The sequence below is a fragment of the Bactrocera tryoni genome, chromosome 2, assembly GCF_016617805.1.
Source record: "Bactrocera tryoni isolate S06 chromosome 2, CSIRO_BtryS06_freeze2, whole genome shotgun sequence".
Taxonomy (NCBI): Eukaryota; Metazoa; Arthropoda; class Insecta; order Diptera; family Tephritidae; genus Bactrocera; species Bactrocera tryoni.
In genome coordinates, this window is record NC_052500.1 from 73,109,386 (window position 1) to 73,228,663 (window position 119,278).

At 36.6% G+C, this 119,278-nt stretch overlaps 1 protein-coding gene across 4 annotated transcripts; it reads left to right on the forward strand.

The window, feature by feature from the left end:
- The first annotated feature begins 15,106 nt into the window (after positions 1-15,106).
- Positions 15,107-88,528, forward strand: LOC120769457 (protein madd-4). Of its 4 annotated transcripts, none has more exons than XM_040096464.1 (17): positions 15,107-15,211; positions 17,049-17,368; positions 18,534-18,699; positions 21,504-21,648; positions 33,073-33,199; positions 35,635-35,737; positions 36,174-36,269; positions 42,153-42,338; positions 42,520-42,809; positions 51,981-53,149; positions 53,279-53,357; positions 58,131-58,233; positions 59,390-59,524; positions 83,606-84,100; positions 85,681-86,052; positions 86,140-86,290; positions 88,229-88,528. In XM_040096464.1, exons 1-17 carry the CDS (start codon positions 15,107-15,109, stop codon positions 88,351-88,353), a joined length of 4,167 nt encoding a protein of 1,388 aa, XP_039952398.1. In that variant the 3' UTR covers positions 88,354-88,528. The 4 variants fall into 4 exon arrangements, with proteins under 4 accessions (XP_039952398.1, XP_039952399.1, XP_039952400.1 ...); XM_040096465.1 differs by having other exon boundaries at positions 59,393-59,524; XM_040096467.1 differs by having other exon boundaries at positions 15,120-15,211; positions 17,037-17,368.
- Positions 88,529-119,278: the final 30,750 nt, after the last annotated feature.

The following is a 119,278-nucleotide window of genomic DNA, read 5'->3' on the forward strand; positions in this document are numbered from 1 at the left end:
GAATGTATAAAACGGCCTTTATTTTTACAATTCTCAGTTCGATTTTTTCGATCTACAATTTACCATTGGTTCTCTATGGGATTGAGATCGAGGTGATTGTGCGAGTCGCTTCAAAACCTTATTCCTGCTATCAACAAACCACCGTTTTGGTACAAATAGCAGTGTGTTTCTGGTCGTTGTCATGTTGATAACTCCATTTTAAAGCCACTTCTTCTGCAACATGTGGCAGCATTAATATTCTGAGAAATATTTTTATGCTTATATTTGTCCATTATACTGTTTTATGCGATGAATTTATCCTATTGCATTCCCTGGGAAACAACCCCACACTAAGTACATTGTCTCTGTTCATGTTTCATCGTGCTTTGTTTTATAACGTTGATTTAAAGGCGCGTTGTCCCTTCGGTCTGCCTACCCGCTTCAGCCCATCTCAATCTTTTGATATTAAACTTCGATTCGCCAGAAAAAGTACAGTTTGCTATTTGGTAATCGCTCAATTTATGTGCATCCTCACAAATTCCAATCACGACAGTCTGTTCTTTAAATAAATAATATGGCTTTTTGTAATAACTTGCTACTGGGTAGCATGAAAATTCCCCATCGACAGTTTCCATGCTGTATGTGGATCTCTGTAACATATTTAACCGTAATTGTCTTGGCTACAATAGATATTGCCTGATATAAAGGGTAATTTTTTTTATTGCCCGAATGACTCCGCTATCCTCCCTTGCTCATTGCTCTCCACGGCCGTCTACCTCTATGCGCTGTAACTCAAAGAGCTTGATTTACCAATCAGCTAAATGTTCCAGGAAACATTATAGATGATTTGTATTCCAAACTTTTTTGCAATAGTCATAACCGATTCTTCTTTCTTAAAATCCTTCCAACAAATTTTTTTCTAAAATGAACAGAATACTTATTTCGAGCCATTGAAATATCTTTCTCTTTAACATTAGCCAACCAACTCGTACTGAATTGACGAACTCACAACTCGAATATGCATTAATATTTTTCTCAATTAGGTAATAACTACACATATCCAACATTTTCGATCATTAAAACCGTTTGACAACAATTAATGTGCAATTAATGTAAATTCTTAGTTATGTGCTTTTGTTTGTGCTCTACCAGATTTTTGGAGTTCTTCATATATTTAATTTTTATATAATATTTTTAGTAAGTTAATTTGTTTAATTTTTACTTAATTTTAAAAGAAGAATAACACATGAACTAATAATACAAATCAATAAAACATCACGTAATGCCTACTTTATGATTTTATTCGGTTAAATACCGACAGGGCAGATTCCGTGCTTTAGCTTTTGTCACTTTTTACTGTATGTATGCACATATGCATGTGTCATAGAAATTCTATTGGTACAAATATGGAATAGATAACGAAATAATGCGAATATGCATATTTCATGAAGGTCATCAATTTTCTTTGAAGAAATGAAGTTCATTTGACACATCTTCGCTTTGTAATAGACGAAATAAATATAACTTTTTTGAAATAATTAAAAAACTAAAAAATAAAATTAATTATTTTTTTATCTAGCACCTTCTCTATGTTTTAAGTGCTTCATTACATTCTTTGTGTGACTTTGCATATCTTTCTTCATGTCTCTCTTTATTCATTTCTCGCATGAATTCAGTCGTTTTGCATATGTTTCTGCCACTGAAGTGTCTACAATTCTGCCTAAATAGCCAGAGCACGGCGACTTCCCCTTTATTGATTCTATCAGTTTCTGTTAGCTGCGCAATCGAACCATCATACAGATTTCGATTTGCACCTTCTCTATGTTTTAAGTTCTCTGCCTTCTCTATGTTTTAAGTTCTCTGGTTAGGTTACCTTCTCGTTTACCGAACATTCCCCCAAAACAGTTCATTTCACTTTCCATTCGGATATCGTGCGTTCGATGGTTTGTCACCTGACTGAATTGAATGTATATAAACGCTTGTTTTTTAACTTCTCTACAGTCTTCAATGCACAATTGTGTTTGTCAATTCCTCTTTTTCTTCTCTTTTACGTTTTCGTGTAACACGAGCCAACCAAAAGCTTTGACGACTGCAGGAAGATTTAATCTCAAAAACAATTTGTTCAAGTGTGGCAGTTAAGAATAAAAATCAGGGATATGCACACCAATTGAGTGACACGCAAGTGCTTGTTTATAATATGCCATTTAAAGATATCCAAACTCACATTTGCAACTAAGCGTGTTACAAAGATACTTCCGTGAGGAAAGATATATTGATAAATGGATCAGAAAACGATAAACAGAGTACAAAATAAAGGCTAAAACAAGCTGAAGAATTCGAGAAAAGCGGAGAAGTAAATACTCGTAGTAACCTTTAGAAGTGATACTATGGTAAAGTTTGATGAGGAAGTCTCTGTCGTAGGGAGTTACGTTCTGAAAAGCAAAGCATAGACGTATTAAGATTACTATAAAAATTTGTAGTATCAAGGTATACTTAATATCTATGTATGTATTTCATAATCTATGTTTCTGCTATTTATAATATGTAAATTATTGATCTGCATTTTTCGGCATTCTACATCAGCAACTTTCGCTGTCTAGCCGTCTGTCACACAAAATACTCCATTTATATTTATCACTTGAAAGACGGCTCAGTCCTTAATCACATTATTCAGCAAAATACTGTACACATTAGGGTGTTTTTTTTTTCTTTGAGCTATTAACTTTTTTCAGTCCCGTCACGAAATTTCTTTGAAATACCCTGAAAAAAATTCCCTGACATTTAATATTAACATTAAGGACTGGACCAAGGCCTGTAAAAATTTTCCATAGAAAATACACAACAATCGTGAGTTTTTATCTTCAAATTCCTACAGATCAGAGGTATTTTATGACATCGCTTTGACTTTAGACGCATAGTTCTCAGAATTGTTCACTCTACAAAAGTGCTCCGTGCAACAAAGTCGTAACTCACACCGGCGAGGTAGTACGGGGCTCTAAACCTGATTTTTCCATGAAATTCGCATTTTTTTGTATTTATCTCGTAAATGACAAGCGCTATAGAAAAAATGTATATGACAAATTTGTAGAAAATTTTATTTGCTATTAAAAAGGTCCGAGGCCAAATCGCTATTATTAATACTTCTCGAGATATTCAGCTTTTTAAGTAAGATTGTATGCAATTTTCATAGGTTTTTTAATACATACCATCTATAAAAACTCTAAATATAGCAGAAATGGAAGAGCTTCTCACAAAAGTCTGCTCCTCTTAATGAAAAACAGAAGTGCTTAGAACTGTGCTGTTACATTGTTAAATTAGTGTTAGTTGGATCTTATACATACGATTATAGATGAACGCACTTTCTTTATAAATACATATATACAAACTTAATGAAAAACTCGAAACTATAAAGTTCAAATGCTGTGTGCACTTCATGTCAAAGGGTCAAAAACGACTGCAAGCTAACTTGAAGTACAACAGAACAAAACAAAGTTGTTACAAATCACGTTTTTCGAGCTTTTAAAAGCGCTGCATGCATCAGTCATTTTGTCGGTTGTTCTTTACAACTTCTGCATTTCTTCTTTACAATGCTACGCGTGCAAGTCCATTGATATTCAGTTCAAGTGGCATATTAAATTTCGTTTTTGCTTTATCGGTTTTTTGTAGCTGATGCATACATGTACATATGTATGTTGCCATTTTTAAAACTGGTTCGTCAACGCTTAACTCTTCTTTCTTCCATTTCAAAAGTAACACAATGCAAACTCTGCTCGCTGCAAGGATGCACTTGAACTTAAACTTCCTTTTTGCCAACAATACCCCACGAAGGATACTTGTAAAGTAGCTTGAAGAAGGATTACACAAGTTTAAGAATGATACGAAGCACTGGTATATGCAGTTTTTCGGTCATCGACCTTTTTAGAATTTGTACGAAACTTGTGACTAAGAAAGCGCAGTGAAATGAAATGAGCTTAAAACAAAATTCCGATGTGTTTTTAAAAATATATTGTATGATCCAGCAGACAGAACAATGAATACATCATTACACTGTAGTATTGCAAAAAAATCAACCTTCTTTTTGATATGAAAACTCTAAAAACACTAAGTGGCCGAACTTTATTTACGACTAGATCTGAGGTCGATGGGATGTTTACATATGTTCGTAAATCTTTCCTCTGGCTATATTTTTCAAGCTAAAACTTTTCGATGATGAATTTTCTGCCAAACAAAACCACAACTGAGCTTATTTCGAAGACCTTCTTCGCCTCTTTGGTGCACTGAACCGAAACAGAGGTGAGCCGTTCTTTGTTTTCATTGTTAGCGAAAACCTGTTCATTTGCAGTAGAGGAAACTCTCCTACGTTCGTAACTGCAGGCAGGGAGGAGGTTCTTGACCTCACCCTAATCTCTAACGTATTTGCCCCACTGATATCAAAGTGGAGAGTCATTGACGATCACTACTTCTCTGATCATAGATATATCGGATTCAGTCAAGTCGAAGAATGACCGCCTAGAAAGTCTTTTAGAAATCCAAGAAATACAAACTGGGAAATGTACCGTAGGAGGCTCCGACAAACTCTCCTGAGTACCTTGTATAAGTTGACGCAAAGGAATCTCAGCGTCGTAACAAATTAGGCAGTCGGAAGTGGTCTCGTCATCAACCCAAGTAAAAGCGAGATAGTTTTACTTATTAAAAGATGTAAGATTCCAGTTGCACCGGTGCCGCAAATGTGATACATTCGTTTACAACCGGCAGATACAGTGAAATATCTCGGACGCATCTCTACTGGTTTATCAACTCCAGCTTCAGACTTTTTCCATAGCGGAATCGTAGGAAATTGTAAAGGTGATGAGCTAGCAAGAAAAGGCACCCTACATAGAACCACTTTCAGTAGAATTGGAGCGGCTCGGTGCCGGCTACCATCGGTACATGCGTTGTCGCAAAATCCTTTTGGGCCAAGATCGATCGCAAGAGATCTAGCAATATCTTTGCCCTCAATAAGGCTAGGCTCTCCTTAGTTATGGGGGTTTTAACAGGCCATCGCCTTATTGGCACCCATGCTGTTAGGCTGGGAATCTCACCAGACGCCATCTGCAGAAGCTGTATGGAAATAAACGAGGTGGAAACCACTCAACTTCCTTCTTGAATGTCCCGGATCAAGGCTTAAATAATTGAATGCCAAAAAGAAACGAAACTTTAATGGATTTTTATTACGGCAGCAGTTATTACCTTTTATTTTTCGAGATTTGTCAACCTCAGTGTCGCAGTGTCTAGAACTTCACTACTTTATTGTAAAGTTTGAAATGTTTGATGTTATACATATTCGGTATGTTTTGACATATGAACGCTATCTGTGTTGTTTACAGTAACTTAAAATGTGCTTCTCTTATTTCAAAACTTTCGACTAGAATTGTTCACTCCATCAATGACCACTCTCGACTCCAGTCGAAGTCGCAGACCACTCCAAGACGAATTTCGTAAATGTCGTCCAAAATCAGTTGTAGTTCCGGAAAGTATTGATGCTGTGCCCAAACTGATATAACAAGATCGTCATGTGACATATCGTGAGATTGAAATGACTATAGGCATCAGACTAGTTAAGTTAGATTAATTTAGGCTTTAACACTGAGATGATTCCATTCAGTCCTCAAAACAGTTAAACGCTGTTTTCTTCGATAGAATTACTTTCACCTTTTATTAATAGCTGCAGAAATGCTTGGCTGCCTTTAAAAGCAGTTTGCTGTTTCAAACTTTACCCTGCAGATATTCTCTTCCTCTAATTCACTCATTTCATTTTATTTATGCATGTCAATAATACTTTTTTCTTTAAAAGAAATTAAAGCGGAGAGTAAGGTAAATCGCATTACAAACGCCATTCACACAACTAAAAAGAGAAACTACGAAGCATATTGACAGCAACTACTTTAAGCTGAGGCCGTTTAACTGACATAAGTGCCCATAAACTAATCGCTATATAAGATTAGTTTTGTTGTTTTTACTTTCGCATTTATTCAGACAGCCTACAAAGTTATTAGCAGCCAAGCAGACTGCCAGCCGACTACACAGACCACACAAAAAGGGGAAAAAACCGAGGTACAAATGACATTTTCCGCCTTTGGAAAAAGTAGACTGAGGATAGAAGACAGAATTGTCTGGTCTGGTTGACAGCGACAATTCGGATTGCTGGCCAATGACTACTAGATAAGTGGCTAAAGTAAAGTAGCATAGGGTTTCCCCGTACTTTTCGCACTCTCTCGGTGAACGACCACAAAAAAGTTAAGCTAAAAGAAGGCCATTAGAAAAATTGCGGAAAACGAGACGAGCGTTGAATATAAGCTGTGGCTTTAAACGTCTGGCGGCGTTGTTAATAACACTTGAATGCGCCCACATCTACACATACCCGGGGGGGTCTTGTAAAACTAACATAACTTTTGGTCATTAGTGGATTGTTGGCAATGATGGTGACCGATCATTTAACGGGCGTAGAAGTGTCTCTCAAATGCCAAACAGTCTTTGTGGTTGTAGTTATTGTATGGGCGGGTGTGAATGCTGTTAGCTTTTGGCCACTGCAACAATTTACTGTGGGTGACAAAATGCTTAAAGCGCTTTAACTAAATAACAGTAAAGGCAAATGCGATAGTTTGGTCTTTGGAATAATGAAATTTGCACTTAGCTTATTTTTGTTTTGTTTGCTTTACTGAATTGTTAGTATGGTTTGTTATTCACTTGTGGCTCCTCAAGATGCCTTAGCTTGAGCTTCCAAAAGTTCTGTCTCTTACACCAATTAAAGCTTGCACTTTGTTTTGACCCATTTGCAATTTAAACATAAAAGGCTTTTGTGACAGCGCTTGTACCGATGATGGCCAAGCTTCCGCGAAGACTAGCTATCTGGTAGTCGAAGTCAAGAGGACACGGGAGCACCGACCTATTTCCTTGCTTGCTCATCAGATTTACAATTTCCAGCGATTGCGCTGTGGCCCGGTACCCATACCAGTCTTATCATAAAGACATTCGATGCTATTGATAACGAGGTTAGAAACTACTCGACGATCCTTGAACGCACTGTAAATGAGTTCAAGACTAGTATCGCTGCTTTGTTATCTGATTTAGTGGTCACTTCTTTGATGGAGAAGATACAGATGGAGGATGCTACAGCTACCTTAATGGCTACAAGCTCGGCTAAGAAGACACTGAAATAATCAGGAAGTATGAAGTTGATAGAGCGCTCCTGACAGTGAACCCTTCCAATAACATTCCCCACAAGCTTTGACCCATCCGTAAAGAAGCTCCCTGCCCCTCTCCTCCAGTGGCTTGTTCCTACCCATAGCTTCCTCTTCGGTATATGGAGAGAGAAGGAGCCACCAGAGTCTGAATTGACGACTCCATAATCTAAGTGAACCAGTATGATGTCAAAGTGTGTGAGAATATACAAGGGTTTGGATACGTGTTCTTTTAAGAAAGCCAGATTTTCTGAGCTTTAGCGGCCATACATCTTCTGGCGATGTCTACGGACACTATGTTCAAAATCGCGTTAAGTAGCATGGTTAGAGTGGACCTTAGTGCACCACGCTTGCATGAACTAGCAGTAAAACTTCCAGCTACTATATTATAGGCTGTAAACTGCGCGAGAAAATAGGCAGGACAACTACTGGCTGCAAGGAAATTTAGATATATACAACCTTCGGGCATAGCTCGGTGGAAAATGGCGGCTTGGCAAACTTTTCAACTTATAAAGAAGATTCAAAGTAAACATAGAAAAAGATGGTTGAGCTTAAGATATGTTAACTACGCACAACACTCTAAACCTTTATATGAATGGCACGAAAATGGAGGATGGAGTTGATGCGGGGGATGCAGTCTATCCAAACTTAACCTATATATATTGTAAACAATGGAACCTTTTCCGGTTTTCCACATCTACATATATGAGTTGTAAATAATTCAACTTCTTGCGTTCTCTTTTTTGTATATATCCTATTCTTCTTCTTCTTCTTTACAGCCGTAGACATTGCTTACGCCGTTATAGCCGAGTTCCTGTTCTGTATCTAAGACATAATTATTTTTGTATGTTCATGCTGTTCACGAAGCCGGCTCAACTGACGCTCTTATTTATTTATTGACTTTTTTTCCTGTTCGCTTGTCTACTCATTTTTCTGAATTGCTATTACACTCTTTCCAATTACTCCAGGTATATTGATACATTAGAAATATACAAATGTCTAACAATTACTTTGCTTTTGCCTGTCTGCTATTATTACTGCGCTTTCCAGTAAGTGCCATAATACAAATGAAATCCCCACAAAACTCAATCAGATTGAAAGACAGCTTAACCTCTACCAACCCTTATAGAATTTGCTGTGAAAGAAAATCAACCAAAATACAAAGTCAAGGGGTTCAAGGAGAGCGCAAAACAAAAGTACCGAAACAATACTGAATTCTATGTTAAACATTTCTATTTTTGTCTATTACTGGGTGAGCTGGAGTACATATCTATAAAAGCATATGTATGTAAATTTGTATATGTGTACTATATATGGAATAAATCAAACAGTTCGTCCCTTGTCAAGGTTACGACATGCGCTCGCTCAGAATTCGCTGGATCCGTCCGTCTATTTCTCTATTATCCTCATTTGTTTAAAGCGAAGAGCAGAAAACGTGTGTACATTATCGTTGCATACTAACAGGCGGCAAGTCACATATGCTCTAGTGTATTTAATAAGCTTTTACCTTCTTTCTGCTATGCGACTTACATTGACATTAACTGTCTGTTTGAATAAATAACTGACACATTCGTAGAAAAGGTACCACAACACTCACGAGAGACAAAAATACAAACAGTTGGAAGGAAAAGTTTACAGACATACTGTCAGAGTATAAATTAGTATTCGTCTTTGTAGGCGTATGTATACAAAATTCTGTATCTGCGCTACTATTATGTTTCTTGTTTTTCTTGCTTTCTTTGCACCGGCAATGCCCATTGCCGTCCGCTTTTATACTTATATATTTATTTACCAGTGACTAACTACCACCAGCCACCCTCAATGTTCTCAGTTTTTCACTTCTATCGAACTACTGACACATTCCTCATTCTGCAGCACTCTTGGCATTCAGCTCAAACGAAGCGTCATGTGAAATGAGTTATGGTAACTGTTTCAACTCATAAATAAATAATTATCGTAATGGCAAATGAGGCAAAGTGCTGCAAGTCCATTTTGGTATGCCCTTAGTACAAACAGTCAAAAATATATTTGTAGATATATCAGCACATACATGTTTACCACAAAACGAACAGCCTGGGTACGATCGAAAGGACTATTCCATAACTCTGCAAGATAAATGGGCAGCACGCCATGTTCATGCGTTTACACAAATTTATGGAAATGTACATATGGGCTATACATGGTAATACATAGTCTTGACTCACATTAATTTTTCCTTCGTTCAACTAAAGTCACACAATATTTCATTGAGTTGGCATATTAGGGGTTGTTGTCACAGGCTACATGACCTATAGCCACACATTTTACGGAGACCACATGTGCAATTTCTCTAAATAGGAAAGGGGTATAAAGTATAAAGTAATTCAAACGCTAAAACTTTGATCTAATGGGAAAACCTGCTTTAGTTTCAGAAAAAGTTGAGTTGAGCATGGCTTTTGTTCTTCAAATTATATTTAGTGTTATACTTGTTTATAGATAAATGTAATTTTTCCGGAATCCTTCGTCTCTAAAATATTTTCACTTAAATTTATCTAACTTCATAAGCTCAAAGAATCTTCTCAAGGTCAATTGTTTGAGAGTAATCCATTTAGAGCTACTATCAGAAAAAAAATTACTATGAACTCTACTCACACCTCCGCCGTCGCCATATTAATCAAAAACAACAGTCATTTTGATTTTACGTGAGTACCTGCCGACAACGACCTTGCCCCACGGTGCTTAGATCAAAACAATGCGTTAATCAGCGGCACAAATACTAAATACTTTTTCCGCCTTAGTCGGGTTGGATACCGACCTAAAACCTTCGACGTGCTTTGAGTCCGGCACCCGGCCGCAGAACGACTTCATACTGAACTAAAATTTCAATTCTACCTGCCTTTAGGTTTAAACCACAGCCACCACAAATATCCCGAATCCCAATGTGCAGGCTGGAGCGAGCTTCAAGGGCTAATTGCTCTCCGTGGTACCTGATTTACCAGTTGAGCACAAATTAAACTCAATGACTGGTGGCATTTATTGATTGAACTTCAAATGTCTTTTCATTTGAAGTAAACTAATTCAAAGTCTATAATATCAGTTCAAGATAAGTTTAAGTATTTCACTATTTCTACAAGACTATGCTGAAATTTCGAGGCAAGCCAAATAACAGACATAGTGCATATTGGACTTTAGTCATCTCTTATGACAGGCATACCTTACCGTGGGCGAATTTCGCCCAGTGATGACACATTCATCAAATAAGGTTACGGACTTCCATTCCATTTTTCGAATTCTTCAAATTTTTGTTTCCGAACCGCAAGAAGTCATTCGTCATCATTCATCATTCATGGAGACCTGCGATCTCAGTGTATTAGGTTAAATCCCTTTTAGTGGAAGAGTATATAGGAAAGCTGAACCGCCTATCAATGTGCAAACGGGTACACCTAATCTGATTGCCGGGGCTTAAAGTAGTAGCCGATAATGAGCTTGCTGGCGAACTAGCCCATTCTGCGGCAGCGTCCGGGATGATAGGGCCAGAACCATGGATTGTAGTGGGGTTCCACACTATAAATAAGCTACTCCACACGGACGAGAGAGTGGGGTAGCACTGGTAGGCAACAGGAATGCTACATACCAGGCTACTTCTGGGAGGATACAACCTTGCAAGGTGGTTTACGTAAATGATCAACCGATACAGTTCCGTCTCCTTGGCGTGCTCTATACAAGGCACTGCAAGCTCAGGAAGCACTTGTCCTACATGGCCATAGTCTCTTGCGTAAAACTGCCGAATCCGCGTCATAGAACAGGAAACTTCAGAACTCCTGATTCTGGATTGCCCAGCAATTCGCAGAAACGAAGTTTACATCTACGTGGTCAGAGTTCACATCACCTCAGTCTCGCCCAACAGGCTTCCAGGAGCGTTCAGGATGCTGGACCTTTGGGACCATATGTTATATTAAACAATAGACCATAAGTCTGAGTGCAAAGCCTCAATTTTGCTATTTATCTATATATGCTTAATTTTTATATGACCATACTTGTACTTTTACGATCTATCCTTATTAAAAAAATATTATTAATTATTAAAAGTGTCTTAGCTGACAACAATGGCCAAATCTTCTTGAACCGCTACATTGCACAAATATCGTTGTTTGTTACGTGCCACAACATCCTGCGCCGGACTCTTTAGCATAACCCTATACTACATAAACAACGCCACCAAAAACAAGAACCATATGCCCTTCTTCTGTGTCTTCACTCGCCTTACCTCATTGTAATAGGGTAATACTTTAATGGCTACTTAAATAGTCATTTCCCTTTTTGTTGTCGACAGCATGAACAAAAATTTTTATTCTGGACTTGTATTTCTGATATATCCTGCACACCACTGCAGATGAGGAGTGAAACCGGCTGGCTCAAAAGCGCGTTCAACAAATGTCTCTCACTCAAACTTTGTGATTCTTGACTTCCACGCAATAGAGTGTCTGAAAGCTTGAATGAGCAGTGAACTACTAGTGGTTGTGCAAAAGTGTTCGCCGTCAGTCTAGTGAAGGCAAATAACCATTCGGCCAGGACGTGCATGGAATTGAAATGTATAGGAGCACTGCTGATGAACGGTTGTTGCTTGGTGAGCTATGCTCATATGTATATTTGTGTGTAAATATATGTATACATATATATATTTAAGCTTTTTTGAAAAATTATTAGGCTTTCACTTTCCGCTAGCATCTTGTTTTTCCTATTTACCCATTAAGGATATGTGTTGATTGTTGCATAAAAATTATCAATTACAGTGAGGCAAGAAAGAAAGCTAGTTTTATAAATTATTAACTTCGAATTGATTTCGAGTTAGATGCAAATAGCTTTAGTTAGGCCTCGTGGGAGAAAGGAAAGCGTTTCAACTTTAATGTTGAGTTGTTTAGTCGAAGAGACCGAAACCCATGTCGTCGTCTTCCTCGGACTCCGACTCCTCCTTTTTGGCTTCTTCCTTCTTTTATTAATTATTAACTTCGAATTGATATCGAGTTAGATGCAAATAGCTTTAGTTAGGCCTCGTGGGAGATAGGAAAGCGTTTCATTTGTTTTTATATTTATTTATTTGGATTATTTTCTTAGCTTTGCATACCCTGTTGGGTAATAAAGCGATTAGGTATAATACACTTATGCCTCCCGATGATATCAGTCTGTTACTAAGTACTAATGAACGAGTTTTATATAAGGTCTATGCCGGTAAGAGAATTTGATTCAAATAATGGAGCGACTAATAAATATTTTATGGAAACATTCATTTTGATTAAATTTCTTTATTTTGTATCCCCTTTCGGGTAAGCATTTGTGTTCTTCCTGTCAGTAATGAAGCTGATGGAAAAAGTGTGTTTTAGTATGTTGATTATAATGACCATAAACAAATCAGGCTTAATATACAAGTATGCCTACCGATGATATCCGTCTTTTACTAAATAAAAAGAAAAAAACACAGAAACTTCAAATTTAATGAAGAATCTTTATTATAATTTGAAAAAAAAAACATTTTTTGGTGTTTACTTGTTAAAGTTATCTCTTTCAAATATTGACGAGGGCTACGTCTCAGATGGTCCATCCGCTTAGTTCAATTTTCGGTGACTAGTTCGAGAATTTCTACTAGTAAGTGACGCGAGTTGTTTTGCTCCAAGGCCTGAATCCTAGCGGAATTGTCCGCATAGAAACTAGACTTTGAAATTATCTGCTGACCGAAGTGTTCTCTCAACAAATACATTTATTGATGCGATGTGTGAGAAGTGGCGAAGTCGTATTGAAACCAAATATTTATTTCCGAGTTAATGGTCGCTATTGACGGTTACGTTCTCACCGTCATCATATTTGACGAGATATGAACCGATGATTGAACAGGCTTACAAACCACTTCAAACTCTGTTTATTTTCTGGACGAAATGCATGCTCTTGAAACTCTTCAGTGTGTTCATTGTCCCAAACTCGGCAATTTTGCTTGTTTGCGCATCCATTGAGTCAGAAGATGGCCTCATCGTTGAACAAAATTCCGTCAAAAACGTCGGATCTTTTTGGGACTTTTGAAGAGCCAATAGAGCGAAGCGATGTCGCTTGAAAAGTCGAGCCGCTTCAGTTCTTGCAGAAGCTGTATTTGGTACGCTTTCAATTTGAGATATTGACCTAAAATGCGCCAAGTCGTTCCATACGTCAGTCTGAGTTCCTGCGAACAGCGCCGAATCGACTGTCCACTATGTTACGACTGCTGTATTTTCTTCACTGCGTGCTGGACATGTTCTATTCGGTCGAATTTTATCCAATAATGAATGCTAGGCCTCAAGATGGGTGATGGTGTTGCGAATAGGACGCTCAGTAGGCCGATTATATTGACTATAAGTTGAACGAAGTGCGCGAATCACATTCTTAAAAGAACGTGAATTTTCGTAATAAAGTTGAACGATTTGTAAACGTTGTTCAGGCATTAGTCATGGTGAAACACTAAACAATATTTAACAAAAAACATGACAGCTTGGTACGACTTACACGTCATCTGTCAAAAAAGGACTATTGAAAATGTTTCTCTATTTGAATCAGCCGTTATAAATATCGTTTTTGCATAATCCTTTCTTTTATGAAAATATACAACTTGACTGCAAAAAGTCTTCATATACATTTGCCTTATGCAAATTACAGCAAACACCTTCGCCTTCGAAATTAATCACCGGAAATTGGCAAAAAAGCTACGAGACAGCTGTGATGTTTAAGTTGCCAGCAAGAAGAGGAAGAAACTTGAGTGTGTAGTTTTATATATGCTTATACAATAAGGATGCAGAAATAAATGTCACTTCTACAAAGTAAACATCAATAAATTTCACAGTTAACAGTAATTCAACAATAATAATAACAGGACCCATAAGACGGCAAACGAGACTAATGACGCAATAACGTTAACTAATAATCACAAAAGACCCAATATAAATGTATGTAAGTCTATGTATTTGCATATTTGGATGACTATGTGTTTATAATTCAGGAAAATGGTAAAGTAGTACCCAGCTTGAAACAAGTTGTCATCGTTATTGAAGAACGAATATTAGGTATACCTACTATTTACTTTATCAATGTAGATATGTACTCTATAGAAATATATACATACATATGTATATATTCTAGCCTAAACACATTTCTACTAAAGCTCAGAACACTGCTTAGTTATGCCGCAGCTTCAACTTTGCTGAACTTGGAAAAATCCTCAAACTACCGTTAACTCTTTTTATATACGTCACAGCCCTGTTGCTTATCACATACTTTCTTTCACGTTTTTTGCCCGGCACGTTGCTTGCAACATTGGCAGTCGGTGATATGGGTTTAATGTTTTATGGAGCAATAAAACGGCTCGACAAGACTTGTACAGCGCGCCACCGCCGTCGTTGCGCTATTCGAATCGGCTCAAGCACGTTCCAGCCTTTGCCGGTCGTCACTCTTGTACTCGCTTATCCTTGTTTCTCCTCTCTTACCTCAACCTCGTGTTTTGCATGCGAAATGGCATCAACGTGGCTGACTTACTGACTGACAGCGAACGACAAAAATCAATTTTATAAAAGCAAAAAACAACAACAGCTCTATTAGTTTAAGCGACATCCACAAACAACAAAAACAACCACTAAAGCCCAACGTAGCGCAATAAATGTAAGGGTAATGACGCGATAACGGTATAAATAAAAACCGGTAAGACCCGTTAAGTTGCTATACAAAATTATGTGAGCGTGTAGTGGGGAGAAACGCTGAATATATTTTTGTTCGCCATTGGTAGGGTATATTTATAATTTTTTAGTTATTTTAGGTTGAAAAAAATGTTTCAAAATTATTTGTTCGAGACTTTTTAACTAATAACTCTACTTTTCTGTACTCATTTCCATTTCGTATTTTTATGCTATTTTTAGATGACAATTTTCATTGAGAATGCATCGGTCGCGAAACGCCTGAACGCCAGTCAAGCTTTCGATGATACTTGGAATACCGCCTCCGATTTGGAGAATGAACTAGAAGTGAGTGAATATAATTACTACTTGTATTGTAAACATATCATATAATTGAAGAAGTAGCCTGATAAGTGTCGTAGAATGGTGTGGCAGAATCAAAAGAAAAAAACCATCGAGTGCATTTAACAATTTTTCACTTAACTCATTCACCTACTAGGTCACTAGTTTGAAACTTATACACTCATTGACTTTTTAAGAGACGAGAAATCTATTCCTGAACAGATGGATCTCACTTAAACTAAACAGGCTGGCCTAAAATATTTGTAGGAGGTCCTTTAAGTCTAAACATAAATATGTCTCTTTCTATCCGCACGTTCCTAGTATTCTCGGTTTATATAATTCACTTTAGATAGATCTTTTAGATTAGCAGCGAATATAGGGTAGTCGAAAAAGGTTTTTCGTATTTCTAATCAAACTTCATATTATTTTTTTATATTTATAATGAACTTTAATGAACCAAATATGTACCATTTTGGTCGACCACTTTTTGCCATTTTTCCCCTAAAGACATTATTCCATCAGTGCAAAACTTTTCTGGTTTCTCGGCGAAAAACTGCGACAAGTAATTTTCACAGGCTTCTCTTGAAGTCAACTTTACTCCATTAAGGGAATTCTGCATTGACCAAAACAAATGGTAGTCCAATAGTGAAAGGTCCAGGCTATATGATGGATGCATTAAAACTTCCCAGCCAAGCTCTACCAGTTTTTGCAGAGTCTTTAAAGATGTGTGTGGTCTAGCGTTGTCCTGATGGAAGACGAATACCTTTTTGTTGATCAGTTTTGGCAGTTTTTTTCGATTGCTTGCTTCAATCTCATCAGTTGTTGACAGCAAAATGTAGAATCAATCATTCGACCAGGTTGCAGTAGCTCATAGTGGATGATTCCTTTCCAATCCAACCAAACACTCAGCATAACCTTTCGAGGCATCAATGGCTTTGCGACTATTTGTTGACCTTCACCACGCTGGAACCATGATCTTTTTCGTACACTATTTTCGTATTTGATCCACTTTTCGTCTCATGCAAAGAACGATTTCGTTTCGTTTCAGCAAAGAATCACAGATGTTAATTCGATCCGTTAAATTTTACACAGACAATTCATGTGGTACCCAAACATCTAGCTTCTGGTTCGAAAACATTTGATGATGTACATATGTTAAGTTTCTTAGTAATGTCAAGGACACTTATGTGACGATGCTCGTCAATCCTTTCCACAATTTCATCGAGTTTTGCAACATAGGTCGACCAGAGCGAGGTGCATCTTTTACATCGAAATTTCCAGAACGGAAGCGAGCAAACCATTGTTTCCATAAACTTGATACATTTCGTTGGTGGCTTACGCGGCATTCTTCCCTTCTTTATACAAAAATTTCAAAATATAGCGAATTTCTTCTTTATTTTCATTCATTTTTAAACGAATTTAATATTTTTTTGGTTAAATGAAGCTTAAAATCTCATCTTTCCAACACTGTATGGTATGACACAATGTGATTGGTACTCGTAGCACTGGAAATATACTCGTACTATACATATGACTGCAACGACATCTATTGAAAAAATACGAAAAGACTTTTTTGATTACACAATATCAGCGATAAAAAGTTATCGGGATCCTTAGAAACTATTTTCTTTTAAATTTGATTTTAAAAACATGCAGAGATGCGCTCTCGAAGCACCGCTGCCACGCCATTTCAAATAGTCCTAGTATTAAATTTATGTATTTATGTAGTTGAGGAAGCCTATTTGCTAGCGCTTCCGCATTTATGTATTTTCGTTTTCTTTGTTTTTCGCTTTTGCTTTTTGCTGTTGTCTCTTCTTCCTTATTAACTTAGTGCATGTTGCAGCAAAAGCGTGCCAAAAGCAGCAGCAGCAGCTCATCATCGTCGGGCAGCAAAGATGGCCAATGGTCCGGCTGGTCGGAATGGTCGACCTGTTCACGTACCTGCGATGGCGGCATTATGCAACAAATACGCCGCTGTTACAACACAAATGGCTGCAAGGGCGAAACCATACGCTATCGCATCTGCAACATGCAGCCATGCCCCGAGCTGCAAGACTTTCGGGCGCATCAGTGTGCCGCATACAACGATGTGCCCTACGACGGTACACTCTACACGTGGACGCCGCACTACGACTATGTGGAGCCATGCGCGCTAACATGCAGGTGAGTGTTCTAATGAAATAAAAAACAAATATATGTATGTATGTAGTATATGTAACACACATACGCTCTCCATGCAACAAACCTTTAGTGTTGTCATAGCCTTCGTCCGATAAGTGCAACTGCCAGGACCCGCCATTCAGTCCGTTTTTGTGTTTAGTGATGATTTTTTCTTTCTATTTCTGCCTCGCGCCGGAATCGAATGTCAGTTACTCGAAATTTATGCTTACGTGTGCCACGCTAAATTCGTGAAAATTTGTAAATACCTTTGTGTCTAGTAGAAGCGTACACAATTCACCGCATCCACAAAAGCAAACCCAATTTATGGCATTCACTTGAACCGTAGATCAAATTTAGATGCGCCTCGTTAAGGGATGGTATTGGTTACAGCGAATTGTTCCCGGTTATCATTTGGTGTGTTGACCTTTTGAACCGGCTTCGGGTTTCCGTTTTGATTTAATGCAAAAGTTTGTTCACAGATTAGTTTAGGAAATATATACGAATAAGCAAGTTTGAGTCAGAAAGTTGAAAAATGCAAGCACATCTGTCAAATCTACAGTAATTCAGATGTGATGGAGGAGTGGACCCACCTGATGATCTAGGTCTCTTATTCAAATTAAAGGGAAAACTATCAATGCCTTATTATTTGATGCTAAAGTCCTAGATGCGCTATCGGACGTTCTACGTTACGTTCTGTCGGATTTGAGACCTGTTCGTGCTGGCGTGCCTCAAGGCAAACCTTCCAGAGGTCAACTCTGACTCCACAATGACGGCATCCTATGCTGGTGAACTGCACTGCTAGCATTTACTGCTTCCAGAAATCTGCAGATCCAATTGAATTCTTTGGATAATTGATAAGAGGTGCACTTGGGAAGACAGGTTCGCCGATGATATGACTACCGAGATATTTTGACCTTAGGCTTTTGAAAGCTAGACAATGGAGGATTACCTACAGGTGTTCACCTCACCCTGCTCCATACAACTTTGACAGTTATAGTAAGCCTAATACCTTTAACTCGAGTTTGTGCCAGGCGTCTTTGAAACAATTCTTCATAGTATATTTCCACAAATTTTTTCACAGCTTTTAATGACTTTCTTATTAGCCAACAAAGTCACAACACATCTGTCCCTCCTGTTTTTCAATTTAATTTATTATTTCAAATTTCAGAGGCCGTCCAGCTCATTTACATTTGGGCGACAGCGCATCATCCGAAGTTGTTGAGGATCCCGAACACTATGATGATCATGTGATCGTACAACTGTCGGCGAGCGTACAAGACGGCACACGCTGTCGAACGGGCAGTCTCGATATGTGCATACAGGGTAAATGCCAGGTGAGTGAGAATTAATAAAAATTCTAAGACTTACATATCTTTGTGAAGTCAGTTAATGCAAAAAAGTTATTAAATTAGCGCTGCGTGCAAAATTTTGAAAGTTTAAATGAAAAACCAATTTCGGCATCAAGTGAAATGTGAAGCGTTTGAATAATTTGGAGAACGCAAATTGGTTGACTCTTATTGCTAGGGTAACTAAAATTATTGACAGCGACAACGGCAACGATAATGGACACGAACAAAACATGGTGGCGTGTTTTTTATAATTTCAAGCCAAATTCTTTGTGATATGATATCAAAATTTGGTTTTGTAGTGCTCGCCTTTTTTTAATTTTACGTTATTTTTCTTACTTTTCTGGCTGTGCTGTTCTTCCATTGTCAATAAAAAGGCTACACAATTTTCGAAAAGTTATAGCTTCCCGCAACTGCATTATAACAAGCATACAATTTTATTGACATTTAAATCCAAGTTGTGTGGTAACACGACAAGAGGCTTCTATTGACTAAAGTTACGAGCGTTGAAATCATTTTATTGTTAGTGTTTAAGAATTTTTATTTTCAATCTACTTTTGTTGTTGTTATTGCTTTTATTTTGCTGTTTGTTCTACTTTTATTTAGTTTCTATATGTTTTCTATCCACGGTCGTACATACTCGTTTGTGTCTGGTAAACTTACTCACGCTCCACTGAACTCATAGGGGTGACTAGTACAGACTAATAAACAGACATAAAGGAGACTAGCAAGGCTCATAAAATAAATCTTTCTAATATTTCGCATTGTTGTAAAGGAATACTAGCATGAGTTCGTAGGCAAACAAATAAATCATTCGTAGCCACAAAAGCCCCAACTCCACGAATGAAGCTCTGCCTGGCAGTCAACATTACATACAAAACCAACCAACCACTAAGCATTCATTTATTTGTTCTCCCCAGCAAATGTAAGGTGTATGTGAAATATGTGTTCCTGGAGTGTCTTTTGAATGGCAATAAAGCACTTTAAGGGGCCTTTCGTGAGATTTCATATTTACTGCCACATATTTCTTCGCACATCACATTGTTGACGAAAAACGAAACAAAATAAAATAAAAGTATTATTATAATATATATATAAGAGGAGAATATGTCTATATGTTCCTTTGCAATTTTACATAATGTTTCTCATGTTCATTTGAGCTGAATTATGATATTATTGTTGCATGATTTTATCGTAGATGTTTCCTGTTTAGATCTTGCTAAGTAGTCTTGCCTCTTTTATAATAATTATATCCGGGATTTTTTGGCTATGTTTGCAGTAAAAATTAGTATATTATCAGTCTTGGCTACCGAGTAAGGATGCTAGAAAGAGTATCATCTTATTATCGGCACAACATATTTATTTATTCTTCCTCGATTCCAAGCCATTGAGTGATCAGTGATACGACTTTTTCAGCCCACCCCAAAAAAACGTTTTAGAATTTGTAAAAATTACCAGAAGTCACACAGAGTCAATAAAGTGAATACGGTGGTTGCGGCACGATATTTATTGAAAATTTAGTGAAAAACTCACGAAGAATCAATGCAGTATGCGACAGTGCATTATCGTGGTGCAAAAACCAAGAGTTGTCGGCTTATAATTCCAGTCCCTTTTTAGGAATAGCCTTGCGCCGGTTTGGCCGGTCGGAAGAAATTCAGAGTGCACTAGATCTCTCTAATCGAAGAAAACTGTCAACATAGCTTTAACTTTTGACCTGCTTGACATGATTTTTCTGGCTTCGACTCACTTTTTCCACCAAATTTGGCCGAATGATTGTACGCTTCCGAATTGCAAGCATAGATGCAAGACTCAGCGCTATGATACGTTTCATGACATTTTCATAGTCGAAAAGCATTGCTTAACAGACGTTAACGCGACGCTGTTTTTCGAAAAAATTGAGTGATTTTGGAACCAATCGTGCTTTCACTTTTCTTCAGCTCAAATGATCTCTCTGAATGGTTTTCACAGACTCTTCCGATATTCTAACGATAACAATTAGATCTCTAACTAAAAATCGTCGATTGTCAAGCACCAATTACTCTATTTTATTGGCTTGGTAATCATCAGTTGCTGTAGATGACCGCCCTGGACTTGGATCGTCATCAACGCTTTCTCGACCATCTTTGAATAATTTATATTAATCAAAAACACTTGAACTCCCTCTGGTATCGCAAAGGACCAAAACTGGTCTATGCGTGGCTTATTGACCTATTAGATTAACCTAACCTTTCTTGAATAATTTCACTCATCGTAAAAATCGCCGAATGCACTTTTTGTACTTCAGAAAGACAAGCGTATACTAAACACTAATGACTATTTGACTCAGATGTTTTTGACAGTGATACCAACCTGGAAAGAAAATATTTTGGCGCAAAATCTTAATTAAAAAGTCCTGTTTAAAGACATCGTAAGTGATTTGTGAGAACTCCAAATACTCTGTCCGAAGCTGCACGTGCTCGCAGTTGAGCCATCAGGAACGATTTGCGTGGCACTAGAGGTGAGGCGAAAATGGGTTTGGGTTTGCTGTGAATTGAAAAGTTATGAGTTGGAGAACCTGATTTCAGAATGAAATTTCCATTTGTACACGTTATAATTATATAAATAAAGTAACCAATAATTTTTTTATTTCCACCTTTACTGCTACTACTCACTTCCCATGGAAAACTTTTTGATTTGATGAGATACCTTCTCTAGTTACTTACCCTCGTATTTGTATATTCCTTACCATATTGTTCTATTCTTAAAAGTTATTGCTATCTGGAAACTCAATTATATTCTCACTCTCCTTTCAGCGCGTCGGCTGTGACTTAAAAATCGGTTCGACGAAAAAGATCGACAGCTGTGGCGTTTGTGGTGGAGACAGCAGCTCCTGTTCGCAGCCACTTTACTATTGGGAGACAGCGCCAACAACACAATGTTCGGTGACATGTGGCGGAGGTAAGTCCAAGTATAGAGGAACCAGTAAAATCAATAATATTATTACAATAAACATTCATATGTGCCGTATATGTATGTACATATGTATAATAGCTTGAATTGTGCCAAAAAGACGCCACTTACGAAAATATCAAGACAATAGAGTGTTTGCCTTACATATAAACAAATTCGAATGCATCACATTATTGGGACAACATTCGTGCGGGCTCTACCGTAGGACTTGATTTGGCACCATTCCACTGAAGAAAGTGCTAGTAACCAGAATTTTAACAAACAAATTGCACACAGCTAGCAAAATTTGTTCGCATATGGTGCTTCAGTTATTTTTAGTAACGTTGTAGCGTTGTTGTGAATATCGGTGAATAACCCGGAGTTGAAGGAAACTCCCTTAAGTGATACATTACCGTACAGCGCGCTCAAATCGCTCGCTAGAAGTTGGCAGTAGCGCCAATTCAGCACTCGCGTGTCGTCGTTCAGTTTGTAATCCTCAACAGCGTCATCAGCCTCACAGCCATCCCCCAACAAACGCATTGATTGCCCACCTGCTGATAAAAGTTCGAATGCAAATTTCGCATGTCAAATTTATTTCCTTTTCTTTTGTTTCATACATACGCCTTTGGGCCCGTATTCCCACTTGACATAGGTACGCACATATTTCACGTACATTTTAGCTTCTCAACTGCGTGCTCCGTGCCATTTTGACATTGTGCCGATTTGTTTTGAGTAACAAATCACTGTGACACATATTTCAAGTACGCGTTCGCTCCACTTTTATTTTGTTACGAGTTTCGCATTCTTTCGTGGAGGGAGTGCACCATACAGGCGATTCGCTGAGTAGGTATGAGGCACATACTAAGCTTTTGGTGAAATTTCCGCTCGGTGTGGAGTATGAGTGAATGTACTTGTATATTCAAATATTGGAAGTTGTGACTTATCACGTAATTGTGTTTTGACTACACTCCATATCTGCGACATAATCGAGTGAATGTGACTCATTATCATATATGCCTTCACATGGTTTCAAAATGTAACACATGATATTTACCATAAACAAATATATGTATAGGTTTCTAGAATTTAGGTTATGACATTGAGGATTATATTACATTATCTCAGAGAAAATTAAAACACAGAAGAAGCAAATTATTCCAAAAAGCACTAGTTAGTAGAGACCTAATATATTTTGGACAAATTTAATGCTCTTGAGTATCTTCTAGTTGATGGTCTTGATTTCTATGCGTCGACCTATGCTCTCTTCGCATGGTTTGAAGTTGCTTTCAAAAGTAAATCAGGAAAAAACAGAGATTTAAGCGGGTATACCTGACATTTTTAACTAGCTTAATTCATTAAAATTATTCTTCTTCTTTACTGAGTCATCGTCAATGCCCAAATAGCAGGACGGAGATGACGAGTGACTTGTAGAATTTGGTCTTCGGTCGTCGAGAGAGTACTTTACTTCTCAATTGCCTGCTCAGTCCGCAGTAGCACTAGTTGGCAAGTTTTATTCTGCGTTGGATTTCGGAGTTGATGTTGTTGTTAGGGTTAACGCTGATCCCAAGATAGATTAAATTATCTACGACTTCGAAGTTATGACAGTCAAGAGTGATGTGGGAGCCAAGTCACGAATGCGATGACTGTTTTTTTGGTGACAGGAGATTTTTCGTCTTGTCCTCGTTCACAATCAAACTCATAGGCTTCGCTTTCTTATCCAGTTTTTTTGAAAGCAGAACTAACGGCGCATTTGTTGAGGCCAATGATATCAATAATATCAGCGTACGCCAGCAGCTGTACACTCTTATAAATGATTGTTCCTTCTATATTTACCCAAATATCTGTCTGAAATTTCACTTGACATCTTCCCGATTCTGACGGATTTGTGGATTGAACAGAGCACACTTAGATTCCAAAAGTCGGGCAGGCTTTCATTCGACCATATCTGATGCATGAACCTTGTCAGTTCTTTGCCGCCGTATTTGAACAGCGCGGACGGTAATCCATCGGCCTCTGACGCTTGTTCTTTAGGTGGATAATTGGTGTTCGAACCTCATAGTCGGGCAATGGAACATCTATTCCATCGCAAATCAGCGATATGTTGAAGAACTTCGCTGTGATGCGATTGTGGCTAGACGTTCATCCACCGGGGTGAATAAATTTACTTTACTTTTACGACGACATAAACACATTGGAAATGGGCACCTTCCCAATTTAGGGTCGGACATTCCAAGTTCATTCCATTAAAGCATAGTCCCTATTACGTTTGCTGTGGTCGTCATCAGTGGCTCGCAGCCGCACCTCGGGAGCAATTAGACTTCAGCGATCTCTTAAACCGCATACCTCGGAGTGTTTCTGCTTCTTCCTCTCTTTTAGATGTGACCCCAGGCAGCATACGGGTTGGCTACGGTATCTTCTTCTTCTTCTTAATTGGCGTAGACACCGCTTACGCGATTATAGCCGAGTTAACAACAGCGCGCCAGTCGTTTCTCCTTTTCGCTACGTGGCGCCAATTGGATATTCCAAGCGTAGCCAGGTCCTTCTCCACTTGGTCCTTCCAACGGAGTGGAGGTCTTCCTCTTCCTCTGTTTCCCCCGGCGGGTACAGCGTCGAATACTTTCAGAGCTGGAGTGTTTTCGTCCATTCGGACAACATGACCTAGCCAGCGTAGCCGCTGTCTTTTAATTCGCTGAACTATGTCAATGTCGTCGAATATCTCATACAGCTCATCGTTCCATCGAATGCGGTATTCGCCGTGGCCAACGCGCAAAGGACCATAAATCTTTCGCAGAACTTTTCTCTCGAAAACTCGCAACGTCGACTCATGAGTTGTTGACATCGTCCAAGCCTCTGCACCATATAGCAGGACGGGAATTATGAGCGACTTATAGAGTTTGGCTTTTGTTCGTCGAGAGAGCACTTTACTTTTCAATTGCCTACTCAGTCCGAAGTAGCACCTGTTGGCAAGAGCAATCCTGCGTTGGATTTCCAGGCTGACATTGTTGGTGGTGTTAATACTGGTTCCTAAATAGACGAAATTATCTACAACTTCAAAGTTATGACTGTCAACAGTGACGTTAGTGCCAAGTCGCGAGTGCGACGACTGTTTGTTTGATGACAGGAGATATTTCGTCTTGCCCTCGTTCACTGCCAGACCCATTTGTTTTGCTTCCTTGTCTAGTCTGGAGAAAGCAGAACTAACGGCGCGGGTGTTAAGGCCGATGATATCAATATCATAAGCATACGCCAGCAGCTGTACACTCTTATAAAAGATAGTACCTTCTCTACTAAGTTCTGCAGCTCGAACTATTTTCTCCAGAAGCAGGTTGAAAAAGTCACACGATAGGGAATCGCCTTGTCTGAAACCTCGTTTGGTATCGAACGGCTCGGAGAGGTCCTTCCCGATTCTGACGGAGCTCTTCGTGTTGCTCAACGTCAGTTTACACAGCCGTATTAGTTTTGCGGGGATACCAAATTCAGACATCGCGGCATAGAGGCAGCTCCTTTTCGTGCTGTCGAAAGCAGCTTTGAAATCGACGAAGAGGTGGTGTGTGTCGATTCTCCTTTCACGGGTCTTTTCCAAGATTTGGCGCATGGTGAATATCTGGTCGGTTGTTGATTTTCCAGGTCCGAAGCCACACTGATAAGGTCCAATCAGTTTGTTGACGGTGGGCTTTAATCTTTCACACAATACGCTCGATAGAACCTTATATGCGATGTTGAGGAGGCTAATACCACGGTAGTTGGCGCAGATTGTGGGGTCTCCTTTTTTATGGATTGGGCATAGCACACTTAAATTCCAATCGTTGGGCATGCTTTCGTCCGACCATATTTTACAAAGAAGCTGATGCATGCTCCTTATCAGTTCTTCGCCGCCGTGTTTGAATAGCTCGGCCGGTAATCCGTCGGCCCCAGCCGCTTTGTTGTTCTTCAGGCGGGTAATTGCTATTCGAACTTCTTCATGGTCGGGCAATGGGACGTCTGCTCCATCGTCATCGATTGGGGAATCGGGTTCAACTTCTCCTGGCGTTGTGCATTCTCTGCCATTCAGCAGGCTGGAGAAGTGTTCCCTCCATAATTTAAGTATGCTCTGGGCATCGGTCAATAGTTCACCTTTGGGGGTTCTACAAGAGTATGCTCCGGTCTTGAAACCTTCTGTAAGCCGCCGCATTTTTTCGTAGAATTTTCGAGCATTACCCCTGTCGGCCAGCTTATCAAGCTCTTAATACTCACGCATTTCGGCCTCTTTCTTTTTCTGTCTGCAGATGCGTCTCGCTTCCCTCTCCAATTCTCGGTATCTATCCCATCCCGCACGTGTAGTGGTCGATCGTAACGTTGCGAGGTAGGCAGCCTGTTTTCTCTCCGCTGCGACACGGCACTCCTCGTCGTACCAGTTGTTCTTTTGCACTTTCCGAAAACCAAGGGTTTCGGATGCAGCTGTACGTAAGGAGTTTGAAATGCCGTCCCACAGTTCCCTTATACCGTGTTGTTGATGAGTGCTCTCAGAGAGCAGGAGTGCAAGCCGAGTAGAAAAACGTTTGGCAGTCTGTTGTGATTGCAGCTTTTCGACGTCGAACCTTCCTTGTGTTTGTTGGCGTGCGTTTTTTGCTGCACAGAGGCGGGTGCGAATCTTGGCTGCAACAAGATAGTGGTCCGAGTCGATGTTAGGGCCTCGGAGCGCACGCACATCTAAAACACTGGAGACGTGTCTTCCGTCTATCACAACATGATCGATCTGGTTGGTAGTTTTTCGATCCGGAGACAGCCAGGTAGCTTGATGAATTTTTTTGTGCTGGAATCTAGTGCTACAGATAACCATATTTCGGGCCCCGGCGAAGTCGATCAGCCTCAACCCATTTGGGGATGTTTCCTCGTGGAGGCTGAATTTACCGACCGTAGTTGCCAAAGATACCTTCTTTGCCCACCCTGGCGTTAAAGTCGCCAAGCATGATTTTGACATCGTGGCGGGGGCATCTCTCATAAGTGCGTTCCAAGCACTCATAAAGGCATCTTTGGTCACATCGTCCTTTTCTCATCCGTCGGAGCGTGGGCGCAGATCAGCGATATGTTGAAGAACCTCGCTTTGATGCGATTGTAGCTGACGTTCATTCACCGAGTGAATGATAGTACTCGGCGACGGAGTCTCTCTCCCACCACGAATCCCACACCAAACTTGCGCTCCTTTATATGGCCACTGTAGTAAGTGCCAAAAGGACCTACTCGCCTCCGTTCTTGTCCCGTCCATCGCATTTCTTGGACGGCGGTGATGTCAGCCTTTGTTTTCACGAGGACATCAATCAGCTGGGCAGCGGCACCTTCCCAATTATGAGACCGGACATTCCAGGTGCATGCCCTCAATTCGTAGTCCTTATTTCATTTGCCATGGTCGTTATCAAAAGGGGGTTTCTCATCCGAGGCTGTTTGTCGCTTTTCATTGGGATAGGCTTTTTACGTGGCGGGTCCCAAACCCAGCGCACAACCCTATGCAGGGGATGTTTCGCCTTCTCACTTTAGCTCACCTTCGAACGGATGTTCTTAGGCTACCCAGAGGATACTTGGTCAAAGACCGGAAGTCGTGAGCTGCTTGAGTCATATGTAAAAGAATCGTTTCTGGCCACTCCCAAGTGAATGGCGATCAGAGAACTTTCCTCACTTGCGTGAACTTCTACACATGACCCCATACGCTACGGTATCTTACACAAGGGTTACTGACGTTTCCCGGGTGCGCGGCTAGGACTTAAGAGTTGGAACTGGAATTGATTATAGTCCTACTATTGTAACTGCTTATCTAGAAGCATAACAATACTCCATTACACCCTATGTATTCACTTTAATTACAGGTTTGAAAAATTAAGTTTAGATTGTAATTTAAAAAATTAAAACAAGCCGGATTGCATTTTGGTTTCAGATACAATTTTTTATTTAGCGAAAGCCTGTTCCAAGATAGACGACAGATATAGGCTCCAAAACCATCCAGTTGCTTAGGAAAGTTGTAGAGGAGGTACAAATATTACTAAATCCTCAAAAAGAATGTACATAGTGGCAGCTAGACGGCCAGGTCAATACCGCAAATACTCAAAAGTAGTAGCTGTTTCATCACCATAATCATGATCCTACGCGGCCAACTCAAAGAGTATAATAGACCCATATATTGGTATAATTCGTTGATCGCCTTAATCGATAGTCTCCATAAAATAATGTTTTCACGACTCAGTGCAATTAATATTGACTTCAGGTAGCAGAAAGCCGCGAATCGTACGTTTCCAGAACTCATTATTGACGGCAAAGCTGACACCATCTTAACAAAAAATTCCAATTAACACACATCATAATCTTAAGTTCCAACTAATAATGCCCTCGACATAAAAACTATATGAGGAAGTAATATTTTCCCTTTAGAAATGTATCTGGAGTGTGGGGATTACATGATTATCTACTATACAAAATGCTAACTTGAACATAATTTATTCACTTAAAGACGTCCGCTCATATACTATGTATAAAGAAAAAATGATTAATAGCAATCACATTCATACAGACCAAAAAAAAGTGCTACTAAATAATTCAAATATGTGATAAATGAAGTTTTCAAGTTGTTCATATTTGCTTGACAATCAAAGTATTAGGGAGTAATTAAAAATAATTACCGACTAGGTCATGAAGGCCCTTCGAAAGACAAATATAATAGCTATATATGTACACATATGTACATCTTTTACTATATAAATACATATGTACGTAAGCAAACATTATAAACGAAAGCTATTAAATGAAAATACCGACAACTTGTCGCAAACATTGATGAAACTTCATCATTTATTCATTTACTATTTTCAACTGTAATTGTAACAACAACTCTAAATCGATTGTAAGTCGTCTGTAATTGATTTCACCATAAAGCAAATCAATCATTTCTTCCAGCGAACTGATTGTTACACGTCATTTATAAGTTAGTGTGCCTGGCAAGTACCCACAATGGTCAAATAAATTTCTTCAGAAGGGGCTTAAAGGGACTTACGCACGAATATCAAATGTTTTCAAGAATACTTAATTGGTGGTGATTAAAGGAAGAAAGACCGGGTGCTAAAGATCTATTAAGCGGCACGCAATAAGCGCAGAACTCTGAAGGACAGAAATACTTGTAAACAAACACTTAACTAAAAGTTGAAGTAGCTAAGCAATGTAGTAACAGTTAATGAATGTGTGTATATAAGTACTTTCATTTTGTGGGTTGCCTATTTCATGGCGCTTGTTATATTTCTTGTCTGCTGTTCGCTACATTCTTTATGTGGCACGACTTTTTCAGATATATGAAATTTGCGTGAGGAGGTTTTACAAATATACACATGACGTGCATACACATAAAAGCTTTTCTTTTTGCAATCCTCACGAGGATACTACGTTTATAAAAATAAAAAATATGTAATATTTTTATAAGTATGTGTTTTTATATAATATATGGTTTGTTTATAAGTACCTCCTATCACTTCTTACAATTTCCCTCCCCATAAATTTATGATATAATATACAGGGTCCGACACTCGGAGTGTAACCAACATCATAACGTTCGCGCAGTTGTCGCACTGAAATCAGCTGTTTATAAATTTGCTGAATAACAGTTCATAGTATTGTTCACAAGTGTACAAAAGCGTTTTTACAAAAGTGAACGCAAAAAAAGTGATCAGCGATGGAATTCAAACGTAATAGTGCGATTGCTTTATATTTAGCTGGAAAATCACAGCCAGCAATTATTCGTGAACTCAAACACCTTAATGTGAATAAAGTTTTTGTTTATCGCACCATCACTCGTTACAATGATACTGGTAAGATCCCAAAACGCTTTGGAAAGTGAAGAAGCGACTTGAGAGAGTGAAGCAGTTGCTTCGCTTGGCCGAAAGCGGTCAAATTCCGAACATTGTGTTTTTTGACGAAAAAATTTTTCCAATTGAGCAATTCTCAAAACGATAGGGTTTACTTGACAGACCGTTCATACAAGAATATAAGTCATCGGTTGGCCACCAGGAGGCAGCATCCGCCACAAATAATGGTTTGGGCCGCTGTTACCGCAGATGGGCGCTCTCCAATTGTTTTCATCGAGCCTGGTGTCAAAGTAAATGCGGCATATTATCGGAAAAGTGTTCTGAAGGCTGCTTTGAAGCCGTGAGCAAACAAACATTTCGGTCGCAAACCATGGACGTTTCAACAAAGCGCGAGTGAACCAAAAATGGCTGAAAAAAACGATCCGAACTTCATTACGACCACACAATGACTCTCGAATTCACCAGATGCGAATCCAATGGATTATTCTCTCTGGGCCATTTTAGAGAGCAATGTCCGAAATAAAAAGTACACTAGTCTCGAGATGCTGAAGAAAGCCATTGTCCGTGAGTGGGCCAAAATACCGGCAAGTCACATTCGGGTAGCTTGCGATTCGTTTTTTGACCGTCTCAAGGCCATAGTTAAGTCAAAAGGTGGTCATATCGAGCAAAAGTGAATTGGTCCTGAATTAATGATTATTTTCACACATTTTGTACTTTAAGATAAATAAAAAATAATTTTCCAAACCGAATTTATGGCTTTTGTAATTGGTAACACTTCGAGTGCCGGACCATGTATATATGTATATATTGTATTAACAGAAAACACCAAATTGTACTATGGAGGGCCCTTAGGAAAAATGGAACACAACTCTCTCTCAAGGACAGGACCAAGTAGCTTCGGGTAGTCTTGGCCAGCAAACTACTGTGGAAGCACAATATAGAAGAAAGTTTGAGAAAGGATAGCAATGCTTTATATGCGTGTAGGCAGATGCTCGGCACATCCTTGGGGAACTTACCTTTAAGAATAACTCCTCTGGCTCTTGAACTGGTACTAAACCTGCCACCTATTGACCTCTCCGCTGAAAACTGAGGAGAAAACTCGGCGGGGCGACTACTGGCTGCAGGAAAATTTACATGTAAACCTTCGGGCACAGCTCGTAACGCATTTCGGTTGGAAGTGCTTTGGGAAGCAGGGCAGCAGTGGAAGGAGTTGACAGAAGAAATGAAGTTGCTACTTCTACTGGGTGCCAGGTGACAAAGATATCGAAGGCAATGAAATAGTGGACGAGAATGGTGTACGGCTAACACCCAAAAATTTGATCAACATTATGAAACCCATGCATTGTCTATTCGACCATCTGAACAGAAGCATAATAAATAAAATCAAAACCCAATAGAACTAGCTATCTGGGTGCAAACCTGCATTAGTCATGTGCAAACCAGTAGATCAGAAGTACACAAAATTCCTGTTGGCACTCGATAGAAGACATTGTAGGAACATAATCGGAATACTAACTGGTTGCTGTCTGGTAGCAGCATACGTCTGCAGAATGGGGTTGACAGATCGAGAAAACGCAGGAAATTTCTGGAACAAGGCACCAGGGAAACAGTGACGCATCTCTTGTGCACTTGTCCCGCATTGACAAGACAATCGATAGTGAAGCCGCAGAGTATGTTAAAATTCGCGTCAAGCGCAGGCATTCTTAAGGAAGGACTTCTCATGGAAGTAGTAACTGAACTCCATCTGGTATAGCAAAGGACCAAAACTGGTCTATGCGCGGCTCATTGGCCAACCAGACTAACCTAACACAACCTTTATATATACGTTTATATCCTTACAACTACTTGACAATCAACATCAATCGATTTGTCGTTTGTCCACCTACTTTTTTATATGGTATACCTTCCTTGCTACGCTTAACGCAATTTGTCAATTCCCCTCGCGCATTCTCATTTCCCTTAGACGCCATCAATAACAATTCCACCTTACCTACCAAAATCCTATAATGATAGCGCTGAAATCACGCTAATAAGATAGGAAATTTATTTGTTTCCTTCGAGACTGTCAACCGCATTCCTCTCTTTTCAGCATGCTATAAGCTATGTATTTGGCTTTATGCCACTTTATGTCTCTGTTTTGGTTTTTACAAGCTCTAACTAATCCCTTGGATATACCATTGAAGCATAAAAAGCCAATGGGAGCCTGATTTGGTGATTGTTGCCTGAGGAAATGCGTAAATGTTTGTTGTTGTAATTTGTGTTTACTTTAAAAGTTATGTACACTGATAAATGGCGTGTGACTGTGTTATTCGATTTTTAAATATAACAAAATATTTTAAATACGAATAATGTTTTAGATTTATTTGTACTTGATGTATATTGGCACTATTCGGACTGCCTTCAAATGCATATATCTAAGTGTATGAGTTGTACGACTCATTGAGCAAAATTAACTGAACTTGGAAAATTCGGATAAAAAAAATTTAAATATAAAACTTTTCTGTCAGATATAGTTAACCAATATATAACCATTATATAACCAAAACTCAAAATTTGTTTGAATTATATCGTTTTTCCTTCGCCTGTAAACTTATGAAAGTGAGGTTACATTATTTTGCATTTTAGGTGACGAAATAGTCCGATAAGACAAACGCAGCAATAGAAAACCTATCTGCGTATATCTGTTATTATTTTTGTACTTCAATTTTCTCTTTAAGTCTATCGAGGTATTCAAAATATTTCTCTGTTTTTGACACTCAGTTACCTCTGCCTAAATGAACTTATTTGCGTAGAAAAAGGAAAATTATTGAAATTCGCTTATTGATTGCAATTTGAATCATATAATTGTCAATCAAAATTTAAATGCGTCGAAATCTGAAATTTATTTCTAATTCTATTCTATTGTGGGCGGTGGTACCCAATAATTCAATATTGACGATGACAGACGCGTGCTGTTCCGCGAATGCCACACAGTCTGTAGGCTGCTTGCAGCGTGTACTTGACAAGTCTGGAGCACTCATGTACATATGTACCTACATAGCATATACTTCTATACAGTACAACCATCGTCTCATAGAAGCACTTTCATGTTGCTTCAACTGAGCTTCTGCTCTGTGGGGAACGCGTGAAGGCACTTCTTTTCTTCACAGTAAAAGTTCGCCTGCTTCGATGTTGGGTACCACAGACGTTCCCATTATCTTTTTACTTTTCTTCCCCACGGCGCCGTAGCAACGCAGCCACTTAAACTCTGCACTGACTTTTCATCCCTTCGTGTCGCCTGTGGCTTTCTCCGTGTTTGAGTTTTTAAGTCTTCTTTTTGGAGTCGTTTCGCCACCGCTACGCCCTTCTTCTGCTCATTTCCATCAGCGTCACTTTCACTTATTCTGTCCTTTTGGCGATTGTATCTATTATCGATTTTATATTTTCATTGATAAAAATGACTCTTGGTGGGCTTATCTTACCCGTTATATATACCACTTTGTTTCCTTCCAGTTCACATTTCACAAATTTCTTATATTTTATTTTTTATTTCATGCCTTTTCTGTTGACTAATTTTATTTTATTTGTATTTCATTCACTCTCTCTCACTCTCTCCTATTTATTTCGCACGCAGGCTATAAGATGTCTCAACCGTTGTGTCGAAATCGTGTCACCGGCGTAGAAGTCGAGGACTCCATGTGCGGTCCCCAACGGCCGGAACCGTCAGTGCTGCTCTGTAACACACACACCTGCCCACCAAGGTAAGTTTGTGGTATTTAGTTGTCATTGGCTCCATTAGCTTTTATCTTCTATTGGTGTCAGCCTTATCCTTTCGATTCGTGCTTGCCTCTTTTGCCTTATCTTGTGTCTACTATCTTTAGAAGTTTAACTGTTTGATATTCTTTAAAAAAGAAAAACTTAGTTTTAAAGTTCGTTCGGAAAAGTTTACAGTGCCTGAAGAAATTAAATATTTTATTATTGAAAATTGTAGCATTTAAAACAAACCAACAAATTGATTGCAAGTAATACTTATATAAGAATAAATACAATTACGTACTAAAGTATTGATACGGTGGTTGCCTTTTTTACAGTATTTCAGGAATCGAAAACAAATAAAAACTTTCCTAATTTCAAAATATTCTCCATTAAGATCTATACACTTTTGCATGCGCCTGAAGCAGTTATCAAAGACCTTTTGCCACTCTCATTGAGACACCTGCAAAACATGCCTTTTGAACGCATCAATCGCCTATTCAGGGTCGAAAAACATTAACGTATTCACTTACTTTTTACGAACCGTAATAAGAAGAAGTAATTCGGTGTCAAGTCAGGATGATGACTTCGATGACTCATCATTTCAAAGTTTTGAGGGCTAAAAAAGGCAGTTGTTTCAGTCGCGTTGTCGTGATGGAGAGAAATCCGTTTTTCGCGTAATCGACGTGCTTCATACGCGAAAACCTTTGTTGAATTCGGCTTATCTTGAAACACCCATTCAGGCGCATACTTTCAGACGATCTGTCAAGACTTCACAGACGCGTTTCAAAGCAATTTTTTTAACACTTCTCTCGATTTATCGACAGGTGCCTTTTTGTATGATTCACACAGTCAAATTTCATGCAATATATACATATATGTATGTGTGCTGGTTCCACTACTGCCTATAGCAGTCTCTATCTCAAGATAGATCACATGACGGCAATATTACTTGGCGCACAGCATCAATAGTTTCCGGAAAAAAAACTGATTTTAGAGGACCTTCACAAAATTCGTTTTGCGGTAATCTACAACCTCGATTGAGGCCAACATACCATCGATAAACACTAGTCGTTGATGGAGTCTCATAGTCCAAAATTTAATGATATTCATCGATGCACTCTTGATGAATTAATCCTTGTCGAAAGTTGTACAAAAATAATCGATTAGCGATTTAATTCCATTTTTTGGTCGAAAAGAATACTTTAAGTTACTGTAAAAAAAAGTATGTAAGTCAAAAGGTTTTGAGTATCTCTAGGGTTACCAAATCAAGAAATATAAAACCAAGTTTTTTGGGGTGATTTATAGGTTTTGTCACAATATTATATATTATAATAGTTGTCTTGGTACAACTTGATAACTACGAGAGATTAGTTTACATTTTATTCTCCTAAAACTTAATTAGACCTTTACCATTTAATTTAATTTTTCCGCCCATCAAATTAGGTCACTACTAAATTCTCAAAACAAAAACGTTGCATGTAAACTTCGACTTCCAATAGCGTTAGCTCAAAATGTTTACATTTTTAGTGCTGGACATTCCTTCCGACTTTCTGCCATTCTTTCCGTTCCATTTTTATGTTATTTCTTCGCGGTCTTAATACTTCACATTCATTCTGTCCTTGGCCACATTGTGAATATGCGTTAAATGGACTTTTTGTATGTTCACTTAATTTACTGTTAACGCGTCACCACCAACAGCGCTTGAAACTGCTGGCGCCTTCAACCCGCACACTCACCAACAACATCACAACTTTAGCTAAAGTTTTATGAGTCGACTTGTTTTTCTTCGCAATTTCGTGGCTCGTTTGCATATAAACTGAATAAAAGAAATTGTTTTGGTGAGCGGCAAGAGCAACAGCAACATTGGATATTGGTTATTAGCTGTATGAGAACTCAGATCTGTAGTGGTCTCAATCATCGATCGATCCAAATTATATACTTCATAAAACTAATGAAGTCCAGTTATCCAACCAAAAAAAAGTTTCAAGCCATTCTTCTAATTTTATTGAATATTCAAAATAAAAGGCAGCTAAAACTTTTTATTAAAATATACTAAATCAGGTATGTAGCTTTTCATCTGTTGGAGTACATTCTCGCCGTGTCGTTAAGATCCCGAACCGAAGATATGGGAGCTCCAGCCACTAATTTCAACTTAGATGGTTAAACGCCACGAAAGGCGTTTTGGATTATGAATGTCTTGCTTGTTTTTTGTTGAAGTCCTATAAATATCTGAGTACTTAACTGACTTTTCTCTTATCTTAATTTTTACGCTAACAATTTAGTTAAAATTTAAAAGAAATTATTCTTTAAATTGCCCTAATTACGAGTTGAGCTTGTACCATAATGTTCCAGTAAATGCTTACCTCCTACCCCCATGAGTGGTACCTTTTATAAAAAGAAATAAACTATTTGCTTTCACTTCGTTTTTATTTCTCTTCAGGTGGATCACTGATGACTGGAGTCCATGCAGTCGCCTCTGTGGACCTGGCTACCGTGAGCGCATGGTGGTGTGTGCGGAGGAGAATAATGGCATCAAGACAACGGTAAGCGCAAATTGAGTAATAAAATAGCAACAGCAAGCAAGCGACTGAACAAGCAAAAAATTTACGCAGAAAAAAGACTAAATATTATTCATACCCAGCTTCGCGCTTCTTTTCCTTCATTCAATTGAGTTTATTGCTTTGCAACTTTCCATTTCGGTCGCTTTGAAGACTATCAAAAAACGCTTCCAGCTCTCTTGTGTGCGCAGGTGGAAGCGTGTCAAGCAGCCCGTCCGCCATTATATTAATAATTGCTACTAAACGTTTATCCTTCCCTTTTCTTTTCTGGAGTGGGTTGGTATTTTGCTTTTGTTGTTCTGCGGTAACTTCTAATTTCGTGAAACTTTCACCCACCATCGGCGGTTTTCTTTTATAATTTACACTATTATTTCGTGTTCTTTGTTTTTGTATTATTCTTTCATCGTGTCCATCATTACAGGTGCTGGATGTGACGTGTCGTGCGCCAAAGCCAGCCACACAGGAACCGTGCATGATAGAGAAGTGCCCAACGTGGGAGGTGGAAGAATGGACTGGAGTGAGTATGCTCAGTATTATAAAATGTAGCGTGTGCACGCTTTCATGATAGAGTTGAAAGCATTAAAGCTTGTGTTGTTAACACTTTTTGCTTCTTCAGTTTTTTTTGGGTTGTTTTGGGTGATTTATGAAGTTTGCCAGTTTTCACATTTTTAAGCAACCAACTTGACTTTTATGTCGAGAAATTTTTATTTGCGACCCTTTGCGCATTAATGAGTGTGAACCTTTCATTTGCACGTGATTTCCGCTTGTGATGTTATTCTGGGTAAAAGTATTTAGCAAACTCAAATGGTGGTAATTTGGGTGGCTGCAAAAGGCTAATAATTTGGAAAATTATACATTTTAAAAAGGAATAATAAATACTTCACGGTTTATGGTATACATAGATCATACTGTTAGTGGATATAGTATGCCACGTTAGCATGAATATTAAAGAATTATCTAGATTATGGGAATCAAGTGAACTAAGAATTGATCGAATGGCTTCATATGAAATTTTTTTCGGATTGTTTTTAATAGTTTAGTCGCAGTGGACTTCGCAGTCCACAGTGATTGGTCACAATGCTAGTTGCTAAGTGAAAACATACTGCCTACCTCACAACGTTACAATTGACCACAACAGTTGTGGGATGGGATAAATACCGAAAGTTGAAGAAGAAGCGAGACCCATTTGCAGACAAAAAATGAGACAGGTCCAAATGTGTGAATACGAAGAGCTTGACAAGCTGGCCGACAGGGTCAATAGACGAAACTAACGACTAACAGAAGCTTTCAAAGTCAAGTCACCTGAATGTACGAAAACACTCCAACTTTGAGTTCGATGTAGAATCCGACGGGGACTTGTAGAACACCCAGAGGTTATCTAGTGACTGATGCACGGAGCATAATAAAATTATGAAGGGAACAAGTCCAGCTTTCTGAATGGCAGTGAAAGCATAACACCAGGAGATAGTGAACTCGATTCCCCAATCGATGACGATGGAGTAGACATTCCATTGTCTGACCATGAAGTAGTTCGAATTACAATAAGCTGTCTTAAGAGCAACGAAGCTGTGTGGGCCATTGGATTGCCTGCCTTTCAAATATGGCGGCTAAGAACTGATAAGGAGCATGCAGCTACTTTGTAGAATATGGTCGGACGATTCGAATTTCATCCACAAAAAAGGGAACCCCACAATCTGCGCCAACGACCGTAGGATAGCCGTACTGTGTAAAAGATTAAGGCCCACCATCAACAACCATTGGACGTTATCAGTCTGGCTTTAGACCTGGAAAATCAACAACTGGACAGACATTCACCATGCGCCAAAATTATACAAGTCAGTCCTCATCGAAGGCCTGCAGAGGCATGGACGATGACAACAGCTGATGAGTCGACGTTACGAGTTTTCGAAAGAAAGGTTCAGCGGAAGATTTATGGTCCTTTGCGCATTGGCAACGGCGAATACCACATTCGATGGAACGATGAGCTGTACGAGATATACGACAGCATTGACATAGTTCAGCGAATTAAGAGACAGCGGCTATAAGAAGATATATGCAATTCAATTCATAAAGATGAATAAAGCCTTAGCAAACTTTAATTATAAGATCTCAAAGTTAAATTAAGCTTTTATATCTCCATGAAGCAATTATACTAAGCGATATTAGGTTCACATGCTGACGACTGCAGTGCAGAATATGCAACATTTTGTATGAAAATATTTTAAGACTCTTGTCTAAGCACCCCTTACATGCCGAAACATCTTGCCTGTCATTACGCCCCCTTCAAAAAGTTCACTTGCTCTCGGCAAACAGCCAACGCATCTCATTCGACAGGTATCCTGAGGGCAGGCTGAGAGTGTTTATGTTAAATATTTGCCGGTATCTTATATCGTAATTGCACTCGAGCTGAAATGCAACTGAAAAGTCTCGAAAAGCAACAACAACATCGACATCATTTAACTACAGCATGATGAAGATGACTCACTGACTGACTATGACGGGCTTCTAAAAAGCAGCCTTACGCTGTCTGCCTACGCTAACTTACCAGTCTACAGGACGCACTTGTTGAAACGCAGCGAATTGCTGCCTCGTCTCATATTCTCTTAATCCACCTACCTGTATATACACATATTCTAAGTATCATCACACCCACTCCAACAATTTCACTAAGCCTTTCTATTTTACTACACTTTTGCGTCTAAGCCTAAGTAGTGCACATTTGTTGAGATGAACTAAAGTTAGCAGCTTGAAAGGGTTATTTCGCATAAAACTCCTGGGACGAAGCATGCGAACGCATAATCAACTTCATTGAAAGTTTGTAAATCCGGCATGAGCACTCGTTTATGACTCGATGTGCTCCAAAATATTTTTATCAACATAAGCACATACTTATGTAATAGCATAAGGCACTAGATGAGTACGTACGTCCAGGCGATTCACTTTCCGTGGCATACACGTATCCGCAACCGGCAAATTGTCACATGTTTCTACATGGGTTGCCTTTCATATTTCGAGATTAGAGAACAAAACTAAATTTTAATCATTAAAAACCGTTTTATTGTTTTTCAAAATATTCTCTATTAAGATCTATGTCTATACTGTTGCATGCGTTTGAATCAATTTCCTAAGCATTTTGCATCAACCGTCTTAGGTGTAGAAATGAAAAGAAGTCATTCTGTTCCAAAGTAAAGACTATGCAGTGAATGAAATCCGTCTTGGACTTATCTATGACCGCCATTGAATTCACCATACCATCGATAAATACTGGCCTTTGATGGAGCTTCATTGCCAAAAACTGAATTAAAGTCATCGATACACTGCTGTGTAGATATGTAGAAAGTTGTGAAAAATAATCGCTGAAAAATGTTCACGTTTGGCCGAGATGCATATTTGAAGTTACTGTAAGCAACATAAATACCGTTCGTTTGTCAAAAAGGTCTGAATATATATAACATAAAAAATATCAAGCTCTACGATAAAGTTGTAAGTTGCTAGATTCCAACACTGGTTTTGCTAAATCGCGAAATATAAAAGGCAACCTACGTAACGTCACATCATCCTCATCGCTGGATAATTTATTTATAGACACAGCAGTAAAAAACTTAATATTTGCATGCATAACATGGTTTAGCGTATGAATATAATATATAACTATTTTGCGTGCGCTCGAGAAGGCTTTAGGATTGTTGCTGCAAAGGGTTGCCATCATTTATGGATTGAAAGCTTCATTCAAATTTATTGTCATTAAAAAAGTTTATATCATATTTTGCCAGATGTTTGGTTAGACTCGCATCGATATGCTGTGGTTTTTCCCTAAAATGTGCTATCATTGTCTCTGGAATTGTATATACATATGCAGGAAAAAATGTTCTACATGAATTTCAAATAGATTACTGGAGTCGCGATTGCTGGCGATTTTGTTTACTACAGAATTTAATAGACATTATTTGAAAACTTATCTTAATGGAAGAGGTTCCAACACAAAATACTTTAGATTTCATTGTTGGCTTTAATATTCGCTTTCCAAGAGAACTTCTCCTACAAGCTTACAACAAATAACCAAAACTTGTTCGAAACCTGATTGCCCTTCTCTAATACTAATTAGTCATTGAGCAATCCTTTCAGCTCAGAAGTTACTTCAGTAACCGCTGTGCGAGCTGGTGAACTGAGAGATTTCAGTACTAAATGGCTTTTCGAAAGCTTTAGTTAAAATGAGAGACACATTGTTAGGTAATCCATTCATTTGACTTTTTTTAGGCAAAATGAAATTAAATTGAATTATAATACATTCTTTTATTTATGTATAAATTGTGTGCTAAATTATTATAAAATGTATTTAATATTATTAAAAAAAATAGTCTAAATACTGTATTAAGAATATTTTAAAACTTTTTTCTAAACGATATGGCAACCCTTCGTATTTGTTTAATTTTTTGTACAAATGGGACGGCGATTCTCCTCAGAGTTTGTGATTATGAAGCTTCTGAGCTTTGCTTATGTTTAGGCAGCATTACTGTACATTTATGTATATATGTAAATCTCATATGTAATAAATGTGTAATATATATGCATTTAAGACTCTTAATAACACACAAAAATATGAGCATCCTCTTTATATGCCTTTTTAGCATTTATGGTGGTGCTCACCACACCCACTTATTTTAAGTGGCATATGTAAATAGTTTAAAATAAGCCAAGTAACAGTAGGACCTTTATGGCTACACTCCCAGACATATACGAGGGGGGTTCAATAAGTTAATAGTCTTACTGCCTGATGGCGCCACTATCACCAGAGATATGTTCCATCCTGTTCTATCGGCAGGATAAGTAAAAACTATTTGCACGGTGTAATTATATGACTCTTCAATCTACTTCTGGAGAAAATAATTCGAGCTGTAGAACTAAACAGTGAAAATGCCATCTTCTATAAGAGTGTACAGCTGCTTGCGTTAGTTCTGCTTTCTCCAGAATGGATAAGGCAGCGAACCAACTGAGTCTGGCATATCTCTTGACAACGAGTACTACTTGAGAAGCAAAGTCCCCTCTCGACGAACAAAAACAAAACTCTATAAGTCACTCATTATTGCCCTACTGCTATATGGTGCAGAGGCATGGACGATAATAAACTCTGATGAGTTGACGTTACGAGTCTTCGATAGAAAAGTTCTGCGGAAGATTTATGGTCCTTTGCGCGTTGGCCACGGCGAATATCACGTTCGATGGAACGATGAGCTGTATGAGATATACCACGACATTGACATAGTTCAACGAATTAAAAGACAGCGGCTACGTTGGCTAGGTCATGTCGTCCGAATGGACGAAAATACTCCAGCTCTGAAAGTATTCGACGCAGCACCCGCAGGGGGAAGCAGAGTAAGAGGAAGACCACCACTTCGTTGGAAAAACCAAATGGAGAAGGATCTGGCTTCGCTTGGAATCTCCATTGTTGGCGCCACCTTGCGAAAAGGAGAAACGACTGGCGCGCTGTTGTGTCTCGGCTATAACCGCGTAAGCGGTTTCTACGCCAGTAAAGAAGAAGAATTATGGATAAAACGGTCATATGTCGGTACGCGAAAATATGGCGATCAGTGAACGGATAAATACTGAAAAAATGGTCTCAATTTGTGAAAAAAGTACTTTTCCGCTATGAGGCTGCACCACATTACACTCCTTCGTCGCCATGGCCACGTTGGTCGAACTGCTCCTATTCAAATTTTTAATTTCATAGCCTAATGTGAACTGGTGCTGTTGAGACTAGACCAGGTACAACCTCGTTTTGTTTCTAAACGGCACTAGCCAAGCAAGAAATTTGGGAAGCCTACTTGGACGACCTCCAAAAGTCATAATCAAGCTAACCAGCTTAAAGAAATTGAGGCATTAATAGCTCGAAAGAAGACTGTAAAGTTAAAACGCCAATTTTTTCAAAAAATTTCTCTGTTCTGTTGTAGCTTACGTGCATATCATTCCGCCCTCGTAAATACTTTCAGTTTATCATCCTTGGCATAATAAATTGTTACCCACATATACTAATAGGCTACCCTTGTGCACTTTTTTCTTTTTACTGTCATCTTCATTTTTGTTGTTCTTTTACCGAATTTGCATAAAGCTTAGACTTTTTCACTTCTCCAGCCGTAATTATATACACACTGCACCAATTATATTTTTTATGCAAATTTTAATTCCAAACACGTTTAAATAATTCATAATTCCTTATCGTTTTTGTCATTTTCTTTTATCTCACTTGTGGTGGTTCAACCAAAAAACAAAAAAAATAACAACTCCTCTCCGTATGGTATATGAATATGATTCAACCATGCAACTGAACTATTCCAAAATGCCCTGCGGCTTACATACCCATAAATGTTTGTGTGTGGGTTTGTCTTTGGTACCTCACACACAGTGTTCAGTAACTTGTGGGCAGGGCTTGCAGATGCGTGGAGTGGAATGCAAATCGGCCGACGGCAGACACAGCGCCAAATGCGACCCACTTACGAAGCCCGCATCGGTGCAGCAATGCTCAACAGGGATCTCATGTGACAACGGCGGCGGTACGATTATACTCGGCAGCAGCGGACCTCTCGCATCGGTGAGTAGTCAACATATTAAAAAATTAAATAAAACATCAGGAAATGCACAGAGCATTAAGTAATTAAAATCGGAAATAAACATTTAAATAGGGAACAAGGCATACATATATGTAAGCAGTATAAAAAACGCCAGCAAACAGACACTTTTTCTATAAAAAATAATCAACTTTCTTTTTCCAGTCGGATGATGCGGATGTCGATGAGGACGATGAAGAGGATGACGACGACTCGGCAGATGTAGATGATGTTGAAGAGGGCGCAGATGATCCCAGTGATGTTCGCAATGGCGATGCCGGCTTGGTGACATATCATGATGAGTCTGCACCACAGTACGCACATCGCTCGGTCAGTCATCTGCATCATGAAGAACCCCAGCAGCCACGTGCCGAACGGCTTACTGGTGGCAGTGGCGGTTATGATTATCGCAGTAATTCGGAACCAGAGTCAGAGGTGCCTGCTGGTGATCCAAGGTAAGTGGAAATATCTCTTAAATGGGTCAAAAGTCTTATCTGCTTTTAGATACTATATAATTTTATTGATTTCGGAAAGACATGTCAGAGCTCATACTGAGTTTATGATAACTTTTCGAAGCCCTTTTACTATTATCTTTAACTGTTATTTATTATTGGTATAGATTTTTCTCATGGTCTTGGTGATTGTCTTGGTCTTGGTCTTGGTCTTGGTCTGGGTCTTGGTCTTGGTCTTGGTCTTGGTCTTGGTCTTGGTCTTGGTCTTGGTCTTGGTCTTGGTCTTGGTCTTGGTCTTGGTCTTGGTCTTGGTCTTGGTCTTGGTCTTGGGCTTGGTATTTCAAGCACCAACCTGGAGTCTGTTTGGTCTGTAACTACCTTATATTCCGCCTCACTTCATTACTCGTTGAAGAAATTACTTAAAAATTAACTTAACTAGTAAAAAAATTGAAATATTTTCTTTCAACTCCAAACAGTTTCAAGCAGATACATTTCCGATGTGCGCTGCTGACATTAACAACAACTCACTTCAGTCTAAGCTTTTTGTTACTGCAAATTAGACGACTTCGTCTGCTTCATTATAAACATATATATAGTATGCATTACCCCAAAGTTGACGTACTTATACTGGATTACATAGTTGTCACCTAGGGATTTCTTTTTGCTAATCACCTTCTAGCATTTTCTCCACCCCAATGTCAGCTTCGTCTGTCTCTACTGTCTGCTGACAAGATTTTGTTGTTTACAAAACGTTCGTAGGTAAAACGCATGCTTAGCTCCGTTCAGTGCAACATTCCCCACCATTCCGTTTTAATATAGCTTTATTCTGTTACATAATCGGTATTAAAGTCTACTTGACTCACCAGAAGTGGCCGTGTTACGCATGCATAGATGTCTCTACGGTCTTCTACTTCCACTTCATTTCATCGCCACAGACCTGCAGACATTTCATCGTTTAATCACTTGTGCGTTAGTTAACATTCTTTAGTTTGTCACATCTATAGAAATAAATTCTATGAAGTAGACAGTAGAAGCAGGTAAAGAATTCTATATATACATATGTATATGTGTATTTGAGTATGTTGAATACACTCATTTATATGCGTGAGGTTATTTCTTATACTTACTTAACAGAAAATTAGCTTTCTTCCGTATACTTGGATATTTATTTAGATCCATGTGTAGGTGTATGTAATGCCTGTATGTGTATACATACATATATATAATTTCTTTGGTATATACTCGTATCTTAGGCCAATATATCACCCATATTATTGTGCTTCTTTTTATTGCTTTTCTAACCGAGGTCCTCATCGCAATGAAGGTATTTTTGCCATCCGCAAGCTTTAAGAAGTCTGCTAGCGCCTTAATGATTTATATCAGTCTCATTTTTATATAAGCAACTCCCTCAAAGGTTTGATATTTGCTGCGGAGTAGTAGTTCGGAGTTTTGCTTTAGTCTGGAATAGGTCTCGAGTGGATTCGTGCTTTACGTTTACTGAATTGCCAGAACTGAGTTAATAAGGCGAATACGGTGGTTGCGGCACGATATCGGTTGAAAATTTGGTGAAAAACTCACGAAGAATCAATGCACTTTGCAATGTGGTGCAAAAACCACGAGTTGTCGGAGTCTTTTTACGAATAGCTTCGCGCAATCGACGCATAATATTCAAATAGTATTCTTGCTTACAGTTCGGTTGGTCGGAAGGAATGCGGAGTGCAACACACCTCGATGATCGTAGAAAACTGTCAACATAACCTTGATTTTTGACTTTTTTTTGACATGGCTTTTTCGGCTTCGGCTCACCGTTGCTACGATATTCGGCCGATTGATCATCTGTTTTCGGGTCGTAAGCATAGGTACTACACTAATCGCCAGTAATAATATGTTTCATGACATCCTGTTAGTCGGAATGCATTGTTTCACAGACTTGTAACTGAACTTGTAACCAATCATGCTTTGACTTTTCTTGGACGCAAATGATCTTTCAAAATGGTTTTCGCCTTTAGTAGTCTACGTTGACATGTTGATCATTAGTTGATGTTGATTTCCGTCCTGGACGTGATTTTAGACGTGGTTCGTAGTTCTCGACCACCAATCAAAAACACTTGCTCGCGACAAACAATCATCACTGAAGACCATTTTTAACGTTTCGCCACCAGAAATTCGATTCCTCATACAAAATTTAATAAGAACTTAGGTTAGTCTGGTAGGCCATTAAAATACGCATACCAGTTTTGGTCCTTTGTGATCCCAGGTGGAGTTCACTAATTAAGTCCAAGAAGTAGTCATCCTTTAGAATGTCTGGGCTTGACACGAATTTCAACAGACTCTGTAGCCTCACTATCGGTACCTCTTCCTAGGGGATTTCAGGTGCTTATAGCTTATAGTTAGCTAAAGATTTCGATTATAAATCAGTCGAATTCTAACAACTTTCAAAGATAAACTTTATTCCAATGAACTTAGAACTCGTCGCTCTCTTTTTCGAAAGAATAGTCGTACATACGAAGCTAATCTCTCAATTCAGGATGATATAAATAAAGTAGCTATCTCAATAACTACAATAGAAATCTCGAACATTATCACACTAATAAGTTAAATACAAACTAATAGCCTTACATTTTTTCGAAAATCATATCTTGAAATTCTTCATGAGGGGGATTTTTGATGGTTTCTCGAGCTTTATGAAAATATCGTAAAGAAAAAGTACTACTCTCAATGCTGCTTTGGGTACACTATATAATGAATTAAATGTTTTATTTCTGTTACAGTTCGAACGGGGATTAGTTAAATCAGAAACATACCTAGAATAATTTCCGCTCGCATGTAAGGAAATCGTGAAGATTTGTATATAGGATAACATCTGAATGCAAAGTATTATAAAAGAACCACGCAAAAGATACATTGAAATACTCGACATCTGATTGACATAACTATTTTACGGCACTCAACTCTACTCGAATTTCTCAACTACCAAAGAGTTTCTCAACTACTAAAGAGTTTTTTCACTTAGTCCACTTTCCATTTTCACAACAATTTTATTTCTCTTTGTTTTTACGACTGTTAGGGAATTTCGTGCCACCGACTCAGAATACACTCAATTTTATGAACAAACGGTGAAACATTTTCATTGCACTTTCAACATAAGAGGAAATTCGAGAAGTAATAACACAGAAATTATAGGTAGTTTGTGCAACACCCCGAACACCACAGGCAAAGCAATAAATTCTAGCGAAAACATGGAGCAGAAGAGTGACGCTTGTCGATGACGGCGAGAGTTATCGCATTTGCTTGATGACAGTGTGGTAAACAGGTTAGTGAATTGCGGTGGGTAAACATTAAATGACCGCTTATTTGCTCAAAGGCCCCGAAGTGTGAGTGGGTCAGCAAGCGAACGAGCGAATGAAATGACTGAGCACATTAAATGTGGCGCCACTAATGATCTTAAGCGCTTATTCCCAATGCCAAACAGTTATTTAATGATGCAGAGGTATGTATGCTTATGAGGCACAAAATGATTGTGCTGTTATTGCAATGATTTACCAAGCGCTGGTGCTCACTATTCCCATTAGAACTCAATCATATCAGATCAAGTGCTGGCGATAAGCGTCATTATGCCACAACGAATGGGGCATTTGGTGCGGTCAATCGGACAAAATAATTGGGACAGGGAAGTTGTTTTTCTATTTTCTTTATATATTTTCTTCGTCTATCAGCGTGGTTCGAATGTGGAGCGTCTCCTTTGACCTAGTAATTGTATGAATTGTGTGGAATAAAAAAGTGAAAATAATAACAAATCAAAACGACTTGATTGACAAATGAAAGTGACATATGAAACCAATTAAACGTTTTATTTTTGTTGAAATTTTCTCAACTTGACCGCTTGTGTTCTAATGTCTTCTTCTTTGTAACTTGAGAATACAGTTTTGTAAAAGACTCACTCGTATATCCGGGGGAAGTGGCAAGTAGCATCACAAAAAGGAAAAAGCAAAACAAAGTCAAAATTTTACTAAAGACATTTTAATGGGTTGTCAAAAAAGTCTTGCGGTATTTTTATTGAATTTTTTTTTTTAATTGAAATTGAAATAAATTTTTGATTACTCATGCCCAGCTCTTGACCGATGTTACGGCTGCTACTATGCCGGCTCTTTCGACCAATTCAGCAATTTTATCGCAATTTCGACGACAGGCCTTCCGGAGCGTGGCGCATCTTCGACCACCTCTACACCAGAACGAAAACGTTGAAACCATCGTTGTGCGGTGGAAATGGAAACTGTATCGGGTCCATAAACTGCACAAATTTTAATGGCGGCTTGAGATGCATTTTTGCCTTTATCGTAGTAGTACTGTAAAATATGCCGTATTTTCTCTTTATTTTGCTCCATGTTTGCGACGTTATAACTCACGAACGACTTAAAATATAAAATATAAAAATTTCTTAAAGAAAATCAATCAAACACGTGTTAGCCCGTAAAATGAGCTTTCCAAAAAGGTATAGCATGAACCGATGCGGCGAATAAAACTAGAACTACGCGCTTTCAGCGCCAACTAGCGAAAATACCGCAAGACTTTTTTGACAACCATTATTACACTGTTTCTTGCTGTTGTTTTTATAATGCTTTGGGCAATGGAATTTGTCACCCACAGCCAATTCATTATTTCATTATTTGTTGTTAGCTGTCGCCAAAGGAAAGCCACGAAACCAAACTAAACCCAACCAACAAACCGCAAGTTCTTTCGTTGCCGTTACGGCTGCACAAGCACCACTAATTTCCACTTACACTTTGAATTGTAATAATATTGATTACATTTATTTGTAATACCAAGTGCCTGAAGCTGTTGTTAGTAGACAAAATCTAGCAATTTTTTATTTGTAAGTATTTATTGGCCATTTCGAAGGCTGTTTGGCCTTTTGCTGGCGGCTGGCTGGTCTCTTTGTCGCCGAAGGCTTGGTGCCAACCTCACACTCCTTGGGTTTTACTATATTTTAGCAATTGTATTCCATACTTTACCGCTTTTTCTTGTTGTTGTTGTTGTTTTTCCTATTCGTTTGGTTCCACTTGGCTTCCTGTCTGTGTAGCACTTTCTTCTACTGCAGTGCGCTTTTTGGTTGCCTTCTGTACAGCCTCACAATCCGCATAGCCTACGCCAACGAAGCATATCTTTGGGCGCAGAGCAAAAAAGTAGGTCGCCTTTTTGTTGAAGAGCGCTTTTGTACTGTGGGACTAATTTATCAGTATGGTACAAAATTTCATCAAATATTTTAAGGGGTTACATGGGTTTCCTCGGATAAAAAACAGCCTTTTCTTAACAATTTTTTTTCTCATATAAAAAATTAAATATTTTATTTGAACTTCTTATTGTTACAAACATACACTATTAACAAAGAAATTCTAAAATTTTTGGAAAAAAATATTTAAAACTCGGACTAATGGCGTCGCTTTTCCGGTCACCTCGGAAAAAATATGCGCCCGCGTTGACAGGATAACTCCTTAGAGGTTTTTGAAAACCGAAATTTAAATTATTAAGGTCGGTACAGCGTTTCTTGTAGAAAGGAAACAGAGTGAGGAACATAGCGACTCCAATCTTTAAACGCGTTTTTCTCAGAATGATGTTTTTCAAAACTCTCAAAGGAAGAGTTTTAAAGATATCTAGTTCAATTTTTGTTCAAACCGCCGCTATTTTGTGGAATTTCTGAAAATGGAAAAAGCTTCCATAGCGCGACAACGACTTTCCCACAGATTAATAATTTTTTTTAAATTTTTGTTTTAGATCAAAATTACGGCCGCAATCGGGGACATCGTACAAGACCTTTATTTACGTGTCAATTCAACAATTTATTTAACTATTATGCACCCAATAAATAAATACAAAAAAAATCATTTTGTATTCACCATGAATGTATTTACATATTTGTAAAAAATCGGCCTGATTAGTTAATTCCAAAATTAAAAAAAAATCACGAAATCAGTGCTTATTCGGAGGATCACACTGAGGCGATCCCTTAAATTAAATGTGTTTCTCCTACAAATCGTCATCAAGTCATATATTTTTTTTTTTTTTCAAATAATGGTTTTTTAATTCAATTCTTTATAAACTTACCACGACTTAATTTACAATTTTTTATTTAATAAAAAACAGTTTTGTCTCAATTTTTTTTTTTAAATCGCTGAAAGAAGAGTTGCTTTTAACTTACTTCTGTCAATTAAACTTTTTTTTATAAACTTCTTACACATTTATTTTCAATTTTTATTTAAACTATATTATATTTTTTCCTATTGAAAGACGTTTTACTGCTTATTTTTACTGCTTAATAAGTTTATCTGTCGGTCTACTCATCCTTAATCACTGTGCTTAATCGGCTTTGAAATCAGCAGCCAGTCGCCTTAACTGCTTGAGATCTTGCATATGCGGCAGTTGGAGTAGGCCAATTTCAACCCGATAATAAACTGCTCTACTATTGCTGTTGTTGTTATTGTTTCGCATTTTTATTATTTCAAGGATATTTGTCAGTTTATTTGCTGCTGACAGCAAACAGACTTTGTGGCGCGTCTCAGTGTCGCCACCAAAAATGTTACTATTTCTATGTACTTATACATATGATATCACCACCAACTAGAAGCATTTTGCTTTTATACGATAAATATTTTTGCTTTATAGCATTTTTTGGCAAAGAAAATAAATTATTGGCCCAATTTGTTGTTAGTTTTTGGCTAACGAAATATTTTAATTGTAATTCCGATTATTACAAATATACTATAACGCACTCACTTAGTGCATTAATTACATTCAACTTTACTGACGCTTTGCACGAAAGGGGGGTTTTCTCGACATTTTCGAAGGATGACGGACTAGAATGTGTGTTTTTTCTATTTTGTTGGCAGACATGTTAAAGACATTGCAGTTAAATATAAAAGGAGATTCATTTCGAGGTTCTCTACTTCTTTAATGAAAACAAAGAAACTTCAAATGTAATGGGAAATGTTTATTATCATTTGAAAGAACATTCTTTGGCATTTAATTTTTTAAGATTATCTCTATCAAATGTTGACCCCGACTACGTCTCAGATAGTTCATCGGTGAGTCCAATTACCGATAACTCGTTCAAGAATTTCGATTGTTAAGTAGCGAATAAATCGTGGGTGTTTTGCTCCAAAGCCTGAACAAAGCCGGATTGTCCGCCCAGACCTTAGACTTTATATAACCCCACACGAAAAAGTCTAAAGTCTTGGTGGCCAATCGATCAGCCCGAAATTGGAAATTATCGTCTTACTGAAGTGTTCTCTCAATAAATCCGTTTATTGATGAGATGTGTGTGAATTGGCGCCATCTTGTTGAAACCAAGTGTCGCCTAGATCACGAGCTTCATTTTGAGGCACTAAATAGTCTGTTAACATATCGCTATAATCACACCAAACCGCTGTTATTTTCTGAATGAAATTGCAGATTTTGAATCTCTTCAATGCAAATGCTCTCCATTCCAAATGCGACAATTTTCTTTTTAACGTACCTATTGTACCGAAACGTCGCTAGCTCATATAGCGAAGGGATATCGCTTGGGCGGCTTCAGTTCTTTCATTTGTTGTTTCAGTTGTATTTTATACACGTTCAATTTAAGATCTCGACGTAAAATGCGCCAAGGCGCTCCATACGTCCAGCCTAGTTGCTGCAAACGGCGCCGAATCAACTCTCCACGGTCTTCGTGTATACTCTCAGCTACGGCTGCTATATTTTCTTCACTGCGTGCTGGACGTGACCCATTCGGTCGAATATTATCCAATAATGAATGCTAGGTATCAAAATGGTGTTGCGAATAATACGCACAGTAGAGAGGTTATGTTGACCATAAGTTGAGCAAAGCGCGCGAATTCAGTTCAAGATTAAATTTCCTACCCCATACTTTGCTGACGGTCTTTTAAACGGACTATCAGAACCCACAAATCTATAAACCCACTGCTTAAGATGATTTCAATAAATAAAGGTGGAATTGTTCACGCATCTATAATACTTTAGCTGACTTTGAAAGCTCTTCTTAATGTTTTCATTACAAATTTTGGACTCTTCTTATGTTTCATAATTGTCCTAAATTTTTTTAAACTCTAAGTCGCTATTTCTTAAAATTTGAGTAGATTTTGTTCCCTGAACTGATTGAAAAGAACTGAAGCTTATTTTTCGACCTGAGAAGATCTCCACCTTGTTTGAAACTGTGTTGAATCTCTGTTTACCCGGTGTCATCTTAATGTTTCATAACGGATGTCAGCTATTACTTACACTCTCGAAAAAATGTACTTACATTACACGAGCTGGCCTCTAATGCACCTGCAGCTAATTCCACAGTAAACATAGACGTAGACACCAAGCAGCAATCAATGCAGTAACTTCGTATCGCGTATCAACCAGAAGTGTCTGATGAAGCAGGGCAGCAGTAGAACGTGTTGTCAGAAGCAAACAACTTCACTTCTACTGGATGAAAGGCTACAAAGGCTTGGAAGGCAATGAAATAGTGGACGAGATTGCCAAAAATTGGGTACGGCTCACAACCGAAAACGTGATCAAAATTATGAAACTCATGCATTGTCTTTACCGATCTGGATAGAAGCATGGTAAAGAAAATCAAAACAGTAAAAGTCATGTACAAACTGATCACTATCTGGTGACGACACAGGTCCGCAGAGTGAGGCTGACAGATTGAGAAGACTGCAGGAAATGTGTAGAGCAAGACAGCAGGGAAACAATGGAGCATCTCTTGTGTACTTGTTCCGCATTTTCAAGACAACGCTGTAAGCATCTGGGGCCCCCACGGTGTGATACAGTGGAGGAGGTATCGATTGTGAAGCCACAAAGTCCGTTAAAATTACCAGGCATCCTAAAGGATGACTATTTTCGATGGACCTAGTAACTGAACTCCATTTGCTATTGCAAAGGGCCGAAGCCGGTCTAGGCGTGGCACATTGGCAAACTACACTAAGCTAACCTAACCTGCGTTACACGATATATCTTGGATATTTATTGACTCTTCAATGTCGTATATCTTCCTTTTTGAACGTAGTTACTTTCAATTGTTTAATCACTTACCATCCTTTAGACTAGAAGAAATGTACGAATTTTCAAATACATCGTCTTGATTCAAAATTTGAACTATACTACAATATTGACTTTTCACTTTCATTTCAGCTTCGTCAAAGACAGCGAATGGTCAGCGTGCAGCGTGACCTGTGGTGAGGGCGTACGCCGACGAGTTTATCGTTGCAAAATCTTTCTCGAATACTCGCGCACCATCGCGACCGTCAACGATTCGCTATGCGAAGGCGTTAAACCACACGATGAAGTAGAGCGTTGTGTCCAGGAACCGTGTATGCTGCCCTCACATGCTTACGATGATCAATATCTACGCGACTCCATTAAAGTGGGCGTCTCCGAACCCGGTAAAACATATGTATGGCGAGAGCAAGGTTACACCTCGTGCAGTGCTAGCTGCTTGGGTGGAGTTGAAGAGTTGATAATAAATTGTGTGCGCGAAGATAATGGACGCGTGGTGTCACCATTCCTATGTACGCCTGAAACGAAACCTGAAGCACGAGTGCGTACTTGCAACGATCGACCTTGCCCACCGCGCTGGAATTACTCCGACTACACGCCCTGCTCAAAATCATGCGGCATTGGCATAAAGACACGCGAAGTGCAGTGCATACACGAGGTGACGCGCGGTGGCGAGAATACCATGGTTGTGCCGAATAGCATGTGCCCACAACCACCACCAGCCGATCGCCAGTATTGCAATGTGCTCGACTGTCCGGTACGTTGGGAGGTAGGTGAATGGTCGAAATGCTCACACACTTGCGGTTATGGCATCAAGGAGCGCAAAGTAGAGTGTAAACAGATTATGGCGCAGGAGCATAAAATTGAGCGCCCCGAATCGATGTGTCCGAGCGCCAAACCGCCAGATAAGAAACCTTGCAATGTGAAACCCTGTCCTGTGGAGGATCCCAAACCCGTCATACAAGTTAGTAATACAACGCATATACAACACGATCCTAAAAAGTCGAAGATTACATTGAAAGTCGGTGGTGCCGGTGTGGTATTCTTTGGCACACAAGTGAAAATAAAATGTCCTGTGAAACGTTATAATCGTACTAAGATAAAGTGGAGTAAGGATCACAAGCCCTTGGCACGTTCGCGTAAGTTCAAAGTGTCTAAGAAAGGTGCGCTGCGCATTTTGGATATAACGTTCCGTGATGCTGGTGTGTATTCCTGTCATGCGGGGCATAGCTCTGCTGAGATTACTATTGATGTGAAGGCGAAACCCGGACAACAACCCGAAGAGCTAAAACTGCAGGAATCAGGTGAGGGTGAAGTCTGCAGGAAAATTTATTTTTTATTTATAATTAGCGTTGAAGTACAAATATATATGATATTTGAATATTATTACTATACATTTACTTTTCATTTTTTTGTTGTTTTTTTTGTGGTAGAACGTCTTGTTCATGAACGTGAAGGCACGGAAGCTTTAATCTCTGCCGATATGACCACAGCTGGAGAAAATACGAATAGGTAAGAACTATCTAGCTTAGTTTTAATTCAAATGTTCAATAAGTTGTCCAATAATATTCGCCGGCCTTTTTTAGACTGAAATTAAAATATTCATCCTTACATCGATAGTATATAAATTTGTATTAAATAAGGCATAAGACCAACTTCAGTTGTTTTGCAACTTTTTGTTTCGGCAATATTAGCAATTAAACGAAAACTTCAGTTGAAAACAAGAAGATCGTTAGTAGTTCTTAATCACTCTATGTCAATGTATCTATGGTTTAGCGATTTCTGGTCTAAAATTACATCAGAAATAGTTTTATAAAAGATTATGAAATCTAATAGTGCTTGGCTCTAGACTCGCTTCGACTCTAATTTTCACCAACATACCTTAAAAAAGTACATAACTTAACATAACTAGACAGTTAAGTAAAGAAATTCAGACAAATATCGGGTCAGTTTCCTTGTTTAATATATTTGGCGGTTTCCCATTTTGCTCCCCAGTTAAATGATATTTTAAAAGACTATATTTTGCTTAGCTTTCCGGACTATCCTTAAGTATTATGCCAAATATAAGCGCGGCCTGTTAACCAGTTTGGTTATAGCAGCTGCTTCAGTCGGTTCACCTCAGTAGTGTGTTGTGATTTTTACAAAGGATAAAAATATCATACAAAGAATTTGTCTCAAATTTGGATTTCTAATCAAATTTCGTGTGTAGAATCTTTGCGAATGTTGAAAAAGGCTTCCGGTGATTCAGTTTTATCAAAGACATGTCATCTTCTGGACGATCTTCGACCTCTTAAACCGATGAAAATATTCACAAAGTGAAGGATATGGTTCTTGAAAATTGTCAGTCAAGTGTTAGAGAGATGGTAAAAGAGCTCGACATTTCTCGCGAGTCCGTTCGAATGGTGTTGGTGAATATTTTGAGTATGAAACGCGTTCTTGCTAGAACCGTCCTGATAAAGCTGATTTTTTTTTTCAAAAAGAGTATCGTTAACAGTTCTCTTCGGGCATGCTTGATCGTGCGTATTACGATCACACATTCATGGAGAGCATTATAATTGCCGATGAGGCATGAGTTTATGAGTTTGACATGCAAACAAGTCAACAATCATCGGAATGAAACCCGTTTTCAGTCGAAGGAGCTGAAGGCCATCACAAAAAGTGCTTATGAAAAGTGTTTTGAGGATTTCAAAAATCGTTGGACTAGGTGTATTACATCTATCGAGAATTTCTTTGAAGATGACAAAATAAATATTGATGAATAATTAAATATTTTGCGTTTTATTTACAAATTCCGAGTACATTTTTGTCACAATAATTTCAGCTCTCGTTTTTATATACTATGTAAGATTGGCTTTTATAAGAATAAAAGATCGCCGAAATTTATCAAATATTGCCTTACTAAGTAGTCAGAAAAACCAGTTAATCTGTAAACCGGATATATCACGCTTTTTTAAACCTTTTTTTTATTATACTTTATTCTTTTTTTGTTTAATTTTCACAAGCCACTGCTATTATTTCGAACGCAGTTGTATATACGAATTCTTGAGCATCTGCTTCACACAACCTAAACAATATTCAGGCAGCATATACAAGTATACTATTTGTTGAGCCACCAGCAACTGTTCTGCTGCGCAAATACTTGTTGCTGATGACCGAAAGTTAATACCTTCTTGTTCGGTTGAACGAGTTGTACACATCTGTGTCAACCAAATCCTTTTTACAAGTTCACATTTACTCAAAACACAAAACTCCCAAACGCTACAGCACACACATATACATGCAGGTATTTTCAAACGGTAGCAGAAAGCAAATATTAACAAATATCTATGTATTTTTGTGCACCAAGCCCCTATGTATTTAATAGGTGAAAATATGCTTCACACGAAATTGACCTTTCCTCCTTCTTGTCGGTAAAAGAAGCAGCTGTGCTTTGTGGCCTCTAAAATGGCAAACATCAAACACGCACAAGCATACAGGCATTCAGGTACATACGAAGTCTGTATTTTTGTATCCAATCGTATGAGTGTGAAGCTTTTAACAAAGCACAAAAATGCGCTCGTTACATATTCTTTCTGTGGCAAAACCTTTCCGACAGCTGCAAGAAAACACAATAAATGTACACTTGTAGGATTTCATTTGCTTTTACATTTGTATTTGTCACAATGCGCATATAGAGATACAACGTGCTATAGTATGTGCCTTGTCCTCTTGTTTCACTTTTGCTGTCTTAAATGATTACTTTCGCTCTCAATCTCTATACAAAGAACTGAAGACGTCGACTTCAAATCAGATATATTCTTAGTACTTTTATCCGCTTTGTCACTTTTTGTCACCTTTTTCCCTGCAGCCATTTACAAAGTCACCTCAGTTTGCTTGGCTTCGCCTCGCTTCGCATCATTCGATGCCATCCATTTCTAATACCAGAGTCGAGATTTAAAAAATCCCCTGCTTACATTTTGCTTGTACTGGAGCTTTGTTCAGCCATCAACACTGATGCTTCCTTCAATTTATCCTTACTTAGAAACCTGCACGAGTCGTAAAGTAGAATACTTGCATGTTGGGTATATTTGGTGTGCACAATTGGGACTTAAAATAAATAAATGAAGAAGAATGCGGTGGCTTCTCGCTTAAAAAATTTAGCAAAATATTCAATTTCAACTAAATCACAAAAACTTAATCGTACTCAAATATAGGTCGGGACAGAGTACTGGAGAAAAGGTATGTGCTTTCACCGGTTAGCAGATGAATAGAGGCAGTACTGCGCACCGGAATAGCTGAAACCACGGTTGGAGATACTAGGACTCATCTCAGCACTACATGAGGCTGCCCACAGGGTGGAGTCTAACCCAACTGTTATGGAGCCTTGTCGTGGACGACCTACTAGTATTGCTAACTGACAATGGGATGCACTGTCAAGGATATGCGGATGACATTGTTATTATAGCAAGAAGCAAATTCGAGGACCCTCTCTGCGACTTAATACGAAGACGGTAAAACCTGGTTAAAGGATGGTGCAGTGGGGCTAAGCTAAACATCAACCCTTCTAAGACGGCCATTATCCCATTTACGGGAGGTAGGCTCGGCTTCAGAAACTGGCGAGAGAGGTGAAGATGACTACTATGGTCAAATATCTTGGCCTCGCGCTGGATTCCATTCTACGATGGAAGCGAAATGTTGACCTGACCATGGCACTAATAGGGTTCAATGGATTAGCTGGTAAATCCTGGGGCTGCATGCCAAGGATTGTCAGATGGCTTGGGCCTCAAAAGCATAGTAGACTTCGGTAGGGCTCCAACTGTCGAAGCTGCAACGGCTTGCATGCTTCTACATGACGGGCGCCATGCGCACGTGGCCGAAGGCAGCATTTGAAGTCATGCTTGAGCTCTCACCACTTCACCTAATAGTCGGTCACTGCTCCAAATAACAGCAGAATGATGTGTCAGAGGTATGGAAATCTCATCCCAGCGGATCAAGAAATTAAGTGGTTGGCTCTTCTCCCAAGAAACAGCATTACCAAAGGGAGAGACTTCACAAGAAGAAGTTCAAGGTTACCCTTAACAGTAAGGCTGAATGGAATGACACCAGTCTCGAAATATTGCTCGAAAACGTCGGAGGCAATTGGTGCAAAAGTCTCAGGACCACGCACCAAACTCTCCATACCTATGGGTAGTTTTCCGAGCATTTTTCGAGCAGAAGTCTTTGCTATAAGTCGCTGCGTAGAGATTAAACCCAACGCAACCATCACCACACTTAGCTACAGTCAAACGGCGCTTAAAGCAATATTCTCTCTATGAGGTCAAATCGCTAATCCTTCAGGAGTGTAAATTACGGCTAAATAGTCAAGCGGAACGTAACCAAGTACACTTTATTTAGGCGATCGGTCACAAAGGTATAGCTGGAAGTGAACTGACTAATGAGCTTGCCCGCTCCGCAGCATCCACTAACATGTTAGGGCCTGAACCATTCATCGCGATGGGTGCTCATAATATAAAGGAGCTGCACTGCAAGAAAAAAGGAGTAGAAAAAAAGTATTGGCAGCAACTCCAAGGCATGTGCCATGGCATGTTGCTAATGGTAGGTTATAACCTCAGCAGGTTTAAATATGCAGTCAACCTCCCTAGCAACGTACTCAGGCTACTTTTCCCATTCTACACTGGCCACTGTAAGCTAAAGAAGAACTTATCTAACATGGGCCTAGCTTCTTGAGCGAATTACCGGTTCTGCGACAGGGAACCTGAAACTCCAGAACAACTGCTAATTGACTGCATAGCACTCTGCAAACGCAAGATAAAGACCCTTGGATTCAGGTTTCCAAATAGGTCTCACACCGCCTCACTAGCACCTTGCAGTATTAAGGAATTTATCAATATCCTGCGGCTAAGTGGGTCATTGTGACTTAGGAGAGGGCAAAATAGACCTAAGATCGCGGTGTAATCCTCTATCTATCTAAGTATTTATCTTATCTTATAAGTCATGCTGACAAGTTACAAGACAAGACAAGTTCAAGAGTGGAGATTTTTGTAAACCAGTTGAAAACCATATTTTTAGTAAATAAATTAAAGTAAATAACTTCTTCTAGCAAAATACTTTATGGGCCGAATTAATAAAGTCATTAAAGACCCATCAAATTACGGTTTAATGGTTTATAGAGCTAAATCTCAGGTGCAATTCTGAATCGAGAGCTTTCTCATACCATATTATTCTCTAGAACTTTATCTAAACTAGAAATATCCCCATTAGCTTTCAGCTTGTATAATCGTATTTTTATATCTTATCTGCTCTCAGCTCCCAAAACACGCGTCGTAAGCAGCAAGGAGCACGAGAAAGCAATCGACGTGCCAAAAATGATCAGTCACAAAATGTGGACGGCAACATCATGGAGAATGAGGTGAGTCACCACACATTACTGAGTATTTCTTACATATTTACACATACTAAATATACAATATAAGTGTGGACATGCCAAAATTGGAAGCGCAAGAGCAAATAACTTCAGTTTAGCACTAAAAAACTAACGTATAAAAGTCTTACCGAGCTGAACAAGCAACTCTGCAGTGCAGATTTAATGTAGTGGGAGTGTTGTAGCAATACAGCAAAACTTCTGAGGTGCACTTGTATGGTGTTCGTCAAGAGTCGCTGGTTTTATGTGCTGGATCCTCTACATTGAGATTTGTTTAGCAAAATACAGGTCTCTAACCGTTTGATGACGGCCACGCCTAACAGTTGCTTGTTAGAGTATATTGGATTTACGGATTGCTATTATGGACAACAATGTTTATCAACTTTACGTAATTTGTTAGTTTTCCTCTTCGTTTGCTACATTCTGCGTCACGGTTTCCTTTGCTACGAAAAATCCTTGCTCCGAAGCTGCGAAACTGAATAGAAAACCGTTGCTTTGTTTTTTTCAGCTGAAGTGCTCACATGGTTGAATGCTGGACTGCTGGATTGCTGAATTGCTTTTGTAATCAGATTTTGTCAATCCACTTGTAAGCGCAGCATGCCAGCATGAAGCGCGCATTCTTTTCATATGAACGACGAGCGCAAGCGAGGTCTCGTGCAATCCTGATTGCAATGACAACAAGCATTACACGTATATGTATTTAATGTTGGCAGCGTTCAAATATGAAATTGTAAATATTAGTCTATTTTGGTTTGCATTATTTTTATCGTTATTTTGGTTGTCACCAAACACAATTTGTTTGTTCCATTCGATTTTGTTTCTGATTTCTCTTTTGTGACTTTCTCGTTGTTGTTTCGTTGAACTATATGGCTTTTTAATCTTATCTTATCTTATCTTGAATGTTTGGTATTTTCAAGGCAATTATTACATTAACAATGAAACTAGTTCTTATTTGCAACTTAAATAATTAGAATCTTCGTTTCATTTTGAATTGTTTAAAAATGCAAAAGATTCAACCAAATGTGTTTTTCATAAATTTTCACTCACACAAAATACATACATTGTTCTTTTTCCTATCTATCCCGCTCTTCTTCTGCGCTCATCACCTTTGACGTATACCTTTGAACTCCGTATCATCGCTTAGCAGTCGCAATTAGTACAACAGGTCGGCGAGGATGGCGGTGGCGCGCCAAAATCCACCAGCGCCTCTAATGGCGGTAGTCGTGCCAACGTTCTACTGACGATGCCATACTTTCAGGCACTACTCAGCAATTTGCAGGTGAGCTGATCCAACGTGAAAAGGTCGTAGTAATGGAAAATATGAAAGTAGTAAACAATGAAAAAAAACAGCACCAATTGTCGGTCAAACTGTCAGGCAAGCTGTCGTGCGAGTTGTCAGTGATATGGTCATTCATCTTAGAAAAGGAGAGATGCAATCAGTTGATGGACTTCAGCTGGTTTGAGATCTGCTTTTATTTTTGTTTGGCCGTTTTCTCTCAATCACTCTCTCTCTTAAGGGATTACATGGGTTTCCTCGAGTAAAAATAGCCATTTTTAACAATTTTTTTCTCATATAAAAAGTTGAATATTTTATTACCATTTTTTATTATTACAAACATACCATGTTAAGAAAGAAATTCTGAAATTTTTGGAAAAAAATATTTAAAACTCGGCCTTTACGACGCCGTTTCCAGTGACGCCTCTGAAAAAAGATGCACCGGCGTTGGCAGAATAAATCCTTACAAGATCAACTAAAGTGAAAATATACGTGTTTTAGTTAAAACCTTAACTTAGAACTTTAAATAAAAGACAAAATTTGATTTTTGAAACTCGTTAACCCATGTCACATACTTTTTTGTTCCTGCCTGACAGTTTAACCGCCAAATTGAGAAGAAAAGGGTAAACACGGCACAAACCGAATTTCAGCGACATTTAATATTTTTCATTGCTGTTTACCTAATTCTTCAGGTCACTGTTTTCTCATAACTACTTATCGTAAATTTACCTTGTTGTTCATTTAATTGTTGTTGTTATGTTTGTTGGTTGGTTCGTTCGTTCCTTCGTTCGTTTGTTTTATTTCCTTCACTTAATATCAAATATACTCGCTCATTCGTTTGTTGTTATTGTTGTTTTGTACATCACTGCATTGCATTTTGGACAGATAGCGTCATCATTGTGTCATACATCGTTGTTGTTGTTGTTACTGTTACTCTTACTGTTGTTCGCACAGTTTCTTTCATCAAGTGTTTGCTTTCTTTCAGTTTCAATTTAGTTTCATGAAATTTTTGTTACTTTTGTATTGACACGTAGTTCTTCAATTACGTTTAAGCATGAAATAACAACTTGTATTGTGTGAGTCTTCATCTTCACATCCAATTTCTGTACATATTATTCATTTCTCCATTGGTTCATTCTACCATTACTTATTCATTACTTCCAAAATATTTTTGTTGAGTTTTGAAAAATATTTTATTGGCTTAGAATTTTAAAACTTTCAAACCCATTTGTTTTCAACTTTCATAGAAAATTTTTCAAAATTTCATTGTTAAATATATTCATACTAAAACCATATATGTGTATAAAGGTTTATATCTACATAGAATAACTTGAGAGGATCGGTCAACTTGTTGTGGTGCTGTTCTGTTCCAAAAATTATAAATATATTATAATATAACATTATATAGTTCGGAGTAGTAACCAGAGGCATTCTTATATAGAGTTTTCAATAAGTTAAAAAAAACACACAATAATAGTTAAGGTCTTCGAATGATTTTTATTTAATGTGAAGTACTCGCATCGATGAAATTGAATTCTGAAAATAACATCATTCAAATGGCCTCCAAGCCTTCTTTTGCACGATCAAAATCGATGAACCGAATTTCATAATACTTTTTACACTAAACCAAGTCGTATGTCATGAATAGCACTTTCAGTATTGACTTCTAAAGCTTGAAGAGAGTCTGATTAATTGCTAAAGACCAATGACTTCAAATAACTCCACAAGAAGTAGTCTAATGGTGTTAAATCACACCTTCTTGGAGGCCATTCAATATCACAATTTTTTGAAGTAAGCGAATCTCCAAGCTTTTCGCGAATAATTCGGTTTTTGCTCATGCTATGTGGCACGCAGATCCGTCTTGTTGGAACCAGATATTGTCAAGATCAACTTCTGGCAATTGCGGCCATAAAAGTTGGTTATCACCGATCTATACTGCTCTCTGTCACCAGCTTCATTTTGAAAGAAATACTAACCGATGATCCCACCATACCAAAAACTACACCAAACTATCAATTTAGGTGAATTTAATGGTTGTTCATGAATAATTTCTGAATTTTCTTCGCACTGGAAAGATTGTTTTGTTTATTTACAGCACCACTCAGTTGAAAGTACGACTCATCAGAGAAGATGATTTTCTTAAAAAAGATCGCTATTGTGTTCAAGTTGTTCCAAGCCAAATCAGCGAGTTCGCGGCGTTTGCGGTGATACAATGGCTTCAGATCTTATGTGAGAACAACTCCACATGGCAATCCCAAAAAATTTTTATTTCTCACAATCCGCGGGTTGTGGTTTGAGGCAGTCCCAATACTTGAGAACGTCTTGAAATCGACAAAGTACGGTTTCAGCAACACTTTCCTAAATGGCAACAATATTTTTATTACTTCGAGCAGTTCTGCGCCTTATTGGCACTTAATCATTATACACAGAAAACGTATGCTCGAAATGTTAATGTTCAACAATTCGAAGGATAGCGAGTATTATGACCATTAAATGGCAAAAGTTGCAATTGGAGAATGATTATTCTGATAATAAAATTTAATAATATGTAAACGCTGACCATGCGTAGATCTTTCCATGACAAATTGTTACATTGTTGTTAAAACATTACTGAATACAAAGAAAAAAAATTACAGATCATGTCATATTAAAAATGAACGAAACGTCAATTAGAAATCATATCATCTCTATTGGAAAAGCTAGTAGAGTTATACAATTTTTATTTCCTCTGAGTTTCCATATATAATCCCGAATATACAAAAATGATATGATGACGTTATATATTTCTGTATGAAATATATTTATTATCGGTCATCAATACGTTTTCTAGCTCAGATTGTATCCTCAAAAAGTGGATCAGCATCTACTTCCACCAAACTTGTCAAATCTCTGATTATTTATTAGTTAAATTATTAGGCATAATCTTCAGCATAGCTTGAGCACTGCTACTCAGAAGTACTGGAGCCACACAAATAGATGATCTATTTCCATAGTATTCAAATTTGATACAAAAATAATATTTATTATTTAGTTTAAGCATTCTCGCTACTGCCAATTATTTATAGCGTCCGAAATTTCTTGGGATGTCAGATATTGAATTCTATCGTCTAATATCGTCGAATATTTTAAACTAGGGGTTAAGGTATGTTAATAGCAAATTTATCTAAGTACGATGAGCTGATCGATATTATTTTTTAACTAAAATGCTGCTACTATTAGAAAAGCATTAATGTTGTACGTGGCGTATGAGTAACCAAATCTTGTTAAACATTTCCATATGAAAACCGTCGATACACCTATTTACCATCAATAAAATGAATATGAGATTCACCACCCACAATTACAAACAGTATTCCGTTTACACTTAGCAGAACACAATCCAGAACAAAAACTGTCATCTAAAAGGTACTAAACTCTATAAGTCGCTCATAATTCCCGTCCTGCTATATGGTGCAGAGGCTTGGGCGATGACAGCAACCGATGAGTCGACGTTACGAGCTTTCGAGAGAAAAATTCTGCGAAAGATTTATGGTCCTTTGCGCATTGGCTACGGCGAATATCGCATTCGATGGAACGATGAGCTGTACGAGATATACGACGACATTGACATAGTTCAGCGAATTAAAAGACTGCGGCTACGCTGGCTAGGTCATGTTGTCCGGATGGATTGAAAAGACTCCAGCTCTGAAAGTATTCGACGCAGTACCCGCCGGGGAAGCAGAGGAAGAGGAAGACCTCCACTCTGCTGGAAGGACCAAGTGGAGAAGGACCTGGCTTCGCTTGGAATATCCAATTGGCGCCACGCAGCGAAAAGAAGAAACGACTGGCGCGCTGTTGTTAACTCGGCTATAATCGCGTAAGCGGTGTCTACGCCAATTAAGAAGAAGAAGAAAAGGTACTAAAACCGAAACGAAGCGCAACTTGAAATCACTCGTAAGATGAGTACCAACAGAAGAGTATATGTCGGCGTTACGCTTGCAGCTATTGCAGCGTTTCAAATTAATTATAAATACAACAACAATAAATTTGTAATACAAACAACAATATTTAATAAAGTCAAAATATGAAATAATGCAATAATAATGATGCTGTAGGAACATGATCGAAATACTAACTGGTCACTGTCTGGTGGTGCCACACGCCCGTAGAATAGGGCTGACAGATCGAGAAGACTGCTGTAAATATTTAAAGTTGTGGCTTCTTACTAGTTTAACTACACCTAACCTAATGCAATAATATCTCAAGTTGACTCAACCTCAGAAAAACACAGATACTCCAAACACAATAACAACAATAATAAATCTACTACGAAATACTCATTCCTAGAGTGGTGTTAGTAAATCTAAACATTTTTGCACTTTAAAGGTTGTTTAAAGAAATCGAGATGCCAACAGAAAATGTAAACGAGACCGTAAAACTTTATTGTAACTGCAGGGGACACCAAGTCATTGTAATTGATTTTGGGAATGCACGCGAGAAAACGTCTCGACTCTTGAATAATGATATTAAATAGCATTACCTTTTTCGAAAATGTCGAAGATCAATATTGTTACTGTTGCTGTTGGAATTCAAAGCTGAAAATATTAATAGAAATTACGTCTGAAGGCTTCTGCCTATGTCTATGAAGCTATTTCGATTTGTTTTTTTTTTGATGCTTGATGATGCTTCGAGTTTTCGATGCGAAATAAAGTAGCTTATGGGGCTACATGGATTTCCTCGTGTAAAAAACAGCCTGTTTTCAACAGTTTTCTCTCATACAAAAATAGATATTTTATTACAGTTTCTAGCTGTTACAAAAATATACTATTAACAAAGAAATTTTGAAACTTTTGGAAAAAATATTTAAACTCGGCCACGCTACGCCATTTCCCTACAGGATCATTTAAAATTAAAAAAATACGTGTATTTATAAAAACCTTAACTTAAAACTTGGACAAAGGGCAAAAATAATTGGAAAGTGGATTTTTGCCAGAAATTTTTCAAAAAAATTAAAGTTACAGTGAAAATTTCTTGAATTTTTTTTTGATACTCGTAATCAAAAAACAAAAGTCCTTTAAGCAAGCTTTTAAGAATTGTATCTCAAAGACCTGTGCAAAATTTCATGAAGATTGGATGAGTAGTTCTCGAGAAATTTTGCGCACTTTGCCTAGCTAGCCTCAAGCGCACAAGTTTTCAATGCTGTATCTCCGAAACCAATACTAGGTTCAACTTGAAAATTTAGGATAATTTTCTAAATACGTCGCAAACTTTACTAAGACAGTCAAAAAATAAAATTTATTTTTATTTAATTCTCACCACACTACTAGCTAGAAATGCACCTAATATATATTCTATTGTGCACAATTGTTTAATTTAACTTGCTGCTCACTTAAGTCGCACAGTTCTTTATAAAAAGAAAACGTTTTTTTCACACACACTCACTCCCACATACCAAATAAACAATCATTTCCTTTGCATATAACCACAGACGCAATTGTTATTTCCCACACGCAAATTGAAATGGAAATGAAATTGAAAACTTGAAAAATGCGCAAATAAATAGAAACAAAAAAACTTATATAAAAACGCGCAAAACTAAATATAGGCAGAATAGTTGAAAATGAAAAGATTAATATTTGCGCGCCAGTTAGCAAATAATAGCATAGCTACAGGCGCATGCTGCTACTATGCTATTGCTAGGTTAGTTGGCAGTGTGCATGTAGTGGTTGGGGCAACGACGGGCGCACAACTCGCTGGCATATTTGCATGGCACAACAATAACAACAAACAATGTGTAGTGTATACGAACCGCGGCAAAATGTTCAGCGCACGAATGCACAGAATGCAAATAATAAATAGTCAACAGATATAAAAAAGTGCATAAAATGGAAAACATATAACAACAATTACTGCGACAATTATAAGTAACTTTCTAACGTTTTTCTTTATTTTTTCTTTATATATTTGTTTCGTTTTTTCTAAACAATAATAAATATGTATTTACGTTTGTGTATTTATTTGGACAACAATATGCCTGTCATATATTTTTGGGTGGCTATAACTGTACAACACACACACTCAACTGAAATGATTTACAAATACAACATGAACACGCTTACAAAACTTCTTTCATAGGTAAATTCACTTGATTTTCTATAACTTTTTAAGTATAAATATGTTTAAGAGAAAACCCCACAGACACACTTACATATACACATGCTAAAAATTATACAAACACACATGTCTGCATGAAATTAAGTTAGTATAAGCTATGCTAATTCCCCACACAAATCTAAACACCGCCAGCGAATTTTATGAAATTACGACAAGGTGTTTCGCATGGTACTCGTTTTTGGTTGTGTATACGCCGTGTATGGCAACTTTTTAGGCAAATCGTGGTAAAATGTTGTTAATGGTTGTTGTCTTGCACTAGCTAAGCTTACGTCACTTAATAACCAACTCTTTTTTCTCCAAAGCTGGGTCGCGAAATTGTCTCTACTGTGGAACTCAGCGTGCGGATCTATATATCTATATTGGGGGGTATATTGTATACACCTTATGACAGTGTTTGGACAATAGAGTTCAACGAAGTAATTTAAACTAATATGCTTTAAAATTTAAGAAATGCTACTGAGTTGACTTCTCAGATAAAGATTGTTGACAGTTCACATCCAAATATCTCAATTACCTTGATTAAACAAAATTTTCATTTTGAAGGAAAAATAATATTTTTATATACTTGATATTTATATAAATGTGCACAATTAATTATATAAGTTTTAAATATATAAAAATATTATATTTCCTTCAAAATGGAAATTTTTTAACTTATTTAGTGGAAGAAACGTAAACAATCAGAAAAAGAAATCATGAAATAATTTGCGAAACCTCTACAATTGAAGGAAGCTACGGAAGCTTAGACCTTCGATTAATAAATTCAACTAATTTTTTTTTAGTTTCATGGTTTTTGGTAAAATTTAATCGATTACGCTGAAGTTTAATGCTAGTTCGTTGATTGTACGGGTGTAACCGAGCACTTTATGCTCTTGCCTTAAGATGTAAAACGTCAACCAGCGGGCCGAAATCTAAATATATTCGACATAAGGTTTGTTAGAAAAACGGGAGTCGTTATAAGTAGTATTTGCGAGCTGGGGTAGTATAGAGCCGATTTGATCAATTTTGCCAATACTGCATACCTTGACATGCCACACAGTAAAAAAATGTTCCCTCTGTTTCAGAGAGTACCTCACATACAACCTCCACTTATATGGAGTAAAGTCGATCGGAAATCCGTATATTATTTTTATGGAGACTACAAAGTCTATCGCAAAAGAAACAGAACTTTTTAAATATAACTGTTTCTGGTGGCGCCACCTATTGGTGGGTATATGAAATAAAAAGTTTGATCTCTTGTTGACATTTCGTAAAAATTTTAAGACAATTGGATAACTACAATCGATGTTACCGATCAAAAAGTGACAGCAGCTTTTGGAACAAAGAGCAAATATTAAATTTTATTTTAAATTGGGGAAAACGTTTACTGAAACATTTCAAATGATGAAAAAAGTTTATGGGGATCAGTGCCCATCCCGTAGTAATGTACATGAGTGGTTTAAGCGATTCCAAGAAAGTCGTGAGGACCTCTAGGAATCGGGCCGGCCAAAATCAGTGATTACCCAAAACAATATTGAAAAAGTGCAGGAATTTATTAAGAATGATGGAGTTAAATATCACCAAAGACTCCATTCTTCGCATTTTGATAGAAAAATTGGGTCTACGGAAGGTGTACACCAAGTTTGTTCCGCACAAATTGACTGACGACCAAAAATTTCTCTCATCGATCGACGCTTGTGAGCGATTATTTGACCAAAAATCACATTTTAACCATTAACCACTCCCCGTATTCACCTGATATGGCACCGTGCGACTTCTTCCTATTCGGAAAAATGCATTTGCACATGAAAGGACACTGGTTTCAGGACATTTCAGCTACCCAAGAGGCGACGACCGATATTCTCAAGAGCATTCCGAAAAATGACCTTAAACACTCATTTGAAATGCTAATTGACCGGGCTAAACGCTGTATCGAAGCACAAGGAAACTACTTTGAATAAAAAATATAACTTTTGAAAAATATTAATTTTTTGTTGTTTTTTTTAACAGTCCTGTTTCTCTTGCGACAGACCTTATAAGTCAAGTTTTCGCTCAAATTTATCTATTTCAAGCACAAAAATACAATATTATCATTAAAGTACGCTCTCTCATTTTCATTGAGATAACTCACATGTTGGCCGAAATATGCGGTATAAAGTCATCCCGAAGTTCGAACATCTTTATTTTAGATATTTGTGGGCTCAAGGAAGTACTGACCCGACTCAACCCAGTTTTGCTACACAGAGATGCTAATATCAGGAAAAGATACTTCCTGAATTTATAGCTCACACATTGACCGATATTTGCGATCAAATATCAACTTATATTCGGTACCTAGGAGCTTGAATAGTTTTGATTGGCATTTAATCAATTTTTGGTCATAAGCATACTTTAAAGCGCAAAATAAATAGCGATGAAAGAATCAAATAGAATTTCAAATTTTGGGAATATGGGAAGTAGGCGTGGTTGTAGTCCGATTTCGCAGTGTGATCTAGGAGTATGAGCGAAATGCTGCGGAAAAAAATCATTCACAATTGTTCGGGTGGGTTCCTAAATAAGTGATTTCACCTACAAGTGAGCGGTATAACGCCAATAGTCTATTACATAATCGCTGACTTCTTGACATAGACCATAGACTTGACATAGCTCCAGAGAAAATAGTCTAACGGCATCAAATCGCACGACCGAGGCTGCCATTTGACAGAGCCATTTCGTGAGATACGTTTTCAATAAATCGATTATTGCATTCGCTGTGTGGCTTGTGGCGCCATTCTCTTGGAACCACATATTGTTTAAATTCAAATCACCTAATTCGGGCCAAAAATATTCTGTTATCATTGAGCGGTAGCGATTTCGATTCACAGTAACGTGCCGGTCTTGATCATCACCGAAGAGGTACGGCCCAATGACTCCGCTGGCCCATGAACCACACCAAACCGTAATTTTTTCGGGATGTAATAGTGACTCACGCACGAATGTACTTTCGCAGGAATGAAGAATTTCATTGATATCCCAAACCGTTTTTGATTTATTTAAAAAACTTTTGTAAATTTTAATAATTTCGACTCGTTGTTGGATTCTGTATATTATTGTTTCCATAATGAAAATATCGATCTTACTAAAGAGACATGTTGAAAGAGCGGGAAAAAAAGCGTCATCTGATGTCCCTATTGGTCTATTTTTATAGCCTCCCTATGGAAAACCCGTAATGTGAACAAAACTATTATACTCTGTGACAACATGATTCAGAAGAATAATGATAGCAAGTCGCAATTTAGTCGTAAAATTTCTGTCCCTTCAAAATTTTTTACGGAAGCAAAGAATGAAGGTATAAACATCTCCATTTACTCACATGTACTAAGTACATACTCGCAAATATACGATTCAGCGTGGCATTACATGGCCTTGGAAGCCTACCGCGAACAATTTACTTTCGCCAAACCACGTATGAAAGCAAAAATGTAGCACGACAACAACAAGTAGGCTAATGTGCAGCACAATCACTTCTACACAGACAACTGTGTACGTGCAACAGCGATTATCTTGCTTTGTAGGTCTCACAGAGGCATATTATCCTTTTTTTTACTTTTCGAGGACTCGCTCGTATACACATTTATACAATAAAAAATATAAAACTACGCAACACCGCACCAGCGCAATTAGAATGGACAATTAAATTGCCGTTGCGGCGAAGCACTAAATTTAGCTGTTAACTGCAATTGTAATGCTGTAATGGTGTGCGGTGGCGGTTGTATGAGGTTTTCTAATTAGTTGCGCGTGCGCGTGTGTTGTTGGCTGACAAATGTAACCAAAACATAAAAACTACTTTAATGAAATTTTGGAGCAACGGTTGCACCGTCTATCTTAAGCGCTTTGGCATTAAATAAATGAAATTTTTGACGTCTTCTCCACTGTTATTGGGTTCCATTCTTACAGGATGATACTTCTTAGTATTTCTTTCGAAGAAATATGGTGTTGGTATATTCGATGTTCGAAAATAACCTGTTTCGAAAACTCAACAGGCTTAATAATATACTCATTGCCAAATGCAACTCACTTTTGCCTGCTGGTCTATGATATGAATGGCTTCTTAAGTACGACTAGTTTGAATGAAAAAAGGAAAATTTCTATGTTAAATGTATGGAACCTAAAAAACAAATAGCGACTCCTTAGAATTAAGCTACAGTGCCTGGCTTGAGGGAGGATTTTGTCAATCACTAACATTTGAGGGGGTAAGAGTTGAAAAAACAATTCATTAATTTTTTTTGAAGCACTCTAATAGGCATCATCGCCAGTAATAATACATTTTGTGACATCCTCGGAAAGCACTGTTTCACAGATGTGTAATGTAACGCTGTTTTTCGGGAAAAATTTAGAGATTTTGGAACCAATGGTACTTTCACTTTTCTTGGCCCCAAATGATCTCCCCAAATGGTTTTCACTGATCCTTTCGATATTCCGGCGGTGCCAATTAGATCTCTGACTATTAATCGTCGATTCTAAAGCACCAAGCCTTTTATTTTCTTGACGGCTGTCAACATTAACTGATGACCAACAATTACTGATTATCAACAATCAGTTAATGTTGATGGCCGTTCTGGACGTGGTTCGTCGTCAACTCAATCTCGGCCCACTTTGAATAATTTGTGCTAATCAAAAACACTTGCTCGCGACAACTATCACCGAAGTCCGTTGCCCAGAAAGAAAGACATAGTGCATATGAATTTTAGTCGCCTCTTACCACAGGCATACCTTACCACGGGTAAATTCTAACCCCTACCCGCAGGCGGAAGATTTCATTGACAGTCATACCAACCCAAAAAAAAAACAAAAAAATTACGAATGGCTTTTCGCACCAAATTGTAATTAAGACCTCGTAATAGTATTACCGTCTGCCCGACTGTTGCCACTAGAGAAAACGTCTGCCGTTGCAGGAACAAGCTAATAAAAGTATCAAAAGTAATAGGTATATGTAAACATCTAATTTGTTAAAATAATTTCGATTTTCTGTTTTTAGTTTCCAAAAAGTCTGCCTCACGAGGTAATAACTAACAAAACGGTCTGTTATTAATTTTGGGCTTTACATTTATTTTACTCTTTAATATGACCAAGTGGCAGCTTTGTTAAATTAATTTCGAAATACTTCCAATTTTCGCACTTGTATTATCTTAGTGACGTCATAGCTACCTTCGCTGCGCTGAATAGCTTCCGATTTTATGTAAGGTAGATATAGGAGAATCTTTGGGCAAGGTATCGACTTTGGTAAAATCCACTGGCTCATAGACATAACCAATGAAATCAGCTGCAATATCTTTGCTGTAATTCCATTGGCTAGCGTAATGAGTTTAAAGAAGCTTCATTATACCTAATGCCTATTGTTTCTGTCAAAGTTCAACTTACTGCGAACATGTAGATTTCCAGAAATGTATTTGTGTATTTGGTATATGCACAATCGGATTATTGTCCTTAATTGACCATTTGTAGAAACGGATAACAATGTTAGAGATCCATAAGTACATTTGCAATTGCGGTTAACACATTTGAAACGTTTCTCCTTGGCTTAAGTTACACAATACCTAGGCAACTGCATACACTTAAATTTAAATATGCACATTGTTTTATATATCGATGTATATATATATATATGTGTAGCATGAAATTAAGCTATCATTTTACTTAGCCAGGATTAAGCATTGCGCTTCCGTTCACTTCAGTATTTGTGCATTAGAATTTCATTTCGCTTGATTTCATATCCGCATGCGCATATGTGTGATTTCCCAATGTTGTATTCACAGATTTGCATAAACTATAACTACATATTAGCAGTTATATTCTGCCAATTGAATTGTTTATTGCATTATTCACATTGAATTTGCAAATAGTTGCACTTGATTGATTTTGCATACATTTGATTGTTAAATACAACTTTCCAATTCCGCATTCGATTATATATGCAATTATTTAGTTTTCCACTCCCGCAGCTAATAATTCCATTCTATGCTAGCGGCATGCTATTAGGAGATAAAATATTGATGCTGCAATAAATGAAAATCATTCACTGTAAATGCAAAATAGTTTCAAATATACGTATGAAATGGAATAATACAATAAATACTTGCCCTAGGCAAGTTATAGGTAAAATTTGTTGAAAATATTTTCAGTAAGATTCTATAGAAAAGCGACAAAAAGCGGGAGCACTGAAAAAAGGACGTGTTTAGTGTCTTCTATGCACTCAGTACACGTAGGAAAATACGGACCAATGTCATGATTAATTTGGAATAGATATTTTCTAAAGCATCCAAGGCAAATAGGTATTTGGGTTAGGTGGAAATTCAGGTCCCTATGTCGCCTGTCCATCTATAAATGGATTTCTGGGTCCATCGTTTTTTGGATGAAGTTTACCACCGCTGCTGCCACATTGTCAGGGTCTTGGTCTTCTCTGCTCTTTTCCGTCTTGTATATGGCTCAGGATGTCAATAGGCAGCTTGATGGCTAGCACCTCAGCAGCATTGCTTGACATCGTTCGGAAAGTACTTATTACTCGCATTGCAGGCAGCCTAAGCGCTACTTCTATTGATGCTGTATACAATATGACGCATATCATTGATTTTGATATTTAAAATCGCCGACTGGAACACACGCAGCCTCTGTTGGCTATCATTCTCTCCAAAATAATCTCACACTCCCCTATGTCGTGTAATATCTTTCTTCCACCTTCCTTATACTTATGAGCAAGACTTCCGCTTTCTGTTTAGCCAACTTCATGGTAGAAAAACATTGACGTAGACCATTTAGGCAATCAGAGCATTTGAGCTGGAGGTCATTTAGATGTTTAGCCACTATGAGGTCATCCGTATATGCGATTGTTTTAACATTTTTTGGTCGATGTATTCTTAGCACCGCGTCGTTCATCAAATTCCATAGTAAAGTGATAGAGTGACTGTCTGTCAATACGTCCATCCGTCGGTCTATCCGTGCAAGCAGTAACTTGAGTAAAAATTGAGATATCTTGATGAAACTTTGATTGCGTCGTTCTTGGCAAAAAAGTAAGAACGATCACTGCCTTGCCAGCAAAACGCCAACTACCGAAAATGTGTAAAGTACCATAACAAAGCGCTTAATTAATATATAGAACTGTAATTTTACAAAGAGGTTCGCAGTACCTAACAGTACAGCCAACTCTTAGCAAAAGTCTTTGAAAAAGTAGGCATGGCCGTGCCTTCTAATTTGTTTAATATAAGTATCTCCTAGACCCCTAAAGCTACAATAACCAAATTCCAGATAAATCCCTTAAGCACCCCTACCGACACTGTAAAAGTGGTTGAAAACCGAATATAGCCCTGTCCACTCCCAAGTAACGCTACTGTTATAAACTACATAAAGTGCGACAAATAAATAACTAAATACAAGAGAAACATATAATTTTATACCCAAGATGGTATGAGAGGGCTTTTAAGTTCAATAAAAATTTAACGTTTAATTGAACGTCGCACCGCCCACTTTTATTTTTTGGGAGCCATCCAACCGATTTCGACCGGTTCGTGACATTCTTATGTCACAGTGCGAAGATGGGTGTAATCGGACTTCAACCGTGCCTACTTCCAATATAGCACAATTTTAAAATACACTCGATTCTTTCCTTTTCCAATACACAAGTAAAGAATCACTAATAATTTCTTTAAAATATGCCACCTTAAGTCCAAAAATTGTCCAAATCCAACCTTAAACTGTTTCCTAGGTACCGAATATGTGGACCCCCTTATACATGGTTGACTTTTGAACCAAAATATCGGTCAATGTTGAAGATATATAATTGAATTTCAGAGAGAATCCTTTGCTGACAATAATAAACGTGTGTACCAGAAATGGGTTAAATCGGGTCAATATATCGCTGAGGATTAATAAAACTAGTACAAAGATTTTCGATCTTCCAGGTGACTTTATGCTGGATATATCGGCCAATATTTGAGTTATGTTTATGTTATGTTTCACTCATAACAATCTTTATTCATAAGTAGTCTTTGTGCCTAAAAAATATAAATTTGAGCGTAAACTTGACCTAGTCCCTGGATTTTCGAACATTCGGCTGACTCTGCTCCATATGATTCGTACATTTATGAAACCCAGGGATTTTTTAGTATATGGCATGTATACATACCTAAAGTTTTGCCAGTTATTTGATCCTGGGAAGTTACAGGACAAAAAACATGTTTAATATTTTGTTACATCCGAGCTTAGCCCTCCCTTACTTGCTTAAGTAGTTTTCGAGGTTGACTCAAGTATGAGGTTTCAAAAGACATGATAACCGAAGATTTTACTAGAAAAAATTCCAGATTAAGGATTTTGGGTATGTTTCCATATAGTAATTTCATTGCTAGATCCTTAATATATTAATTTCATCGCCTTACGCTTGATAAGAAAAATTTCTATATATTATTTTTTTTAGAACAATGCGAAAGTATTTCATGTTTTCAGATTACATATTTTACTAATAATCCGTTCGTGTGGCTAAGAAATTGTAGTTCGTTAATCATTCAGCTTTAAAAGCTTAAACTTTTATAAAATATTTAAATAATATCGGATTACTCGAAACAATTCGAAAACAACCTATATATCATAGCAAATCATAATTGTAATTAAAATTTAAAACAAATTCTTTTGAAATTATAGTTTTTTAAGCCCTCCCAATGCAGCACAAATGTATCTAGCTTTATTGATAAAATTTCTACAAATCCATACCTGATTTTTGCGCATTCATTTTTATCTATATGTACAATATGCCCAAAATGGCTTTCGTTTTATTTATGACAACAACTTCACACAATATCTCTGTGAATTTGTGTGCAAAAACATATGCCGAATGGTGGCCAAAAACCATTCAACCATAACATATGGACATACAACAGGAAACGGAAGTGAACATCAATAGATGCATGGCATAACGGAAAGCCATTCGGCATGCCGATAAACACAATTTCTACAACTTAACATATAGGAATATTATGCGTCAAAATGTAAGCCACCGTCGCACGTAGAAGCATTTGGTCTCAAAAACTGGAAAAAATTATTTAAAGTGATTTGATGTATAAAGAAATGCATGATTGAATATAATAATAATGCCATATATTCAAATAAAACAAGTAAGGAAGTTAAAGTAAGTTCGGTTGCAATTGAGCATTTTATATTGAATATATTTGAGTATGGGGTAGTATCGACCAGATTTCATCTATCATCCCATCTACTAATATGCCACATACTCAAAAAAATGTTCCCTGGGATTCATTAAGGTACATTAAATACAATCACCAATCATATGGAGCGAGACCAAGTGGATGTTCGAATATCTTGTTAATAGTTATATGGGGCCAAGTTTTCGCCCAATTGTATCTATTTTAGCCGCAAAGAAAAACTTTTATGAATAAAATATGTTCTGAAATTTTCATTGAGATTACTCAAATATTGGCGGATATATCCAGCATAAAGTGACCTAGAAGTTCGAAAATCTTAATATTGGGAGTATGGGGACTCAGAGAAGTATTGACCCGATTCAACCCATTTTTGGCACAAAGAAGTACTATTGTTAGGAAAGGATTCTGTGTCAACTTCAATTTCATATCTCGCACATTGAACGACATTTCGGTCAACTACAAATACTGGGGTCCACATATTCGGTATCTAAGGGCTTTAACAGTTTTGGTTGGATGTGGACAATTTTTGGTCAAAAGGTGGCATACTTTAAGGAAATTATTGCCGCAAAATTTTATTCCGTTATATTAATTACTTCTTATTATCTTAATTCACTTGGAAAGTGAAAGAATCAAACGGAATTTTAAATTGAGTTATATGGGAAGTAGGCGCGATTGGAGTCCGATTTCGCTCATTTTAACACAGTGACATAGAAATATTAAAAGAATATCACATACTAAATTTAGTCGAAATCAGTCAGTCGGGTTCTGAGATATGGGATTTCACCAAAAAGTGGTCGGTGCCACGCCCATTGTACAATTTTCGCAGCGGTTCCTATAGAGCCCCCTTAAACCATTCATATATCAAACGTCTAGCATAATTTAGCAGGATTTCATTTACTTAAAATAAATAAATAAAAGCAGTATTCATTTTATACAAGTGACCAACCTAATTCAACGTGCTTTTTTTAGGCGGGGGGGGTGAGGAAAAAGTTTAAGTTTATGTGATAAGTAGAAACTCTGTATTTTAGTACAAAAATTATTAAATAACTCGACTTCCCCCGACACTATAACAAAAACACTAATTTCTAAAAAAATACAAATTTTTTTTTTTTTCGGCTGAAGGTCAATCATTTAATCGGTTTATTGTAGTACGGTTACTTAGGCACTAAAAAATATAAATCTTGAGTAGCATCACTGTTGTTTATAATTCTCACTTTTTTCCGGTTTGAGAAGGAAAATGCTCCGTTGTGCGTGATTGTGTGCAACTGTACGTGTTTATGAGAACAACACTGTTTTGCGGCCGCCACAAATTTATTAATAATTTTCATTCAATCGCAGCCAGTTATATATACTTGCAGCATGCAACGTGGCATGCAAACGAATGAATATGAGCGGTATGCACGTATTGCGGTTGCATAGCAGTGGTCACAGAGGCAACCATGTATGTTGTTACACCACATATGAGTGTTTGCGGACAAGTCTGTTCGGCGAAGTTCAGTATGTGCATTTGAAGCAGAGGTTTCAATGTTGGACTCGTTTTTGTCTTAAGCCAGTTCTTATCTAGGCGTAAACCACAGAAATTTATTGAAGATATTAACTAACTCTGGAAGCCAATGTTGAAGAAAAATTCATATGACGCCAAATTAGTTAAATCTCTGAACACATTAGCATGCGTTTGACCACAAAGGCTTGACTTTTTCTGCAATTTTTAAGTTAAAAATTACATCTAATTTCCATGAAATATGGCTTGAAAGGAATAAAATATCCAAATGTTTCCAATCAATTTTAAATATCTATAAATCAAACATTTTTTAATTCTTTAGAACTAGGGTAAACTATTTTGTTGATTAATTTTACAACGTTGAGCATTAACTTGCAACGAGAAAAATGCTCAAGTCTTAGTCGAATAATATTTTAAAAGACATCCCTTCTTTCATGCGACTATTATTTTATACTTAAACTCTATTATGATATATTAATATTTCATGTACACAATCTGTCCTTGAGTTCAAAATACCTTTGACGGCAAATATTTTCGTTTTTGTTTATTATGTCGCAGCGGCACCCAATATGCGCACCGTCGCAAGTCAATTCAATTATTTTATTAACTCCCAAATTAACAGCTTTGATAGCGTTTGCGAAGAGCGCACAGTGGGTTACTGTACCAACAGACCACTAACCAATTAACTAACGCAAGCATCCTATCAACACCAACTGAATTCTCAACAGCAGCCAGAATAAGTATTGGAGAAAATCCACTGCGAGTATGTGTATGTGTTGTTGTTAATGTTGTAATCCTGGCTTTCTTGCTTGACTGATAGCTCGCTTTTCTGAGTATCTGTCATTGCGTCAAAATGAGACCCTTGAATGACAAGGCGTGAAAAAGGCAAAAAGCATTGAAAATGCATAAGTGTTGTTGTAATTGTGGTTGCAACGTGTGAGGTTGCACGAAAATACTTTTTAACATATTGGTTGATTATGTGAAAGCTTCACGCGGGCATTGCCTTTAACATATGGGATTCCCATAATGTTACCGCATCTGCAATACATAGAGTAGGCAATCACAATAAATGTTACTCATACGCAGTGTCATCCACGTGACAGATTGGGCATTCATACTTGCAAAACATGAACATTTATTTATTTTTTGTGGCTTTTGGTAACTATAACTAACCAAAAAGTTTTTGAAGATTTCGAATTTGGGATATAGCTCAGAAAACGAAAAATTTTTTATTTTTTTTTCTTTTACTTATACGCAATTTCGCGGAAAAAACTCTTTTGTGCTACAACCAAAAAAAAATTGTTTGCCGTACAGAGTAATATATCAAATAAAAATTCGAGTTTTTGAATTATCTAACCGAATTTGCCCCCCTAAAATTTAAAGTGTTGCTTGTATTGCTAGCATTTTCCTTTCAAATTCCTCGGCACTTCCTTCCCACACATTTATGCATCTACTTATAATGGCTTGTCAAAAAAGTCTTGCGGTATTTTTATTGAATTTTTTTTTATTGAAATTGAAATGAATTTTTGATGACTCTTGCCCAGCTCTTGACCGATGCTACGGCTGCTACTATGCCGGTCTCTTTCGACTAATTCAGCGATTTTCTCGCAATTTTCGACGACAGGCCTTCCGGAGCGTGGCGCATCTTCGACCACCTCTACACCAGAACGAAAACGTTGAAACCATCGTTGTGCGGTGGAAATGGAAACTGTATCGGGTTCATAAACTGCACAAATTTTATTGGCGGCTTGAGATGCATTTTTGCTTTTATCGTAGTAGTACTGTAAAATATGCCGTAATTTCTCTTTATTTTGCTCCATGTTTGCGACGCTTTCACTCACGAACGACTTAAAAGAAACGGCAATCCATCAAACACGTGTTATCGCGTGAAATGAGCTTTCCAAAAAGATATAGCATGACCCGATGCGACGAAAAAAACTAGAACTACGCGCTTTCAGCGCCAACTAACGAAAATACCGCATGACTTTTTTGACAACCATTATGTCTATCTCTTCATAATTCAAATGCCAAAAATTCCATATTTCTTATCATAAACCAAAAAATTCACACATAAACCATAAATTCACATATAAACATATGAAACCCGAACTGTTAAATGCTAAATCCAATTCTGGAATTTCTCGCTCTTGGTTATCCACTAAAGTGTAAAAAGTCAAATGGCAAACGCAGAGCAGTGCGAAATTGCGAAATGCGCACGCATGCACACACACATACATAGTACATATAAACATATTCCATATTCATATAAACATATACAAAAAAAATAAACAAATGCATACACATTTGATTTCTCTCCGCTCTGCTGCCTGCTGACTGTGTGGAAAACGTCATAGAACGGCGAGCGCATAAGGCAGAGCTAAGTACAAGGCAGTTGGCGTTCCTTCTAGTTATTTGTCGACTTTCAATGACACATTTGGCAATTGAAGCGCGCCAATATGCACAAAATGCCAATAGCAACAGCAGCAACGACAGCGATGGCAGCAACTAAAGCCGCCTCCGTATCACCGTCAGCTCCTGCCAGTTGCGTAACGTTTGGTATGCATTAACTCCATGCAGATACCGACAACCAAATTTGTGGAGGTTTATGTAATATATGTATATTTTTATGTGCATATATGTATTTATGTTTGAGTGTCTCTGCACTTTTGGGCTTATACAGATTACCGCAGTAATATTTTTAACGCCAAGCTCAATTCAATTTTGCATAATTTGCAAATTTGCACAATTAAATTTAATGCACTAATTAATTTATTCTCATTTACACTGGGATTTTAGTTAATTTATCATATTTTGAAATTATAAATCTCACAATTCATATGCAAGTGACTCGATAGCATCACATATTTGTAGGGTGTATCTAAGAAGTATATGTATATGTATAAAAATTGTCAGCGTGACGAGCTAAGTCAATTTAGCCATGTATGTACGCGAACTAGTCTCCTAGGTTTTAAGATATCAATCAAAAAATTTGCACACGTGTTCTTCTCTCTAAGAAGCTGCTCACTTGTCGATACTGATATACATTGTCAAATTAATCCCTACCAGGTGTAATAGTTTTATGCCAACGATTTGTCCAGTCTTTGAAACACTTTTCATAAGCACTTTTTGGGATGACCTTCAGTTCCTTCAGCGAGTTTTGTCTTATCTCTTCAATCGACTAAAAACGGGTTCCACGGAGCTGCACTGGGAACCAATACAATTCAGGGAACCAAAAAAAATCACACAGAGCCAAATCTGGTGAATACGGTGGTTGATCAAGGATTCACACGTATCATCACCTACACGATTTTTCCTTTAAATTCAGTCACAATAGTGGCTTGATAAGATGATGCGTTATCATCGTGTAAAATCTAAAAATTTGTTCTTCCGATAGAACACGGCTAAACAAAACTTCTTATGGACTGTCTGTTATAATGTTATCCATAAATATGTGATCGGAATTTGCAGTATCAAGTTTACTGTACTCTCTTTGAAAAAAATTGAGCTTTACCAGGACGAGTCGAACAAGATCGCGTTTGATACCCAAAATATTCACCAACATTTTTAAGAACCTATTCTTCACTTTTTTAATACTGTCCTCAGTTAAAGAGGTCGAAGCTCGTTCAGTACGAGGTATGTCCTCAACGATCTCTCGACCGTCCTTGAAGGCTTTGTACCTGTCGTAGATTTGTGTTTTTGAATCACCGTAAGCCTTTTCCAACATTGGCAATGATTAGTTTTATGATTCGATACACTGCTAGGCTGGTTTACAAATTTAAAAAGTCAAACGTTTCAGTAATATTTTTTTGAATTTTGAATTTTCAAATCTAAACCCATTTTATTGTCGTTGCAACTACAAGGTGCGTTTCAAAGTAAACAGGACTTTTTGAATCTTGCGCCCCCTGGTGACGCCATCTATATGTTGATAGATGCGTTAGAATCTGCTATCTTTATCGATTGTCCAGTGAGAATTTCATGACATTTCGTAGATTGAAAGTGAAGTTATTGCGTTTTAAGTGTCAGTATGTTTGTGTTATCGGTACGAAAATGAGCTTCGAACAAAGAACCAACATTAAATTTTTTTTCAAAATTGGTAAAACTTTTACCGAAACGTTTCATTTGATGAAACAAGTTTATGGTGATGATTGCCCATCCCGTAGCAGAGTGCACGAGTGGTTTCAACGTTTTCAAAGTGGTCGTGTGGTCGTGTGGTCGTGTGGCCCAATCAAAATCGATGAGGTCGTCACCATAAAAATACAAATAAATAACTTTTAATATATTAAACAAGCGATAAAATTAAAAACTTATAGATAAAATGGACTGTAATTTTTGGTTAGGCATTATTTTATGAATTTTTTTCAGCAGCCGCTATTGGCTGGCAACTGCACCAATAACGATGCACTTATTCCACACTTTCCATCATAACTGACCCACATATGTTGCCCATGAGTGCACACATAGATGTGACCAATGAACTGAGCCAATATAACCATGTTTGACAGAACTCGCCCTCATTGAGGCACTCACTCACCTCCTATGGTGTTCGGGTTGAGGCTTGCGGAATCTGTTGTGAACGCCTACCGTAGTAATCGAAAATTAAAAAAGCAACTGCTTGTATACGTGCAAAAATATTAATTCCCTCTTATCCCGCGTGAACCCAATGAATGTAAAATTGCTTTGCAACACAACAGCAGGAAAGCAGCAATAGCATCCCTTTGGTGCAATTTACATGTGTTTGCTTACATTCATAGTAATGTTTGTTCATTTTGTATTTCAACAATTTCCGTCATTCGCTGTACCAGCCGATATTGCTAGCACTCGTGAGAAATCACCAACTCTTGTACTGTTAGTGTCTTTGTATTATATCAACGTGTAAACTAGAAATTAAATGTATCAATATACTTGTTTGTACATATGTTTGTGTGTACTAATATGAGCAAAAAATAGTAATACTTTGGTTCACCATTTTAAAATTCTTAATTTATTCTTCAAAATCTATCTATGTCGTGCCCTCAAATTAATCCCCCTTGGCTGTAAATACACTTGCGCCAACGTGTTTTCCAATCCTCGAAATAGTTGCTAAAGTCTATTTCCGGAATGGCCTATAATGCGCATAGCGATTAACGTTATCGATTTCAATTCCCTCAAAATGGTTTCCCCGAAGCGGTCGTTTGAGTTTGCTGAATATACAAGATTTACACATAGCTAAATCAGGCAAAATTTGTCGAAAATCTCATGAGGAATCAATTCAGTATGCAACGGTACATTATCGTGGTACAAAAACCAAGAGTAGTCGGCCCGTAACTCCGGTCTCTTTTTACGAACAAATTATAACGCTTAAATAATATTTTTTTGTCAGTCGGAAGGAACTCAGAGTGTGTCACACCTCCATAATCAAAGAAAACTGTCAACATAACTTTGATTTTTGACCTGCTTTAACGTGATTTTTTCGCCTTCGGATCACCTTTCCCACGATATTCGGTCAATTGATTGTCTGTTTCCCGGTCGTAGTTATAAATCCAAGACATATCGCAACCAATAATATGTTTCATAACATCCTGGTAGTCTGAAAGCGTTGTTTCACAGACGTTAACGCGATGCTGTTTTTCGAAAAAATTTAGTTTCACTTAGGTTTCACTTTTCTTAGGCCCAAATGATGTTATGTTACAAAATAGTTTTCACTGATCCTTCCGATATTCCAACGATGTCAGCAAGATCTCTGACATTTAATCGTCGATTGTCAATCACCAATTCCTTTATTTTATTGACGTGATGTGTTAATCGCCAGTTGATGTTGATGTTGTACGCCCTTCTGGACGTTCTTCGCCGTCAACGAGTTCTCGATCCTCTTTGGGTAATTTGTATCAATCAAAAACACTTTTTCACGACAAACAATTATCACTGAAGGCCTTATCCAACATTTTGAACGTTTTGACAATAGAAATATGATTCCGCACGCAAAATTTTATAGTGCTTCTTTTGTGATTAATTCCACTCATCGTAAAAACCGCCGATGGCACTTTGTGTACTTCAGAAAGACAAATGTATGCTAAACACTAATGATTACTTTGATGAGGCATTTGGCAAAGATGTCACTGATAGCCATAGAAACCTAGAAAACGAATAGGTTTTCGGACGAAATTTAAATTCAAAAGTCTTACTATTTTTTGCCCACAGTATACAATGTTTGAATTATTGTAGGTAGTCGATAGATTTACAGTGCTATTCTGATAAGGGCAATCTTTAATAAATACTTGATGTATAATGATTTTAGAGAGAAGTATTTTTTATGAAATTTTTCTTAGTCTCTCTTAGTTTTGAATTAAAATATTTTGCTTATAAATCTGTAGTGAAGGAATGTCTGATTGTAACCTATTGATTTTATATAATTAGAGAAAAATTGCATTTGTACCTAGGGGGGGTTTGCGATATTAGAACAGGAAATGCTTTTTCTGCATTCTTCTGCATTCTTTCCTTTTCATTCTTTGTTTGTTTGTACAAGTGTATGTTATTGTCTTGAGTTGCGGGTCATACATTGAGAACGCAAATTGTTCGACAATGCCCAAAAAGTGGCCTTATAGTTTTCCGAGATAATTTTGCTGACCAAAAGTTTCGAAAATTAGCACAGAGAAACGGTGTGGTACATGAAATGAGTTCTAATAGAGAGTTGAAAAAGATCACGGAAAGCTCAGTTATATTATATAATGGATGTGAGATTACGGCTAGCAAAAATGTATGCTTAGATACACACATAGCAAGTTGATAAGTTCAAATATGATGCCTCGATATCTGGCCTCTTCGAGTGACTATACTCATATAAGTAGAACGAAATGGTCACGAAAAGAAAAAAAGTGGCCCAATGCGTCCACTGTGTCAACAATGTGGGTAACCACAACTTAACACATAAACTTTATATCTCTTGCATGCACCCATACACATTTATTTATTTTCATAATGAAAATTGCTTGTAGATAAATGCATGCTGTGATCATATACCCGCACAAACTATACACACACATACAGTTTCATAAATATACACAAATTACTGTTGCATGCCTCACATACGCTTTAAAGCATGACAGCTGTTTCTGTACTCAGTTCAGCTTCTGGTGATTTGCCGCTGTTTTGGCCGCAGGCTACTTGCCTTATCAACAAATAACAAGAAATAAAGTAGAATAGAATCGTGCACATTTTAAGCCGCTTACTTTGCTAATCCGATTTGCTATTTCGTTTCCTTTTTCTCTCGCAACTTCGGTACCGCAGCATTTGTGGCCTTTTCAGAAATTTGGCGATTCGAGAGGACATCACATGCTGTTCGACAAAGGTCTACAATTCGGCATCGATTTGGAAAATTTCGAACAGGACGAGCCCATGCGACCACAAATCGACGTTGGAGATCTGCGGACCCTTGCCGCGTCCGATGCATATGCCTCATCATCGCTTACAACGCTAGAAGACAGGAATGACGGTAGCAGCAGCAACGTTAACTCTGATGGCAATGTTTGGCACGAACAGGAAGCAACAGAGCATATAAGCGTCATCACAAGTACAACAACAATGCTGCCAACAGTTAGCAATGCCATTGGCGCAACACATGAGGACGACTCACCACATTCACCGCACGCCAGGTGGCAGAAGCAGGGCGAGGCAGAAACAGCCACGGTGGCCACGAGTAACCATGTCACGTACGAATGGCGCATCGGCGAATGGTCGGAGTGTTCAGAGAAGTGCGGTAATGCGGGCGGCGCAGGTTTACGGGTAAGTGTTGCACAATTTCGACTTCCATGAATTTAGTTAAGTGCTGCTGTTTACACTATACATAGTATACATATGGTCAGGTGATCGAAATTTAAAAGACCTGTTTTAAAATTAAAAATACATGAAAAAATAAAAAGTCAATAAGCTAAAAACAAACTTCACAGACTGCTGGAACTTACAAAAATATATTATTATAGTTTACATTTTTTGAGGAAGGTTGCCACCTGTTTGAAAATTTTTATGCAATTTAATTTATAGGTCAACAGAATTTTTGCAATATTCAAGAATTATAAGAACTTCAAAAGTTGAAAATATTGTCAAAAGAGTTGCCATCTGTATATGAAAATTAGAAAAATTGAAATTGTTAGTGCGAAATAAATGTGATAAGAAGTTCAAAATAAATGTATGGTTTTGAGAGATATTATTAGATTTAACATTTCGGAATAAGGTTGCCACTTGTTAAAAATTTTAATTCATTAAAATTAGTAACATAACTGACTGCTGACAAAATGATTATAGGAAGCTCTCAGAGTCCAAGTAAATGTGAAAGATAATTCACATATTTTGATGAAGGTACCACCTAAAAACTTTGATTTAATATAATTTATATGTCAACAGAATTTTTGCATTATTTCAGAAGTACGAAAAACTTTATAGTTGAAAATGTTGTCAGAAGAGTTGCCATATGTGTAAAAAAGTTTGAAAAATTTAAATTGTTAGTTCTAAATAAATGTGATAAGGAGTTCAAAATAACTGTAAAGTCTTGAGGGATATTAAACGATTTAACAATTTTGGAATAAGGTTGCCACCTGTTATAAAAGTAAGTATATTTAAATTAATAAGACAACAAAATGTTGACAAAATGATTATAGGAATTTCTGAGTGACTTAAAGATTTAAAATATTTTTGCAGGAGTTGCCAGCTGTGTAAAAAATTAAGAAAATTTAAAATTACAATTTTTATAATTTTTTATAAAATTTTCAAAATACTGGTATAAACAGGTCTAAGAATCCTTAGCAAATTTTACAGTTGTGCACATTTTTTTCTGTTATACAAGAGTTGCCAGCTGTGAAAAAAAATTAAAAAGTTTAAAATTATAAGTTACGAACCAAAGCAAAAATTTCAAAAATTATTAAATCTTAAATTGTATGAGGGGTTGGATAAAAGTATCAAATATGCAAAATATTGGCATTAACTGGTCTAACAATTCTTAGATAATTTTCCACTTGTGACATTTTTTTTCTTGTTAAAACGCGACAATTATTCCAAACTAGACACAGTGAAATATATATCAATTATTTATTCAACTGAGTTGCAACCATTGCATCGCTCATGCACATAGTCAGCATATTTTTTCATTCTGCCCACAAAATAAACAACTGTGTGTTAACCTTGCGCCATGGCGTATGAGTAACCAACACACAATTTGTATTGCAATTTAACCATCCATTAGCTTTATGAAACGTTTTTTATCTGTATGTCCATATGTATGAATGCGCTAAAACCTTCATATGTAGTTATTTTATTTTTGCAAATATTTAATTTTATAATATTTAAATCAACAATTTTTCATACCACAGCGCCGCTCAATAACGTGCCTACGTTTACGCCACCACACGCCCGCATATAATTCGCTGGAATCACACGTGGAAGCGGACATCGAAACGGTTGACAATGCGTACTGTGAGGATTATGGACTAAGCGTTCCTGACACGTTTGAAATGTGCGGCCACGAAGAGTGTGCCCGTTGGGAGGCTGGCGAGTGGACTTTGTGTCAGCGTTCGCGTTGCTTTGGGCGCAACACGGCCATACAAAAGCGTGAGGTTAAATGTCGCTTTGCGAATGCCACTGAGGCGACGGATGCCTGCAGTGTGTCACAGCGTCCAATTAGTCGACAGGAGTGTTATAGTGAGCGTTGCAAGGGGGTTTGGCGTGTCGAACCATGGTCTGAGGTAAGTGTGTTTGTGTGAATCTCTGACTCGTTTTCAATTTCTTTTTTATTTATCCACATTTTCTTCTCTGCTTCTCCTGTCTTGCAGTGCAATGCGCAATGCGGTCGTCAGGGAATTAAATACCGCATTTTACAGTGTGTTTGGTATGGCACGCGCCGACCAGCGGGCAATGCCTGTCGCCATCAGCCACGTCCAGCAGTTATGAAAGTGTGTAAGAGTCCGCCATGCTTCTCAAAAAGTGAGTAAATAATTAATTACACATTTTACTATTAATATTAATTGGCGGTTTTGTGGAGATACTTTTTTAGGTGTTCGGATGAATAAATTTTCCTTCATTATTAAATTAAACAGAGTGTATTAAATTAGAATCCAGTCCGGTACTAAGACCTGTAGTTTAACAGATATGATTACTAAGATATTGCATGTGATCTATCCACCTACAAAGGAATAAACTTTAACAGTCTAACACCAACTAGATTTTCAGAAAGATCGTGTTACTTTCCACATCATGTTTATAAACTTACGTCTTGTCACAAATAATGATATAAGAATTTGATAAATGTAGGATTATCAACTAAGGTTCATGTGTCTTCCCACCAACAACACCCTCTTCGGTATATGGGCAGAGAAGGAGCCAGCAGAGTTCGGTTAGGCGACTCCATGATCCAAGGGATCCGGTTTGAAGTCAAAGTGTTTCCCAGAACCCAGATTTCTGAGTCTGATAACAACTTTCGCAGCCATACATTTGCCGACGATCTCTACGGGCACTATGTACAATATGGCGTTAAGTGCCATGGTAAGGTTCCCTAGTACAGCACACCTGCTGAGGATGGCCGCCCGTTGAACGCTCTCGAGTTTCTTTGTAAATGTGGTTTTTCTTGAGCCCTCCAACATATGAAGATTCCATAGAACATAATGGACTTGACTCTGCTGTCGTAGAGCCAGAGGACCATAACCCCACCTTTTAGCAATGACTCCTCTGCAGCAGTATAAGGCAATCGTCCCTTTTTGCTCTACCTTTAATATTCGGCTTTCATGAAAGCTTCCTATCCAGGATGAGCTCTAGATATTTCACTGTATCCGCCAATTGCTGACGTCTCCAGACCCCCTGGATGTATATAACCCGGGGAAACGGGGTCTTTGCGAGAATACGCCTAGACCTCGAGGAGTCAAGACATCCTTCCACTAATTCTCAGAGGCTTTTTCGTGAGGTCCTCTTCGCCTTTCTTAACTCCTGAAGGCCTTGTTGAATAAACGTTTGCAAAACGTTCTGCTTTCCAACACTTCTATAGTCCACGAGAGAGGTTTCCCTTTACCCTTCGGTGTTTTCGGTGGACAGGAACTCTCCAGTGCAGTTTTACACGTCGAGCTGAATACTTCGACCCACTCGTCCACCGTGTCGGTGGTGACCAATGAGTTTAGCCCCGGCGCGCGTGGGAGAGTTCGTCGGAGCCTCTTGGAGTACCCTTCCTAATTTGTATTACTGGGATTTCTAAAAGTATTTCTAAGCTGAGATTCCTTGACTAGACAGAACCCGATATAACTATGATCAGAAAAGCAATGATTGTCAAGGAGCTTTCAGCTTGAGATCAGTGGACTATTCCGTTCAAGATGAGCTTGCAGTCACAAATATAGGAGAGTTTCTCCTATTACAGGTGAACAGGCGTCGCACACCAGTTTTGCTGTCACTACATCAGCTTTGCTGAAATTTTGACTACCGAAGCTCAAAACTGCTAGATGCCCTCTGTTGTAATATTAAGCTATATATTTAACTAATTTCTAGGTTTAACTTCTAACCATTTATAAAAAATCAAATAGCGCTCAAGTTGTAAAAAAATGTCTTAATTTCTAAAGTCACTGAATCATTTTGGTTAAGATGAAGGTAAGACCATATTGATTCTCAGTTTCTTGGTCTTGAATTAGTGAAAAATAACAGTATTTCGATTTGTGATCATAAAAGTAGGATAAAAATGATTCTGAGTGTGAACTCTCCAGTAAATAATCCATATTCTAATGAAATGTCGAAGTACAATTAATTCAAAGTCCTCAACTTGTACCGATATATAACCTGAAATTAACCCTAACTCACCTCAAACTAGAGCTATACACCTGAAAATACATATTTTTGAAATAATTTTATTTGCCATAAAATAAAGTTTTCCCTTCACTTTTACAGCTTTTGACCAATGCAAGGACACTTCACGGTATTGTCGCAACGTACGCTCGATGGGCTTGTGCAGATTGCACCGTTACCAAGAGAAATGCTGCAAGTCTTGCCAATTCAATGCATACTACAATTAACAACAACAAATATGGGCAAAGTTAAGAAAAAGTGTAAAAGTCAAGGCTGCGGCGCAAAAGCAAAGAACACAACAACACAAATAACCCACACAATCAACAGCAGCTCTCCAAAGAAGTAAACGAAGGAATATTCGAATGCGAATATTCAACGGACTACCAAACATTAATGTAAAATTGAGGTAGAGTGAAAGTAATAAAATAGTAATAATAATAATAATAACAGTACTAAACAAATTCCATACAAATTCATGAAGCGAAAATGTTAAATATTTATGCAGAGAGACATAAAAACCCATACTTTCATGAATATATACTGTGCGAACCGCAACCCAAGCAACCGAAGCGCATGATTGGAAAGCAAACAAATTACCGCTCAATAATAAATTATTCATAAAATAAATATTTGAGTATGTTGAGTGAGTGCGACCAAATGATTTGAATGAAAGCAAATAAATAATAATAAGCAAGGTAAATCCAAATAAAAACTAACTAACTATAGATTGCTTTATACAAGCCTGTTTACACACACAAGTGGATACACGCATACTAATGTATGTACGTATGCATATATGTACATATAAATGCGATTATAATGGCAGCAGCCTCATTGAAATGCATTAGTAAATAGATATTTATAAAAATGCACCAAAAATAACAAAAATAAAAGAAATCGTTATATTTGTGGTTACAAGCATGCATATATATACAAATACATACATACAAGAAAGCTAAGGTATTAGAATAAAGCGAATGTGTGTTTATGCCTGTGTAAATATATAAATATTTTAAAGAGAAAATTATATGATAATTTAGCATAATTTAGATATAAACAACCGCCTTAAGATATATATTATTTTTATTTTCACTTCTATGTGATCTTTACGCGCATAAACGATCATTATTTCATAATTAGTACCATAATATTTTTTTTTTTTAATTTAACCTTTAAGTTTAAGTGAGTCAATTAGCACTTTGAAACCACTTTAATTATATAAATAGTTCGCTAATTGACTAAATTAAAATGATGTGTACAACTCCGATATATTTTTCTTATTTACTAAGGTGCACAACTAAGAGTTCAGAGCATCACAATAGACAAACGTCTCTAGCTCTGTGCTAGTGAGGTTGTTCATATACTCAGCTCCTTTATTTAACCTAACCCAACATATTCCCAAAGGACACATTTAGAATGACAGTTTTCGAGTTGCACGCGATCTCTGACGGTGCAAAAACGGGTCACCTAATACTGCACTGTTTCCAACCTATTCCATGGATGAAAGATCTGCAAAAAATGGCGGCGTTTTAAAAAAAGTTGAACTTACCCAATGCTAGGGCTTTTTTTCTGCTAAAATTCTATAAACTGGTAGGCCTTTGTATGGAGAAATATATCGTCACTTGAAATGCAAACCAACGTATCATCAAAAAGATCGAAATTGAGTTTTTATTACTTACAATTCACTATATCATCTTATATCAGTAATATCGTAAAATTTCAAGCTTGCGCTCTCAGATATAACCAATACATAACCATTTTATAACCAATACATAACCTTTTTATGACCAATACATAACCACTTTATAACCAAACCCAAATTTGGTTTCAATATGAGTGATTTCTATCATGTAGTTCTTCCTTCGCCTGTAAATTTATAAAAAGTTGTTTACGTTATTTTGCATTCCAAGTGAAGATATGCAGAAACATACAAAAAAAAAACCAAAAAAAAAAAATTATAGTGATCGTGCCATTGGTAACCGAATGCTGTCACTTTTGTCGCCAGAGTAAATCAGGAGTTTTGAGAAAAGCGCTTTTAAAGATAAGCTAATGAGCTGATTGAACTGAGCGGCTTCACTTGAGAAGCCTATAGCTCAAAAATATTTTAAAAATTCGTTTAAAGTTTTAGTAGTGTATTTCAAAGGTATAAACTATTAAAAAAATAAAAAATATATATATTTTCCAAATCTCTCATGTAAACTTGTACAATATTAGTGATGAAGTGAAATATACTTCAGATGTTGTTCAATTCAAACACTAATAAATATACTTGTTAGCTTGCTAACTCTGTGGTTTCAAGAAGGTTCTAAGAATAATATTATATATACTTGATTTTTATTTAAAAGTTATTTCGTTGTTTAACTTTATTACACTTCCTTGAAATTTGTAATTGTAATTTGAAATTAACTCCGTCAAAATCTAAATTTTTTCAGCTGAAAAGCTCGTTTACGTAGCCATGAGCCTGATCACTATAACTAGGTCGAAAATTTAAAAAGTTGCTTACTATTAAATACCGTAATAAAATATCTTGATAATCCCCCAGTTTTCTTCAATCTCCAGCATGTCGCAGACGGCGGTGCGTTCTCGTTGCATTTTCGTTGCCATCGCACAAATTCAAAGACTGTGTGTTCAGCTTCGTCGTGGTCTGCTGCGTCGGTGTATAGGCATAACGGCTCTTCAACTATCCCTACCCTGTGGAGGCACTTTTTCATGTATCCGTGACCGGAAATCTGCTGGGTTGTGTAAGAGTCTACTTTTCCATATTTACGGCTTGTTCAGAAATTTAGATTTTTTGTTAGTTTGGCCAGTCATCTGCCGTGACCCTCGTTCTCACATCTTCGTTGCCATGTTGTTATTTTAACTATCTTTCTTTATTTGTTCTATTACGCTCTTGTTATTTTCGGATTATTTCTTTAGCTCCCACAGCTTGTTCTTTCGTATGCCATAAGGTCAGTTGGTGCATTACCGCTTATAACTAATACTGCATCGCTTGACACTCTTCCATAGGCTGATGCAACTCTGGAGCTATGGTGCGGTGCACACTGACGCCGGTTTTCCTTTTTAAGCACATCTGCTCAGATCTCTGCTCCGTATAATAGAACGCTGATTGTCGTAGACACTAGGAGCTTCCTCCTTTCTTGGCTAGGGCCTCCTATGTTGGCGTGCTGGATTTGTACCCAGAAGGTTACAAACTGGGATCCAGTCTTACGCCAAGGTAGTTTCTGCTGTTTGCATTCTCAGAATATTCGTAGTCGCTTTCATACTTATTTCGAGGGTTTGTGCTTATGTGTTAGCAGTAGTAGCTCTGTTTTTTCGGTATTGAGCTGGAGGTTGTGAGAGTCCAACCATGCTTACGTCCGTCTCATGACCAGATTAAGCTTTCGTAGAACTTCTTCAATGTCGTCCACGTAGCCAATTAAGTACGATTAGTCTTAAATTTGAGTTTTAGTATAGCGTGGTAGCCGTGTTTTCCACAAGTCTGAGACTAGAATGGATTCTTATGCTGCTCCTGACGTCACTGCTATCTGTCGTGATCCCTATCTAATTAGGTACAGCAGTATTCTTTTACTAAGGTAGCTCCGTACCACAGCTCTGAGGTCGTCGGGGATTTCAAAGCTTTTATCGAGAGTGACAATCATATCCACCCATCTAGCGCTATTAAAGACGTTTCGGATATCTAAAGTCGCTAGCAACACTAATTTTTTATATTTATGCCATCTTTGCTGTGCGTCTTCTACACTTTCAATGACACATTTTATAGCTCCTAGAGTGGGTCTAAAATCATGTTGTCTAGAGAAGAGTCCTCCAGCTTCATTGATAGCCTCTTCGAGTTTGGGTTTATGCAGCCTTTCACAGAGCTTTTCCGTTGTGTCAAGCATGCGTAATGGACGGTATGCTGATGGCAAGTTGGCATCTCCTTTTCCATTACTGATTAGCGAAGAGTGAGAATATTATGCATTTTTTCTTATTATGATGATCTTTTGTTTTCCTATTAAGTCTATATTATTTTAAAATTTCAATGAAACTATAATCTTCCTAGAGCCTTGAGGAAGATTATAATAGTGTCTGATAAAGTTGACAAGTCAGCAAGAAAAGCAATTTAAGGAAGTACAGTTTTTCAACTTTATTTTGTTAAATATCCAGTTTTGATCGTTTTTGTAAAAATAATAAATTACTTTGTCGTTAAGAATATGATTCAATGGTTTCCACACACTTTATATAATTAAATTAAAGCTTAATTGTAAAAACTTTTTCAAGCTCAACGAATTAAAAATTAGTCAATACAGTTATAAATTTGTAATTATGCAACAACAACATAGTTAGTAATGCATGTATTTAATTATTAAATAAGTATTTAAGCAGCTAAGCCCTTAACACAAGGACAATGCTTGATAATGAAATATGCAAAGAATAAACTCGTATACAAATGTATACCATACACAGATATACTGCAGACAAAAAGTAACAATACAAAATTAAAATTAAACAAAAAGGCGTAAAGAAGTTAATAAGATTGAAATGCAATTGTGTGTGTGAGCTGTTGTAAGCAAATGGCGTATTGTGCGAAAAAAAAAACACAAAAAATAAACAAAAAACAAACAGACAAAAGAAAGCATGAACAAATAACACAATTAAGTGTCTGCTTGGGTGAGTGTGTGTGCAAGTGCGTGTATGTGTGGGTGAAAAAGCACTTCACTGAATGTTTTTTGTACACAATATGAAAAAATACGACAAAGCTGCAAAGTAAAAAAGCCAAACAAAACGTTAAACGAAAGCAAACACAAAAAATTTACCGCGAAATTTTGCCACAAAAGACGCGAACGCATAAATGTAATTAGTTAGGAGTACACATACACATGCACATACATTTATATGTATAAACGTAAATAACGAGCCAGCGCATATTGTTGTTAAATGTAATTAAGTAAATTAAGGGAAATGAAATGCAAGGAACGCGAAAAAAACGTACTTTTATGCCACACTGTCACAATGACTGAGCTCAATGTTGCGATGTGAGATTATTGCACTTGCTAAAGTAATTAAAGTTGATATTGAAAAATGTAAAAAATATGAAAATAATGAATGTAATTGCAATAAAATGAATAAACGTGTGAAATTAGCCTTTCAAAGGCACCCTAAGCTACACAAACGGACTAACTGACATATGTATAGTACACAACACATACTCATACATATACACTATAAGCACAAATGGGTTATTCCATGGTAAATTATGATGAAAAAACTTAAGCTTCAAACTTTTGAAAGACCTATTGCTGATTTTGTTGTAGGGGTCATTCAGACTCTATATGAATGTGAAGCCGTAAGTTTATTGCCGCTGAAGCCAGCCTACGGCAGGTTCAGACTAGGAGCTCAGAGGAAGACGACGATATGGGTTTCGGTCTCTTCGACTAAACAGCTCAACACTAAAGTTTAAGGTCAGTCCATAGGTAAAGAGGTGTTATGTGCGTAGTTTTACGCGAGCTTCCTGACTACGAGGTAGGTTGTAAGCTGCAACTGCTTGTGAGCTGTTACAGCACACCAGCTCTCCTAAAAAATATAAGTGAGTGAAGTCCTTTGCAGTTGACCTTAAAACAGTTCCCTTCTAAGCAGCAACTGTCAGCTTAATGGCCTAAATAATATGGGACGTTCAAAGAACAACCGAAATTGTTTATGAGATAGGTATTAGTCTTCCGAAATGAGAAACTGCGTTTGTCGTGACAATTAGGACCAAATCAGTGATCTGTCACTATTCCAAAAACCAATCTGTTGTTCCAGAACTAATTAGAGATTCCTAGGCATTAAGTATTATGTTCATCTTACGGAAACCTTAGGGGTTCCCGAAGTAAGGATAAAAATCTTGTCGGACGCAAGTTGGCAAAATTGTATGAAGCTCGGCTTTGTTAGCTCTTAGCAGGAGCTGTCAGCTTAATGACGTCTAAAAAATAGCCTAAATTTGTTTATGAGGTACGAACTAGACTCGCAAAATAAGAAACTGCCTTTGGCTTGACAATTAGAACAAAATCTCTGACCTAACACTATTCCAAAAACTAATGTGTCGTTCCAGAACAAATCAGAGATTCCTAGACTATAAGGTACTAAGTTCATCTTGTCGAAATAATTAGGAGTTTTTTCTGGACACTGACCAAGAGACATTCCTGAAGTAAGCTTAACAATTTTATCTGACGCATGTTGCCAAATTTGTATGGAGGAGAGTAAAATGGAAGCATCTAGGCACTTTCTTCACCATTTTCCAGCCTTTACAATACTGAGGTTGAAAGATCTCGACAGTTTTACCGTCGACAAGCCAGAAGACAAACCCAACACTGACGTTAGCCATCTCAACTAATTTTTGATAGACTCAGAGCGCTTTGTCGATCTGTAAGGGTAAAAGACCCTTATAGATCAAAATCGAATACAGCAGTTTTGTTTAGGTATTAAAACGCACCGCACATTTTAAGTCTCCTCTGTACCACGAACAGACTGGCACCTATTCTGCTATAACTGTCTTAATTTAGTCATGATGGAAGTTGCTTTCTACTTGTCAGAGGACTAACACATATATGCAGTCAAATTTTCCACCGTTAACCTGCCACCTAGTGCAGTTTCTAATTTTTCCCTCATGTTTTGAAACCGAGAAGAATGGAAAGATACGTGTTCAGAGTCTTCTATGGACTCCGTACATATCGAACAATATGGACTCACGTCATTTTGAAATTTGTGTTGATAGCCTCTTAAACACCCATACCCGCTTAATATTTAGGTCAAGTGGAAATCCAGGTCCCCATATTGTCTAGTTATGCACGTATGAATGTCAGGAATAAGTCTGTGGGTCCACTGTCCTTTGGTTTAGGTTTTCTACCGTTTCTGCCATATAATTATGCTCTTCTTTGTCTCCTCTCTTTTTTTTTGATTTCTGTAATTGGCGTTGATAGCTCATATAATCTTGTGAATTCATCTCCCTGGATGTCTATGGACGGCATACTAGCTAGCTGCTTCGCCAGATATAGTTCGAAAAGCACTTGTTACACTTTTATTGCTGTGAGTCTAAACACCGCATTTATTAGTCTGGCATACGATTTTCTGTCTGATGACAGTATCCAGACTGGAGCAGCATATGGTATTACTGAGCTCATCCCTCAGCGATTAGAAGTCGACGGCTGGAACGTACAGCCATCATTCTTGATAGAGGGTTGTAAATCTTATTTGCATTATTTGACGGGTATGCCAAATGCTCCTTGAATATCAGCTTGGGGGGCAATATTACCCATAAATACTTCAACTGTGGCTGTGCAGTAAAATGACACACTCTCCTATAGTGAGTGTTATTTTTTCCTCAATTTTCCTGGTACTTATGAACAATATTTCTTCTTTGTGATCAACCAGTTCCAATCTCATGTAAGAAAACCATTGGCACAGGCCATTTATGCATTAATTACATTTATTTTGGAGGTCATCAAGTTGTTTAGCAACAGCTATCACCATAAGGTCGTCCGGGTATGCGATTAGTTTAATGTTTTTTGGTATTCCACTTGAAATAGGTTAGCTCTTGGTGCCTTCTTCTATTTTCAAAATAACTCAACGATATTTATGAGGTACTGAAGGGCGCATATTTCATATAAGGCTTCAAATATATTTGTCCATTCAGCAGAGTTTAATGCCTTCTTCACATCCAAGAAAATCAGGTTTATATGGTATTTTTTTGGTTTTGGGATTAAAACCAGGCGCTGCATTTTCCCGGCGTTGTACATTGCTCCCTTATAATTTTCTGCAGTAACGATGTGGCAAGGCACACAAACCAGTTTAAACAGTTAGCGCTCCATGCCTCTCTAGAAGTTATGCGAACAGAGGAAAGACAACCTGATAATCCAAGTATTTTAGCATGAAATCGAAATGTGTGAAGATTTCAGAGTGGCCATCTAAGCACCCAGATTCTCTGAGACTGAAATTGAGGGAGCTCACAGCGCGCAATTTCCCTTTTATTCACTTTCTTCGTAAAATTTTTTCAAGAATTCCTTTTCACGCTTTTTATATGTAGTAGCGTAACATATTTTCTCACGGAATAACCTTTCTGTCAAAAAAATTTTTTGTTTTGCTCAACTAAAATTTACATATGCTAAGAGCTACATATACACTTGCACACACACACATTTAAATTGACAGCTAACGCATACCAAAGGAAACTAAAACGGTTTAGAAAAACCGTTAGCGTAGCGAAAATGTACTGCTAAAGGCCATTAGGTAATTGCAAAAGTCCTTTGAAAGTTTCCGCAACATACGAGTATGTAATTGCTTTTGTTGTTGATATGAGTATATAATTGTAATGTATTTGTTGTAGATATGAGTATGTATGCATATACTTCATACGTCTAGATGTATGTATATACCATATGTATATATTTCGGTTTTTTATATAATTTTTCCTATACTAACATATTTCGTTGCCACAAAACTATTTAGAAAGGAAATACGCAAGCATACAACACAGTAATCCAATACAAACAAACATAGCGCTTGTGAGGGTGTTTGCTGGGGTTTGTAATTACTAAAAAATAGCAATTGAAAGTGTAATTAAAGAAGCAGCCGCCAAGAAGTGAGTTAAAGGCAGAAACGACACAAACAATTTAGGAAGCAAAGAACTAAGGAAAGACTAAGAATACTAATTAAAGTAAAAATGCAAAAAATAAAAAAAAAAATTTAATGAATTTAAGGAAAAATAGCAAAACAACAAGAAAAAAGATAAAAAAATAATTAAAACTAATTAAGGAAAGCAGATAAAGCAAGTAGGAAAACCGTGAATAATTAATTCAAGTTTCATAAAAAGCACAACAATAAAAAAATGTATATCAAAACATACATATGTATATGTATGTCTCAACCACTTGCGCATTAATAACCGAAAGCACCGCAAATAATCATAAAGCTAACTCGAAATCGTTGGAACAGTTTTTCAAACCGCATTCATGTACCCTAAACAACGCCAAGCTGCAGCAAACTCACACATACATGTTCATACAAAAAACTGCTGGCTTCGTTGTGCACACCAGTAAAGTTAAGCGAAATTAAAACTGACACATGCACAATGTTTCTATACTATGTAAATAAATATACTATTTAAGTTAGTTGCAACAGAAATTTACATAAAAACTATATATGTATATGTTTATAAATATATATCGTCAACTAAAATGCAAAACAACGTATCATCAAAAAAATCGAAATTGAGATTTTTTAGCGCTTGCGATTGACTACATCACATTATATAATATACTACATATTATGTAATATCATAAAATTTCAAGATTCCGCTCTCCGATATAACCAATACATAAACATTTCATAACCAATACCTAACCATTTTCATAACCAAAACTCAAATTTTTCTTCTATGAATAATTTCTATTATATCGTTTTTCTTTGTATCGTTCCGTTAGTAATTTTATGAAAAGTGTTGTTACGTTATTCTGCATTTTAGGTGACGATATATACAATTAAATATAACATAATCTTAAGTATTCAAATAAGTTAGAAATATGTACAATATCCGCGGAAAATTGCCTAAATGTGCTATGGTTATGACCATGTAGTGGCTAATAGCTTATAGGCTGCTAAATCCGATGCATTTACTAATGTAAATTAACAAAACAAAAACAAGAAAACCGGCTAAATGTTATTAAAAATAGTGCTCAAATAAAATAATCGAGAAAACAAAAGTTAAAAAAAAATCAGTTTTAATTTGCCATAATAAATTTAAAAATAATTAATTAATATTTGAGCCATTTCTTTTTATTTCAAAACTTCCAAGAAAGAATACGATAACTTCTTCTTAATTGGCTTAGACACCGCTTACGCGATTATAGCCGAGTTAACAACTATATAAATATATACGATAACAGTTTTATAAAAAAAATAAATTTTTCGTACCGTATGTATGTCCAATGGCAAATTACAAAAAACTACTTACATTCCGATGGCATTTTTAAGGTAAATTTATAGTGTCAACTACTTACTTAGTTCCAAGTTAAATATATTTCCTGGACCCTTATGAGGAGGGTCGAAACCTATATTCTGAATTTTCAAGTAATACATTTTCCCACAAGATGACGCCTACTTTGATATATCCTTCTTATCCCTTAAAAGTTAGGTTACGTTAAACAGATGGGCCAATAAACCACGCATAGACCAGTTTGGTCCTTTGCGATACCAGATGGAGTTCACTAGCTAATTCCAAGAGGAGTATTCATCGTTTAGGATGCCTGGGCTTGACGCGAATTTTAACAGACTTTGCGGCCTCACTGTCGATACCTCCTCCAGTGTATTTTACTGTGGGCATCCCAGATGCTTACAGCGTAGTCTTAACAATGCGAGACACGTGCACAAGAGTTTCTCATTTGTTTACCTGGTGCCCTGCTCTAGGCATTCCCTGCAGTCTTCTCGATCTATCAGCCCTATCTTGCGGGCGTGTGTCGCCCCCAAAGCTACCAGTTAGTATTCCCATCATGTTCCTAAGTTTCTTCTATCGAGTGCCCAAAGGAATTTTGTGTACTTCCGATCTACCATTATGATTTTCGCAGTTTAGCACCTTGGTAGTTCCTTCCTTTTAAAGCTTTGATGATAAGCCTAACAGATCAATGGAAAAGTCTCTGGCATATCATAAGAAAACAAATTTTTGGACAAAATTCCTTTTTTTTTTAATTCGTTCAAAGGTGATACACAGATTATTGCGACTTTTGTAGTATGGTTCGTCCATTGTCTCAAAATAGACCGCAGTTCGGCGCTCACTTCAGTCGACATTTTTTTGTGCGCACTTTTTGAGATCTAAGAACTGAAAGTAACCGTTTTTGTGACACAGTTCAATGTTTTGGTGAAACAGCACTTTCTTATCCATCAAATGTGGCCGTTTTTCGACGATTTCATCCTTCAAACTCGTGAGCTCGCGAATAATAAAGTAATAACGCAAGTTAGGTTGTTTTGTTGAAATTTTTATAAAGTTTAAATCAAAATCAATCTCATTATCTGAAAACCCGTCACCATGCCAAATTTTTGTAGTATAAGTAGTTCTTCCCTTTTTTCACAACCACAAAAGTTGCTTAACTCAAAATGAAATAATTCACAAACTAATGATGTAAAACTATAACTGAAAACTAATTTTAACTAAAAGTTATATACATTTACTTACCCAAAGATATTTCAGAACTTAGTACGAGTTTGCCGAAAGCCATTTGAACTGTCCAATTTCAAAGCAGAGTAAAATACTTTGTACAGACTATATCCGTGGACCCTCAAACATAGAGTATTTTATAAATTATACGTTATTAATCTGTATGGGGGCGTAAAAAGGAATTTTGTGCTGCGATATGTCAGTTAAAATAAGCTCTTAAAACCAGTCCAGCAAGAGAGCAAGTAATTGAGTCCAGCAAATGGCTAAAAACTGGTTTAATCAAGAAAAAATTGTTTTAATGTACTTGTGCGTATCATAGCCAGCTTAGTTCACGGATCTCACACCTATAGAAAACTTTTCAGGCGATATCAAACGCTATGTTTTAAAGTAAATTCCGGTTTCTTAACCTCATCTTTGGCAAGTTGTTCAAGAGGAACGGGTGCAGATCTAAGCTCAACGGTCCAAAACCTATCTTCTTTGGAGCAGAGCGATTCTCTATATATGTATTTTCGCTCCTGCTGCAAAACTATTTCATTGAACATAGCTGTATGTAATTCAAATTTTTATTCAAAATTTCGACTACTAGATCAATTTCGTAATACTTATTTCAGTATGGTCTCCACGGTTCACAGTGTTTCTAGAAATTCGTGCCATCTAAAACAAAATAAAAAAATAAGGTACATCAGGTTTTCAATGCACTTTAACCAAAAACAAAAATTTATTGAAAATTCTAGGCAGACTCACTCTTTTAATGTAACGTTCGGTAACAATTATGCTCGACCTAGTCTAAAATATCGCGATAGTGGTTGTATTATTTTAAGAAATTCCTACTCATTCAAAAATCTAAAAAGCCAAATCTCGCTCCCAGCCTTTTCTTAATTTTTTATAAGCAACATATGTATCTTCCTTGGAGCAGTGAACTGATCGAATAACTCTTTCGAATAACCAAATCTGTCAATCTGTCCGATATTTTTCATTGCTGCCGGCTTAGATTTAGATCAATTAGATTCTCATAGGTCAGTGAAATTGTCGTAGATCAATGAGATTCTCATAGATCATCCAAATGCGAAAGTTGAGCAGTAATTTCAAATTCACCTCCTAAAGATTGTAAACTTTCTGAATGGAGTCTTATGTTGTAATGACGCTGACTAACACCACGCTATGACTTCAATTAATGAGTTAACACAAGAAGGAGGGAGCAAAACGGGGATTAAAAGAGAGGGAGAGAAAGGGAGAGCGGTAGCGAAAGCGAGAGACTGGGGAGATGAAGACGGAAAGAGAGAGAAAGCAGAATTTATACTCTTTGCGGATATCTTTTTAACTTTTCCTTTTGATTTGCCAGTCTTACTGTATGTAGAAACTTAAGAACTTTAGGGAGTGTTTAAAGTTGGATTTTAAGGGCTGTTTTGATTTTAGAGTTTTTTTTTAGATTTTAGATTCCAAAATGTACATTATTGTTCGAAATTCAGAGTGCTAACAGTCAACAAGTAGTTAGTCTTAAAACAAGGCTTCTGAATGTTTTCGTTCATAATTACAATACTTTTTTAGTTGACATAGAGAAAGCAGAAAGTTATTGTCACAGGCTTAAAAGTATCTAGGGTTCTTTGTACTTCCTCTAACCCCTCTTAATGCTCATTATATGTACGAACTCGATTTTCGATACTTTACTACTACTCAATATTAGTTTTCACTTTCTCTTTACACATGTTTGAGGCGACCAATCAAGTAATCAAAACATAATTAAAGCTGCCAAAAAAAGCTCTAGAGCAATTTATTAACACATACATAGATATGCACGTACATACGGGTATATGCAAAGCTAAAGTTGTTTATGTCTGACTACGTATGCAATTGGAAAATATACTAAGAAAAAAATGCTTTAATAAAAATCAAATCGTTTCCACTAACATTACTTACGACACAGTTCAATGTCCTTGCCACAAAAAAAATTAATACCGCTGAAGATATTATATACCAACACATATGTATGTATTAAAACACACAAACAAGTTGTAAGTAAATATTTATTTATAACAAAAAACAGTTATAGCTCACATATTTGTACATCAATTGAAGCAAAAACGTATACAATAACAAAACAAGTTCGCCGCTCTATATTTAATGAGGGAAAAATTTAAATAAAATAAAATATTAATATTGCAACAACAAAAAGACATGATTTACTGAGTATCAGTGTAAATCTAAAATAAATAATTGTAGGTAAAAAAGCAAAAACCAAGTAATTAACTATTAATTGTGCGCGTATTGATGAGACAACAAATTAAGAGGCACACTTTGAAAACAAATGTTTTATAGCTTTTTTTTCTTATCAGTATAGTTATAACTTTTTATAAAAGGGCAGCAAATGCATAATGGTTTTATTAAAAAATAATAATATGCTAATTATAAATATTTGCAAAAACACATACACATTTACATCTACATACATACCAAAATGCTCTGGAACGTGGCTTTACTATTACATATAAAAAAATTCATACATACTTGGAAAAATTTACACAAATTTATATTTGGTAACATTATTCATGTTTATAAGCTCAAGCTGAAACGCCAATTAAGATAAACAAAAAGCTTATGCACACAACATTTATAATACATATATATTACATACATACAAACCTATATGCCGGTAAAAAAAATATGTGTATATGTATGTTTAAAAAATGTGTGCAATTAAATTTCGAAATAAAACACCAAAAAAGATACACAGAAACTAACACAATGACAAAAACAACACAAACAAATAAATTTAAAAAAATTATTTAAAAAAATGTAATCAATTAAAAATAAATGTGTTTCAAAATTAAAAAAAAATAATAATTAATAACAAATAAATTTGTTTTCAAATTAATTTTAAAGGATACATATTTAATTAATTATAAATAGCTTGAAAATTCTTTTGAAAATGTAATACATAAATTAAAAGAGAATACGCCTAAAAAATTAAAAATTATGTTAATAAATAGGTTCAAAACATATTTAAAAATTATTTCATTAATTAAAAATATGTATTTAAAAATTAATAAAAAAAACTAAACTTGTTTTAAGAAAACATGTTTAAAAATTATTTAAACATTAAATTAATTAATTTATAAAGAGATAACTACAAAAAAAAAATTTTTTAAATATACATATATAACAAAAATTAAAAATTATGTTTAAAACAAAAATAAAAACATTAAATTTATTAATTAAACTAAATTTATATTAAGAAAATATGTTGAAAAAATTAAATTAATTAATTTATAAAGAGAATGTTTCAAAAAAATATATAGTTAAAAAGAATGTTAAAAAACCCGGTTTAAAATATATTTTGAAATGTGAAAGAAATTAATAAAAAATAATTTAGTAAAAAAATTAATTAAAAAACGTATGTTTAAAAGACTTCTTGATTAATTAAAAACTATTTAACTCTGAAGTAAACATGTTGCAAGAGTATAAAAGGTTAATGCTTAAAAAATAATATAAAAAAAAATTAATTTAAAAAAATGTGAAAAATTAAAATTAATGTTGTAATAATAACAAACATTGATAAAAAAAACACATTTAACGAAAATTTTATTTTAAAAAATTAATTTAAAAAAATTCAGTAAAAATTATTTTAAAAAGTCAAACAAATTAATTGAAAAATAAATTGCATAAACACTTATAAAAAAAAGTATTAATTGAAAAACAATATGTTTAAAAAATATTTTAGAAGTTTGAAAACAATTTAAAACACTCAGAATTTATTTTAAAAATTAATTTAGAAGCTTAAAAAAACTCAAAATTAATTTAAAAAAATATGTTGAAAACTTATTTTAAAATGTTAAATAAATTACAAACATGTATATATGTATGTACATATATGATTAAAAAAATTAAAACATTTCAAAATTAATGTAAAAAAATGCGTGCAAAAATTATTTTAATATGCTAAATAAACTATATAAAAGAATTGAAAAAAAATATAGAACAAAAATTTAAATAAATCTGAAACAATATTTCAAAAACTATTTTAAATAAACAAATTGAAAGAATACCTGTTTAAAAGTTATTTTCAAATTTTAAATTAATTAAATAAAAAAACTATTTTAAAAACTTCAATTTACACTTTACTTACAAAGAATGGGTATAAGAACTTAAAATTATGTTAAAGATATATTTTTAAAAGTTAAATAAATTAATTGAAAATAAACATTTAAAAATAAAATAATAATTTGAAAAAATTATGTAAAAATTAACACAAAAATATATTTACTAATTTGTTTAATTAATTACAAAAGAATATGTTTAAAAAATAATAAAAGATTTAAAAATCAAATTAAAAGGTACATTCAAAAATTATTTTTAATGATTTAATAAATTAATTGAAAATTATTATGTTAAAAATAAGAAAAATTATAGTCTTAAAATTAATTTGAATAAAATATATTTAGATTTTTTTAATTGTTTAAGTAATTGAAATTGAAATAAATAAATACTTTCAAATTTTTATATTAAAAATACATATTTTAAAATTTATTAAAAATAAATTTAAAACTACTTATAAAAATGTATTAAAAAAGAATATATTGTTTTATTATATATTAAAAATAATAATGAAAATTTTAAAAATAATTTTCAATAGTTTTAAAATAAAAATATTTTATTTAAAAATTAATTAATTAAAAATGAAAAATATTAAAAATTATCTAAAAAGCTATAGTTTTGAAATTTAGTTTGAATAAAATATATTTGGTTTTATTAATTATCTAAGTAAATAAATTTTACAAAGTAAATATTTTAGACTTTTTTTTTCTTAATTTAAGAAAATATAAAAATTTAAAACTCAATGAAAAAAGAATATATTATGTTATTATATGCCATAATATTCATTATAATTATAAATAATTTTAAAAATATAAACTTAAAGTAACTTATAAAAGTATCTTGATTGCTTAAAAAATATTTTAAAATAATGCAATATTTGTTTTAAGTCAATCTACAAAAAACATAATGTAAAAGTATCGACGTATACGTTAACATTATTTGCATATAAAAGAATAAAAAAAATGTTGAAACAGAAACGTTCTTATATAAGTGCTGACTTAGATATTCACGAAACGAATGCGCAAGGTATGAGGTAAGAGTAAAGAATAGTATATAGAAAAAAAAAGAATATGAATGAAAAACAATTACCAGAAACATAATTTAAAGTTAGCTGACAAAATCATAGGCATAATATTAAAAATCCAAATGTATAAAACTAGAAATAAAATATATATATAAAACAGAAAAATAGATATAACATTAAGAAAAAAGGTAAAATATAAATAAAAATAATAAAATTAAATTAGTAACAAAATACTAATGAAAAACATTATAAAACAAGTAAGTATGAAAAAATAAAAAATAGGAAAGCTAGCAAAAATTAAAATTATAATGCAAACAAGCAAAAGCATACAAATATTATATACAAACAAATAATATTAAAAATAAAAAAATAATTAATATACGATATATTAATTAAAATAAAATAAATTTAAAAATTAAAATTAAGATACAGAAATAACTAATACAAACGATGTTAGAAATGAAATTAGTATTTATATAAAATAATATACAATAAAAACCAAAAAAAACGGTTTAAAATAAAATGAAAATATGGGAAATGTTAATACAAAAGAAAAATTAGAAACAAAGTATAGAAATGAAAATATTACTGATATATAAAATATATATAAAACCACGCATAAGGTATAAAAAAATAATAAATAAGAGTAAAACAAAACACGAATAAAATATTGTAAGTTAAAAGCACATACCTATAAAAAATTAAATCCGCAAACAAAAATACAGTTATAAGATAATTAACGCAGCAAAAGGCAAATAAGAAAGCAACAACAAAACATTAGCTTAATAATTAAGTGATGAAATTGCGGTTTGATGCGCAGCAAATGCTGCTGATAAAGATAACGATGATTATTATTACTATTATTGTATACAAATATTATATACTAAGCAAATGATATTATTATATACATACCTAAATATACATTTAGAATTATTTTTTTTTTTTGAATTTAAGTTATTTTTTATGTTTGCATTTAAGTGTATATGAAACTACAAGTAAATAAAGCAAAAAAGTTATGAACAAGTTGAAAAATATTTTTTTTTTCTTTCATCAGAGGAAACAAAAGGTAGGTATATGATTATGAACCAAAGCCTCTCCATTTGACACAAAAAGTTAATCTAACCACTTACAGACGAGATTAAAGGATATTGTACAATAAGTTATGTGTATAGAAGCTTCAGCGAATGTCCATCAAAAAGAAATCAATAAAGATGCTGGTAGAAAGAAATTCGTAAGATAATAAATAATAAGTGAACTTGAATGAAATGCGTGAAAACATTTCACATTCAACTAAAACTACTACACTTACTACATAAAAAGTTTATGCCATTACTTTACGAAGAAAACTGAATTTTACAATAAGAGCGACACGAATAAAAGGCAAATTATTTGCGACTGGAATTCTAGCACACTGAAAGTACTTATTCTTTAAGAATTTAAGCTTGACACTTCGGTTGGCAAAAGAAATACTTGACAATGGCCGAATTAACGTTCTGTTGTCTGTTAACAGTCTAGTTACTGAAGAATGATTGTCGGGATTATCCCAGACTTGCAATGGCGTGGCAGATTTAAGTTAATGAATGGGCAACTTATAAGGCTAGCTGTATGTAGGGAATAATCAATCACGGTTGAGAACAACGCGTCAATGTACATATGTACTGGGGTTTAAAAAATTTTAAAGAGTCTTCATGAGTAGGGAAATAATGGGATAAAGGCTTTAATCCAAGCAAGTTGCAAGAGTATAAAATTTTCGGTTAATCCCGAACTTAGCTTTTCCTTACATGTTCTTAGTTTTTTATATATTTTTGTTACTTTTGTTAATTAATATTTTTCAAAAATCTCTAGTTTTCGTATTAAAAGTTAACAAATAAAATATTAATAATTAATATTCTGTAATTTAATTTTTATTTTTGATAGTTTTTTTTATGTTATTTATTTAGTTATTTTAATTTTTCTTTATTTTACAAATTTTGCATTATTTTTTCTACTAACTCTCTTATTTTTTCGCAAGAAATCCTTCAACGGACGAGTTTTTACCCGATAAACTATGTAAATTTAATTTTACATAGTAATTGTGCATAACGCACACACACACTGACGCGGCAGCTGCCCAGCTTGCCGCGAAATTATCATAAGACGCCGTTGTTCCATTCCACCAAGCGACCAAAGTGCAGCAGCAAGTAGCCACATTAGTGCAAAATACAGAATATGTTGCCTAACAGCAACCGCAAGATACAGTGGCGTCGACAACATAGCTAAGTGAGATATACTGTAAATAGACATTCAGTTGACAGTTCCCTGTGTATAGCGAATACACAAACCATAGCGCATTACACGAGCGAGCTACAGTGGCACTTAAACGTTTTTTGATGTACAGTAAACTTTGAAAATATATGTACTGGGTACAGACAGCAGAATATTGTATAAAGTGAAGGCCAAAACAATAATGTAAACAATTCTCAGTGACTCGGAAATATTTATTAGCCAGGAAAATGCTTGGAAGGTAAAAATATACACATGACTTTTATAAAAATATATTGTTTCAAGCAAAATGCGCCTTCGTAGACAATAAATATCCACCGTAAATTTTTATTTAATTCTTATTTTGAAAGTAATTAGTATTGCTTACATGTATATTACATGGATATATGTATGTAAATAAAATTCCCGGAAAGATTAATTGCCGAATGTTTCGATATTTTATAACAACTTCAAACTTGTTCAATTTGTCCTCCTGTTAATGGACCACCTGTCCGTAAAGTACAGTAGATGATAACTTTCTGAAAATAAATAGAAATTAATACTATAAATATTTTATAACTTTTCATAAGAAGGTCTTAGAAACAAACACATAATCACTCTCTCACTGATTCATTGTTGTACTGAGCGAACTAGATTCACGTGAAAACCGCTCTTTCGTCATTCTACCAGGCGCCCAGGTGATAGCTGGAGGCAACTTGATTTTTGCAAAACTAAATTATTAATTATACATACCTTCATATATACGTACTGCAGTGATAACAAAATATTTCATGGAGGATACAGTTTTAAAGTCACTGTCTGCCATATATGTACATATGTATGTACATTTAGAAGACGAAGTAATATGGGTTTCTGTTAGTAACTATGTGTTCAGTTTGTATGGAAGCTATATGCTATAGTAATCCGTACTGAATAATTTTTTTATAGATTACATGTTGCCTTAAAAAATAATCTATATCAAATTTTGTGAATATATCTTGTCAAATGTGAAAGTTGTCCATACAAGAACTTGATTCCGATCGTTCAGTTTGTATGGCAGCTATATGTTATAGTGGTCCGATATCGGCCGTTCCGACAAATGATATCTTAAAAACTGAGGGACTAGTTCGTATATATAGAGACAGACGGACGGACAGACGGACATGGCTAAATCGACTCAACTCAACATACTGATCATTTATATATATACTTTATATGGTCTCTAACGATTTCTTCTGGGTGTTACAAACTTCGTGACAAACTTAATATACCCTGTTCAGGGTATAATAATAGTTGAGATGACCTCTACTTTAGTAAAAAAAACGATTTTTTCATATTTCGATAGTTTTTCGTAACTTTAATTATTTTAAAAGATATAGCTGGTAGATAGATATATAGACGAGGGTTGCATCCTCTCCTGTCTACACCTTCTTCCTTGCGGAACAGCTCCTTTGTGGTATGAGGACCCTTCGCTATGAAAGGTTCAGGTCCACCATGTTAGTGGATGCTATAAAGTGAGCGAGCTCATCAGCCTGTTTATTCCTGGCTATACCTTTGTGACCGGGCAACCATATGATTACACATTCATTGCGATGGTTGCGTTGGAGGTTTATCTCTATCACCGACTAATACCAAAGACTTCTGCTTGAAAAATGATCGGAAAACTTCTCATAGATAAAGAGAGCTCGTTTTCGAACCGTCGGTGTACAACTTGATTGTACTATCCCTCAGCAGTAGCTCGAGTGTGGAATAATTCTATTCAGCCTTGCTGCTAAGGGTAATCTTGAACTCTTTGGCGAAGTTTAGCCTCAACCCCTGCAACCTCAAAATTTACCAGCTGCTCGATTGCACAACATCAGTGCTTTAATCGCTTTGAACAGGTCAGGTCAACATGCTGCTTCTACCGTAGAAGAGAATTCAGCGTAAGAGCCATGGTGATCATCTCGACCTCTCTCCCCCAAGCGTTAGTTTCCCGAGGCCGGGCAGGAACCTACGTCTCGTAATTGGGACGATGATCGTTTTAGAGGGACACCAATCTTTAGCCAGGTTTAAATCACTCGCAGAGAGTGTCTTTGAATTCGCCTCTGGCTATAATAACAATGTCATCCGCATATCCTTCACAGTGGATCCCATTGTCAGTTGGCAAAACTAGTAGGTCGTTCACGACAAGTCTCCATGACAGGTGTGATAGCAGCCTCTTGTAGTAGTATAAGAATCCTGGTATCCCCAACTGTGGTTTCAGCTTCTAAACATCTGCGCACTGGTGTTGCCACATTCCTTTTCTCCAGTGTTCTGAGTACTTGTGGGACTTGTTGTCAAAAGCACCTTTGATGGTTAAAAAGGCACATAACGCCACTTCCTCTCCTTCCAGTGAACACTCTCTCTCCGAAATTAACTGTAATCATACTGGTACACATACAGAAGTGTAGTTTTCAGCGCCTTCGAATTTATTTTATAATAGATACTTTTTAGTAAAAAAGAAATTAGACTAATTGGCCTCAAGGATTTTGCCACTGCATAGTCTTTCCTTCCTACCTTGAATATAAAAATCATATATATCCTTGAAATATGGAAAACCTCGAATGCATATTTCAAGGATATACGCCATTGTGAGGCTATCCTTCATCAGCCGAACAAGGTGCGGCAGTAGAACCTGTTTTCCCTGTTGTTTGGGTACTGGAAAGATATTATAACTGATACCGACTAAATAATGGGAGTTCGAGGCATGGGTGTCATCCAAGTTAAAGCAGAAAACAAACCTGAAAGATCGAATTTCCATCTCCAAATCGCAACTAAGTCGTAATTAAATTGATCCCTTCTAGATGGTCACAAGTTAAATACAAAAACAAAGCGCCAAGCGAAAACGGTCTTGGTCAAATAGCGTTTTATGAAAAATATATTAATACTATAGTGATCCGATATCGGTGGTTCGACTCAGCTGGTCTCCGACGTTTCCTTCTAGGTGATTCAAACTTCGTGGCACACTTAATATACCCTGTTCAAGGTAAAAAATCTGCCAAAATTAAATAACATTATGTTATGAGTTATATATTAATTTTCTAAGGTGGGTAAGGTTAAATAATAAAAAATATATAAAATTACAACATCAACCTAACAACTACGTTTTAATTATCTACACCGATTGCAAATTTTATCGCTCAATTAAAACGAAATTTCCCCTTAATCTGCTAATTTGTGGAACACAATTACATAAATTTCAATTTCACCAACAATGCAATTGGCGAAAGGTCACATTTTCATTCGCTAAATAAACCCTAGAAAGTTGTATTTCGAACGATTTCCGCATTTAATGCGGACTCAAATTGTTGCATTGAAATGCATCCAGTGCAGCGCTTATTAAGCGATTTGTTCAACCAAAACCATTGAATTCAATTTTACCTTCGTTGAATTTGAATTTAGTAACATTGTAATTCAGTACACGTACAACAGTTGTTGTTGTAGCGCTTAACCGACAAATGATATTCAACAGCCCCTTTAGTAGAACATTAATTATAGTGGGCGCCCGCTCTTGACCGTCAGAAATGTTAATCGGTTGTGTTGCTTCAAGTAGAATGTTACTTGATGGTTTTGGTGATTGTATTGAAGGTTTCATTTGGATTTAGAAATGCCTCGCGACATTGCTCGCATTAAAAAAAATCCCCCTGTAAGGGGAGTTAAGGTGCTTTCGTTTCATTCGCAGCAGGCTTCTAACGATCTGTCTTCCTCTGAATTTAATACTTTCAGAGCTTGACTGTTCTCATCCATCTCGACATAGCCAACATGGCTGCTGTCTCTGCATTCGCTGAACTAAATCAATGTCGCCGTATATACACAAAACTTGTTGTTCTATCGGTTGCGGTATTAGCCGTTACCATAACGAAAAGGGTCATACATCTTCCACAAAACCTTTCTCTTGAACTCTCCTAATGTTGACATTGTCCATGCCTCCGCACCATACAGCAAGGCGGGAATGCTGGAGTACTTGAAGAGTTTTGTCTTTGTTCGTCGAGAAAGGACTTTACCTCACAATTGCCTCATCAGTTGCAATGGATTTCGAAGCTGACATTGTTGTTTGTGCTAATGCTGGTTAAAGGATAGACGAAATTAACTTACAACATTAAAGTAATGAGTGTCAACAGTAACGTGTGAGCCAAGGAGTTAAAAGAGTTACTATCCTCCATCACACTAACCGTACGTTCATGGTTGGGTTAAGGTTAAAGAATGCGTAATCTCGCTATTAGAGGTATCGATTCACTCTTCCAGCCGATAGGCTCTATTTTCATCTACTTCTTGCAACGAATGGAACAGTTTGTCAGCAACATTGTGCCAAATATTCTCCTCCAAGGCGTCGATCGTGTCGGTATTATGTGCATAGATAGGCGATTTCACCTAACTCCACAAAAAATACAGCAACTCTGTTAAATCACATGATTTTTGGTACAATCAACTCACAAAAGTTTTCTTTAATAAATTGACTGTTTCATCTTTGATTTCGGTCGTCCACATCAACATCCTCTAATTTAGGCAAGAAAAAGGGATTAGTCAAGACCGCGTAGCGTTCCACAAGGAATATAACATTATGGTCTGCTTCATTCTTTTTAAATATGAACTTATAACCACAGCCAAATGGTGAGTTTTTGATGATCGAACAGCGTCTCTCAGCGGAATAGGTAGATATCTCGTTTTGGACGAGATCATCACTCAAGGGAGCTTTTGAAATCATTTTTTTTTTAATATAAAGTAGAAAAAGGTATACAACATTTCCTTTCTAATTGATTGCATAATATATATGGATTGGGTTAGGTTTCATTGACTGGCTGCCACACCATACATAGGTCGCAGGTCCTTTCTAATGCCAAATAAAGAATTCTTAAGGGGTTAGGTAAGTTTCAGAGGTACAAAAAAAAGTATCCACAATTTTTTGCTAATATAAACAATCATATACACTCGTGGCCACGTAAACCTTACCACTAAACTTTCTTAAATTATTTTTCGGACTTTTGGGTTCGTTCGGAATTTATTTAAACTTTGTCTTTTTTTATATTTTTGTGAATAATTGTGTTTTTTTTTTAATATTTTTGATAAATAACAAGTCATTAACTTATTTTTAAATAAAAAATGTCTATGCCGTAAAAAGCACAACACCTGCAAGTTTTGAGTGGTAAGGTTTGCGTGGCCAGGAGTATATTTGAAAAATGTAATATGGCATAAAAAAGGCGCATATTTGAACAATGTCTCCTGAAATTTTGATATCAAAATGTTGAAAATTCATCGTTGAGACCTCATCTCCCTGGGTGTCTCACAAAAAAATGCTCCCACCGTGGACAGCAAAAGTTATTATTTGTTCATCTAAAATTAAAAAAAAAAATTAAATTTTTCCGTTAGTTCATATATATAAATCTCATATTTGAAAAAAATTAAAATTTTCATTTAATTTTTTCAGACTTTGAACAAAAAATCTCATTGAGAAAAACGCATTTAAAGTCGGTGCGCTACACCGACCTGTCCTGATGGGTAGAACTTCCGAAGGGTCTATCTCTTAGAGTTTTATTCGGATCAATTTAAAAACTCGGCAGAATATTTTAAACTATATAACTACTATTAATAAATTCAAAATATCGATTTTTTGAAATTTTCAAACCCACGTAACACCTTAATACGAGCTGAGGATTACGTCGCGCACAACGTCAAGGCTTTTTGCGAAGTTTGAATGAAATTTGATAACAAATTCTGATACTTCATCTAATTCACAGAAGTGCGAAGCGCCTAGATAAAGCTAGACATCAACAGAGCATGTGTTCAAGCGCCTCTCTTATGTCTACTTCCCAACACTTTCTACATGTGTCAACGTTAATAATGCCCATCTCTATAGAATTGTATAGCATCGACTTTTGTAATGTGGTGCATTCTTGATGAAGCTTTGTCGGAACGTCGCTTTTTGAGTGATTTCTTTGACTTTTGACTCAACTAACCACAAATATACCAAAAACTTGTATGTGGCAGCATTCACAGCGCCACAAATCAACAACGTGAAAGCACTTTTTTATTAAGTGCACGAGCACTTGAATGGAAATGAAGGTTAACCAACATTTATAAGCCGATGCAGCGGGATATGTTATACGTACAAATGTTTATGTAAGGCAGCATAGGTATGTAAACATATCTGAATGGTAAAAAAAAATTATGATTTCTCTGCTATATACCTATATATTTATGTATGTACTTAACTTTTATGACAAAAAACCGCTTTGACGTAGTCAGTTGCAATCGCTCAACAACATGATGAGGCAGGCGGCAATTTGCATTTGCATTTGTTTGCAAGCATACAATTTTATCGCTAACATTTTGGTTAGACAGTTACACCCGTCATGTAGATGATTGTTCTTGAGGCTGCATTTAGTAGCGCATTCAATAGCTGACCAACCGAGCGGCTGGCAGACACACACACACACATATGTATGTGTGTAACCATCTAGTGGCGACTATTCAAGCGTTCAAATTGTGGCAATATAAATTTTCCACAATATAAGCTAACGTTGCATAGACGTCACAGAGCACAGCGGCCGCTGACCGCACTCTCCACAGTGCCTACACATATGTACATGCATACATATGTAATACAATTCCGTATAGTATATGTGTTTAATCTATACACATGTGTGTGTGTGTGCAATTGCGGTGGCGCGCGGCATCTAATGTGGCGCAGTAGACTCGCGGCGCACAGGAAATCGTTGATTGACTCTATGCGAGCATAAAAGAAAGAGCGCGGACAAACGCCAAACAAACACACACATACAGAAATGTACATATCACAACGAAATACATACATATCGATAAAAAAAAAAAACACAATTCTACAATTAGCGACTCACAAGCTCTACGCCCACACAACTACTGAACCGCTGATCCACCGCTTACCTCACACTGCTGCTTGGCCTTTGCTAGTCAGCGTTCTAGACGTATGAGCAACATCCTGCCTCGAGATAGACATATTCGTTGACTTGTATCACAGTGTTCACTGTTGCTTCCTCATCCTCCCTCCGCACCGCACCTCATAGTCATTTGCATCTGCGCACCCGCCAATGCCGCGCCGTCATTCAAATGCGCGCCGTGCTTTCAGCTAAAATTCACTTTTGCAATGATTCCGATCGATTGATTTTCATTTGATTTGATTTGATTGGGAATTTCGCTTCCTTTTGTTGGTATCGGTGTATAAGTATGTTTGAGTGTAGATACGGCATAGTGTGATTTTAAAACAGCTTTTGTAATTTATCATTGAATGAATCGTTGCTTCCGATTTCGGGTGCACTGATTTGTCAAAGTGGGCAATTAGCGCTAAACTAAAGTGTGTGAAAAGTAAATATTTACGGTTATGCTAGTTTTTTCTCACGAGTTGAGGAAATGCGGAAACAATTATATTATAGAGTAAATAAGAATGGACAAAAGACAGTCAAAAATGCAAGAGAAAACATGAGGTATATTCTTGAAATTTGCCTTGGTCTGTTGTTCAAAGCAACGGTATAATCTACGAAAAAAAGTTCTTAGAGAGATACTGGAAAATTAAATCAAGAAAAAACTTTAACTGAAAATATAATATCCTTCACAAATATAAAATATTCCCAGCAGCACTTGAATTTGACTGATCAGTTTGTATGGCAGACACATGTGCGCTATAATAGGCTGATCTGAACGCTTTCATTTGACATTGTAGCAATGCCCTCAATTATAATAAATGCCAAACTTCATGACGATACCTTGTTAAATAAAAAAGTTTACCATACAACGACCCGAGTTTGATCAGTCAGTTTATATAGCAGATATATGATATAATGGTCGGATATCGGCGATTCCGTCAAATGAGCAGCTTCTTGAGGAGAAAAGAACATGCATAACTTTTAGATAGATTTCTAAAAAACTAGTTTGCGAATATGTAGGCCTCTTTTATATTTCGGGATTAGCGAACAAAAGAAAATTTTAATCATCGAGAATCACTTTATCCTTTTTTAAAATATTTCCCACTAAGATCAAAGCTATTTTGCAACTCTTGTTGAGGTTTCACCAAAACATGCGTTTTGAACGCATCAACCGCCTCTTTCGGCATCGAAAATCATTGTTCTATTAGTTTATCTTTTATGTCCGGCAATTAAAAAAAGTCATTCGGTGCCTAGTCAGGACTATACAGTGGATGACTCATTACATCAATATTTTGAGTGCTCAAAAACGAAATTGTTTCAGTCGAAGTGCGAGTACTCCTCTTGTGGTCGTTTGATCCCTCTTCGGCGCTTGGTTTTCCTAATTTCTTGAAGGGCAACTAGCAAACAAGTTATTGTGCACCCCTCAGAATTTATTGTTGAATTGTTAACAATTCTCTTAACCCATCGACACGAACCTGTTCTTGTGCGTGAACAAATACTTTTTATAGTCAAACGTACAAGCAATATGCTGGCCCTATTAATGCTTATACTTAGTTGTCTCTTATCTCACGATAGTTCAAATGACGATCTAGAAATGTTAGTAGGTTACAGAGTCAATAGTTTCCGGAGCAATAACTGATTTGGACGACCTTTACGATTGAATTCACCATACCATCGATAAACCCTGGTCCTTGGTCAAGCTTCAGCGCGAAAAATTGACTTAGGTTCCCCGAAGCACGGCCGGAATCAATAGCGCTCGTATGTCAAAACATTCTGAGTATGTATAGTATCAAAAACGTCAAACTTTAAGGTTGCCAAATCCCAAAATATAAAAGGAAACCTACGTCTTAAGTAGGCTCGGACTAAGTTGCCTTAGGTTTCATACTAGTAAGATGCTTATAAATCTTTTAATAAATCTTATGTTCATATGTATCATAGCTTTTCGTACAGATATTTCTCTTATTAAGTAGGACGATTATAGTTCAGTGTTTTGCTTCGGTTAGTACAAATCTTTAAAGAAAGACGTTTCTAATAAGGCTAGATAAGCAAAATGGCAAAGTAGCATAATATCAGTTTCTGGTTATTATACGAGTATCACACGTATCTTTGGGAAGCCTATTACTTCTAAATGGAAACAGAATTTAAAGTATGATCTCTCCAAAGAAAGTGCAGAATTCCGTAAGCCTATGCCACAATCAATCCCTTGGGTGGAAAATACAAAAGTTGTAATTTGGATTTGAGACATACAGACATTAGGATATCATTTCAACATATAACTGCTATACAAACTTTCCTATTCTTCTTCTTCTTAATTGGCGTTGACATCGCTTACGCGATAATAGCCGAGTTAACAACAGCGCGCCTGTCGTTTCTTCCTTTCGCTACGTGGCGCCAATTGGATATTCAAAACGTAGCCAGGTCCTTCTCCACCTGGTCCTTCCAACGGAGTGGAGGGGTTCCTCTTCCTCTGCTTCCCCCGGCGGGTACAGCGTCGAATACTTTCAGAGCTGGAGTGTTTTCGTCCATTCGGATATCATGACCTAGCCAGCGTAGCGTCTTTTAATTCGCTGAACTGTGTCAATGTCGTCTTTCCTATTATATTAGTTTGTCAAAAAAGTCTTGCGGTATTTTCGCTAGTTGGCGCTGAAAGCGGGTAGTTCTAGTTTTCTTCGTCACATCGGGTCATGCTATCTATACCTTTTGGTAAAGCTCATTTCACGCGCTAACACGTGTTTGATTGATTGTCGTTTCTTTTAAGTCGTTCGTGAGTTATAGCGTCGCAAACATAGAGCAAAATAAAGAGAAAATACGGCATATTTTACAGTACTACGATAAAGGCAAAAATGCATCTCAAGCCGCCAATAAAATTTGTGCAGTTTATGAACCCGATACAGTTTCCATTTCCACCGTACAACGATGGTTTCAATGTTTTCGTTCTGGTCAATAAAAATACCGCAAAACTTTTTTGACAACCCATTATATCATAAATCAAGCCATATGTTGTCATGGTCTCACCTGAACACATTGTTCGAACATTGTTTTGGGGAATATTCCTTGTCAAATTTTATGGAGATAACTTTTAAAATAAAAAAGTTTTCAAAACTTGAACGGTCAGTAAATGTGGCAGCTACATCCAGTAGGGATCTGATATCGGCGATTACGACAAATGAGAAGCTTCTTAGGGAAAAAAGAACGTGTGCAAAATATTAGTTCAATGGCATAAGCAGACAGACATTCAGTATTAATTTCATTTTGACTAACATACACACATATGCAAATATCTTAATAAGAACTCAGTTATGTAGACATTTCACTTCTTATTCATTTCCACTTAGACTCTTTATTAGAACATTAGAAGACTTGTGTACTTATGAATACATATAAACCGCGTATTCCTATATACTACGTATCTTGTTCTTACAGTTCATTTATACCTACGCTCGACTAGTGTATCTGTACCTAAATGAGCTATGAAATATTGTTTCCTCTGACACTGAACTTTATGAATTGCGCTAAAGTGATTATCTCATATAAAAAAATGCAACTGTAAATGTCGTTTTAGTCAAATGAGATCGGTGTGTGGCAAAATATGAGTATTAGTATATATGTACATATGTGTGTATATAGTACATGTATGTATTTATTTGAAGAATTTGTATCTGTTGAAATGTGGCACATGTGAGTGCTGAAAGCAGACATATAGTATATATAATATGGTCCATGCCACATGTCGTTTCGAAATTTGCTTAATTGGGCATTGAGTTCGCAGCTTTGACTATAAAGTATTTTGCATATTGTAAGGAAGTTTTAATTTCACTTTTAGTTAAATATAAAACGAAAAAGGTTATTGATGAATCATCAGTAATCCATTATAGAAACTAAATGAAGTCTTCTCAGTGGAGGCATTTCTTTTCTGTTTTTCCTTTAAGAAGTTTATTAATCGAAATAAATTACTTATACGTTAAATGATTAGACTTTCAAATCAGATAAGATTGATTAATAATGACTAGTAAAGTAAGTAGCTGGACAAGCTGGCCGACAGAAGTAATGCTCGAAAATTTTTTCACCGTGCGCCAAATTATAGAAAAGCACCGTGAAAAGAGAACCGACACGCACCACCAAAAAGCTCCGTCAGGATCGGAAAGGACCTCTCCGAGCAGTTCGATACCAAACGAGGTTTCAGACAAGGCGACTCCCTTTCTTACAAAACTAAATAGAGAAGGTATTATTGACCTTAAGTTCTTCTCTAGAATGGTTAAGGAAGCAAAGCAAGTGGGTCTGGTAGTGAACGAGGGCAAGACGAAATATCTCCTGTCATCAAAGAAACAATCGTCGCACTCGCAACTTTGCTCCCACGTCACTGTTGACAGTCATAACTTCGAAGTCGTAGATAATTTCGTCTATCTTGGAACCAGGTTTAACAGCAATAACAATATCAGCCTCGAAATCCAACGCTGAATAGCTCTTGCCAACAAGTGCTACTTCGGACTGATTGGGCAATTGAGAAGTAAAGTCCTCTTTCGACGAACAGAAAAGTCACTGATTGTTCCCGTCCTACTATATGGAGCAGAAGCATGGACAATGACAACTTCTGATTAGTCGACGTTATGAGTTTTCGAGAGAAACGTTCTGCGGAAGATTTATGCGCTTTGGCAACCGCGAATATCGTATTCGATGGTACGAAGAGCTGTACGAGATAAAAGCCATATTGACCTATGTAGTTCAGCGAATAAAGGGACAGCTGCTCTATACAGCTAGGTCGTGTCGACCGTATGGATGAAAACATCCAGCGCTAAAAGTATTCGACGCAGTACCCGACAGGGGAAGCAGAGGAAGAGGAAGACCTCCATTGGAGAGATCAGGTGAAGAAGGACTTGGCTGCACTTGGCACCTCGAATTCGATTCTCGGAATTCTTGGTGTCTAAGCGCGTAAAGAAGAAAAATCACTTAAAAGTGGAACAGCAAGTGTTCTAAGACTAGCGGAATCCAAAGAGTTCAAAGTTTTTTTCGACACATGTAGAGGTTCATGCGTTTGGAACCAGCGCAAGATACCTCAATTAGATTGGCAAAAGTGCTTCGATAATTGATCATTTTCTTTACTCTAAAAATAATTTGTTAAAGTTAGGCTTGTTTTAGAACTCTAGTGGCCTAACCACTTAAACGAAGTGACAATTCAGGATGCTAACTTGAGAAGCGGTCAAGCTGTTAACTAAAACTTTCAGTGATCCAGTGAACTAAGTCAAAAATAAGATTTACTAGTAAAAAATGGCATTGAAGCCACACTGATTTAGCAAAGAATTCTCATACACTTAAGAGATAATGTATCTTCATAGCATTTCAGACGTTGAATACTCATTCGCGCTTCTAATATCATACAAATCTTTACAGTTATATACTATGTAGATCATATTAAGAATTAAGCTGCTGTTTGGTATGATCTACAGTCCATTATATAGACGCGCGCAGCTTTACAGCTAAATTGCTTGCCGTCAAAGCTGCTCATATACATATATACTCGTATCTATATCATATCATATATATGTATATCATACTTATATAATGTCATATACAAATTGTATATTTTAGTTAGTTTAATGGCACTTTAACTTTTGTTGAAGCGCGATAAAAAAAATAATTTTGAGCACAAGTGAGTGTGCGTGAATGACACGAAAACATACTTATATACATATGTTTATATTGCAGCACGACCGTGGCGTCCA

Bases quoted from the DNA above. Each gene is read 5' to 3' on its own strand.
- LOC120769457 (XM_040096464.1), top strand. From the start codon at position 15,107: ATGACAATTTTCATTGAGAATGCATCGGTCGCGAAACGCCTGAACGCC. The intron at 17,369-18,533 runs GTGAGTGTTCTA...TTCAAATTTCAG, and splicing joins CCATGCGCGCTAACATGCAG to AGGCCGTCCAGCTCATTTAC. The intron at 86,291-88,228 runs GTGAGTAAATAA...TCACTTTTACAG, and splicing joins TCCGCCATGCTTCTCAAAAA to CTTTTGACCAATGCAAGGAC.